Here is a 102,369-nt window from a genome sequence, read left to right as displayed (position 1 = left end):
TCTTGCCTTTCTTCTTCCCTCCCTGCACTAGTCTTTGCTTCTTTGTCCCTGTGTCCCTCTAGTTATACTAAAAATCCCATTGTGTTATCGACATAAAAAATTTGGAAACAATTTTGACAACATTTTCGTTTGGAGTCACTATCCATCTCAAGTCCTATTTGCAATAATCATTTGTTTTTGACACCAGGTATTGATCAGGCCTTTAAAAGATGGCGAGATAAGGGCATTGTTTGTTTTTCAGATATTCTTAATGATAATTCTTTTGCTACATTTATCTTATTTCCAAATTTAACTTACAGGTATTTTCAACTCTGTAATTTTGCCAAAACCAAATTCCCCAGTGTCCCTCTATTACCAGGGGTAATAGAATCTCTGCTTGAGATATTATTGTCAGCTTCTACAGGTGGTCGTCGTATATCCTCTATCCATGCCATGTTACTTTCATCTAGTACATCTTCTCTTAACTGCTTGAAGATAACTTGGGAGAATGAGTTGCAAATCAAGTTATCGCAAGAGCTATGGTCTGAAGCCCTTGCTAGACTTAACTCTAGTCATATGAACCTGTCATATTTAAACAGCAATATTAATTACCACATTTGCCTTTTCACTCTCTCTGCACTGTGCATGTAAACTGCCAAAACTCAGATGGAATAGCAATTCCTTTTGCATTTGAATTTCCAACGTCTACACCGAAACCTTTCGATCAAGTGACAGGGGTGGGGCCATTTTATTGGGCGTGTTTGCAGTGGGAAGTGACGTCACTCACAGTCGACGGTAATAAAAGAGGTAATTGATATAATATTTAGTTTCATTTGTAATGACTGTATATATACACAGTTCCCTGAACTAAGTACATTTCTGCTGCTATTATTATGTTTAAATGAAAAATGAAAGGAGGCAGTGGTATTTCATATCCTTTTTTGTTTTATTGTAAATATACAGTGAGGAAAATTGCAGTAGTCAAGGCGAGCTGACTGAAGTTATCAAGTATGCTGCTGTTTGCAGAATTACCGGATCTGCATCCTCGCAGACATCACTCTTCCGAGTTGAATGCACAAAGTCTGAACTACTGAGGATTCAAGCGAAATCAGCGTCTATTTGCCTAATCTTCCCGGTGTTACGGTTTAACTGGTTACCGTGTTATCTGGTGACCAACTTCCTGGTTCAGGTCTCTGCTGCAGATATGCTGGAACGACGGCAGCAGACTCGGCGATTCTGAAAGCACAAACTGACGCGATATTAAGTGTTTAATAAACGCAGACTTGCTCATTGCATGATTCAGATATTCTTGTAAAGATTACAAGTTATTAGTATGATCGCCCTTTTCGCAGCTGAAGTAAGTAGGATAAACAAAAAAATAAAGTACGTCTGTGTTGGCGCGGGTTCGAACACACGCTAAAAGACAGAGCGCTGCGCCGCAAGACGAGAGTCACTAACCACCGAGCTACCAATCTACACCAAATCAGCTCCAGATCTCTCGATTGAAGACATGACTCTCGGCGTCACATCGTGCAGCTGCTGAACCAAGGAAATGTGACTGTGTTAACTTGTGACCTGTGTTTACCTACTATGAAAATAAACCATAGCAGACCACTGACTACATTTTATGGTTCATGATGTTAAAGAACATTTCATAACGTCTCAGACAACTGTACATTTGTGGCTACTGTGGTTTAATTATAAACATTATCGATAATTCATATTTACCATAGTAAAACATGGTACATTTTTGTATGATCGAAGATACAAAAATTCTTCCAGAACAGACTTGTATATGTGCATTCCCAGAAAAGATGAGAAATGGATTCGTGTTCAGCACCAAAAAAAGAACATAAAGTGTCAATATCAGGAAACATCTTTTTTTAAGTAAAGCTTCACAGGATAGAATAGATGAAGTAATTTTTAAGACACATCCTTAACCTTATTGGTTATTAAGTATTTAGATGAAAAAGTCCACACTAATTAATTAATAATTATGTATTACCGTCGACTGTGAGTGACGTCACTTCCCAATGCACACACGCCCAATAAAATGGCCCCACCCCTGTCACTTGATTGACAGGTTTCCGTGTAGACGTTGGAAATTCAAATGCAAAAGGAATTGCAGAAAGCAGAGGTTATTGCCTTTGCTTCTCTTATAGCTAGAAGGTGCATCTTGTTACATTGGAAGTGTCCAACCCCTCCCTCAACTACCTCTCGGTTAAAAGATCTGATGTCATTCCTTTCACTTGAAAAATTTAAATATGTTACTCGGGGCTCAACTGATAAGCTTTATAAAACTTGGAACCCTATTCTAAATCTTTATGACTCTATGTCCTATCTGTCACGGGCCGGCAAAGAAAGAACAGGGTCTGGGTCCCAATGCAGGGAAGTTATACTTTAATAAAACAAACAAAATTTCGCATTTGGCTCCCAAACTCTGGAATAGCCTTCCTGATAATGTTTGGGGTTCAGACACACTCTCTCTGTTTAAATCTAGATTAAAAACACACACATTAAAATAATGCATCTCATAATTTTGGACTGCATTTATATCTGATCAATGCATTATTATTCTTTAGCTTGGGTTAAACTAATTAATGTTACACTAATTATGTCTCTGTTTGTTTCTCTGTTTTGCCACGGGATCTACATCCCATTGGATTTATACAAGCTACAGTCTGGATCCAGATCACCTGAGAAGAGATTAAGTCACCCCCTCAGGAGCTCAGATGACGCTAACCCTGAAACAACATACAGAACTAACAAATTTTGCTATAAGTGTGATTGCATCATATAATTATTGCTGTTAATAGTGTTCATCATCTGTTTGATTATGTCTTTAATTGATTTTTCCGTACATTTCTGCCATATGCACATAAACTAACAGTCACCACTGATAAGGTTCTACTAAATATTGTGGAAACTTAATTTTCTATAAAGTTGCTTTGCAATTATTTTTTATCGTAAAAAGTGCCATACAAATAAACTTGAACTGAATTGAACTTCTCATTGTTTTATGAAAATAAGTGTAGTAAATGCAGTGCTTAATTTGTAAATTGCGAGGTCCTGGAACAAAGCGGGGTAACGGATCCGGCATGTGATTACAGGAGGGAGAGGTAACGGAAAATTCATGCAATCACATTGCTGGACCAGTTTAAGTGATTTTAAGAGCGTGCATCAGTTGCATTTAGGTCCTGTAAGGTCATGAAAATGCCATGCGATTTTAAAACAACAATTTCCAGGCCTAAAAACGTTTTGAAAAAGTTGTGGAATTTTATTTTTCAAATCTCTGTGTAATAATTATATTTACTCAGGTCCTAAATTTATAATTTTATAATGAGGTAAATCCCTGAATTTATTCAACATAGCTTGTAGGTTTGAATAATAAAATAAATCCACACAAACAAGATTCAATCAGTCTTTCGAAAACATATAAACTCTCTCTGAGCGCGCTTTACATCAGCGCATCTTGTCCGTGCACCTGCTGCAAGCTGCGATACAAGACTAACTCGCATTTCGATCGGGACAGCTGACAGAACTGTCACTTGACTTGACTAATCGGGTAGTTGTTGCATTGTCACAAAAATGTATAATTTGCACACCTTTTAAGTATTTTAAGCCATTTGGTACTCGCGCGCTCCACATGCTATATTAGGCTATGTGCCCTCTCACATCCAAAGCTCGCGTATAAAGCCGCCTCGCGAGTAGGCTATTAGCCTATATGAGTTATTTTTCGTAGTTTGTTGAGTTTAAGCAACCAAATACACACAATATGATGTCCGATGGTTGTTGACAAATAAAACAGTTTCATGGCACACTACTAAAATACAGAGGGAGGGGGAAGGAAAGAAAAGGGGGGAAACAACATTGCGTTGTCAGTGTTTGTGTTGTATCAGACATGTACAATTAACATTAGGCTATATGAAAAACAAGCTCAAATGGAGTTAACAAGATCTTTGGCCGGCGAATGAGGAGATCTGTGTTTTGTCCGCATCTGAGGCAAATGCAGCACAATATATGCTATCATCACCTTTTACAGGCTATATAACGTTTATTGTTGCTATATGGGCGCTTGTTTTTTCTTGTTGTTTAGTAAACTTGGCCAGTGTCTCATGATATAAAAGATAAAGCGCTTATGCACAGGATATTCAAAACGTACAAAAGTATATTGGCTAGATGGCAAAAAACGTACTTCTCCAGTCTTCAAACACACAAAGACATTAGCCTTTACAGACATGGTGTTTGAGTAAAGAAAATGCTGTACTATTCAAACAGTTATGTGTTTACCCTTGCTTTGCGAATAAGCGGAGATCTGTCTCCTCCAGGCTGTGCGCGCGCATCAATCTGAGTGGAGGCGGGGGAAGTTACAAGGTTTCGCTTAGAGCTAGAGGATCCAATGGCGTAATGAAGTTTTACTGACAAGCTCTTTTAAATACTTATCATTGGTTACATATTTGTAAAACCCTCTGATTTAAAATAATAATAACGACTTATAATAGAGATATTAATTTTGGTAAATTTTTCACGGCACATATCTGTCTGCCAATACGGAAACGTCACCCCTGGCGCTGTGTTACAAACACGCCAGGTTCCCCCTCCACTCATTCACAACGCATGCCCTCACTTGAGTACTGAGCACTTCCACCTGACCCTCATCATTACCCAATCACCTCGGCACCATAAATACCACACACACACGCACTCAATCAGCGTCCGGTCTCATTCGCGACAAGGTCTTACCTCTATGCTAACTCAAAGGACTAACTCTTCCTCTACTTACCTCTCTCCAGCGATTCTCCAAAGATCTAGATCCCCAGTGTGCGTGTGTGATTCAACTCCCTCCTCTAACGTCTTCACCCAGCTCTCACGGATCCATTCATCACTCTACCCAACACTACCTGCTCCTCTGCTTGTGTCTATTAATAAACCCTTCTGTCTGTTACTCCTCAGCCTCCTGAGTGATCTGTAACACCCTGAGTAAATGGAATAGTTTGTTCGATCTGAATGAGAAAGGAAGAGAGAGAAAGAGAGAGATGCAGAGCAGGGTGACAACAGGACTGAGAACCACTGCTTTAGAACACTGGTTTTGAAACGTGAATCCATTAGAATCGTTAGAAGTCAGAATCGCGATTCATATATGCACAGATTTTTACATGCACCCGTAGTTTTCTCTTCCTCTTCTATAAAGCAGGACAACTTGGCATCGCCCCCTTTGTTATGTGTTCCCCAGGGGCAGAGTTTAAAGACCTGGGAAGAAGCTCATTGTTGTAGTTAGTAAGGTATTTGTTAAGTTTAAGTCATGGGAAGGATTAAGTGATCTAAAATATGGCCATGCAGAATAAGGTATTAATATGTGCTTTATGAATGCTGATAAGCTGCCAAAATGCTAGTAATATGCACGCTGTAATAGGCAACTAGTTAATAGTGAGAACTGGTCCATAACCTAATAAGTGTTGCCCAAATTTCTGCAGCTTACATTTCAAACATATCCATCATTCTCTCTGAATGTAAAGTCTAAACCTTTTGTTTACCTGCAAAGACAGCTGATAGCATACAGATTTTTTAATCAAAACTGCCAAATGAATCTGCCAAGCCAACAATCAAATTTGTCTGGACAAACTCTGTTTTTCTACTTACAGATTATAATGAAAAGTTAATATTATTTATTTTAATTAATTTTAATTTTACTTACATTCAAATTACATTTGCAATTGACCCTTCGCAGGGAGTTTGATTGGCAGATGACCTGTCCAATTATAATGCAGAATATGCCATTTTTGTCCAACAAGATTAACATCAGTGGATTTTAACTTGAAAAATCTTTCCACAGTTAAAACAAAATATCTTCTGATGTCTATTTCATGTTAAACCGGTAAAGTGGTAGAGTGCCGCTTGAACTGAGGCTCTACAGCAATCTGTCACGACACATTAAATAGCCACAAAATTGTATTTACTGTTTGAAAATGACATTTTCAACTTTGTTTGACTTTGTTACATACTTAAAGTAACCTGCTCTGTCTTGTCTTGTCTTTCAGTAAGTTGGCAGCTTCCTCTTTGCTCTGCAATGTATTTTTCACTACATGAGAACATGATGTGTGGCGTAAGAGCGGCATGGCTTGTTGGATATAACAACTGTAACAAAGGGGGGCAGGTCTTTGCGTAGGGTCAATTCTGCATGCTGCAAATCTGATAATCAACAATCATTATGGTTTTAAAACTAAATTCATGACATTTCTCCATGATTTTTGTAAACATGATGTAATTTTGGTGATAGTAGATTTAATAAAACCAGCAATGCTGAGGTTAAGACTGTTTAACAGTCGAATAGTTGATGTTAAATCAGTTGATTAACTGTTTTATTTATAATAATATATAATGTATAATGCAGTTATAAAAAAAAATAACTGCAAATTTTTCTTACCTGCCAATAACAACTTTGGTCAGAAGAATATTTTGGGGCATAAAATAAATATGAGCAAATTTGATTGTTGAATGTTTATGTAGTTTATCTGATTTATTTTTAATTGTTATTCCCCCAATATATTTATATGTATCTAAGTAAAAGTAAAGAAACAAATCAAAATTGTCCAACATTCCTATAAAATCAGATTATGATTGATGCAAACTTTAGAAGACACAATCTGGTCCGTAATCAGTATAATAATCCCTCCACGCTGGCTAGACTAAATTGACTCATACACACAACATAAACACAACAAAGGGGCAAATGGAGGACACAGATCTCCTAGAGAGCAGAACTTGTCCTATCGTCATAGAGACCAAGGGCTATCACTTTACAGCTAGAGACTTTAACAACTTTACAACAAGACTTTAAATGACTACTTCTTCCCAGCAGGATCTTAAAGATGGGAAACCCGGGTAGCTAACCTGTATTTAATGGGGGCCTCTGAACCTCTGACCTTTAGAAGCCTTAGGGGAATTTTTCCATGAGGACATGAGGAGAAGCTGTTACCCAGTAAACTTCTGACAAGAAAGATCCAAAGAATTCACTATATGTGCCTTAACATTGCTACATATATAATGTGTTTCTTGAACACTTATGAATTCAGGTTCAAAATTGTCAATGTCTCACGGTAAGCTTCTCTAGGAGGATGAGGGGTCGGAGATTGTCTTGTGATGAGAAAGGGAATGTTTGTGTATCCCATTTAGTGGCTTAAAACTAGACCCTACAGAGTGATGAATGATGCACCAGGCCCACTATGTTTCACTCAACAGCTCTCTTTCACTCATTCTGCCTCCCATTTTCTCCATCATTCAAAAATTTTCTCACTCTCACTTTACATATATGCAGACACACACACACACACACACATATACACATGAAAAATGTTAGGCATATTGTATAAATTTACGAACTACTTCACATATTTTACCTTGACGATGATTGTGAAAAGGGTAAATACCCCAGCATCACTCACCAAAGAATGAATTATGCAGCTGCCAAATGAAAGCCTTATTACGCTTCATAAATATGGAATAAGTAAGTAAAATGAATATCTTACTGTATATTCATATAAAAATTCTTATTATCTTATTATCGTCAACATGTAAGGAATTTAAATATGTATATGTAAATCTTTACAAACTCAATTCATTGCACTTGAGAGTAATCTTAAAAATAAATAATTTTATTGTTTTTTATGGTTTCATGAAGAACCTTTAACATCCATTGATTCTTTCCATTGCACAAAATTGTCACAGTGTCTGGTCTGTGTTTCCCTGGGTGTCCACTAGTGGTCTCACTTCCCCATAGCCACCCCACTGCAGGCACTACATTTCCCACAAGCCTTTGTCCCATTCATCACTGTTAATTGCACTAAGCTGACCTCCTGCCTGTTTTGGATTTCCCATTAAATACTGCAACTGGATTTTTTTTTGTGTGTGCGTTCGTAACAGAACGACTCCATCATGCCCAGATCCAGCAGTGTGGGATTTCATATTCGTTCCCCAGCCAGCATGGAGGAGCGGAGGGGGAGGTTCCTAAACCTTATCACCCTCCGTCAAGAGGGGAGTGAGGTGGGTGGTTTGGCGCAATTATTCTGGACCATGGCAGTAGGAATGGGGTACAATGATGAGGCACTTAAAGACCTTTTTAACGCCTGCCTGGATGACCCCTTTGCCTGAGTGGGAGATGAAGGGGCTGGAGATCCTGGACTTTTGAGGGTTCGCCAGGTACCTACACCATCGGGCTCAGTGGGATATCCCAGCCACACCGGTCTCTCCAGACATGTTGGCCGACTCTAGGCCTGTGTCTCCAGACAGGAGGGCCGCCAGCCCAGCGCCACTGCAGAAGGTGGTAGCCAACCCAGCACCACTTCACAAGATGGCCGCCAGCCTAGCGCCACAGCACAAGGTGGCCACCAGCCCAGCGCCACATCACAAGGTGCCGTCAGCCCAGCGCCACAGCACAAGGTGCCCGCCAGCCCAGCGCCACTGCACCAGGTGACCGCCAGGCCAGAGCCACTGCCCAAGATGGCCACCGGCCCAGCGCCACTGCCCAAGATGGCCGCCGGCCCAGCACCACTGCACAAGGTGGCCGCTAGCCCAGTGCCACAGCACAAGGTAGCCACCTGCCCAGCACAACCTGCCCAGCGCCACTGCACAAGATGGTCACCGGCACAGTGCCACGGCACCAGATGGCAGCCACAGGTGACCGTCCAGAGTCGAGTCAGGTCCCCACTGACCAGGTCCCCGCTTATTTCCCAGAGTCGAGTCAGGTCCACGTGGTCCCTCCAGAGTCGAGTCAGGTCCCCGTTGACCATCCTGAGTCAGGTCAAGTCACCATTAACACTCATGAGTCAAGCACAACCACAGTTAGACCTCATGAGTCAAGTCAAGTCACCAATTATCTTCATGAGCAAGGGCAAGTCACAAATGATCTTCATGAGCAAGGGCAAGTCACCAATGATCTTCATGAGCAAAGTCAAGTCACCAATGATCTTCATGAGCAAGGGCAAGTCACCGTTGATCTTCCTGAGTCAAGTCAAGCCACCGTTGATCTTCCTGAGTCAAGTCAAGTCACCGTTGATCTTTCTGAGTCAAGTCACCGTTGATCTTCCTGAACCCAGTCAAATCACTACCGGATCTACCTTCACGTCTCTGCTGAACTACCAGAGCCTCTTAACGTCTCTGCTGAACTTCCAGAGCCTAGTCACGTCTCTTCTGAACTTCCATCTACCATCTCCATCGACCATCTACCATCTCATCAGGGCCACGGAGGCCACCCTTAACCTGTTCATGTTCTCTATTTCAGGCTTACCTAACCAGACTTGCTCTCCTGTGCCATCAATCCCACTGTGGTGGTCTTCTGCGCCGCCCTGGTGGGCTTCTGTTTCAACCACACGGCTGTGGTGGTCCTCTGCGCCACCCTGGTGGGCTTCTGTCTGGACCGCATGGCAGTGGTGGTCTTCTGCGCCGCCCTGGTGGGCTTCTGTCTCGACCGCACGGCTGTGGTGGTCTTCTGCGCCGCCCTGGTGGCCTTCTGTCTCGACCGCACGGCTGTGGTGATCTTCTGAGCGACCCTGGTGGGCTTCTGTCTCGACCGCATGGCTGTGGTGGTCCTCTGCGCCGCCCTGTTGGGCTTCTGTCTCGACCGCATGGCTGTGGTGGTCTTCTGCACCTCCCTGGTGGGCTTCTGTCTCGACCGCACAGCTTTGGTGGTCCTCTGCGCCGCCCTGGTGCGCATCTGTCTCGACCACACGGCTGTGGTGGTCTTCTGCGATGCACTGGTGGGCATTCGGTCTCAACCGCACGACTGTGGTGGGCGTCAGTCCCATCTGCTCAGCTGTGGTGGGCTCCAGTTCTGTCTGCGCCATTCTGGTGGGCTACAGTTCCACCTTGCTCCACCCTGGATTCCTGCCCTGTCGGCTCTGCCCTGGGCCCCTGAACTTTCTGTTTTCTCCTGGCCTCTTTGTGTTGTTGTTGTTGTTGTTGTGGTTTTGTTTTTTTTGTTTGTTGTTTTTTTTTCACTTCTGGTCTCTGTTTCCCTCTATGGACCTGGCCCTCCCCCTGGTCCTCCGCCGGTCCACCTCCCTCCTGGGGGGTATTCCAGAAAGCAGGGTTAACTTACCGTGAACTATAACCTGAACTCACGGTTGATTAACCCCAAACCTTGCTTACTCGAGGTATGTGGTTCCAAAAACTCGTCCGGGAGTAAGTTAATTCAACTCAGAGTATGTTCCTGGTTAAGACTCAAGACATTCTCAACAGAGCGACGATTTGACGAGTCACTATAGAAACGGACGCTAAGAAAAAGCGCGCCATGCTGTTTCTTTCTTCTTCTTTTGTTAATTAGTTGTTTACATGCTTAGAGCATATCGCCACCTAATTGATGGCTGTGCAATCATTTTTATTTTTTTCCATTTAATCTTTAATACTTGAGAATGTGAATTATATTGCTTGTTTTATGCTAATTATACATTAAGTCATATCAGATATGTATTTTGATTTAGAATTTATACATTATAGAAAAATGCCACTCCATGCAGTGAGATATAACATATAATAAATAAAATATATAAATATATATAAGTTAAACATTACCTTGTCATAGTGTTTTATAATTTATACATACCTCTTAATACATAATTTACAGATAACTCTTATATATGCCAATAAAATAAATAATCATATTAGAATAATATATTACCTTATTTATTACTTATATTAGCGCTTCCTAATTAACACATATATATATATATATATATATATATATATATATATATATATATATATAATAGGCTATATTACATATTCTAATATTATATAATGTTGTGCGGTATCTGTCACGCCCACTGAAGGCTCGCTGAAGTGAACTAATCCTGGAACATAACCTGCTCTGGAGCAGGTTATGTTCAGAGAGTGAGTTGCTATGACAACTAACATAACCTGAAAGTTACCTCCGTTTTTGGATCCGAAAGTTCAGGTTATCCATTTACTTACTCTGAAACATACCCGGGTATGTCACATAACCTGCTTTCTGGAATACCCCCCTGGTCTCGTTGTTATTGTTGTTGTGGTTTTGTTTTTTGTTTTAGTTGTTGTTGTTTTGTCACTTCCTGTATCTGTTCCCCTCTATAGACCTGGCCCTCTGTCTATCCCCCTGGTCCTCCGCCAGTCCACCTCCCTCCTGGTCTCCTTGTTGTGTTGTTATTATTGTTGTTATTGTTATTGTTTTCCACTTCCGGTCCTTGTTCCCTTCTAAGATCCTGGCCCTCCGTCCCTCCCCCTTATCCTCAACCAGTCCACCTCCCTCCTGTAGTGTTTAGGATGTGCAGTACGAAGTTAACGACAGTGATGTTTTACGACATTGACGCACAGTGGTATTAGGATCGTCTTATGTTAGCACTAAGCCCGCAAGGGATGGCTGTCTGTGTAAGAACGGTCTAATATGTTGTCACAGTAAAGCATACTGAGTACACATGTCTGATTCTTGCCTAATACCTGAATGAGAACATCACATTGGCGAGGAGGATAAACAACGACAAAAGGCAAAAAGGAAAAAAAAAGATGTCGCTTGGAAACACTGTCGCTCTGCCAGCCTTCGATACCGAAACGGATCTGAGTTCAGTAGGACCACGCTGGACAAAATGGATACAAAGGTTTGAGAACTATATTACAGCAGTGTCCAGTATCAAGTATATATATTCCGAAAAGCAGTGCAACAGCCGGGTAAGAACCTAGACACATACTGTACCAGACTGCACTGCATCAGAATGGGCGAACAGCTACCAGCCGACTCGCCGGGAGAGCCAAGCCCAACGTCCAGTGCAGGAATTGTGGTGGAAATTATCCACATAACGGAAACTGCCCACTGAAAGGAAAAGACTGTAAAGCATGTGGGAAACTAAACCACTTCACCAAGCAGTGCAGGGCAAAACAAAGAACACCTGGAAAAGACTTTGAAATAAAACACAGAGACGACAGTAAGCAACACAAAATGCACAAGAAAGTGTATAACATCACCAGCACAACACATAGTACCACACATGACTCGTCTAGTAGTGATGAAGCTTATGTATTTGCTGCCAGCAGCAATAAAAATACCACTCAATCACGCACACATGTTTGGCTAAATGGTGTAAAGATTGCAGCAATGATTGATTCCGGGGCTGGAGTGAACATTATTAGTGAATCGGTCCTCCGTAAACTGAGACTATGCCCACAGCTCAGCCCAGCTGATATAAAGATATTTCCATATGGCAACACTGAACCACTGCCTATAACCGGTTCATTCACATGTAGCACAGAGACAGATAATAGGAAAACCACAGCTGAGTTATATGTAATAAAGGGTGATTGCTGCTCTCTGCTAGGCTACAACACAGCTAAAGAACTAGGCCTCATCAATATTATTAACACTGTGTCTGCTACAACCAGCCAAACAGTAGCAGATGAGTTAGTACAGAAACACCCGGAGCTGTTCGAGGGCATTGGCAAGCTGAAAGACTTTCAGGTAAAACTTCACATCAACACTGACATTCACCCAACCTGTCAGCCACATAGCCGAGTGCATTTTCACATCCGACAGAAGGTCGAAGAGGAGCTGAAACGGCTTGAGGATGATGACGTCATTGAAAGAGTCACAGGCTCTACGCCATGGGTCTCCCCCATCGTGACGCCACCCAAGCCAAAGGATCCGGACAAGGTTAGAATTTGTGTCGACATGAGATAGGCCAACACCGCCAACACCGTCAACGTGAACGCCACATCACTCCAACCATGGATGATATAATCCACGAGTTGAATGGAGCTACAGTCTTCTCCAAACTCGACCTGACTGCCGGTTACCATCAGCTAGAACTCCAGCCATACAGCAGGTACATCACGACTTTTACCACCCACCTTGGTTTGAGACGCTTTGAGACGTTTGAGACGTTTGTGAACACTTTCACCTATACCTGTATGGCAACCCATTCATCCTTGTCACGGACCACAAAGCTCTAGAGGTCATATGGAACAACCCTCGTTCAAAACCACCTGCAAGGATTGAGAGATTGGGACTAAGGCTACAGCCCTATAACGTCAGGGTAGAATACAGAAAAGGTGCAGACAACCCCCGATGCAAATGAATGAAAGCTCAAGAGCAATGAAAGTGGCAGAGGATTATGTCAACTTTGTGGCTGAGCATGCCACACCCAAAGCCATGACTCTCCATTAGATAAAAGACGAAACGCTAAAAGACCCAATCCTGCAAAAGCTTAGTACCCATCAGAGACAACACCTGGCACAAAATCACAGGCGACACACATCATGCTGAAACACTGAAAAAGTACAGAGATATTAGTGGGGAGCTCACTGTGTCCCACACTGACGACATCATCCTGCGAGGTACACAAATTGTCATCCCTGCATCCCTCGAGCACAGAGTACTACAGCTAGCTCATGAAGGACACCAGGGCATTGTAAAGACTAAGACATTGCTCAGGTCAAAGGTCTGGTTTCCTAAAATAGACCAGAAAGCAGAACTGACGTTTAAGAACTGTTTAGCATGTCATGCCAACATGCCTATGACACAGTCCGAGCCGCTGAGAATGTCCGAGTTACCAGAAGCCCCCTGGCTTAACATCAGTGCAGATTTCTATGGTCCATTTACAACTGGGGAATGTCTACTAGTTATTATTGATGAATACTCTCGCTACCCAGTTGTTGAAATTTTAAGATCGGTCTCAGCCAACACAGTTATTCCAATCATTGACAAAGTGTTCTCGATGTTTGGAATTCCCAGAGTTCTAAAAACGGACAACGGGCCCCCTTTTAACAGTGAACAGTTTTCCAAGTTTGCAGGCCATCTAGGTTTTCACCATCAGAAAATAAAACCTCTCTGGCCTCAAGCAAATGCAACAGCAGAACGTTTCATGTGCATGCTTGGAAAAGCAATCCGCGTGGCAGAGACGCAGAACACCCCATGGAAACAGAGACTCAACACGTTTCTTCGTGAGTATCGTGCCACACCACACAGCACCACAGAAGCGTCACCTGCTGAACTGTTGTTTCAGCGCAAAATCCACACAAAGATCCCTGTAATCACCACAACCTGCAGAGGTAACACTGATCGCATCATCAGAGAGTGGGACACGAATGCAAAAGCAAAGATGAAATACAACTCAGACGCACACCGTCGTGCTAAGCCAATCAAAGTAAAAGTCAAAGTCACCTTTATTTATATAGCGCTTTAAACAAAATACATTGCGTCAAAGCAACTGAACTACATTCATTAGGAAAACAGTGTCAATAATGCAAAATGATAGTTAAAGGCAGTTCATCATTGGATTCAGTTATGTCATCTCTGTTCAGTTAAATTGTGTCTGTGCATTTATTTGCAATCAAGTCAACGATATCGCTGTAGATGAAGTGTCCCCAACTAAGCAAGCCAGAGGCGACAGCGGCAAGGAACCGAAACTCCATCGTTGACAGAATGGAGAAAAAAACCTTGGGAGAAACCAGGCTCAGTTGGGGGGCCAGTTCTCCTCTGACCAGACGAAACCAGTAGTTCAATTCCAGACTGCAGCACAGTCAGATTGTGCAGAAGAATCATCTGTTTCCTTTGGTCTTGTCCTGGTGCTCCTCTGAGACAAGGTCTTTACAGGGGTTCTGTATCTGGGGCTCTAGTTGTCCTGGTCTCCGCTGTCTTTCAGGGATGTAGAGGTCCTTTCTAGGTGCTGATCCACCATCTGGTCTGGATACGTACTGGATCCGGGTGACTGCAGTGTCCCTCTGATCTGGACACAGACTGGATCTGGTGGCCACGGTGACCTCGGAACAAGAGAGGAACAGAAAAATATTAGCGTAGATGCCATTCTTCTAATGATGTAGCAAGTACATAGGGTGTTATGGGAAGTGTTTCCGGTTCCGGTTTACCTAATTAATGCAGCCTAAAAATCCTTTAACGGATTTGGATATTAAGTCAAAGTCAAAGTCACCTTTATTTATATAGCGCTTTAAACAAAATACATTCCGTCAAAGCAACTGAACAACATTCATTAGGAAAACAGTGTCAATAATGCAAGAATGATAGTTAAAGGCAGTTCATCATTGGATTCAGTTATGTCATCTCTGTTCAGTTAAATAGTAACTGTGCATTTATTTGCAATCAAGTCAACGATATCGCTGTAGATGAAGTGTCCCCAACTAAGCAAGCCAGAGGCGACAGCGGCAAGGAACCGAAACTCCATCGGTGACAGAATGGAGAAAAAAACCTTGGGAGAAACCAGGCTCAGTTGGGGGGCCAGTTCTCCTCTGACCAGACGAAACCAGTAGTTCAATTCAAGGCTGCAGCAAAGTCAGATTGTGCAGAAGAATCATCTGTTTCCTGTGGTCTTGTCCTGGTGCTCCTCTGAGACAAGGTCTTTTCAAAGGGATCTGTATCTGGGGCTCTAGTTGTCCTGGTCTCCGCTGTCTTTCAGGGATGTAGAGGTCCTTTCTAGGTGCTGATCCAGCATCTGGTCTGGATACGTACTGGATCCGGGTGACTGCAGTGACCCTCTGATCTGGACACAGACTGGATCTGGTGGCTACGGTGACCGAGAGAAACAGACAAATATTAGCGTAGATGCCATTCTTCTAATGATGTAGCAAGTACATAGGGTGTTATGGGAAGTGTTTACGGTTCCGGTTTACCTAATTAATGCAGCCTAAAAATCCTTTAACGGATTTGGATAATAAAAGCATATTAGTATATTATGTGTATGCCAGGTTAAAGAGATGGGTCTTTAACCTAGCTTTAAACTGCTAGAAGAGTGTGTCTGCCTCCCGAACAATGTTAGGTAGGTTATTCCAGAGTTTAGGCGCCAAATAGGAAAAGGATCTGCCGCCCGCAGTTGATTTTGATATTCTAGGTATTATCAAATTGCCTGAGTTTTGAGAACGTAGCGGACGTAGAGGATTATAATGTAAAAGGAGCTATTTCAAATACTGAGGTGCTAAACCATTCAGGGCTTTATAAGTAATAAGCATTATTTTAAAATCTATACGATGCTTGATAGGGAGCCAGTGCAGTGTTGACAGGACCGGGCTAATATGATCATACTTCCTGGTTCTAGTAAGAACTCTTGCTGCTGCATTTTGGACTAGCTGTAGTTTGTTTACTAAGCGTGCAGAACAACCACCCAATAAAGCATTACAATAATCTAACCTTGAGGTCATAAATGCATGGATTAACATTTCTGCATTTGACATTGAGAGCATAGGCCGTAATTTAGATATATTTTTGAGATGGAAAAATGCAGTGTTACAAATGCTAGAAACGTGGCTTTCTAAGGACAGATTGCGATCAAATAGCACACCTAGGTTCCTAACTGATGACAAAGAATTGACAGAGCAACCATCAAGTCTTAGACAGTGTTCTAGGTTATTACAAGTGGAGTTTTTAGGTCCTATAATTAACACCTCTGTTTTTTCAGAATTTAGCAGTAAGAAATTACTCGTCATCCAGTTTTTTTATATCGACTATGCAATCCATTAGTTTTTCAAATTGGTGTGTTTCACTGGGCTGCGAAGAAATATAGAGCTGAGTATCATCAGCATAACAGTGAAAGCTAACACCATGTTTCCTGATGATATCTCCCAAGGGTAACATATAAAGCGTGAAGAGTAGCGGCCCTAGTACTGAGCCTTGAGGTACTCCATACTGCACTTGTGATCGATAGGATACATCTTCATTCACTGCTACGAACTGATGGCGGTCATATAAGTATGATTTAAACCATGCTAATGCACTTCCACTGATGCCAACAAAGTGTTCAAATCTATGCAAAAGAATGTTGTGGTCAATTGTGTCAAACGCAGCACTAAGATCCAATAAAACTAATAGAGAGATACACCCACGATCAGATGATAAGAGCAGATCATTTGTAATTCTAAGGAGAGCAGTCTCAGTACTATGATACGGTCTAAATCCTGACTGGAAATCCTCACATATACCATTTTTCTCTAAGAAGGAATATAATTGTGAGGATACCACCTTTTCTAGTATCTTGGACAGAAAAGGGAGGTTCGAGATTGGTCTATAATTAACTAGTTCTTTGGGGTCAAGTTGTGGTTTTTTGATGAGAGGCTTAATAACAGCCAGTTTGAAGGTTTTGGGGACATATCCTAATGACAATGAGGAATTAATAATAGTCAGAAGAGGATCTATGACTTCTGGAAGCACCTCTTTAAGGAGCTTAGATGGTATAGGGTCTAACATACATGTTGTTGGTTTAGATGATTTAACAAGTTTATACAATTCTTCCTCTCCTATGGTAGAGAATGAGTGGAACTGTTCCTCAGGGGTCTATAGTGATACTGATGTGATACTGTAGCTGACGGCTGAATGGTTGCAATTTTATCTCTAATAGTATCGATTTTAGAAGTAAAGTAGTTCATAAAGTCATTACTGCTGTGGTGTTGGGAAATGTCAACACTTGTTGAGGCTTTATTTTTCGTTAATTTAGCCACTGTATTGAATAAATACCTGGGGTTATGTTTGTTTTCTTCTAAAAGAGAAGAAAAGTAATCAGATATAGCAGTTTTTAATGCTTTTCTGTAGGATATGTTACTTTCCCGCCAAGCAATACGAAATACCTCTAGTTTTGTTTTCCTCCAGCTGCGCTCAATTTTTCGGGCTGCTCTCTTTAGGGTGCGAGTATGCTCATTATACCATGGTGTCAAACTGTTTTCCTTAACCTTCCTTAAGCGTAAAGGAGCAACATTATTTAAAGTGCTAGAAAAGAGAGAGTCCATAGTTTCTGTTACATCATCAAGTTGTTCTGAGGTTTTGGATATGCTCAGGAATTTTGTTACATCAGGAAGATAACTAAAAAAGCAATCTTTTGTGGTAGAAGTGATGGTTCTTCCATACATGTAACAAGAAGTAGAATTTACAATTTTGGCTATATGAAGTTTGCACAAAACTAAATAATGATCTGAGATATCATCACTTGGCTGAATAATTTCAACACCATCAACATCAATTCCATGTGACAGTATTAAATCTACAGTATAATTTCGACAATGAGTAGGTCCTGAAACGTGTTGTCTAACACCAATAGAGTTCAGAATGTCTATAAATGCTGATCCCAATGCATCTTTTTCATTATCAACATGGATATTAAAATCACCAACTATTAAAACTTTATCTGCAGCCAGAACTAACTCGGATGTAAAATCACCAAACTCTTTAATAAAGTCTGTATGGTGCTCTGGTGGCCTGGATACAGTAGCCAGTACAAACATAACAGGGGATTTATCATTAACATTTGTTTCTCTGGATAATGTTATATGAAGCACCATTACTTCAAACGAGTTATACTTGAAGCCTGCCCTCTGAGAAATCCTGAAAACGTTGTTATAAATTGAAGCAACACCTCCACCTTTGCCTTTTAGACGCGGCTCATGTTTATAACAGTGATCTTGGGGAGTGGACATTTAAAATAATGTAATCATCAGGTTTTAGCCAGGTTTCTGTCAAACAGAGTACATCTATATTATGAGCAGTGATCATATTATTTACAAAAAGTGTTTTCGTAGAAAGGGATCTGAAATTCAATAAGCCAAGCTTTATCATTTGTTTATCCATATTGCTTCTGTTTTTTATTTGTTGAACCTCAATTAAATTGTTAATCTTAACTTGGTTTGGACGTTTTTTGTATTTTCTAGTTCGGGGAACAGACACAGTCTCTATAGTGTGATATCTAGGTGAAAAAGTCTCTATGTGCTGAGAATTCACTCACCCCTGGTGACAAGGTACTCTACCAACAACTAAAGCACAACAAACTCACTACCCCATACAACATCAAGCCATACACTGTGGAAAAGTTCAACGGCTCCATGATCACGGCAACCAGAGATGGACATTCCATAACAAGGAATTCATCCTTCTTTAAAAAGATAATCTCCAAGACAACAGATGCGCCCACAGTTCTGGATGAGGAGGATGAGAGAACTGTTGTTAATGAGGACAGTGTTGCTGTAAAACCAAAATATCCTTTTCGAGTTAACCGCCAGCGTCCATCATACCTCAATGACTATGAGCTTGTGTGAGGAATGTTTACACTGAATCCAGCAATAGATTAGTCTAAAGGTTTCTGAAGGACTGTTCTGTCTAACAGATTAATCTAAAGGTTTCTGAATGACTGTTCTTCTTTTCTTCTTTTTTTTCCAAAACCATTTGCACAATGCATAAGAATGTATTTCAGTGATTATGAAGTAATTTGATGCTGTTCATTCCAAGCACACTTGATAGGTTACCTGAATGTGCTTGTTCTAGCACAAGTTTGAATTATATGTTTACACTTTCTACTGCCAGGTTACGTATGACAAGTATTGCTGTTGTTACAGATGATAAGTGAGTCAGTCACATATGTTCAATGTAGTGGATCTAATTGATAAAAAAAAAGAAAAAAAAGAATGATGTAGTGTTTAGGATATGCAGTATGAAGTTAACGACAGTGATGTTTTACGACATTGACGCACAGTGGTACTCGGGTCGTCTAATGTTAGCACTAAAGCCGCGTTCAGACTGCACGATTTTAGCCCAGTTTTTGGCTCGCCGACAAGTTTTGAGAAATCGCCGACAAATGCCCGAAATCACAGGCAAATCTGAGCTCGTTCACGCGAGTGACAATCACGCAGTGTGAATGAGCAAAGACGCGATCTGAGAGAATCGCCGATGAGTCGCCGATACCCGTGAGATATTTGGCATACTAAATATCTGGTCCTGTCGGTGAATCAAAATCATGCTGTCTGAAAAGTGTTCTGAAAACTACATCGGCAATGACCGACAGCCAATGAGAGAGCAATATACAGAGCAGCAGGGAGGAGTTATAGACCAGCAAGTATGAGTTCATTTCAGAAAAAAGGCTTTCTTCTTTGGACCCATGAAATGGAAGATAAATTAGTATAAATTTAGCAGGAGCACCCGTGTCTGTTTGACGTTTCATCTGAGCTATCCCAGTCTCACGTGAAAACTCTGGTCTTGCACGTGTGATATCGCGTTGTTTACTTGTCACATCTCGCGTGTGTTTGGTTGTGAAACATAGTTTGCGTGCCAGACAGAGCTGTCAGCGATTTTTCCTATTGTAAAGTCATGCAGTGTGAAACCTTCTGTCGCCGATCCATCGTGCAGTGTGAACACAGCAGTGACTGAATGCTGGCCAAGATAAGAACAGTGAAAAGAACAGTGACCCGACTACTTTGAAAATCGTGCAGTCTGAACTCGGCTTAAGCCCGCGAGGGATGGGTGTCTGTGTAAGAACTGTCTAATATGTTGTCACAGTAAAGCATACTGAGTACACACGTCTGATTCTTGCCTAATACCTGAATGAGAACATCACACCTCCTGGTTTCTTTTGTTTTTTGGTTTGTTCTTGTGTTCAGTGGAGCATCTGGTAGCTGCTCCTTAGAGGGGAGGGGGTAATGTCACAGTGTCTGGTCTGTGTTTCCCTGGGTGTCCACTAGTGGTCTCACTTCCCCATAGTCACCCCACTGCAGGCAATACATTTCCCAAAAGCCTTTGTCCCATTCATCACTGTTAGTTGCACACCTGTTAATTGCACTCAGCTGTCTCCACTTTTATCGTTTTCACCTGTCCATATAAACCAGCCTGTCTCTATCTGTTTCATGGAGTCCTTATTTCATGCCACCAGGCATGAACTGGCCATCGGGACTACCGGACGATTCCCAGTGGGCCGCGGTCTGGTTGGGCCGGTGCATAATGTATTTTGGTTTTAAATCATTATTAATCGCAAATATATTCGTAAGAATATTGTTGTATAGTCCAATTCCGGCCTTATGTGTCTCTCTCATGGAACCGCTTGATGCTGATGTGAGACGTGACGTGTTCACTGCTCATTGGCCAATCAGAATCAAGTTCTAGCCTTGAAAAGCGGCCGTTTTACAACTGCAACAAAATTCAATATGTTAAATAATAAAATATCTAAGCGTAAAGGAGGGGCCGAAAGTTGAGAGAGAGAAAACGACAAGCACTTGAGGCAGATGCCACCAAATGTGTCAAGATAAATAAATTATTTGCTGGAAGGCAAAAGACTTAAGTGAAGATGTCAGCAGGGCGGGACTTGACTGTTGAGGTGAGACAGAAATGTAATGATACACGACGTAGTCTACTGCATTGTTTTGTTTCAAAAAGCTAGGATATTCCAGCTGTAATATGCCACCACTCACTGATCTATATAAATGACATTTAAAATCCTCAGCTCTCAGGTTCTGTCCATTTTATTACAAAATTCAGACAATACCGTTTTGGCGTTAGAAAATGTGACGTGACAGATCACTTTAGCACCTCAGTTCAAGTAAATCGATCATCTGTTACTTTCTGTTTAAAGATACAGTACAACTTACCGAAATGTATATATGCCTCATAAATAATATCGATCAATCAGTCATCAGTCAAAACAGCAGGAGAACAATTATGTCACAGAACGTTACATTTACCTCAAGAAAGCCATTTAAAGACCATAGCAGGTTAGTTGAGAAAAATAGCCATAAGAAAGGAGTATTTTGCTAAATATGTGCACTATAGTAAACATTTATTATATTTTCATCTGTCATTAAATAATTGTTATTATAATGAAAACTGCATTATATATATTATATTTTAATTGGTTATTTTTAACCTTTAATAATAACAGCTGATGCTCTATGTCTCTGTATGTTTACAGCATTTATGTGAGATATATTTTTTCAATTTGTAATCAATTGAAAAAAAAATCCCTTAAAGTGCCAGGCAGAAGCCTTATCGGTCTGTGTCATTATTTTTTTTATTATTTTATTGCTGACTGTTCACTTGTCTTCATTAATGTTTGAACTTAATAGTTAGTGTTTATTGTGGTATTGAAATTGGAATTGTGAAATGAGATTGCAGCTTATTTACAAAGAAAACAATAGCAATTTTATTTTTATTTAAGTATTTAGTTATGGCAGGGCAAGTACAGTTTTGAACCCTAGCATTGAGCTCTGCATTTGAATATATAAGCCAGTCTACTTCAAGGATTTTTAAAGGCCTTTGATTATGTTAAGAAAAATTAATTATAAATCACTACACAACGTTCTTTGTCTTAATTACTCTTTTATTTTATTGTAGATTAGTGATCTTTCTAAATCACGTTTACTGTAGATCAGTGGTCTTAATACTAGCCTACTATAAGCAGGTAATTTGTGTAAATTAATATAGAAAAAACAAGTGTTATGTTGCAGCACATGAAATATAGTTACAGCAGAAATTGTGTACTCTAAGCATTAATATTTCTATTAGAATAATAAGAAGCACATAAATTAAGACCTTTAGATATTTAAAATAAAGCCTGATAAAATCATTTGCATTTTCTTTGTTTATTATTTTTTCTTGGTTTTGATAGTAATACATTCTAATCAGTAATTTTACATGCAGATTAATGTATGTATAGACATGTGGTGTGTGTGTGTGTGTGTGTGTGTGTGTGTGTGTGTGTGTGTGTGTGTGTGTGTGTGTGTGTGTGTGTGTGTGTGTGTGAGAGTGTGTGCTCGCGCATGTTTAACTGCATAGTGGGCCGGTCTGGATGAAGTCCAGGGCTGATTTTTTGTCCCAGTCCAGCCCTGCATGTCACCCTGCTTCTCGTGTTCCCTAGTTGCTTCTCGTGTTTCCTAGTGTTTTTCATGTTTCTTGTTTTTTGGACTGCTTTCATTGTTTATGACCTGCTGCCTGTTTTGGATTTGATTTTGGATTTCCCATTAAAGACTGCAACTGGATGTTTCGTTTTGTGTGTGCGTTTGTAACAAAAATATTCTTTATTGTGAACATAGTTTATTAAATTATTAACATGTTCCTCAATCCAAAAAAAAACAAAAAAAACAAAATGGTTCTTTTAAGAAATGTTCACTGAAACATTCTTTGGGAAATCCCAAAATGGTTCTTCTATGGCATTGCTGCAAACCCCCTTTTTGAGACTTTTATTTATGTATTTATTTTAGTTATTTAATATGAACTAGAAGTACCCTAACAAAATGAAGTATATTTCAAGTTAATTTTGTTAAGTAAACTTAAGTAAAGAAAAGTTCAAGTATATTTTCCAAGTACAATTTCTGTAGTAAGCATGGCATCACTATAGACCATTTTAGGGGGGCTATAGTTATATAACTGCTCAGCCCCGTTATAATTTAGCAATTAGCTCCATAAACTGTACACCAATTCGTGATCTCCTCAGTCCCCTTTAAATTTCATATGACAACGGCGGCAGACTTCGGCTCCTCCCCATCTTTTTCAAGCCGCAGACTGCAGCAGCGCAGAGCAAGAAGAGCACAATGTGTGTGTTTATCGATAGATTGCATCTGTGCAGTTTTTGGTCATAAATCAAGTTTACAAAAAATCATGGGGCAGCAATAATTGGTTCCCCATCTACTGTAGCCTAAGTTTTCACTGCGTTCACCCAGGGACGGACTGGGAATAAAAAACAGCCCTGGAGTTTGACTAAACCCGGCCCAAAGCAATCGGCGCGCGGAAACTCGAAAACAGTCTGTCTGCGCCATCTTTGTGTACTGTTTATTTAAACACTCAACTTAAACACTCTCTGTACTGTCAGGTATTTTGTCTTCTTCTGAGGGTGGTTTGACAAAAAAAAAAAAAAATCTGACTAGGGGCCCTTAAATTTAAAGTTGAGCTGAGTTAATCTTACTGCACAAATAATAATACCACATCTAAATGAAAATACACCATTACAAATGTAACTTCTGTATTCAAAATATTCAAAGTTTGTAAGCATTAACTGTAACGTTACCAACATTTTTAAAAGTAAAAGCACAAAATATTTCTTAATATTAGCTACTGCATGTGGCATTTTACAGCTAAAATGTTGAAGTTTAGTTGTTTTAACTACTGTAATCATTAAAAATGTAGCAACCTGAATATCACTTCCTAACATCATCCCTAGCAAGTAACTTTCTCCTCTCATGTTCCATACTTACTGTATTTTCTGGATTATAAGTCGCACTTTTTTTCATAGTTTGGCTGGTCCTGCGACTTATAGTCAGGTGCGACTTATTTATCATAATTTGACATGAACCGAGAGAAATGAACCAAGAGAAAACATTACCGTCTACAGCCGCGAGAGGGCGCTCTATGCTGCTCAGTGCTCCTGTAGTCTACCACTGAAAAAATAGAGCGCTGTAGACGGTAATGTTTTCTCTTGGTTCTTGGTTCTAAATAAATGCGACTTACAATCCAGTGCGATTTATATGTTTTTTTCCTCGTCATGACGTATTTTGGACTGATGCGACTTATACTAAGGTGCGACTTATAGTCTGAATGAGGTGTATTGCGTGCGTGGTGGGTGGTGGGCTGGCCCGCCGGTCATCCTGGAGTACCGGCCGTTCTGTGATTCTCCAGATCACACAGATGGCCAGTCCGCCCCTGCGTTCACCCTTCATCACACCACAGCTGTTTCCTCCATGCGAAAATTAAGAAAATATGAATACATACTTTATAAAACGACCATGTTGCCATTTTCATTTGAAAATTTAACTTTCAATATAATACATATTCCAGTGCATTTGGCAAAGAGGTTTACAAACATTAAAATGTTGTGTTTGTGAGTAAACAGGTTGTGTGTCAGAGATCATATACATTTAGTATATATGACCCCTATTAATCTAACATTTTTTATTTTATTTATATATATATTGTGACGGGGTGAAGAAGTACACGACACGAGGAGCAAGGGGAGATCTATTTCGACCTCACTCAGACCGTCACCACAGTCTTACCTTGAATGACGCCATTCCTCCGCCTATCCTCGAGACCTAATATCAACAATGTCAGGTGACTGACCTTAGGGGTTGGCTATATAACATCCAGGTGAACCAACCACTTCCTCTTGCCTTTCTCGCCTCATCTGAGACCGAATCGGTAGAGCGCATTATTTTGATTACAGGAGAAATTAGTTTCAATCCGTCACGTTCAGGTGCTTAAAGTCCCTGAGGATTGCAGTAGTTTTTCTTCTCATTTAAATATCTTGACGCGCCGTTGGAAATCGCGTGTCGGTGAGTATTTGCTTATTTTTCTCTGTTTGTTTACAGGTATTTATTTTGGTTCTCAGGTCAGCTGTTCGCAGCAGACAAAAGTTTTCTTGTCCATTTACTGCGTGTGCGCACGTAGAATGATGGATATATAATTTTCTAATATGGTTTTCAAGGAGTTCTGTTCGCAGACTTATTCTGAATGAGTATGAAGAGTGATTTGTCACAATATTTATATTAAATTGTACCTGGTTAATTGTGTTTAACTAATACCAGGCATATATTTTTTGTGGATTAATGAAGTGTTCAATTTGATTAATGATCTAGTGATTCGTCACAATCTATTTGTTAATGGCATTCTTTGCTTGTTTTTTCAACTAAATGCTGAGTTATTTTGGAATCTTGCAGTTCAACTTCCAGAATTAGTTAAAATACTGCGATTTATTTTCTCTTTCATAGACTATAATTATATGAGTGACCTGACCTCTGGCTTATTATCATGAGTCACTCAAAATGTCGTTTTTGCCTAACTGGCATACACCCAAGAGATGGGCATCGCGAATGTCCCTCCTGTTTGGGTATGCAACATTTACTAGATGATATTGAAAATCCCTGTGCAGCTGCATTGGAGCTATCTTTACAGGAAAGAGTGCAAAGATCTAAACATTTAACTGGTGGTAATAAAGAAATTATTCCCAGTAGTTCCTCTCATAAACGCAAGAGGCATGATGATTTCTTCAGGTCTTCAGGTTCTGACATGCCTCCAGATAAATGGAAGAAAGCCACAGTAGTCCAAGAGCCCAAGGAAAACACTCAGTTGCAAATCTTGGCAGACTTGCGTGACTTAGCTAGTAAGCTTGAAACACATAATTCTTCAGTAAGCACACAGCCATCTGCATGCCGGGCTGCACCCTCTCTTGGAGATGAGTTAACATATCATCAGGAAGATAGGGATGATTATACGGATGCCGTGTCACTGCATGCAAATAACTCCCTTTATGGTAGAGAGGAGAATGCAGACGAGAACGAGGGAGATGAATCCAGGTCTGAGGTTTCAGAAGGAAGCCTACATTCAGATGTTCTTTCACGCATTTTAAGTGCGGCAAGGATTCTGGGCCTTAATGCTCCGGAAGAAGCTACAGCTCCAGCCCCCACACAAGGTGTATGGGCGAGTATTTCCCCTGCAAAGCCTACAGTTTCAATTACCGTAGCTGAGGATTATTCCCAGATGTTGAGGAAAGCCTGGAATAATCCAAAAGCGGCACCCCAGTTTAATGCAGGATGTAGACGGTTTGTTAAATTAGATTACCCCGCTGAGAGTGGTATGGGGAACATGCCATCGTGGAGCGAGAGATCGCAGCTTTAACCGCTTTGGGACCTGATAAGGTTACTGACAATCCTCGTTGTCCCGGTAAGGAGTGCCAAAAAACAGACCGGTTAATGAGCCAAGCATATAACGCAGCTACTCGGGCAGCCCGTTCAGGAAATGCTCTAGCAATAGTTTTGGCTGTGTTAAGAAAAGTTGTTAATAAAGAAGAGCATGATGTGATGAGCTTGATTGACACACCACTCATCACACACTCACAGCTTACCCGGGACATAGGGGCATCTATGTCTTCTGCAATTTTAGCCAGAAGACAAATCTGGTTGGCTCAAACATCTTTACCTGACGCAATCAGGAAGGATCTGACTAATATGCCAGTGGTTCCAGGTCGGATATTTCACACTGATGCACAGGCTTTACTGGATACTTCTGATCAGGCAAGACGCAGAAGGGAGTCAGTTCAACAAACATTTGCTGGCCCTACCAAATATGGCCATAGGGCTGCTCATTCTTTTCAGCCCCCACTCTTTCCTCGTTCAGAAACTTGGGGGTATGATAGAAGACGATCTAGGGGTTACCAGTTCCATGATCGAGGAACCAGACCTTTTTACTAGGCTCTCCAGACCGACCAGGCTCATAAACCAGTCAGGGGAGGAACACTTAAGAAGCGTCCTACCAGGGGTTTCAAATCCCGAGGAGGCCAGGCATAGCAGTCTCGGAGTCGCCGGAGAATGCTCCAAACTGTGCCTGGAAAGTTGGGAGAAGGTAACATCAGATCCTTGGATTCTAGATACCATCAAGACAGGATACAGGATACAGTTCCGGCGGCGCCCTCCTACTTTTTCAGGGGTTCATATGACCATAGTCAGAGACCCAGTCCAGGCACAAATTTTGGCCAAAGAGATCACCGTCTTACTTCAGAAAAGGGTGATTGTACAGATAAACACCAGCAGACAGCTCACTGGGTTCTATTCAAAGTATTTCCTAGTGCCAAAGAAAGACGGGGGACTTCGACCCATTCTAGACTTACGAAGGCTGAACAAATTCATAAAGGTATTGCCCTTCAAAATGCTGACTACAGCACAAATTCTAGAATCCATAGAACTGGGAGAATGGTTCACTTCCATAGACTTGAAGGATGCCTATTTCCACATACCAGGGCTGGGATAAACGATTATTTTTTAAACGATTAATCTAGCGATTATTTTTTCGATGCATCGATTAATCTAACGATTAGTTTTCCCAGACCGATTCGATTTCGATTATCTCCCCATTAATTGACTACTAACAATATATACATGTTGATTTACATATCTGAATGAAAAAAACATGAATTCCTTAACATTGCAATATATGTTTATTGCTCTTAAAATTACAAAATAAAAGACTGACTAAGAATGCATTACTTTGCACTTATATAGAGATAGCATTCAATAAAACCTTGAAGCCTTGAAAACACATAGCTTACTGAAACAAGCTTACTGAACACATAGGGCCTAGCTTACTGAAAAAAAAGTTCTTCTTTCAAATGAAAATAACTGCAACTTGATGTCTAGCATTCAATAAAAAAGGTCACCCAAAATACTTGTTTAGAGCAATTGAAAGAATACAGTAACCAATGTAAACTTGAGGGCTTTAAGCTAATACAGAGAGTGCTTTTCCAAAAAATAAAAAATACAAATTAACAGTGGGAGCCAGCAGCCTGTCATGGAGAAAAATAAAATCTCAGAATGCTCCACGTGAAACTTTGGCGTTCCGCCCTTTTTCTATCGTGTCTAATGATTTTGGTGAATATGCACGAGGGAGAGGGAGAGGGAGAGAGAGAGAGAGAGAGAGAGAGAGAGAGAGAGAGAGAGAGAGAGAGAGAGCGCTTGTGTAGTTTGAAGACTGTGAGTGCGCGAGCACGTTTGAAACTTTGGTGTTTCAACCTTTTTCTATCGTGTTTAATGATTTTGATTAATATGCACGAGGGAGAGAGAGAGCAAGAAGTGCTCGTGTTGTTTGAAGACTGTGAGTGCGCGTGCACAGCCGGGGCTCTCTCTCGTACGCGCCCTGTCAGGCGCAGCAGTCATTCTATTCTACATCACTCACCGATCAAATAAGGCTTTGACAGCCGCCAAAAAAAAAGATCAATGCAGAAAAACCCCTGGATTGGTTATATAACGTTGGACAGAATGTTGATCCGGCCATCGCGTATATTCAGTGCACATAAGGTAAACGTTTTGCAAATGTTTTTTAGAGAAATAAAAACAGGTCGACGATTTGATGCGCATATTTTGCGTCGACGTATTTTTTGCGTCGACATCATCGATGACCTCGACGCGTTGTCCCAGACCTACCACATACCCATCTGTCAGGATCACTGCCCGTTTCTTCGCTTTGCCTTTCAAAATCAGGTTTATCAGTTCAGGGTCCTTCCATTTGGCCTGTCTCTGTCTCCAAGGGCCTTCACCAGGGTGGTTTCAGCAGCCCTTCATCCTCTTCAATGTGCAGGTTTGAAAATTCTGTCATACCTGGACGACTGGCTAATTTGTGCTCCTTCTCGCAGCCAAGTCATGAAGTACACAGAAATGGTGCTCCAACATGTTCAGTCTCTCGGGTTCAAAGTGAACTGGGAAAAGAGCAATCTAAGTCCCAGACAACAGACCGTGTTTGTGGGAATTTCACTAGATTCCCAACTGATGACTGCAACTTTATCACCCAGAGAGTGGTACAGTTGGTCAGTCTAACGCAATCATTCCATCTGAACAAGAGAGTGAAGTTAATTCAGTTTCAGCGATTGTTGGGCATGATTGCAGCAGCAGCAGCTGTGGTCCCACTCGGCCTTCTCAAAGCCCGTCCACTACAACATTGGTTGAACAACTTTCACTTGCATCCCAAATTACACAGACATGTAAGGATAAAGGTTACACGAAGGTGTGTCCAAATGTTACACCCTTGGAAGTCGTTACCATCACAAGGGGTTCCTCTAGGCAACATCCCAGCGAGATGGTCTGTGATAACGACAGATGCCTCTCTAACAGGGTGGGGAGCAGTCTGGGAAGGCAGGTCCATCAGGTGACACTGGAAATTTCCCTGGACCACAGAGCACATCAAGTGCTGGAACTCAGGGCAGTCCATCTCTCCCTGAGGGTTTTTCTCCCGTTGTTGCAGAACAAACATGTTTTGGTGAGTACAGACAACATCTCTGCAGTGTACCACATCAATCACCAGGGCGGCACCAGATCAGCGCGGTGTCTCCAGGTGACAAAGGAACTACTCTCTTGGGCATTTCCAAAACTCTCATCACTCAGAGCAGTATACATAACGGGAGTAGCAAACAGAGCAGGAGACCTGCTGTCTCGAACTGGACCTCTCCCGGGAGAGTGGCGTCTCCATCCCGAAGTGGTGAGCTTAATATGGAGGCATTTCGGTATGGCAAAGGTCGATTTGTTTGCGACCACAGAGACAACTCATTGCAATCTATGGTATTCCCTGAACCGCCAGGGAGGCCCTTTGGGGATCGATGCACTCTCAAGAATGGCCAGAAGAATTGTATGCTTTTCCTCCCCTACCATTGATCCACCTTGTGCTCAACAGGGTAGCTTTTGGCCGTCACAAGGTTTTACTTGTGGCCCCAAGTTGGCCAAAGAGACATTGGTTTCCGACTCTTGTACTTTTGGTCGAAGGTTACCCTTGGCAGTTACCAAGGAGAGCAGATCTCCTCTCTCAAGCGGGGGGCCAAATTTGGCACCCGAGTCCAGAGACACTTCAACTATGGGTATGGCCCTTGCTCAGTCCCTCTCTGAAAACTTAGATAAAGCTGTATTAAGGACAATAAATAGTTCTAAGGCACCGTCTACGTGGAGTAACTATTTTAGCAAGTGGCGAATATTCTCAACATGGTGTCAAGACCAACAACTAGATCCGGCCAATTGTGACACCAGATTGGTTCTTCGTTTTCTTCAAACATTGATTGATTCTGGGAAATCAGTCAATACCATAAAAGTCTACATTGCAGCCATCTCACACTTTCATGTGTCAGTAGATGGTGCAAATATTGGCAAACACCCTTTGGTGTCTCAATTTCTCAAGGATGCAAAACGCCTGCAACCAGGGAAAATTTTGAGATCACCTGCTTGGGATCTTTCTATTGTCTTACACTCACTGGCCAAAGCACCTTTTGAACCTTTGGAGCAAGCAGATCTCAAGTTTTTGACATGGAAAACAGTGTTCCTACTTCCTACTATGTTCAGCCAAGAGAGTTGGTGAATTGCATGCTTTATCAGTCAGTGAAGACTGCTTGAGATGGAAGGCAGAAAAAACAGGGTTTTTTCTCTGGCCAAACCCATCATTCCTACCCAAGATCCTTAAGCCTAGCACAATAAATCAGGTAATTGAGCTTTATGCTTTCCGTCCAGATCCCCTTTGTTCAGGTGAAGAGCTGGATCATTGTTGTCTATGTCCTATTAGAGCATTGCACACATATATTGAGCAAACTCAACAATTACGACAGTCACACACACAACTATTTGTATGTTTTGACAAGAAGTGTGCAGGCAAACCTGTGTCTAAGCAACGGTTATCTCATTGGATGGTGGATACCATTTCACAAGCTTATGTGAACCAAAATCTACCTATCCCTGGTGATCTGGTTGCTCACTCTACCAGGAGCATGGCCACTTCCTGGGCGACACTGAAGGGGGTAGCACTCTCAGATATCTGTGCCGCAGCCTCTTGGAGCAGCTCATGCACGTTTACGAGATTTTATAGGATTAATGTGTAAGACAAGGTAAGACCGTGGTGACGGTCTGAGTGAGGTCGAAATAGATCGTAAGTTATGACTATAACTATGGATCTTTGAGACCGTACAATGACCGTCACCATCCTTTGTCACTCGGGACGAACTGGGGCGTTCCAGGCTAGAGGAAGTGGTTAGTTCACCTTGGATGTTATATAGCCAACCCCTAAGGTCAGTCACCTGACATTGTTGATATTAGCTCTCGAGGATAGGCGGAGGAATGGCGTCATTCAAGGTAAGACCGTGGTGACAGTCATCGTTCGGTCTCATAGATCCATAGTTATAGTCATAACTTACGTTCCCCGAAGGGTGGATTTTTATTGACAGCCGTGAAGGGGAAATAGCCAATGTGAGGGGTTTCCGGTGCTCAGTCTTCTTCTCTCCTACTCTATCTCTCTCTCGGTGCGCAGTCCTGTGTGGGTCCGTGAAGTCCGTGTCTGGTGAGGGCTGGCGGTCACACGCTGCTGTCTGGAGGGAAACACAGAGAATGATTAGCCGAGTCTTTTGGAGACATCTCTCACCTCTGTGTTCATCGGCGCAGCTTATAAAGCCCGTCTTCGATGGGCTGCAGGTGTGACCGCTCAGCCCGTAATGAGCGGATGCAGGTGTGCCTGCTCTGTTTCCAGGGCGACGCTGATGAGAGCTCGGGACGCGCGTCACAATATATATATATATATATATATATATATATATATATATATATATATATATATATATATATATATATATATATATATATATATATATATATATATATATATATATATATTATTATTATTAGGCTATTATTCATATTATACCCTCACTGGGGGCTGAGCCCCCTAAAATGAAAATCCTAGAATCGAGCCTGGTGGTAAGTATACTACAATCAGTGCTATGTGCAATGTATAAGTTTAAGCATTTCAGTACTAATTTGGACTAAATTGGTACTTTTTTAATTCATAAAAGTATACTCTTAAGTGTACATTCAGTACACAACTGGTTAACTTCTGTTTTTCTTTTGTATTACAATTTAACCACTTCAACTGTTATTTTGATTTTTTGAGAATTAGGCATATGCAATATTGGACCCACCGGTGGGTCCCCAGAGTTGATGTGTTTAAAACTATGTTCAGAACTTTAAGGCATACTCACTCTCCATGTAACTGCTTCTCTTTTGGAACAATCATTAAATAATGTAGTCCATGGGTAAAACCAGACAAATTGTCTGACTCAGCAGTCAACCAATTGAATGCAAAGGCTGAAATAATAGCCTGTAGTTTAATGGGGAAGCAAACTTTTCATTTTTTAAATGCTTTGGTATTTGTTTGACCTGTTTTTATATAGACCTCAACCTCAACAGTAAATGTGTCTTGATGTAATATAAACAGTAAGTGTGGATCAAGAAACACAATTTATTTCACCGTTTGAACGTTCTATGACCAAGAAAGCTGCAACTATGTTTTAAGACACATAACCTAAGGGCCAGTGTTGTGAAAATTCTACAGCCCTGCCAGATTATGCAATTCGGAATGACACCTAGCTCCAGGCATGGCCCCCTTAAACGACTGTTTAGCTACTCAATCAGAAATAGATATGCGTTATATACAACCCGAATTCCGGAAAAGTTGGGACGTTTTTTAAATTTTAATAAAATGAAAACTAAAAGACTTTCAAATCACATGAGCCAATATTTTATTCACAATAGAACATAGATAACGTAGCAAATGTTTAAACTGAGAAAGTTTACAATTTTATGCACAAAATGAGCTCATTTCAATTTTGATTTCTGCTACAGGTCTCAAAATAGTTGGGACGGGGCATGTTTACCATGGTGTAGCATCTCCTTTTCTTTTCAAAACAGTTTGAAGACGTCTGGGCATTGAGGCTATGAGTTGCTGGAGTTTTGCTGTTGGAATTTGGTCCCATTCTTGCCTTATATAGATTTCCAGCTGCTGAAGAGTTCGTGGTCGTCTTTGACGTATTTTTCGTTTAATGATGCGCCAATTGTTCTCTATAGGTGAAAGATCTGGACTGCAGGCAGGCCAGGTTAGCACCCGGACTCTTCTATGACGAAGCCATGCTGTTGTTATAGCTGCAGTATGTGGTTTTGCATTGTCCTGCTGAAATGAACAAGGCCTTCCCTGAAATAGACGTTGTTTGGAGGGAAGCATATGTTGCTCTAAAACCTTTATATACCTTTCAGCATTCACAGAGCCTTCCAAAACATGCAAGCTGCCCATACCGTATGCACTTATGCACCCCCATACCATCAGAGATGCTGGCTTTTGAACTGAACGCTGATAACATGCTGGAAGGTCTCCCTCCTCTTTAGCCCGGAGGACACAGCGTCCGTGATTTCCAACAAGAATGTCAAATTTGGACTCGTCTGACCAAAAAACACTATTCCACTTTGAGATAGTCCATTTTAAATGAGCCTTGGCCCACAGGACACGACGGCGCTTCTGGACCATGTTCACATATGGCTTCCTTTTTGCATGATAGAGCTTTAGTTGGCATCTGCTGATGGCACGGCGGATTGTGTTTACCGACAGTGGTTTCTGAAAGTATTCCTGGGCCCATTTAGTAATGTCATTGACACAATCATGGCGATGAGTGATGCAGTGTCGTCTGAGAGCCCGAAGACCACGGGCATCCAATAAAGGTCTCCGGCCTTGTCCCTTACGCACAGAGATTTCTCAAGTTTCTCTGAATCTTTTGATGATGTTATGCACTGTAGATGATGAGATTTGCAAAGCCTTTGCAATTTGACGTTGAGGAACATTGTTTTTAAAGTTTTCCACAATTTTTTTACGCAGTCTTTCACAGATTGGAGAGCCTCTGCCCATCTTTACTTCTGAGAGACTCTGCTTCTCTAAGACAAAGCTTTTATAGCTAATCATGTTACAGACCTGATATCAATTAACTTAATTAATCACTAGATGTTCTCCCAGCTGAATCTTTTCAAAACTGCTTGCTTTTTTAGCCATTTGTTGCCCCCGTGCCAACTTTTTTGAGACCTGTAGCAGGCATTAAATTTTAAATGAGCTAATTAAGTGGATAAAAGTGTAAAATTTCTCAGTTTAAACATTTGCTACGTTATCTATGTTCTATTGTGAATAAAATATTGGCTCATGTGATTTGAAATTCCTTTAGTTTTCATTTTATTAAAATTTAAAAAATGTCCCAACTTTTCCGGAATTCGGGTTGTATATATATTATATATATATATATATATATATATATATATATATATATATATATATATATATATATATTATTTGTGTGTGTGTGTGTGTGTGCGTGCGTGCGTGCGTGCGTGCGTGTGTGTGTGTGTGTGTGTGTGTGTGTGTGTGTGTGTGTGTGTGTGTGTGTGTGTGTGAAGTAATGAAAAGAAGTGGACTGTATTGAAAAGTTGAAAAGTTTAAGGTATAGCTGGAGCCTGCCCCAACAAAATTATAAAGTAACAACAGAAAATTTAAGCTTTTTTTTTTATTAGCTGAAAGCAAGGCGCACTAATTTATTGCGGAGCTTCTGTCTGTTGCGGAAAAGCAGCTCTAGGCTGACAAGGAGCGAAAATAGGCAGAAATATCTGAATATGTATCATAGCCTACCACTGAATGAAATTATCTGAGCAGTTGCGTTCTAAAAAATAAACCCGCTAAAATGTATGTAGGCAACACAGTTCAGTAGAAAGCTTAGCCATTTTGACTCGCTGTTAATGCTTAGAATCCAAACAGATAGTAAACAACACTGAAATAAGAGCTGTGCAATGAAAGTTGCGTTCGTATATAGGTCGGCTAGTCTGTGAGGCAAACCTTTCGACTTTTTTTTGCCAAAGTTTTGAATAGAAAGAGTGGCTGTCAATTACGTGATTCATGTAATTCATAATTATTATGACAACAAAAGCATTTCCCTATTTTTGGGTTTTCATCATATTAAGAATACAACTAAAATTGAATGGTTGCATATTTTAAAATAAAAACATTTATTTATTTTTTATGTTATTATATTATTTGCAGTTCAGATTGATTATTTAACAATATTTTATTTTACTGTTCTTTTTTTCTTCTTTTAATTTATTCAATTAAATCCATTTAAATCCTTTTTTTTTAGTTCCTTTACCATAAGTGGTCTGGTCTTTATATTTTCCCCAAAACAAAGGTCCCCTTAATGTTCTAGACATGATTAAAGTTCAAAAGAATCGCCAGTGTAGAAACAATGATCCAGAGAAAGAGAACAAAGAGGGATTTTATTTATTTATTTATTTTTTTACTATTCAATAAAGAAAAAAAATGTTGTGAAAGTGCTATTCTAGGCTGCCCATGCATGAAATTGTTTTTCAGTGTATAGTTAATATAGCAATATATTTTTAATATAGCAATAATCCTTCCCCAAAAAATGCCCACCCAGGATATCTGCCATCCCACCCTTCTATCAAGAACAAGGGCTGACCCATATGCAAAAAACAGCAGAAACTTCAGCAGTGGATATCTAAGCGCCTTCTCTCGCTCCGCCCAGTCTTTACTATGAGAACAGGTTGGTACAGAAGAGAATTCAGTTATCCATAACTCCGCGTCAGACGTGTGTTCTGTCTCCTCTCATTGAAACAATGATGCTCGCGTATCTGGCGCTGCTGGTTGCGCTTTCCTTACCTGGATATCTAGATGCGCTTCATGGATTATACGCCTTCGACCAGCCAGAGCGCTTTCAGAAAAAGAGCAACTGCAAACCCATACCTGCAAACCTGCTCTTGTGCCATGACATCGAGTACACGGAGATGCGTCTGCCTAACATCCTCGGACACGAGACCATGAATGAGGTTCTGCAACAGGCTTCCTCCTGGACCCCTCTGGTGCAGAAACAGTGTGATCCTGACACCAAGAAATTTCTCTGCTCTCTTTTCGCCCCGGTGTGTCTGGCTGATCTGGACGAGCCGATTCAGCCGTGCAGGTCGCTGTGTGAGAGCGTAAAGAGCGGCTGCGCTCCTGTGATGGCCGCGTTTGGGTTCCCTTGGCCGGACATGTTGGACTGCAATCGCTTCCCTCTGGATAATGACCTGTGCATACCACCTGCTGGCGCAGATGTTTTAGTGCCAGTCACCAAGGAAGGTAGACATTTATTATTATTATTATTATTATTATTATTATTATTATTATTATTATTATTAACCTTTTTTAAGTGCATATACACACCCTTTACCTTTACTGCTATGTTGATCTTTTTTGCCCAGTTCCAAGAGTGTGTGAAGCCTGCAAAGAAAAGCCCGAGGATGACAATGGAATTGTGGACAGCCTGTGCAAAAATGACTTTGGTAAGGCTGTATTTTGTTTTATTTAAACAGCTGAGTTAATGTAGTGGCATCTCTGCTTTACACTCTTAAAAATAAGGATAAATTTTAAACAAAAAGGGCTTATGCAGCCAAATGTCATATAAAATAACCTTTAAATGGGTTGCCCCAAAAAATCATGTACTCACCGTCATATTGTTCTGAATGAAGTTATTTTGCAGAACACAAATGAAGATATCTTTGTGAATGTTTTTGTCCATGCAGCAAAAGTGGGTGGGGTCCAGAACAGCACTGGAATGCATTAACTTTCTTTGTGTAGGCAAAAAAGAAGAAAAAAATAATTAAGAGGAATATCATATATGAATTTGAATATGCATTTAATAAATACACACCAGTTTATAACAACATGAGCAAAAGTAAATAATGACAGAAATTTTATTTTGGTGGGAACAATCACTTTAAATTCCACAAAATACTTTTATTTTCCTCTTCTTTTGAAAACAGTTTGGTGCATTAAAAAATAGTTATAATGTAACATCAAGAAATGTTTTAATCTTCAAAGAATCATAAATCTAAAAAAAAAAAAACTGCCTAGGCTAGGAATCAAGAAGTTATTCATAAATTTGGTCTACCTTGAATTCAAGTAGTTGTTTATATCCATTGTCCTCAACGTTCAATTGTATTTCCACACTAGCTTTAAAGATCAAAGTCAAGGAGATCTCCTACATGAATGGCGAAACCAAAATCATTCCAGAAGTCAAGAGCAAGACTATCTACAAGCTGAATGGTGGCGTTACTGATCGTGACTTCAGGAAGATGGTACTTTGGCTGAAAGATGGTCTCCAGTGTGTGTGTGATGAAATTAATGACACCAATGCTGCTTATCTGGTGATGGGCCAAAAGATGGATGGAAATTTGGTCATCACGTCATTAAAGCGCTGGCAGACAGGTCCGCAGGAATTTAAGAGAATTTCTCGTAGTATTCGCAAGCTTCAGTGCTAGGATTGTCCACTGATCAGAGCACTCAAATGGTCTTGAAAATGAAGATCTGTAACAGTCACACCATACAGTACCTAAATGCAATACTATAGAGCCTCAAAACTGCCACAGAACAAGTTTCAGACATAAAATCTTCTAGCGTTAATTAATGTAGAGTATGTGGACAATGCTTCTAGTCACTTAACGAGTTCTGTCATTATTTCCAGTGAAAACAAGTTTAAAAAGGATCTCACCCAAAAATGAGAATTCTATTGTCATTTGCTCACCCTCATGCCATTCCAAATACACAAAAATTCTTTCAAACACAAATGAAGACATTTGTTTATGAAACATGAGACATTTCTGTCCCTCTATTGAAAGTCCATGCCACCAAAACTTTGATGCTTAAAAAAGTTCATAAAGACATTGTAAAAGTAATTCATATGAATTGAACAGTTTAATCCAAAGCTTCTAAGAGACCCAGTTACTTTATACGATGAATAGATTTAATTTAAGCATTTATTCACATAAACATTCATCAATCCATATGCATAGAGCACATAAACTATGGTAAACAAAAGTTTAAATAGTCCTGTTCACAGCAACCAATAATGTGTGTTTTTGTGTCACACAAGCATGTTTGAGCTTCTGCAAGACCCAGTGACATTTGTTTTGTACATCAAGCAAGTACAGTTGAGCTTCTGTGTTTACAATGTCTTATTAACATTTTAAAGCAGCAAATATCTATTTGAATTGACTTTAAATGGAATAGCTCACTCAGGTTTCATTAAACATATCTTCATTTGTGTTTCAAAGGTGAAAAGAAGTCAGATTTGGAATGACATGAATTTAACATTTAGGCTGAACCATCCCTTTAATGCTGTATTATACAATGTCATTGTAGAGTATTCTGTGCTTTGTTTCAGGAGTTTGGAAAAAGGTCCTTTTCTGTTTTTGAATGACAATACCCCTGTACACAAAGCAAAGTTCAAACATAATTGATTTAATGAATGTGTGGAAGAATTTGACTGGCCCGCCCAAAACCCAGACATGAACTCCACTGAATATCATTATATGACTTCTGTTAAAGTTAAAATCACACAATTTCCTAGAATGCCATTGTATGCCTGTGCATTAATTGTCTTAATTGTCACAGAAATTACTGGAAAAGTCAGACCCATTAATAAGAAAGGGGGACCATATATTTAGGAAAAGTTTGCATGTGAGAAGTTGAAATGCTAGGTATGAAAATTTCAAGGAAGTAAGATGAAATGCATGCCATTTCATATACAGTTCCTCTATCAAATATGGTTAGGAAACATGTTTTCTAGCAATGCATGGTCTATGTGGATTTGAATCTGCCACAGTACATAAGTGAGAGTGCTTGTGTGAGTAGTTTTGCTTTAAGTACTTTTATCAGCACTATGAGATAGCTGGCTCTATTCTCAATGTTTAAAAATATTCCATGTGACAGTAGTCTCTGAAGTATGATCATGTATGTTTATGTGAATATTTTCATTTATCACCAGACAATGATGAGTAGGCCAACAAATGTGTGGTTTCTTTAGCCCAGTGTTTTTTGTCTTCTTTCTACTTGAGCCTAAATACTGCACTGTTCCTGTATAATATTCTTTAAATTACAATCAGCAGTTTTATATAGTATTGGTTTGTTTTCTTTCTTTGTCAGTTCTATTAAATAATGCTGTACTGTATGGGTTTGTGTTTTATTTTTCTCGCAAAGTGGTTTGCTGTTTTCTTTTGTTTTGGCATATGAACACCCAGTATTAGAGTAAAGTCACATGCTGGTAAAACCACAGAGACATGCTTCTCTATGTGCTGCAGTTAGAGCAATGTTGACTCAGTTTTATTGTGCAGTTGGTTAGTGAAAAACATCTCATTATTAAGATAATAATCCAAACTTTTGATATACTCTGTAAATATTCCTATTTTTAAGCTTGTACAGTTTCAAAACTTGTTCCATTTCATTTGTTCATCACAGTAGCAAAATTATGTCATTTCATTAGTGTTAAATGCATTTATTTTTACACCCACCACCACGTAATGTAATTTGATCATTGATGATTTGTATAATTTTTCTTCAGCCCGCACACAATACATAATAAGTGCAAATAAATGTAAAAAGAAAATCATAGATGGTGTGTTTTTTATTTTTTTTAAATATCTGTTTTTTAACAATATGTATACAAAAATTATTTGACGTTGGATTACATTATAGTTTTCTATTGCTAATTAACAGTAAACAGACTGTCAGAAGGTTGCAGGTATTTGTATACGTTAAAAGAAACAAGAAATAACAAAGGGAAAAAACAGTAAATTACTTTAAAGCCTTAAATATATTCCTTGAATAATTTGTAATTATTATTATTATTATTATTATTATTTTATATATATATATATATATATATATATATATATATATATATATATATATATATATATATATATATATATATATATATATATATATATATATATATATATATATGTATATGTGTGTGTGTGTTTTATAAAAAAAAAAAAAAAAAGAAGAAGAAGAAAAAGAAAATGTTGCAGGTATTTGTGGTATTTAGTTCCCCCTAGTGGATGGCTTTGATTTCAGAAATAAAATGCATTTTATCCAACAATATTATATTACATTTTACATTTTAACAATGATGAAATAACAATGAAATTTAGCAGGGGTAAAAAATGTCAATTCAATTTACGTCACTGGTCAATTGGTTTGGTAAAGAACTTGTTTGGTGATCTTTACCCCCGAGAGAGTAGGCTGCTGTTAACATACTATTCCATCTAGTGGCTAGTATCAGTTTACCAAGGTGCAGCACATTTTTACAAGACATACATCACAGTGATTTTTATTCTGTGTTTTAGAAGGATCATTCAGAAAACCAAAAAGCTTTTTGTTATATATATATATATATATATATATATATATATATATATATATATATATATATATATATATGTATATGTATATATATGTTTATATATATATATATATATATATATATATATATATATATATATATATATATATATATATATATATATATATATATATGACAACAACATTGAAGTTATTTTGGAGTAAATGAAGATAATGTACCCATTGCCTCTTCTGAAGACAGGTTAATAAGAGTTTGTGCACTGAGGAAAACAAATATTTTTTATTATTTGAATTTTTTTTTCATCAATGGTTTAAAATTTGAATTATATTTACCTTTAATTTAATTATTGCATTTAAACCTAAACGAAAATGAAAAATGCTGCCTTCAACTAACTGAAACAAAATAAGTTAATAAAGAGACAGATGCACATTAAAAAACTTAAACGTATAAAAAAACATTAAAAAAATATATTATAAAAACAAGCAAATTCAAATATTAACAAATAGGCTGATATAATAATAATAATAACTCAAAACAACACTGGTTTTATATTGTTGGTTCTGTAGTTACTGTAGAATACTGTTTTTTGGGGCATTGTTGGTTTGACCGCTAGGAGACAGAAACACACGTCCTCTTCCGGGTGTGTTTGAAAAGACTTTCACTGAGCTGTGGAAGGGATTGATCGAATGATACACACGGCAACACAAACTCAAGCCAAGACCATTTTTATGAAAAGAGCAGTGCAACCAGAAAGAGAGCAGTTGTAATCTGTGTGCAGGTGAGTGCTGCTGAACAATCAACTGTTGCTTCGGTGTTCTTGAATGTGTGTGTGATGGCAGGCATGATGGCTTCAGTATGCAGGATTGATCATCTCTGCCTCCCCTGCCACTGGGAAAAGTGACTAAAGGAAACTCAGTCAGGCTGTCAAACAGAATAACCGACTGCCAACGTACTGTCTATTCTGTTCAGATCGTTTCACGCCTTAGATGAAGAGAAGAGTACTGGCAAAAAATCTGAATGTCACCCACTCATAATTTTGCTATCAATTGTGTTCATGCTTAATGAAGGTCGCATCATTAATATAAAAGCGGTATAGAGTGTGAAATTGCAGATTTATTGCGTTTTGTAACGCATAACTGGACTGAAGTGCCTCAGGCAGAGGACGTAACTCAATCGCAACTTTGTGACGTGCGGGAGCAACAATGAGGCAACGCCGAGAGATTGAATTCCAGGAAGGAAAAAGACAATATAACTAAACAAACACAACTTGTTGATAAAGGCGAATATTTTAATATACATTTTGTATTGCTTTGGGTTTGTACGTGTTGTTCCGTCGCTTAACACTGAAAAGTAAAAAAAAAAGAAAAAACGTTTACGTGTCCATGACGCGAGTTAACGAATCCTACTATGGGAAAGGGTTTGTTTATGAATATTAATTAGGTCATGTGACTGGGCGCTCCAATGAAGAGTTCGAAGCGTGACCTAAGTAAAATATTCGTATGCTCAGCCTTGGTCGTAATATGTTTCATGATTTTTTTTTTTTTTTTTTTTTGTCCATGGTTTCTTTTTTTTTTTTTCTTTTTTTTTCATCCTGCGATTGTCTATAGCCTACATTTCCCCTCTACTAAATGGGCTAAATTTTATTCCAGTTATTGACTGAATGATTGATACTTACGAGTGAAAGTATCACAATTTACACACATGTACAATTTCCTCGTAAAAGATAGTTTAACAGTCTTCAAAAATAGGGCACATTTTCATTACATGCAATACATTTACTTAATTTGACATAGTGTAGCCATAATGTTACTGATGAGGCATCATCATAAAAATATGGAGTAGCTTTTGACATTGAAATTATAATTTTTGGTATTGTTATTTGCTCTATATGAAAATGTGTAGAACTCAATAATTAAATGACATCTGAGTCTTGGTATGTAGAAAACATATCACAGTGTGTAACTGGAGCTTATTATAATCGCAGTTTCTAGGTTAACTCCACTCTTACTGATACATGAGCATCATGGGAGAGTCTCTGTGTGCAAAGACATAGATTTCATTATTCATTAGCTGCATTTTAGCTCATCATAAAAGAGTTTGGCTAATTCTTTTCCTGTGAGTATAGTTTTCTTTATAAGGAGCTATTTCCTTATTTAACCATAAACATTTTGAATTTGAGTAGTGTAGGTGGTGTAGAGAGTGAAGATGGTTGTACAAAGTGCTGCAAATTTAGTGAGCTGAAGCATTTATTTCCTGTATAGGCCTGAATTCGAATTCCTGTGTGTAAAGGAATGCAGGATGCTGCCTAAAGTTTATATGAAGGATTCTATATTAGTTTCTTTCAAACAATATTAACTAAAAGGCAATTAAAACTAACATTCGGTCAAAAAGAATGTGTCTGTTCTGATTAACTAACCTATTTTTTGTTTTGCAAGCTCTTTCATTGAATATTTCAGGTGTCATTGGTTCCTGGGTATTGACTTGTAACAATTACAGGTTGTTTGTACCATCATTAGTAGATGTTTGTTTCATGATGTATCCTACATCATAATGCCAGAATCTCATCCTGAAACTTTAGCCTCGATGAAATTTGAGTAAAATGCATAAACACTTACTTGTATTCAGCACAAGAAGAAAAAAATCTTGGTCAGTTGCTCACATGTACAGTATGTTTACTTTCAGGAATGTCAGAAGCTAGTTTTGACTCGTATAATCAATCGGACCCTAATGAACAGGGCCCTCAAAATACTGCTGACTCTGTGAGCCAATCAGAGGCCAGAAAAAACAGCCTGGATGAAGCACACATGACTGAAATTGACATCAGTGAGGACAAGGATGTTGGAAACCACAATTATATTCACAGTGAGGATGATGGTGATGAAGATGGGGATTCTCAGGCCCAGAGTAAAACTAGTGGAATAATTCGGGATGATGGTGATTCTGAAACAACAAGCAGTGTGGCAACAGAAGCTGATGTGAAGGTGACCGTAATGATATAGTGAGACCTGTAGCTTGGCTTATGCTTGATCTCGCTCATACACGTTGCAATGATTTCAGCTTTCAGAATTTTATTTTACTTAAACATAATCAGCTACGTTATCTGTGAATTTAAAAAAGCTAGACCTCTGCCTGAATGCTACAGAATTATGAGGCACATTTCTTTCATTCTATGTCTTTGTGAAGTGTCCTTTTATTTATGTTTTTTAAGGTGATGGTGCATTTCTTTAGCATATTCTGGTAAATTTAGCTTGGCTGTTGCTGTTATTACTGCATTTATATAATTTACTTTTTAGAACAAAGTACCAGTATTTTAGTATATAATGTATTTTTATTTGCTGCAGCATGTCACTGTTTTTTTTGGTTTGTAGGTTTTCACCAAATTAATTTTTTCAGTTGCAAACACGCCATGTTATTACTCTTCAGATACGGCAAAAGAACTATATGTATACCAATAATAAAAAAAAAATAATGCAACCTTTTCTTTTTTACAATACAGGACACTTCTAACAATGCATTACATTTCTTTTCAACTGTATGCACTTTTTGTCTTAGTTTGTCTTAACTCAGTACTGCACATTTATCTACATTGTTAGCATGATTCAAATTGCTCTGCAGCCTGTCCTGATAAGGAAGCGTTTACTTGATGCTTTATCTTGTTAAAAGTCTTTCCTTTTCTTCTGATAAATAAGAGGTTTGTTTAATATATATATATATATATATATATATCATTTCTTTTTCTTTGAGCATTTATTAGATTCATGATTACAGCTCTTCAGAATGTCTGATTAGATTGCAGTTGTTTCTGTTGGTCTCTTTGTTAATGTCTCTAAGTAACTGAACTATAGGGAACTCTTCTGCAGGGCTTGACCGTGGCACTGTTCATCAATTCCGCTTTAATCATCGAATCTGGTCGTCACAGAGTGTGGAGCATTTGGATGTAAGGGCCTTTAGAGTTGTGCCGGCAAAAGATAAACCTGACCATCATAGGAGGACAAACTAACTCAGAATGCGATGCCAGATCTATCCAGATTTGAATCACTCATAAGAGTAACCAGTGAGAACCACAATGAGTTTAGAGTCACTGACCTTTTGGCATGATGGCATCAGGTGGCTTTGAAAGATTCATGCACTGTTATTGGACACTGTGTGCTGTTTTCACTGGCCAGACAAACAAGTGGCCTGTCTTGAAGATTGAAATCACTGAGCCACTCAGCAGAACACAAACCTAAATAGCCTTTTTTTGTAGTTACATATTAAGCCTCATGCAAGGGCACTATTAACTAAAACCACCTTGAAATAAGGAATTGTTGCTTAAATTGCAACCTGAAACCAAATAGTGACAAAAAAAATGCTTGTGTCTTCTTGCTTTCATTTGCATATGTAAATGAAGTAGGCACTTTTGGATTTATCAATGTTTGTAGTAGCGATGTAAATCTGTAATACAGTCAGTATATATTTGAATATCGATTTGTGAATGCTCATTTCCACCCTTTGTTTTCACTCTTTCTCTTAATAATTTATTAACACTGGTGTTATTTTATTTTTTTTGCAGATCTTAAAATTGTAATAGCACTATCCTAAATATTACATTAATTTGTTTTATTTTTTTTATTTTTATACAATATAGTTTAGAAGCAATATAGAAACAATTAGCAGTCATCAGCAATAAATAAAAAAGAACTGTCAACTTATAGGTTACAGAAATGTGTCTCACTGGACAGATACAATTCTCTGAATATAACAGTATTACATTTACAGTAGAAACCTACCAGACAAGTGGACTGTACCATACCACGCGCCATCTTTTCAAAATAGGCATAGGCCAGAAATTACTTTTTGATATTTTGACCTGCTATATATATATATATATATATATATATATTACCAATGTTCACTGTTTTATTTGTTATTCAAGATCTTCCTGCTTTTCCACAGTATAACATGATGTGGATCACTGTGTCCACTCTCACTCCCTCATCTGGCTCTGTGTTTATCATTTGTCGGCTGTTGCCGCTTTACTGTAGCTCCTGGTTTGAGTGATCGGTTTGTTGTCTCAAATCTCAAATGTCTTTTCTTGCCTTTTTAAGAAAGATTCCGTGTTAATTAAAATCTCACTTTGGTTGTGTCACTAAAACCACATTTGGACTTACAGTAATGCAGTGCACATTTTATTGGCGTATTTAAAGACTCATCAGCAATCTTCTTAACCATTTGGCCCACGACCTTCTGATGCAAAGTCACATATGCTTTATCTTGTTAATGACTTTTCATGTGCTATTGCTCTCACGTTCTACACTTGTCATAAGGTTTAGAAGTGAGGTTTGATTTTGTTTTTTGTATTTTTTTTCCTTGCAATGAGCCCAAAGCCTGTTATTTTTTATTTCTTTTTTCCAGCTTGTCATTGAAAGAGTGGTAGGAGCTGAATTGGCGAGGTTAAGGATGGGAAGCAATAGAGGTTGTGATTTGGGACATCCCAGAATGTGTGTGTGTTCGTGTGTGTGTTCGTGTGTGTGTGTGTGTGTGTGTGTGTGTGTGTGTGTGTGTGTGTGTGTGTGTGTGTGTGTGTGTGTGTGTGTGTGTGTAGAACACATGCGCTACTGTTCCACTGTGACTCTGACCTGGACACATACTGAAGTGTTGTGTTTTAATAAAAGTGTTTATTTCTCTCTTTCTTAAAAAAAGAAAAAAAAACTACTCATATCAAACTTTTAAACAGTACTATATATGAAAATGTGTTTATCAGTCCCTGATAAAAATGATCACCAGATGGCAGTGTAGTTAGTCTTGGCTGTTCTCTCAGTACTTTGAGTTTTTTTCCCTGTTGCTGTTAAATAAGTATTCTAAAACAGCAGCAGACCTGATCCATTTCGTTTTCTATAGATGCAGTTTCGTTGCTTGTGCTGCTGCAGTTAAAACATAACATGTTTTAACAAGCTAAGGTTGTGCAAAGCTTTCTGGTGGTGGTTGCACTCTGCATCTCAACTCTCAGCTTGACAGCTTTAACATAGATTTTTCCTAGTTCTCCTAATTATTGATATTGTGTGTGTTTATTGAAGGTGGCTATGGCAGAGGAGGCCCACAGAAGCCAGGCTGCTCATATCTCAGTCACCAGAAACGGAGAAGCAGACAAGAGTAATGAGGAAGTGTTTCACAGAGTAAGTCAAGTTCCTACACCGAACAAACCACCCATCATGCTCCAATTCCACTGTTTCCAAACTGTTCTTGACCTCAGTAAAAGTCAACTAACAATGGTGCCATTTGAGCACAGAATGTTTGGATATGAATGTTTCCAAAGTGTTGTGTACTGATGACACACAATGTCAATGAAATAAGTGTTGTGTCTCATGACTGCAGTTATGTTCCTAATTATTTAAAATATTTGACAGATTATTTTATTTGTTACAGTCTAATAGGACTATATAGATAGACAGACAGACAGACAGAGAGAAAGATAAGAAGGAGTTGCTATTATGGAATATATTGTTTTATGGATTATGTTGGTTTGCCCAGCCCTACCTCCATATATCCGGGTTGACATTTATTCTTAACTTGATTTCTCCTTGTTTACTCACTAAAATGTGCCATCATCACAACCAGCCAATGAGCTCATGGTTTATTATTAAATTAAAAGGCTATCATGTCTATAGCAACCATATATACAGTGGCATGCGGACGTTTGGGAACCCCTTGCAGAATCTGTGAAAATGTGGAAAATTTTAACAGATAACAGAGATCATACTAAATGCATGTTATTTTTTTATTTAGTACTGTCCTGAGTAAGATATTTTACATAAAAGATGTTTACATATAGTCAACAAGACTTGTGAATTGCTGAAATTATTAAAATAACCCCATTCAAAAGTTTGAGAACCCTTGGTTTTTGGTTCTTTGTGTGGTTACCTGGGTGATCCATGACTGTATTTCTGTTTTGAGGTGGCTGTTCATGAGTCTCTTGTTTGTTCTGAACCATTCTGAACAATTAAACTAAACACTGTTCTTCAGAAAATACTCCAGTTCCTGCAGATTCTTCAGTTTCCCAGCATCTTTTGCATATTTGAACCCTTTCCAGCAGTGACTGTATGATTTTGAGCAAAAGCAGTAATATTGTTAAATGTTTGTACTATTTAAAATAACTGTTTTAAAATGTAATCTATTCCTGTGATTTCCAAGATGAATTTTTAGCATCATTACTCCAGTCACATGATCCTTCAGAAAGTATTCAAATATTCTGATTTGCTGCTCAAAAAACATTGATTATTATTATTGTTGAAAACAGCGGAGTAGACTTTTTTTCAGGTTTCAGTTCAGAAGAACAGGTTTTCAGGTTTCAAAAGTTCAGAAGAACAGCATTTATCTGAAATAAAAAAAATTTAGTAGCATTTATAAATGTCTTTATACATTAATACGATAATTTAAAGCATCATTGCTAAATAAAAGTATTAATTTCTATCACCCCCCCCCCCCCCCCCCCCCCCCGAAAAAAAAAGCTTTTGAATGGTATATGTATAATGTTACAAAAGCTTTTAATTTCAGATAAATGCTGATCTTTGAATCTTTCTATTGGATCTTTCTTACTGTTCAGAAAATGTTGACTGGTAGTGTATGTTTCACACTCATATCACATCGTGTTTTGGATAAGAATAAAATGTCAAGTCCGACAATATCGTGTCATTTTTTTAATTTAAATCTAGCTTTATTCGCATTGGCTCAAACACAACAATTAAAAAAGGTTCAAACACCGATGCTCCAGCAGGAAACTCAATGCATTATGAGTCTTAACCTATAATTATGAAAACTTTTGGAATTTGAAGGTCAAGTTAAATTGTACTTAATTTATGTTCAGAGAACTTCTGTTATGAAGTCTGTCAACTTCTGTTGCTTCCAAAAGGCAGTACTAAATTTAAAAAAAATTATATTTCAACAAAATAAGAAAAGTTCTGACATCTTCATTCTGTTCAAAAGTTTTCACCCCCGGCTCTTAATGCATCGTGTCAATGTTTGAACCTTTTTTAATAGTTGTGTTTGAGTCCCTCAATTGTACTAACAAAATCATACAGTCACTGCTGTAAAAAGGGTTCAAATATGCAAAAGATGTTAAAAATATAAAGAATCTGCAGGAACTGGAGAATTTTTCTGAAGAACAGTGCTCAGTTTAACTTTTTAGAACAAAACAAGAGACTCATGAACAGCCATCACAAAACAGAAAGACAGTCATGGATCACCCAGGTAACCACACAGTATTAAGAACAAAGGGTTTCCAATCTTTTGAATGGGGTTATTTTAATAATTTCAGCAATTTTTTGTCTTGTGGACTATACGTAAAAAAAAAAAAAAAAAAAAAATGTATGTCTCTCTTATTTTGTTACAATTATTCAAATTTTCACAGATTATGCAAGGGGTTCCCAAACTTTCGCATGCGATTGTATACTGTACTTTTTCTGACTAACAACTGTTTTGCAGCAACAGCAAAACTAGCTTGATTAGCTTTCTACTACTTGTTGTAGTCTTTTTAACCTTTTTTTTCACATTAAACCGAAGATCTAGACAACGTGAATCCCCAGGGCATCTCTAAAATGTACCTAGCTAAAGAAATGTTTTACACAAATAATTGTAAATGATGCCTAGTACCCCTCTTAATCCTTATTTTTATACATGCATACATTTGGTGTTGCCAAATGTAAAACAATGGCGCTGTATGATACAGCAAGTTGTTTAGCAACAGACGACCAATCATAATTTAATTAGTGCTTACTGCATTAAATATTCATGAGCTTTGTACAGTCACAGAAACTTTCACACATATGACACACTGTATTTAGTTTCAGTGTCTGCATGAGGGTGGGGGGGGGTAGAGTTTTGAAGTGAAGAAGAGACTTAAAACAAATAGAGCAGAGTTACTTGGCCACATTTTCTTAGATAATATGCTTGGTGCCTAATACGCTTTAACCCTGCGATTACAGAATTTAGACCGTTTTAAAAAGTGAAAACTTGTTGTCTTGCCACAGAATTTAACACACATTATGCTGTTCGGAATGAACGATTAACAGCTAAAACTAAGAGAAAAACAGTAGAAAATATTGCATTTTTATGCAGATTGCTTCATGATATCTTTCTTGAATGCCGTTCATTTTTATTCTTGTTCTCCCTGTTTTTTCTTTCAAGGATGTGCCACACAATGCATCCTCTGGACCGATCACATCACACTCCCACAATTCACCTGAAAACTATGCAATGAATGAGGGAGTGGTCCAAGTTGGGCCATATACAGGTACAATACTAAGCATGCATTGAACCTGAATATAATTTGCCTTTGTCCTTTCACACAATTACATACAATGACTCGGCATGCTACAGTTAACGCACAAACGTATGTGCTTACATAAGATTATATACAGACAATGGCAAAATGTTTATCATTGAAAAACACTTTCTTTCATTGTAATAAATGAGATGAGGCTAGGGTGTTTTTTTTCTGTCATTAGGTTAGTAGACTATAGTTATGTAGTTGAATGGCTTCAATATACTCTCACTTTCTGGTACATCTAATGTGAACCCACGTTTGTTTGTCTGCCTTTTTCTTTGAGTGTGTTGTGGAGAGAGGGAGAATTTGAATTTGAAAAGAAAGGTGTTCCTGTCTCATAGAGTCGTCCCTTTTCATTATTTCATCCTCGTCTACTGCGTGAATTAATTAGGATGGAAACATGGCAACCTGTCATTAGTTGGGTGTAATTGCTGACCACCCTTTTTATTATTCCTCTATATTTCCCGTGTCACTTGTTAGCTTAGTAGACTATGGAGCACATTTCATCAGTTTGCTGCAGTCCTATTTCACGTTTCCATTCTTATGTTGACACTGTACATTTAAGACTTGTGTATTTAAACAAGCCCTGTAATAATAAGAACCTGCACATTTGTTTAATATTTTAAAGTTGAATCTGTTTAATTAAAAATGTAGCAGAAACTGTAATATCATAAAATATTCAAACCGTTTTCTGTTTTAATAGACTTCATAACCATCAGTCATAACCATCAGAATTAAAACAAAAAACTCTTGAAATATTTAAGTGTGTGTGCAATGAATGTAGAATATAAGAAACTTTGCTTTTTTTAATTAAATTACTAAAAGTAAAGAACTTTTCCACGATATTCACATTTTTTAGATTCTCTTGTATGCTTTACATAAACAACATGGGTCAAACAATCAAATTTGACCCATATTTTATATTACATTTTATATTATGACCCATATTTTAAATATCTTGTGTGTATTATTTATTTATTTTGATTGGTGGATGGACACTTCCTCTGTGGCTGTAGTTTACAAAAAAAAAAAAACAGTCAGACTTGGTGTAAAAATCATAAAAATTCATCACTGACCATTTCTAGGGTCGCCATTCCAGGCCACCACACCTAAAGTTGTCCCCAGTCCTGCAGCAGCCAGCCGGCTAGCTCGCAGCATCAGTGATAGTCAGGTGGAGACACAGAAAGGTACCACATACCGTAACAGAAGACGTCATGCATGGATCTGCATTCCTTCATCTCTTCCTTACTAACGCTGCACTGTCAGTTTCAGGCTGGACCATCATAAAGACATGGTTTTTCTAGCAGATTCCAGTGATGTCTGTTAAAATCTTTAACAAACATAAACATTGACATCACTTCCACTTTTGTTTAGGTGTAGTGCATTAGATTGGTAGGTTGTAACTTTATGATGGTATTTTATTAAATTCTGCCAACTCTGTGATCTCCGAGCCTGTTTTCTTCCTCCTTGTTGCTTCCCCCTTTAATGGCTTTGGAGTTGGGACTCATTTATTCATCTTGGCTGACCACCCTGTAACCTTTTGCCTCCCTGACTGATCGAAAAATATAAAGTTAATTTAATTAATTAATAATAATGTTTTTTCTCGCAGAACTTCTATAATCCAAAGTAATACATTGCTTCAGTTGTTTCCCACTGTTTCTGTCGCTGAGAAAAAAATTAATTACAAAAAGCATTTCACTTAATCTTATCTTTAGTCTAGTATAACTCCTGTCTGTGTTTCAGTGTTGTTTTAATATTATCAATTATTTTTATATTTTCAGTTTTACATTTAATTTTAGCTTAATTAATTAATTAATTAAATCTTAAATTTCTTTTTTCTTTCATATTTCTTTTAAGTTTATTTTAGTTAGTGATTATAGGCCTGGTTACATAGACAGGGTTTAGCCTAAACCAGGATTAAGCCATAGTTCAGTTAGGACATTGAAGTCATTTTTATAAACATGCCTTAGAAAGAAGCATTACAGGTATTCATCTTAAGACAAAACAAAGCCCCTGGCATGTTTTAAGATCATTCAATGCAAGTTTATTACAGCTCAGATTTGCATTTTAGTCTAGGACTAGGCTTACGCCTCGTCTGTGAAACCGGGGGATAGTATGTCAATTTAAAGTTACTTCAGTTAAAGTTACTCCAAGGCAATATTTTACATTTTAATTTAGTTTAGGTTTTTCATCTTATATTTTATTTCAGTTAACAGAAATGTTTTCCGGTAGCTTTAGTTTTTGGGTTTTTTTCATTAACGAGAAAACAAAAAGCAAAAGATGTGATTTGTCAAACCTAATTATATTGTTTGTTAATTTTGGGAGTTCCTGTATTTTGACTGACTTGATTTAGCAAATAATCATAATTTGATCATATCAGATGACATTTTAGTGTTAACAGTTTATGCAAGTGTGTCTCAATAAGATTAGAGGAGTGATATCACAGTCATTTCTCATGTGAGTTAACTGATGTCATTCTGTCATCAAGGTGCTTCGAGAGAGCAGCAGATGGGAGGAGCAGTGGTTCTTGCTGATGACATAAAGAGTCCTGCCATAGAGAAACTGGAGCTGGTGAGGAAGTGGAGCATCAACACTTACAAAGTGAGTGATTCCTGCCATAGTGGTTATGATGCCATCTGTGTTCATTAAAAAGGGTATCCGGCATCTCTCATGCATCTTGCATGTCTCACAAAAGTCTGTTTGGGTTCTTGGTACTTGAAACAGAACAGAGCACAGTGCATAAGAGTCGTGTACAAGTTAGCACATAAGCAAGTTTAGTCTGGTTTGAGACATTTCCCTGTGGTGATCCCTTTGAAATATTCTCCCCATATGTTGCCAATCTCAGTCTTTTGTAGCCCTGTAAATATTTATTTTCCTCTTAATATTGCCCATTTTGTAAAAAAATTTTGTATCTTATACTCCTCCCCACAGTGCACTAAGCAAATTCTTTCGGAGAAGTTAGGTCGTGGCTCCCGTACAGTTGATTTGGAGCTGGAGGCCCAGATTGAGATTCTTCGTGAAAACAAACGAAAGTATGAGCATGTTATCAAGCTGGCGCAGACACTTTGCACTCAGCTGGCGCAGATGATGCAGACGCAGAGACAGCTGGGTGACGCGTTTGCCGACCTCAGTCTCAAGACACCCGAACTACATGTAAGTACTCTTGATTTTATACAAAATCAGAATCGGTGTTTATTTAAAATGGATATTAAGTGTCTTGTATGCATTTTTCCCCACAGTGGAAAGCTATTTTGCTCTTTAAATTTGATTATAAAAGATGCACACACATTTCAATGTTTTTCACTTCATTCTTCACACTCTCAGAACCAGCAATCTCAGACCATTTTATGATGGATGGATGCACTTACTTTTAATCAGTAAAAAGATGTCATTAAACACATTTAAAATATAAAAAAAGTGTAGTTTCTACATTCATTTGGAGATTCAGTGTGAAATTATGACAGTAAAAAATATATTAATGTGCAATTGATCACAATTAATTACAGAAAAAAGTGTGATTTCATTTTGTAATTTATTTTTATCAATTGACAGCATTTATATGTTATGGCAGCAATTTTCTTGGATATACATAGTCTGTCAACATTAAAAAAGTTGAATATAAAATAAATACAGTAATATTTACAGTAATTTATATACAGTAATATTTTACTTTAATCAAACACAAATGTTTTTGTGAAGACTCTGTGGCATACAGTATATGGATTTTCAGCTGTTTTAGTTCTGACAAAATAACTGGATGCCTTCCATACAGTATAATTTATTCATGGACCGTTTTGGATACACTTTGGTATTGATGTTTCCAGAACCACCACGAATACTAAATACTTTATGACTGGGCTATAACCAGACAGTGAATTGGACTCTTGGGGAGTAACATTTCATTTTAATTAATTTATATGCAGAGAGGGCAAAGTCTCAATGCAGTATTTGCAGTGTTTTGTTGCCTAGCTGTTTATCTATTTCTGTGTGTTCTTTTAGTAGAAGCAAATATAAATGTAAACTCTATTTATGTGTTTTAGGAGGAATTTGGCTACAATGCTGAAACCCAAAAACTCCTGGCGAAAAATGGAGAAACTCTGTTGGGAGCTATCAACTTCTTTATCTCCAGTGTTAAAACTCTAGTGGATAAAACTATAGAGGACACCTTGATCAACATTAAGCAATATGAAGCAGCAAGGTCTGAATATAGCATTACAAACCACTGTACACTACTTTTTTATTATATTTTTTAGCAAAACCATTCTTATTCAGCAAGGTCTGTGCTCTTTTGGTAGGATTGAGTATGACGCATATCGCACAGATTTGGAGGAGCTCAATCTGGGTCCACGGGACGCCAACACACTCCCTAAGATCGAGCTGTCTCAGCAACAGTTCCAGATCCAGCGTGAAAAATACGAAAGGATGCGCAATGACGTCTCAGTCAAACTCAAGTTTCTGGAGGAAAACAAGGTAGGTGAATGTATCTTATGAATAATAATAAATAGTATGTGTTTTATACTATGATAATTTACAAAGTAGTCAACTTAATATGTTAATATTTCATACTTTTTTGCACTATATCGACCAAATTAAATGAGCTTGCCAAACACTACTACTGTTAACTGCAACAGGTTCTATAGGTTATTCTGTACCTATAGTGCTAATTGTAGCTTGTAAAATGTGGTGCAAATGTTTCTGTAATATTTCAAAAATATTAACTTGCTTCACCTCTGAAACAACTTAAATTTTTTGGCTGATCCTAACCAAACTCAATATCCTGCTTTTTAGAAACAGCGCATAACATTACAAAATTAAAGATGTTGATATCCTGTTGAAAAAAAAAAAGATCTTTATCGTTCAGATGATGTATAAACATAAAAATTGCTGGTTATCACTGCAGTTGCCTAGACATTGCATAACATGTGACAATATAATCAGCAAACACCATATATTTATTTGGGATCAGTAGAATTTTTAGTGTGTTTTTTTGTTTTGTTTTAATCTTGGTGTCTGTCGAGACTCAAACGAGTCTCTTATTCTCATTTAAGCTTTATTTATTTGATTAAAAATACAGGGAAAAAAGCAAATATTGTGAAATAAGATTGCAATTGCCAATATTGGTTTACTATTTCAATATACTTTAAAATATGATTGATTTTTGTGAAGCAGCACTGATTTTTCCACCAGCCATTAATCCAGTCTTCTTATAAATCATTCTAATACACTAATTGAGTTAAAATGCTTCATATTTTCTTCTGGAACCTCTGACGCTTTTTTCTTTCTTTCTTTCTGTAATGAATAAAATGTTAAAAGGAACAGCATTTATTCAAAATAGAAATATTTTCTTACACTAAGAAATATAAGAAATATTTCTTACAATATTTCTTTACTATCTCTTTTCATCTATTTTAAAACATCCTTGCTGAATAAAAATATTAATTTCAATCAGTAATCATGAAAAAAAATTACTGACCCTCAAACCTTTGAATAGTAGTGTATATTTTAACACAAAATATCTATTTTAAATAAAAGCTGTTCTTTTTAACTTTTTATTTATCAAAGAATCCTGAAAACACTGGTTCAAATATTTATATATATGAAAAAAGATGAATATGAGACAAAACTATTGTCACGTTTTATTGTTGGGTGTTTTCAAGTTTTACCAGTTAAGACGATCAACACTTTTAGAGTTGCATCTCCCTATCTGATGTGAGCATAAGTATTGAAACAGTTGCCTCACAGGTCTCTCTAAGTGATCAGCTGCATCCTGTTGCATTAATTGTTAAGGTATTAAAAGCAGGAAATGTGTCGTATCCGTTATATCCATTGCTTCTGCATTCTGAGTCTTGCATTCAATGAAAACACACACAAACCAAGATGAAGACCAGGGAGCTGACTTTGAGAGAAAAGCAAGCAATTTGGCTGCTGGAAGAAAAGCCGGTGGTGGACACCGGAAGTAAGGGATGCCGTCAAGCTGAAGAAGGAGTCCTATTGGGCCTGGTTGGCTTGTGGGACTCCTGAGGCAGCTGATAGGTACCGGCAGGCCAAGCGGACTGCAGCCCGGGTGGTTGTGGAGGCAAAAACTCGGGCCTGGGAGGAGTTCGGTGAGGCCATGGAGAAGGACTATCGGTCGGCCTCGAAGAGATTCTGGCAAACCGTCCGGCGCCTCAGGAGAGGGAAGCAGTGCCCTACCAATGCTGTTTACAGTAGAGGTGGGGAGCTGTTGACCTCAACTGGGGATGTCGTTGGACGGTGGAAGGAATACTTCGAGGATCTCCTCAATCCCGCTGTCACGTCTTCCATTGAGGAAGCAGAGGCTGAGGGCTCAGATGTGGACTCGTCCATCACCCAAGCTGAAGTCACCGAGGTAGTCAAGAAACTCCTCGGTGGCAAGGCACCGGGGGTGGATGAGATCCGCCCTGAGTACCTCAAGTCTCTGGATGTTGTGGGGCTGTCTTGGTTGACACGCCTCTGCAGCATCGCGTGGCAGTCGGGGACGGTGCCTCTGGGATGGCAGACCGGGGTGGTGGTCCCTCTTTTTAAGAAGGGGGACCGGAGGGTGTGTTCCAACTACAGGGGGATCACACTTCTCAGCCTCCCTGGGAAAGTCTATGCCAGGGTACTGGAGAGGAGAATCCGGCCGATAGTAGAACCTCGGATTCAGGAGGAACAGTGTGGTTTTCGTCCAGGCCGTGGAACACTGGACCAGCTCTATACCCTCTACGGGGTGCTGGAGGGTTCATGGGAGTTTGCCCAACCAGTCCACATGTGCTTTGTGGATTTGGAGAAGGCATTCGACTGTGTCCCTCGCGGCGGCCTGTGGAGGGTGCTCCGGGAGTATGGGGTCCGGGGCCCTTTGCTAAGGGCTATCCGGTCCCTGTAAGACCGGAGCAGGAGCTTGGTTTGTATTGCCAGCAGTAAGTCAGACTTGTTCCCGGTGCGTGTTGGACTCCGGCAGGGCTGCCCTTTGTCGCCGGTTCTGTTCATGATTTTTATGGACAGAATTTCTAGGCGCAGCCAGGGGCCGGAGGGGGTCAGGTTTGGTGACAACACGATTTCGTCTCTGCTCTTTGCGGATGATGTTGTCGTGTTGGCTTCATCAAGCCAGGACCTTCAGCATGCACTGGGACGGTTTGCAGCCGAGTGTGAAGCGGCTGTGATGAGAATCAGCACCTCCAAATCCGAGGCCATGGTCCTCAGTCGGAAAAGGGTGGCTTGCCCACTTCAGATTGGTGGAGAGTTCCTGCCTCAAGTGGAGGAGTTTAAGTATCTTGGGGTCTTGTTCACGAGTGAGGGAAGGATGGAACGGGAGATTGACAGACGGATCGGTGCAGCTTCTGCAGTAATGCGGTCGATGTACCGGTCTGTCGTGGTGAAGAAAGAGCTGAGCCGCAAGGCGAAGCTCTCGATTTACCGGTCAATCTACGTTCCTACTCTCACCTATGGTCATGAGCTTTGGGTCATGACCGAAAGGACAAGATCCCGGATACAGGCGGCCGAAATGAGCTTTCTCCGCAGGGTGGCTGGGCGATCCCTTAGAGATAGGGTGAGAAGCTCAGTCACCCGGGAGGAGCTCAGAGTAGAGCCGCTGCTCCTCCACATCGAGAGGGGTCAGCTGAGGTGGCTCGGGCATCTGTTCCGGATGCCTCCTGGACGCCTTCCCGGGAAGGTGTTCCGGGCGCGTCCCACTGGGAGGAGACCCCGGGGAAGACCTAGGACACGCTGGAGAGACTATGTCTCCCGGCTGGCCTGGGAACGCCTCGGTGTCCCCCCAGAAGAGCTGGAGGAAGTGTCTAGGGAGAGGGAAGTCTGGGGTTCTCTGCTTAGACTGCTGCCCCCGCGACCCGGCCCCGGATAAGCGGAAGAAGATGGATGGATGGATGGATGGATGGAAGAAAAGAGGAACTCAATTAGAACTATAGGAAAAACAAAGGGCATGGAGAAATCAAGAGTTTGGAAACTACCGGTGACATCAGCAACCAACGACGACCTGATTGGCTGAGAAAACAACAGTAGTTGATGACAGCCAAATCATAAAAGTTATGAAAATAAACCCTAAATATGTGTCTGTAAAATGAACAACAACCTCCAGAAAGCAGGGGTGATGCTCTGACAATCTACTGTCTGCAGGAGAATTTGACACAGAACTACAAAGTCTACACAGCGAGTTGGCAAACCTCTGATCAGCAAGCTTGCAAAAAAGCTCAAATGTGAGCCATTAGAGATTTGGAACATAATTTTATGGATGGATGAGACAAAGATTAACCTTTTATCTAAGTGATCGGAAAGCAAAAGGTAACTGCAAAAGATCCTAAGCATACAGCCTCATCTGTAAAGCATGGAGGAGGTGGTGTCATGGCATGGGCATGCATGGCTGTCTCTGGAACTGGCCCTCTCAATTTGAATGATTACTTGATGTATGATGGCAGTAGCAGAATGATTGCAGAAGTGTACAGAAATATCTTGGCTACCAATGTTCATGACAATGCCACCAGATTCACTGGGAAGCACTTCATATTGCATCAGGACAATGACCCCAAAACCCTGCCAGTTCAGTCAACAACTTTATCAGGGCAAATAAATGTAAAGTCTTAGGTTTCCCAAATCAATCTCCAGATTTAAATCCGACTGAACAGGAATTTCACCATCTGAAGTGAAGGCTAAAGGAAGAAACTCCCCAAAACAAGCAACAGTTGGAATTGGCTGCATTACAGGCTTGAAAGAGCATTCCAAAGGATGTGACTAAGAGTCTGGTGATGTCTGTGGGTCACAGACTCTGCTCTGATTGCACACAAGAGATCTACAACTAAATAATAGCTCCTAATCTTTTAAATCTGCCTTAAATTCAACTGTCCCAATACTTTTGCTCACATCATATAGTGGGATGAACTCTAAAAGAGCTGTCCTTTTTTATTTGGTGAAACATGTTTGTGTTGAAACGGCTAATCATAAAATGTGACATTCTGTTCTTTTTAATCATATTTGGATCATACTGGGCCTTATTGATTAAATGTATTCATTATACTTTAAACGGCTATGATTTAATTAATCAAGCATCAGCACGGCATGTTTCAAAATAAAAATTTAGTTAGCAATCACCAAATAGCTCACATTTATGGCAACTTTTGTTTTAATCTACTGATGATGAATAAAGAATATTTTGTGTAATTTATAGTGTTTAAGTAATACCTGTAAACTGTAAGCAAAAAAATAAAAATCTGGGGGGGGGGGGGGATACTGTAATGTTGTCAAGCCAAGGGGCCTCTGGATATCTTAAGGAGCCATTGTGTACAGTCGTGGAAAAAAAGTTTTGAGAATTACATAAATATTGGAAATTGGAAAAGTTGCTGCTTAAGTTTTTATAATAGCAATTTGCATATACTCCAGAATGTTATGAAGAGTGATCAGATGAATTGCATAGTCCTTCTTTGCCATGAAAATTTACTTAATCCCAAAAAAACCTTTCCACTGCATTTCATTGCTGTCATTAAATGACCTGCTGAAATCATTTCAGTAATCGTCTTGTTAACTCGGGTGAGAATGTTGACCAGCACAAGGCTGGAGATCATTATGTCAGGCTGATTGGGTTAAAATGGCAGACTTGACATGTTAAAAGGAGGGTGATGCTTGAAATCATTGTTCTTCCATTGTTAACCATGGTGACCTGCAAAGAAACGCGTGCAGCCATCATTGCATTGCATAAAAATGGCTTCACAGGCAAGGATATTGTGGCTGCTAAGATTGCACCTAAATCAACAATTTATAGGATCATAAAGAACTTCAAGGAAAGAGGTTCAATTCTTGTAAAGAAGGCTTCAGGGCATGGCAGCAGGCAGGTGTGAGCGCATCTGCACGCACAGTGAAGCCAAGACTTTTGGAAGATGGCCTGGTGTCAAGAAGGGCAGCAAAGAAGCCACTTCTCTCCAAAAAAAACATCAGGGACAGATTGATCTTCTGCAGAAAGTATAGTGAATGGACTGCTGAGGACTGGGGCAAAGTCATATTCTCCGATAAAGCCCCTTTCCGATTGTTTGGGGCATCTGGAAAAAGGCTTGTCCAGAGAAGAAAAGGTGAGCGCTACCATCAGTCCTGTGTCATGCCAACAGTAAAGCATCCTGACACCATTCATGTGTGGGGTTGCTTCTCATCCAAGGGAGTGGGCTCACTCACAATTCTGCCCAAAAACACAGCCATGAATAATGAATGGTACCAAAACACCCTCCAACAGCTACTTCTTTCAACAATCCAACAACAGTTTGGTGAAGAACAATGCATTTTCCAGCACGATGGAGCACCGTGCCATAAGGCAAAAGTGATAACTAAGTGGCTTGGGGACCAGAATGTTGAAATTTTGGGTCCATGGCCTGGAAACTCCCCAGATCTTAATCCCATTGAGAACTTGTGGTCAATCCTCAAGAGGCGGGTGGACAAACAAAAACCCACTAATTCTGACAAACTCCAAGAAATGATTATGAAAGAATGGGTTGCTATCAGTCAGGATTTGGCCCAGAAGTTGACTGAGAGCATGCCCAGTCGAATTGCAGAGGTCCTGAAAAAGAAGGGCCAACACTGCAAATACTGACTCTTTGCATAAATGTCATGTAATTGTCGATAAAAGCCTTTGAAACGTATGAAGTGCTTGTAATTATATTTCAGTACATCACAGAAACAACTGAAACAAAGATCTAAAAGCAGTTTAGCAGCAAACTTTTTGAAAACTAATATTTATGTAATTCTCAAAACTTTTGGCCACGACTGTATATATAACGAGAAAAAGAAAAAAAAAAAAAAATATATATATATATATATATAATCAAATTAATTAAAATCGAAAGCGTAATATGACTTATCAAGTCTGATTGTGCTTCTTGATTCAAAGTGAAGCACGCAGTGCGCAGATGATCAGCTCGTGATTTGGTGTTTCTTGCGTCACAGAGCGACTCTGTTCACAGTGAATGACTGAGAATAACTCCATTATTAAATGTGCTGTGAGTTTAGCACACGTTTGGGAATGCAACGGCCACCAGTAATGCATCATTTGCACATTTGCATAATTTTCAACATTTTAATTGCCAAATGTTTACAGTATTTCATTAAATTAGTAATGTTTGTAAACGTGTTTTCACAGAAGCTGGAGTTTTCCACCAAAATAAAAGCTCAACTGAAGTTTCCGCCAAAATAAAAGTTCAAGGCTTTATCTTTTGCAAGCATGGCTTAAAATTAACAGACGCGCACAGAGAAAATACTGTACAGCAAGCTCACTTGTTGGAAAATAAAAATGTAAATAATAGGGTGGGGGTTTATATGAATGTATTCCTGAAGGGAACTGACTTTTCCCCCTTATCACTGCTGATCCATAAGCACAACCTGCTGTCAGAGGGAGAATGTGCATTCTCATTCAGCCTGTCCATTTTTTTGTTTAATCCAGGGTACTTGCAGTATCTTTGTTTGTATGGTGATTTAAAATGCAGTGGTTGGTTCTAATTTCAAATTGCTTTTTTCTTCTTCTTCTTTTTCTTTCTTTCTTTCTTTCTTTCTTTCTTTCTTTCTTTCTTTCTTTCTTTCTTTCTTTCTTTTTTTCTTTTTGATAAATTACGTTTTGTTGTTGTTGTTGTAGAAGCAACTGCCCTTTTTTGCAGAACACTTTCATGGCAAGGAAAAATATTTATGGCCGGTAAATTTTCTCAAGTCACCAGCCACTGACAGATGTGAAAATTTGTTTTAAGCCCTGCTTGCAAGTGTAGAAATTAAGACAAAAGTATTGCGTTTCCCTATTGTAGAGTAAGGTAAAATAATATAACTGAAAAAAAAAATAATTTCCATTTGCAATTTTTTTAAAATATTACTGTCATAGGAATAATAATGTAAAATTATTATTATTATTTGTTTGGCTTCCAAATTCACCAGTGAGACTTGGTGACCACAATTAAAAAGAGGGTTGAGTTCCCTTTAAATTTCAAGAACAAGTACATTGACCAGCTTTTTTCTGGCATGCTTGACATGCCCAGTTGGATGCTCAAACAAAATGTCTCTTTAATACTGCTGTTTTTTGTTTCCCCTTTTTTTGATATTGTGAGTTATGATTTATGTCTTCAGTGTGTTAATTAAAGTCTTATTCTCTTTTCCTTAGGTGAAGGTATTACACAACCAACTGATTCTCTTCCACAACGCCATCGCTGCATACTTCGCAGGCAACCAACAGCAGCTCGAACAGACCCTTAAACAGTTCCACATCAAACTAAAGTTACCAGGAGGAGAAACCCCCTCTTGGCTGGAGGAGCACTGATTTAATCATATGGTATAATCCAGAGTGGAGGGCAGAGCTCAGCACTCCATAAGGAAACCAAATTCATAAAGCAAAAATTTCTCGCTATCACTCCTTTCCCTTTTTACAACGTTCAGGACACTAAAACCTGTCAATAAATGTATGCCAGGAAACCATTTTGATAAAAGAGAAACATTTAGCTCCTCTCTTTGTCCTTGCTATGTCTGACTTTACACTTGAAGTTTAGTTTTTGAATAAATGCTTTTTCTTTTGTCTGAGAGTTTGCACTCTCTTGCGCAACAAATACAATCTTGTTGTTTTTGAATCAAGTTACCAGCACTTTAATGGTAGACAAAATACAGACATCTAAACAGGAAGCAGGAAGAAATGAGGGGCCTTATGAATGTTGTACAGACTTTTTTTATATATATATAATATTCAAATTAAATTGGTTATGGACTTAATTATACGTAATTCTACCTTTTCATCTTTTTCTAGACCTCACTGGTGTCAACCTCTCCTAATCTTTTTTTTATGTAACTGCACTGTTATATTGTAATCAAATACATTGACATAAATTTCCATACTGCCGCCTTACAGGGCATATTGATCTGAAAGGTTGGCCATTTAAGTTCAAACTTGAAGTTTTGCTCTGCTGCATTTATTTTCACAAAAAGGACAGGATAATCAGGGGTTATAAATACTCAATGTCTGGCTTTTTTGCTATAAATTCTTAAAGTGAACCTTTTGTAGGATGGGGCTTCGTTTCTGACTCGATGTGCCTTGCTCTTTGTCAAACATCAGTTTTAATCATCTTCAGTGTTGTCAGGAGTTGTGAATAACAAATACTCTCATTACCATACAGACCACAGAATGGACCAATAAACACAGCCATATTTGCAGTCCAGGATAATCACACATGCACATAGACCAGCAACCTCTATTTAACTTGAAATAACAATCTTTTTTTTTCCTTTTTTTTTTTAAAGCAACCTTTCTTTGCATTCCATTTCTTCAATAACTAAGCAAGGAAACTATTTTGTACAAAATGTAAACAAAATTAATTTGATGTGAAATATCATGTCAGCTGCCTCGGCTGTTTATATCCGTTTGAGTTTTGTTGTTCTGTTTTTTTTTTTTTTTTTTTTTCTATTTTCTTAATTCATTTTTAAATATAATGTCAGAGGAAGAAGAGCTCTTCTAAATCATTCCGCTCTTATGAGTGTAAAATGATTTAACTCTTTAAATACAGAAGTGTAACATCAAATTTGGTAACCCCAGTAACAACTCAGATGATGAAATAATATCATACTAACCTGGAAAAGCTTTCAATTTGGGCATTTAAAAAAGCCTCTACCATGGCAATATATACAAGGGGGAAAACTATGTCAAAGAAATTGAATGTAGAACAAATTCTAAAAATCTGGATGCCAAATGGAATGTTAAGATTTATATCTTGAATAAAAAATAATGCAGTTGTTTATTCTTGGAGACTCTTGAAGCATCAGTACACCAGGTTCTCCTTGTCTTGCCTCTTTTCATTTGATGTAAATTACTACCTTTAGATTCTGTGTGACTTCAGTTCTGTCTTAGCAGCAGACAGACACCAATGTACAGTAAATGTGTGAGAACTGACTGACATGCGTAGTCACATCTTGAATACATACATATATATATATATATATATATATATATATATATATATATATATATATATATATATATATAAATATTTGTTAAATCTTGTATTTCACTTTGGGTATATAAAAACTTTGCTGTGTGCTGCTTTTTTGAGGATTTGGTGATAAATGATGGATCAGATGTTTAAGGGCAGAAAAGATCTGAATGTTGAATCATGGGAGAAAATAAAACTTTTCATTCTTAAATCTTTCGTATGACTCTCTTTTTATTAAATCCTTTCAGTCTTTTATAAAATCCATTTCATCTGACACCCTTTCTGGTTTCTGGAGTAATTAAATCAGTAATTAAATCAGTAATTAAATCTTGTAACATTTTTTCAGTTGACAGGATCTATTACCACATACGCTTTCTTATAAAGTCAAGACCGAATTCTGCCTACAGAGGGCACAGTTGCCTTTCTAACTAGTTCACTTAGCATTTTTCACAGACTTTATGCTAGGATTGCATAATCACTGAGTGGTTCTAAACTTTTTGGAATTCAAAGCCACAATGTGTCTAAGAAAATATTTAAAGACCTTCCTATTTGAACCTATTTGTATCTGTAGTACTTCTGTTGTAATACAAATGAACTCAAAAATATAATGCCAGTATAGTGTTGTAAATCTTTATTTTCTGTCCGTTTTTATGTTACTATAGCTAGATTTAAATAATTAATTTTAAGACGTATCTGGGCTCTCCTGGAAGTTTGTCGAGGTCTTAAACATGCTTCTATAAGATCATTAGGTCATCATTTAATGATGACGTTGTGAATGTGTAGATGGATTTTAAGTTATGGAAATAGTGCCTCTGTCATTTTCCTGCAAGGCCTCATATAACCTGTCAGAATTTATGTAACTGGTCTGAGTACAGTGTGTCCAATAGTAGCCTAGACATGAGAGTAAATTAATCCTCGTAGGTCTGCCTATCTCCGAATTACACATCATTTTACATATTAAATTATTTAAAATATTTAATAAACTCGTTGTTTAGCTATACAACATTTGACAGGCTATATCTATGCAGGCTATATAAAGATGTATTCCCACAGTCGCCTCAGGGACATTAAGGGATTATTTGAAAAGAGTTATGCAAATACATATTTGTATCTAAAAAAAATAAAAATAAATGAAATACAGATACAGGGATAGGTAAAAAAAAAAAAATCACATAAAGAAATATGAGAACGCTGGACTCTAGAGCCTAAAAGTGCTCTCTTTCATTTTGTTTCCCTGAAAAGCAAAATGCATGCAAATTACTACAGCCCAGCCACTGGATTTGGAAAAAAGGTTAATGAGATGCGTTCTCAATACAGTAGGCTATTTGAGAATTATTTGAGACCCTAACATTACTATTTGTATCTGGACAATACTCCATCATCTCCATGGTTGCCAAATATACCTGCTTATGTTGAATAAACAGCCAGCGACCCTGTATGACAATATTAATATTTGTGCCTGAGTAGTATCATGTTACAGTCGTCACCAGCTGGTGACACAGCCTCACACTCTCCAGCGGTCCCAAAGATTCACCTGAGCGAGTCACAGTGCTTACTGCGCATGCGCTGTAGCTCTGCACACCGCACACGCGCATGCGTAGTGTGTCCTCTGGCTGTAATGCACTGCATCTTTGAGCGTCGCTGCAGCGCTGGGCGCGCAGAATGTCGGTTGTGCCGACACACACCTACCCTCGGATACACGCACCTGCCGCAACAGGAAAAAAAACTACTACATCTTTCCCTTAGATTCTACACGGTATGTTCTTTAAACCCAGTTTAAATGACACGTTTAGTTCTCTAAAATACGTTTAGGTTTTTATAATTATTTCTGCTGCTGAATGATTTTGTTTCTTCTAGCAGTGTCCTGTACTAGATCATGCATTCATTGACTGAATAAAATAATAATTTTAAAATTCTCCCTCTCGCATGGTGGCTCATGATAATAATATTCCCGCTTATATATGTGTGTGTGTGTGTGTGTGTGTGTGTGTGTGGGTGTGTGTGTGTGTTTGTGTTTGTGGATTGACAGTTGTAGTTGTAGTCTTTCTCTCTTGTCTTACATTTGGATATACTAATCGATCCATTCTGCGTTTCCGTTTTATTAACAATCAAGTTTTATTTCTATAGTCTTTAGTGTGTTCACTGTCACGCCATAGGACGCATCCCTAAAGATTAGGTTCTTACTCGTGTAACATCACGGGTCCCATGAGTCAGCTCCTATAGCTATAATCTGAACATGTTGTTTAGACTTTAATTAGAAAACTATAGCACGGTTCCTGCTCAAAAGCCTTCCGTGCCTCCTTTATTTAACTTTATTGTGTTGGACCATGGTCTGTAAACATTACATCATGTGAAATCTGTCATAGTCACAGTAGGCTATCCTATAAATGTGGATTCATAGGACAACTGTAAAGTACTAATGTATGCATTTGAAGGTTTCTGCTGCTGACCAGCTCTTTCTAATGACCGTTAGAGACCCTTAGGGCTGTTAGTAGTGCTTTTTGTGCTGCTTTGTCACAGACTGTGGTGTGCTTTATTGTAATCCTCTGAAGCCGGCTTCTTTAGTAGCCCATCCCATTTCTCATGGTGAGATGAATTGGAGACAATCCATTCAGGAGTTCTGGAACAAAGCTTAGGAAAAAGTTTTCCCTCAGGGTGAGGTCAACGGGGGAGGGTGGTTGTCCGTTGTCACATTGCCACGGTAACACACCCTAAAGTGAGGGAACTCAATTGGTGCAAGCGCCCCCAAAGTACTGACCGGATAGATTACCGTGGTAACACTATCTGAGCATGATTGTGCTTTTGTGGATTTTTTTTTTTTTTGGTGTTGTTTATTGGTTATTCCTAAATGTACAAAGAATATTGCAGTGTACATTTGTAATCAATCACAAAAACAGATACATTTAAGCTCCCATTTCTATTCACAAAAAATAACAAAAATACATCACTATGTGTTATTTATATATAGAATGTTTAATATTTAAAACAAAAACAAATATATATATATATATATATATATATATATATATATATATATATATATATATATATATTCAGTTTTAATTTAAGTTTTAGTCAGTTGTTAGTTTCTTAAAATACTTTTTTTTTGTTTTAGTTTCAACTTATTTTATTACTGTTAGATCCCAGTGCAACATTTCTAGTTTTCCCATTTGTTAAGTAAAACCTTTTATATTTCATCAGTATTTCAATCGTTTATTTAATGTCGTCTTTATTTCAGTTACCAAAAAAATTTTTTTATAGTTTAAGCTTTAGTTAAAAACAACAACACTGTCATCATCATAGTTCCAGTTGTTGTTTTACTTACCTGTCACAATGCTTCTAATGGGCTCTAAAGGGACTAAATTCAGCAGTAAGCGTCTAGCTCTCTCATTTGCACACACGTAAACATCAGGTGTTTGGACTTCAGCTTCCCCTCCCACCTGCTGTCATCATGACAACCAAAGTGCGTCCTTCCGTATGTGCCACTGGATGATTCACTTCCCTATAGAAAATTGTTCGAAGAACATAAAAAATCTTGTATTTCCTATTTTGTTCTATTGCACAGCCTCTCTACATTAACTGAATGTTGTCTCACTACATATCAAGATGTATTAGGATGGTTTTGGTATTCTGAGAGGTTTGATTTATACCAGTGTGCTCTCTTTGTTTGCACATGAGGCCATTTATATTTTATTGCGGTCATTTCACTGTCTACAATTACTAGTTGTTCCTATGGGGACTGAACCACTTAGTGGAATTTGTGACTGTGGGAAACAGAAAATCTTGTTCGTGGTGGAGAACAAGTAGATGTATTAGCTGTTAGCAGTGACTGTAATATGAGCATGTGTGAGTGTGTGTTTGGGTATTTTGCTAGTCCTCTCTAGTTATCACATTGGGACCATTTTAGCATGTGTATTTGACTTAACACTCATGTGTATAGAATAAATGCCCACAAGCCAATATGCATCTTCAGTGATTGACAGCAAAGACCATTTACATTAGTGCTGTATCCCAGTCAGTGCACTTTTCAAGCTACATTGAGTCCTGGTCCCATCTGGACAGGATGATCTTCATGGCTCCAAAATCTTTAAAAATTAACCTTTATGCCTCTCCCAGAATCATAAAGGACACATTCATTTTGTTTTCTTCTTCTCATATAGCACTTGTTCTGCCTGATACTTTAGATCATGCTTCTGTGTGTGGTGTACAGAAATTGTTGTACTTTGTGAATTAGATCATCCAGCTGGAACTTTTTTTTTTTAGGTTTAGAATTAGTTTGTCTTCTAAAGAATTCTTGAAGATTTCTCTAAATTCTGTTTGATTACTGTATAGTTGTGTTGGGCGGTCTTTGTTGCTGCTTTATTTACCTTCTCTAATGGCCTTTCGAGATCAATAGAGATCACTAGGCTTTGAGAAGCAAGCTTTCTCATGCTGGCCACTCACCACCTGCCAGCAACACTGATTCAGTTAAAACATCTGTCTTTACAAGTATACATTTATACATACATTTATAAAGTGTAACATTATTACACAGACAACTGGATTCCCTGTTTTAGTGATTTAGCTTAATTTATATTCTCGTGGAGTTCTCTCAAATCGTGTCCAGATGTGTTTTATATCTGATATCTTTATATCATTGTATCTTATCTCTTCACTATAATAGCATCCTCACACTCTGTATTTGGGTCAAGCCTCACCCTGCCCCCAGCTATGGTTAAATTTGATAAGCAGAAGATTCATTACAGCCGTCAGTGGAGAAATCATTGTGCTATAAAAAATAAAAATGTGAATGAAAGCAGGAGGATGAGTAAATATCTCCATACCTTTTGTTCATACAGAACACTTTGATGCAGCAAACCAACACGTTCACAAACAGATCAACACCTCGCATATAAAATAAGAAGTTCTGCAGTTTCCTTAAAAGAGTCATATCAGGGCACCAAAAAATATATATATATTTGACTAGCTGTTTTTATGTGACAGAAATACAGATAAAAATATACAATATAAATATATAATGCAAATATAAATTATTTATATTTTTCATTAAACGTTAAAGAAATAGTTAACTCAAATATGAAAATTTCTTTGTGGCTGCCAGGATTCAGCTATAGAAGCACACAATGTCTGGTAGGTGACACTTGCTCGATCTCATTGGCTGTATTGGCTATATTGGGTATCACGTCAGAAACAGCCCGATCAAGAGTTTTGAGTTCGTTTTGAGTTCGATTTGAGTTCGGCGATGCTCCGTCTCGATCGGGAGAAGTTACATAATTGTAATGACCCCACACAATAGAGGAGTCGTCTGCGACAAGCCTTACTGATGCTTCTAAAATGTATTCCTATTTCATCAAAACCTTGACTATGTCTGTTGGTTTTACAGCATCACATATAAAGCTTATTTTTATCAGCAGAATTTACAACAATATTCCATTTTAAATATTTTCAGTTTTTAGAGTAGTAGATAATTGTGGCCTCAGTATGGTGCGTTCAAGTCCTCCTGGGAAGTTTGTACACACGAGGTGGGAAGTCGTGCTTACGACGGCATGTGCGTTTAAGTCACTTTCGTCGGAGCAAGATGGCGGAGTACTTTCTCTTAATTTATAACACAAAAATACAGCAATGTTCTTAAACTCTTGTTCTAGAAAATGAAGAACAAAGAAATGTGCATTAGGTATACTTCGTTTTTTAATGTTTTAAATTAATTTATGAAGCCACTGCCAACTTTATTGTTACAAGTTGCATTGTTATTTTAAAATGCCATCATATGATGCATCGTCGATTAACTTACTGCACTGTAAATAGAAAAGCCTGACAATATCACAGCTAAATACCTTTAAGTATTGTATATTCCACCATGTTAATCACTGACACGCCCCCAACTCGTCCAGATCGGGGCTTAAAGAAAATCCCGAGCTCCCCACTGGTATTTACGATATTGTGGTGGCGTTCATGTGCATTCAACTCGTAAATACGATCTATACGAGATGACTTGAACGCACCAGTAGAGTACTTTGATGGCGTCAGTTGCCTCACCAATGTTTTACACTTTGTTTTACGCACAATATATAGACTACAGTGCAATTATAATGACTCCAAATTTGAGAATGCAGGAAATTAAAGTTAACTTGTAGCAGACTGTGTTTCACTTTTGCAAGGTTTAAAATGTGACAGCTGGCACTGTGGATGATAAAATGCCACACATTAAGTATAATATTTGCTAAACAAAATTTAGATCAGCCATTCATGGATGTTTCCTTCCACTAACATAGCAAATTGCAGTATGCATTTGACAGTTACAACTAGTGGTCAAATATCAGCCTGGGTGATATATCAGCCGATATTTGGCATTTTTCAAATATCGGCATTGGCCGATAAGTTTTTCTTTTTCTTTTATTTTGATGACGCTGAGAAAGGCAGCACCTGAGCACACAGTGATCACACTCTTTCTATTCTTTACTGTGATAGTTAATAGATCTGTCTAATATGAATAGAAGTCTGTCTAATAATCAGATAGAACGGTTAAACAAAGGAATTAATGTATACAAGTATTATTATTATAACCTTTATTTTACCAGGAAAGAAGCACATTGAGATTAAGAATCTCTTTTACAAGAGCGTCCTGGCCAAGACTGACAGACACAGCACGTTTGAGTGTAACAAATAACATCCAACAATAAATACACATATACACACACACAAGCAAATCCATCTAATTTCAATATCAATACATAACTAGCTAAAACATCTACAACCCGATGTTTCATCTATCATTATAATGATTGCTTTTATATTATTAGTAATAGAAAGGCAAATATTATAATACTTTCTCGTTTCCAGTCAGCATTAAGCAAATACACATTTGTTTCATTAAAACATATCTTTGAATGACTAATGAATATATAATTTCACAAACCTTGTAAACTTGTTCCAATCCAGCTGTGAGATCTTGTGAAGTGTGTATGTGTATCCAGCATGATCGCGTGTTCTCTGTGTGATTTCAGTCCGTGTGAATTGAATGCTTTAAACTTTAAACTTGTGATTTCAAATTATGGTGCACTTTATGCATTTGCCCACTGTCATATTCATGTCATATTCTCTGTGTGCTGTATGTAAAATGAGTGTTACCCTGGCTTTATTTGAAAAATATGATTCCCAATGCACACAAACTTCCCAGAATACGTAGTGCCCTGATGGTTAAAGTGTTTACTTCCTTTTTATTTATATTTTTATTAAATATTTATTTATTTGTGAAAAATACATTTTCATCTAAAGTATGTGTATTTTACACATTTATTTTTTAATCCATTGTCAAATGATTTAAAATTTCTTAAATATGAATTATTATAATTATATATATATATATATATAGGGGAGCGCGGGGCACAAAGTAACACGGGGTTAGTTGTAACACACGTGGTTTGAATATTCCCACACATGCTAGCTTAACAAAATGTACAGTATTTATTAGTTACCATATCAACATTATCCAGAAAAAAATGTGCGCCAAAATTAAAAAATCTATCGCTGAACATTTATTTTACCATAGTAAAATTAAAATTCTGGCTTAAGTACATTTTTCATCTCAGTTTTTATTATTCATTAATGATAAAATTAGACAAATCTACTATTATTTTAATCTCCAATCTGTTATTTAGCAGTTTTAAATTCCAATTGCGCAGATGAGATACCGTTGTAACACTGCGTTACAATATGCTATTCTATGACATTAGCGATGTAATTTACACTATTTACTTTAATGAATTTTAATGAGAAACAACAATTTTAATGAATAAAGACTGACAGTCAATGTTTAATGTTTAGAAATTATTATTTCAAGATATGTAAAACATTTTTGCTCGTTTATGTGGGCCGTCCCAAGCATGGCTGCAATGTGTTTATTGTTAAACTCTAAAATCAGATTATTTTTAATTCTTAAAAAACGCCATTTTTTTATTTGAAAAAAAAAAAAAAAAAAAAAAATATATATATATATATATATATATATATATATATATATATATATATATATATATATATATATGTACGGTATATATTATTTTATATTATTAACAAAATATTTTAGTTTGTCTTGTATATTTTTTATTCATTCGATCAGATAACATTTTAAGCTGTTATATGGTCATGTTACAATGTGCCCCTGAGATGTTACAATGAATCCCACCTACGGGGCATGTTGTCACATTTCACTTCCATTTTTTGAGGGTAAATAAAGAAAAAATATACACCGTAATTATGAAACAAAGTGACATATTTGTACTAGACAAGTGTAAAATTACTGCGGATAAAAAAAAAAAAATATTCTGAACCCCATGTGGATGTATACAAACTGAGAAAGTCAAATCGGCTTGATATCAGCTATCGTCCTCCTGCTTTCCAAGATATCGGCTGTCAAAAAAAACAATATCGGTCGACCACTAGTTAAAGGACAAGACTCTCACACTTGAATTAGCCTTTTAAAATCATTAACAGCTTTAAACCATCATCATCAACCAACATCACACTTGGCAATAAATTAATGCTGGAGACAGAAATGACCACATGATTTGCATATAGCAGGTGACCGTGGGCAAAGTATAAGTCAGTATGTCTGAGTCTTAAACAAAACCAGTGGCTTCTATCACAGTTCTTTTAGATCATTTAGCTTTCCAGTCTTTCTTTTGATTATGAAAGCAGCTTAATCTTCTAAAGACCCTGTGGGTGTATGAACTTTGGTATATGGCTTAGAGATACTTGCACCAATTGCTGAATCCTTAGCACAAGCACCATTAAGACATTAATGCTTGAATCTGATTAAGTATTTCTCAATTTCTGTGTGTTTCCTCAAAGGTTCTTTGTCTTGGTGCTGTTCATTCCACCCAAATATTCCACTGAAGGTATTAGATATCCAGTGTGTGGGTTAGTGCCTCTGGCCTCATTTACCAGACATACTGGAAATCAATCTATGGGCAGAGCGTTTCAAAGTGCAATATCAATTGATTCAGTTAACAGGGCAAGACTTTGTCTGAAGAGTTGTGGTAGGGAAGATGGTGTACGATTGTCTGTGTTTGTAGGGAAAAAGTTTCTTTCTGTGTGTGCTTGTACGTAGACAGACCCAAGGGCAAGCACGTCTACTGTTGTGTTAGTTGAAATGAATACACTTTTGTACCTTCTGCTGCCTCTTGAGGGTCTTCTGAAGAATCACTGCCAGATCATCTTTCAGTTTTACACTGTTGTTTACTTCACTGAAACGGAATATTTCATTTAAAAATGTTGCACGAAATAACATATAAATTCACGTTAAGTCAGCAAAGTCTAAATGTAAGGGCTTATTGAAGTTATTACAGTGTTGAAGAAATAGATCAAATGAGTATTCTTCTGGGGAAATTTGTTTTTTAAGACCAAATTCAAGTATTTGACCTACACACCATCTACTTTATTAGATGATTTTGTTCTGACATCTTTTCTAAACAAAAGGACCAATCACTAACAAACAAACTGAGAAATTTTAGGAGATTTTCTCCTAAGGAGGATTAATTTTCCAGGCACCCAAGCATATGAACAGATGTCTAATGGTCTGGGTACAGCCTATGTGTTTATAAGTACAGTACTGCCCCATTATTTCCAAATATGCTAAAAAATACTTTAGCTATACTTAAAAATGTCTGTATCAATCAGATTTGTGACGAGGTAGATTTGAGTCCAGCTCTCAGTTCTGAATTAGAATGAGGCTTAGCTGGAAACACGGCCTCTTTTTTAATTAATTTTTTTATAGTAAACACAAGTATTCTACTATCTACATCATGTAATGCATCATAAACAACTGCATTATTTATGTATTTAAAAATAATTCTACATGAGAACATGGACATGCTTCATTGTTTTAACAATCTAAAAAAAAGTATTTTGGGAATTCGTACCACTCTACAATCCATAGTCACACATCCAGCCATCATATTTGATGAGCTATATGTATGTACGATGATAAATGTTTATATATTAATAAAAGCCTAAATTAAATATGTATGTATAATGCGATCGTATCTCTTCAGAAGACCATTTAATTTTTTTCAACCATTTTCAATTGATGGACAAAAATGATGAGAGAATATAAAAAATATCTATTTCTGTTCAGGAGTTTGGAATGATATGAGGATGCATGAATGATGACAGAATTTTTATTCTAGGGTGAACTATGCCTTTGTTTATTCATTTTATGAACAATATTGTTTCCTTCATCCACATTTGTCTTTCTCACAAGTGGCCAGTTGGATGTCTAGTGCTCTTTAGATTTGCTGGACTTGACGTGTTTGTGTTTAATCACATTATCAAAGTGTGTGATTTACCCTAAACTTATGTTGCTTTAAAATGGGTTTCCAGCATTCTGTATCGTTTGCAAATGTGATGTTGGTTATAATCATGAACAGATTTGGTGCTGTGTATCTGAATGTGTTGCTGTACACTGTCGCTGACATTGCAGCAAAGACACCACTGAGGTGAGATAGAATGTGTTACAGAGTGTTAACCCTTTACTCTCTTTTCTAGCCAACACAGTGCATGTACATTTTGGATCTGAACACTCACACATATACTATATACTTATATTATTATTCTTAAAAAATTGTTAAACCATCATACAGCATAACCCTTCTGAAGAAGAAGACTTTAGAAGGAAAAATACACCTACTTTTACATATGAATAAATTATACATAGTAGCTTGCTCCTAACTCAGCTGAACCAGCACGGAAACAGAGTCTTCCTGTGACGTCAATTGTCTTTTAATAAGTAAAAACCTAGAGGATCGAATGAGACACTGTTGCAGTATGATGAGCTCTGGTTAACAGCACTTGCTGTCTTGTATTATCTCTTTCTAGAACATCCTTTCACCCCAATCAGCTTTGTCAGTAAAAAGTAACATGTTGTTATAACAACTTTTTTACTTTTTTCTACACTGAACAATCCCTGCATTAAAGATACCTCACAAGTAGCAATGCCACCACGTTTTTGCTTTTTCCCTGAAATGAGACTTTTATGACCCTCAGTCTCTCTGTGAAATACATGTTACATAACCGAATCTTTTTAGTCAGATCCAAACGTGCTGTGGCATTTTTCTGTGGCCTCTCCCAGCAGACTGCAGTATGTCATTCTTGACAGTAGTACATAAGATATAAATCCAGTGCCATTACCCGCAGTCTCTGCTCTCTCGGTATCTGAGATACAAAGACACCTGCATGACAAGCCCTGAGCCATACTGATAATGTGCTGACCAATGCAAGCTGCTCACAAGGCTCTTGTTCATTATATATATCAAAATAGTAGAAATTAAGCAATTTCTTTTTTTTACAACTTTGGTTGTATATCTATGCCAACGTTTATGTGAAATAGCTGCTTTTTTGCGGATTGGTTGTTGGCTGGTCTCGTTGACAACCTCACTGTACTTTGAAGGCTGTTTGATGTCGGCTGTTTTGTATATTCAAATAACAGATGTGGCATGAGTGAATCACCAGTATGAAAACTATTCTAATTATGTAATTCTGGATTCAGTTGCTAACAGTGATGAAAAATGAGGGTTGATCCAAAATGAGCGGGTGCCTGCGGTCGCCCGCGGGTTACGAGTCATCCAAAAATATTTTTAATGATATTCGGGTCGCGGTGGGTCGGGTCCTTTAAAATAAAAAAGCCAATTAAACCTTTGTCATTTATATAGTACTAGACACATTTTTTAAATACATAGGCCTACACTCTTTTGGCTGAATAACTGGCATGAAGATGACGGACGAGCTCAGTCTGCAGGTAGAGATGGAGGCGGCAAAGAAGACTGCATGGGGAGCAACGGCGCTGTTTTTGGTAAAACATGTTTTTGACGACTTCATTAAGTTTTGTTTTATAGAAAATTCTTTTTAAAAGATTTTCGTTTTGTATAAATTGTATCTTAATTTTGATCAATGTTTTATCAATCAGTTGCCCGTATTTAATAAATAAGAAGCAAATATATAGCCTAGCAGACAATGTAATGAGGCGCCGGCACGATCACTTGCATTGCATGTGAACTAAACTCAGCGTGTGCCTCACAGATTTCAGAAATATAGGCTATATATTACAGAAAGCTTGAAATGTCTTCTTTTAAAAGAAAATATTCAATCCAAAATAAATGGGCTACTCTCTGATGATGTAATCTATATGAAATGTGCATTTCTCTCTGGCGTTCATGGCGAGTCTGCATTGTCAACGTCATCTTTGCAGCAACACAGAAAAAAACTGTTTATTACTAAACAATAAAATTAGTCCTTGCATATTTTTTAATCCAGCAGGCCATTCTTGGTTGAGCGAGCGACCCCACGGAATGAGCGAGCGGAGCAGGATATTCAGAAATGCGCTCTCCACTCACGAGCTCTGATCGGAACAAACCCGAGCCTCAATGTCTGCTGACCTTGCAGAAACATACAAATAGACATAGCCAGACTAGACTATTTTATTACTGACGATTTTTTATAATTCTTGACAAAATTATAATATAATAAGTTTTCGTTTTTTTTTTTTTTTGCCTATAGTTAGTTTTGCCTACGTTCCTATGGCCCAATGACGCTACGATGAGCATTTACCGCTTTTTAAAAATGCGGGTCAGGAAGCGGGTCGGGTACAATATTTTATTTGTATTTTTTTTCGGTCAGAGTTGCGGGCGGGTTAATTGAAAACGTCGGTCGGGTGCGGGTTATTAATACATTGACCCGCGCATCACTGGTTTGCTAAACATTTACCAAAATGTATTTGATTAAATATTATATCAATTAATAGTAATGTACAATGAGTTACCAGAACTGAATCCGCAGAAAAACAAAAGCAGTGTTTAAATAATTTACACCTTGAGCAACTGTCTTGTTTAGTGTTCATTATGACACATTCTACCTTAAATATTTAAAGGTCCATGAAGTTGTATTTTAGCTAGTATTTGCAAATCTGTTCTTCACAGAAATGCAATACCATAATGGTGTTGGCTGCACTGCCATCTATTGATGTGGATCAACATGATCATCTCCCTGGTTTATTTTAGTAGGTTACACTGATAGTGAGTTTTAGGTCTACACAATAATTAATTCCCTTAATTTATCTTTAAAGGTGACATATCATGAAAATCACAATTTTATGTGTTTAAGTGCTATAGTCGGGGTCCCCAGAGCATTTACTAACACAGAAAACGTGAAAAAGAACAAGGTAACACTTTAGAATAGGTAACACCTATTAGTTGCTTATTAGCATGCATATTACTAGAATATTAGCCATGTATTAATACTAATTAAGAACATATTAATGCTTTATTCTACTTGACCTTATTCTACATCCCTAATCTTACCCAATACCTAAACCTAACAGCTACCTTACTAACTATTAATAAGCAGCAAATTAAGAATTTATTGAGAGAAATGTCGTAGTTAATAGTTAACAAGTGTTACCTATTCTAAAGTGTTACCAAGAAGGAACCAATAAAAGGCTTTTGGTAAGCATTTCTCTGCAAGCTTGTGACAAAACGACCCACTCAGATTTTGCTCCCTCTGTGATGTAGAAAGTCGATCTTACAGTGGAGCAGTAGATTTATTGTTTTATTTACTGTATATAACGCTACTGCTACACAGATCTAATATAAACATGCAATTTCTTTCCCAGCTGTTTACCTTCACAGACATAACTGTTTTTGTAACTCATGAGTGTTTTTAACATGAACTTGCAACTAAAACGTACCTGTGGAAACCTTTTTCAAGACGAGAAATACATACCACCAGTTAACGCCGGCTGTGCCAAGTGTGTGACCGCACAGAGCCTCGCGCCTCTATAGGGCCTTGCTCCTGGCCTGCATTTTTTGTCATTTATGTCTAATTTGTATTATTTTTCCACACATTTTGTCCTTTAAAAGACATAACTGATAGAAAGTATAAGACACTGTTTATAAGTATGAGTAAAGCTGTTTGTTGTTAGGATGACAAAAAGTTTTCAAGTTCTGCCTCAGTGGTCCAACAGCACTTGTCAAAGTCAAAATGATAGAGATGGCCAATCAAATCAAAGAAGACAGGTCTTAAGGCTGATTTATACTTCTGTGTCGAAACTACACTGTAGACATGCACCTCTCCAAAAATGTCACAGCGCATCAAATCTACACGGACCCCAAGGGCTGTGATTAGTCTGCTAGTGTCACGGTCCATGAATGCACTGTTTCCTGCTCATCTCTTGTTACGTCATGTTGATTGTTTCATGTGGGTGTTCAGCGGCAGCTGCAGCTCATTCCACCAGCCTACTTAATGCCCTGTCTTTCGTCTCTTGTTTGTCAGATCATTGTTTGAGGTCCTCTGTGATTCTTGTCTGTGTCTCATCTGCTCAGCTACTCCTTGTGTCTTGTTCCTGTTCGGTCGTTGTTGGATTACCAGTCATCTCACGGATTCCTCATATATATATATATATATATATATATATATATATATATATATATATATCATATATATATTGTGTCGACTGAGGGAATACGCATGGATCCCGAGAAAGTTAAGGCTGTGGTAGAGTGGCCAAGTCCAGATTCCCGTAAGGCCCTACAGAGGTTTCTGGGTTTCGCCAACTTCTACCGGCGTTTTATTCGCAACTTCAGTCAACTAGCCGCACCTCTGTCCATCTTGACCTCCCCCAAAACTACGTTCAGGTGGTCAGACACAGCCGAGGCTGTGTTTGCCAAACTGAAGGGCTGCTTCATTTCAGCCCCTATCTTAATCACCCCTGATCCATCACGTCAGTTTGTGGTGGAGGTCGACGCGTCGGAGGTGGGGGTAGGTGCGGTGTTATCCCAACGTTCTCCCTCAGATGACAAGATGCCCCCGTGCGCGTTTTTTTCATATCAATTATCCCCTGCCAAACTCAATTATGATATTGGTAACCGGGAATTGATTGCAGTCAAGATGGCATTGGAGGAATGGCGCCACTGGTTAGAAGGCTCGGGGGTTCCTTTTACAGTATGGACCGACCACAAGAATTTAGAATACATTAGTACTGCCAAAAAGGTTGAACTCCAGGCAGGCTCGGTGGGCACTTTTTTTCGGACGTTTTGATTTTACTCTCTCGTACCGCCCGGGTTCCAAGAACATCAAACCCGATTCTTTGTCGCACATTTTTGACCGTTCCGAACGCCCGTCTACTCCCGAGTGTATTTTACCTGAGACATTAGTGGTCTCCACACTCAAATGGGAGGTCGAATCGAAGGTCAAGACGGCCTTAGAAGGGGTAACGCCTCCGCCCGGGTGCCCACCGAAATCGATTATTTGTGCCGGAGGGATTACGGTCCAAAGACATTCAGTGGGGGCATTGTTCTAATGTGGCTTGTCATCCAGGAGTTAACCTTAGTAAATTTTTGGTCAAGCAACGATTCTGGTGGCCACTTATGGCTCGCGACATTCACAGTTTTGTTTTGGCTTGCTCGGTTTGTGCCACTGGTAAGACTTCCAATCGACCCCCTGATGGGTTACTTCAACTGCTGCCGGTGCCTTCGAGACCCTGGTCCCATATCGCACTAGATTTTATTACCGCCCTCCCGCTCTCCCAGGGCAACACCGTAGTTTTGACTGTGGTGGACCGGTTCTCGAAGGCGGCCCACTTTATTCCCTTGCCCAAATTACCCTCAGCCAAGGAGACAGCGTTGACCGTCGTAGATCACGTCTTTCGTTTACATGGCCTCCCGACAGGCGTGGTCTCCGACAGGGGACCCCAATTTGTATCCAAATTTTGGCGTGAATTCTGTAGATTACTGGGAGCGACTGTAAGTCTGTCCTCAGGGTTTCATCCCCAGAGCAATGGTCAAACCGAGAGAGCCAACCAAGGGTGTTGCGATGTTTGGCCTCCAAGAATCCTTCCTCCTGGAACCAACAACTGTCGATGGTGGAGTACGCCCACTCAATCTCCGTTTGAGTGTAGTGTAGGATACCTGCCACCAATTTTTCCCAGTCTGGAATCCGAAGTCGCGGTCCCCTCCGTTCACGCCTTTGTCCAGAGGTGACACCGCACTTGGACTTGACCCCGCGAGACTCTACTCCAAGTGGGGGCGCGCACCAAGGCTAAAGCTGAACGCCGCCGGTCTAGGCCTCCCGTATACGCCGTGGGTCAAAAAGTGTGCCTTCTACCAAGAACATTCCTCTCCGTTCCGTCTCTAATAAGCTTGCTCCCAAATTTATTGGCCCGTTCACTGTCACCAAGATCATTAGTCCGGTGGCAGTCCGCCTTAAACTTCCTCCAGCGTACAGGAGAATTCATCCCGCCTTTCATGTATCTAAAATAAAGCCTGTATTTCATTCTTTGATTAATCCGCCTGCCCCGGTCCAAACCCCCCCGCCCCCCGCCGTGACTCTTAGATGGGGAACCTACTTATTCGGTCAATCGTATTCTGGACTCAAGACGGAGGGGACGCGGATTTCAGTACTTGGTGAACTGGGAGGGTTACGGTCCGGAGGAGAGAAGTTGGGTACCTGCTAGAGACATCCTGGAACAGGAGGTGTCTTTAGGAGGAGGGGTACTGTCATGGTTCATGAATGCACTGTTTCCTGCTCGTCTCTTGTTACATCATGTTGATTGTTTCATGTGGGTGTTACCGCTGATGATCTGATCATCTGATTCCTCATCATCACCCACCTGGGCACTCAATCACCTTCTCACCAGTCTGTGCTGCCATCGAGGTCCCTGCGTCACCCACCATCAACCCAGCCTGGCCATACTTCTCTAATAAAGGATCATTTACTTGCAACTTGCTTCCTGTCCTTTATGCGATTGTGACAGCTAGTACCCCTCCCACCGTATGTATTTGAGTTTTGTGTGTGTTTATGCACTTTAATATATTTTAATGTTACACGTTTTTATTTTAAATAAAACAAAGCAAAGAACAAATGTCTTATCATTTATTATAAAAACGTATCATTACATCACTTTGTTGTCCATGACAAACAGTTCTGCCATGTTACAAGCCCTTCTGGAGACTGAAAGAATCCCATCTTCTCCTGTTGTCGTCTCTTTTTTTTTGTAGTTTTAAATAAATTAATATACATAATATATGTTTGTGAATATTTTGAATAAAACAGGAAATACAAAATAAAAGTGATCCATGTGTCATACAGATCTATGGCTGCGTTGTGTTAAACTCATGCGAAAGGGTTATAAAGTATTGTTATATAAAATAACTGAATATAAACATAGAAGCCTGAGAAAATAACCATTTTAGAAGAAATTTTTAGATGGCACTCATATATAACTATAAACCTAGAATTTATTTTAGCATTCTTATTTACTTATTCAATTGCTTTATTATTATAATTTTTATGCAGTAGATCATACAGTTCTTATGAGCATGTGCGTGACTGTGATTCGTGCACAAGCATGTCAGTGAGCATAGGATCACAATCAATCACAATTGTCAAAGTTGCATTCGTTACTGTAGCAATCACCCCCCCCACACACACACAAACACACACAATTGCAGAGGGGCTATAACTCTAATGCTCTGTGACATAAAATAATGTATTCTTTGAACTACACCTAAACCTACCCGATAGCATAAACAAAAGGGAATGTGATGTAAAAACACAAATGCAAGTATGCTGTTTTAGCTTGTTTTACAATCTCTCATCTTTCATAGATGATTGAGACTGAGAATTGTATTGAGATTGATATCCTATAAAAACATGACTCTTTTATCGCGAGTCATGTTTTTGATAGGATTCATACCCATGGATTCCATATCCTCAGTCCAATTCCATGCCAGCTGAGCTACATGTAAGCTTGTTACATCTGGAAAGTGAAACATTTGGAGCGTGCTCATTGTTTTAATGCCTTTAGAGTTCATTTCTGTTGTAAACTGCAGTGATATGGACTTATTGGAATGTATTTCGCATCTTGCAAAAAGGTTCCCACAGGTATATTTTCGTTATGAGATCAGGTGGTCAATTTGTGTGTATATGTCAGATTAAGACATGAAAAAGAACTTCAGTATTCACATGCCATGTGACAGCCGCTTTCTGTGTGCATGCTTCCATATGTGCGCACTCAAAAAAAAAGTATATTAGAAGTTTAAACTAATATGGTTAAAAAATTTCAGCACGGCAGCTTATTTGCATTTGAAGAGCATACAGGAAAAAGCGTTTCTGCTTACACTCAAAATAGACGTTTTTAAAATGATATAATAAATGATCCGTGGGGGTATTTTGAGCTGAAACTTCACAGACATACTCTGGGGACACCTGGGACTTACAGTATATAACATATTGTAAAAAAGGGCATAATAGGTCTTCTTCAACTAACAAAACACATTGGTGACCTGGACCATAATAAAAACACTTTTTATAATACACTAGTATTATAGTATACAATATGTGTTTACACCATTTAGACTCTTCACAAAAAATGCAATTTCTTAATAATGTTACTTCTTTAAATTATCACCAAACTGAATGAATAACTATGTGTTGTGTAAAGGTAATTGGTGGTAAGTTGCCAAATTTGTTTTTTTCTTTGCCATGACCCTGTGTGAGTTTTCATTAGTGAAGATTTGATTCATCTGTCAAGACCATTTTTACAATAGCAGGCTGGCCCCAATGAACAAAAGCATTTGGCGTTTTCCTACTGGGGCCTTTCTCTTTTGATGTCTGTTACTTTTTCATTTCCTCTGTTTTTTGGTTCCAAGTTCCTTCGCCTGACTGAACCTCAGTAATTTAGATTTTGTATGTGTGTGTGTCTTTTGTCTTTCTTGCAGTTCCAAGGGTTTGACCTCTGACCAGACCGCGGTGGGCAAAATCTTGAAAACAACAGCTCTGCATTATGAGACTAGGTAGAAGAAGTGAAGACAAAATATGTGAGACTGGCCTAAAGGGATTGCGAAACACCTGTGTCCATCATTTGTCATTATTGCTAGAGCAATGAGACAGTTGACAGTTTGGTGAAAACATTCAATTCTAAATTCTTTGCACTAAATTCTGTCTTAGAATCATCTCCGCACATATTCTGCTGGAGGAAAGACTCATTATTTACCCGGCTGTCAGTTGTATAAGCGACTATGCGTAAGAAAGACCTTGGGACTGTCCCGGTTTGTTAGGTGTTGTGGGAAACAGGGCAAAATTTCCCCTCACAACCTGGCCCTCCAGGACTGCTGTAATTGCTAATGTAATGTTTATCATGGCAAGTGTGACTGCTGCGGAGGAGTCGGCAAGCGACTGTACCACACCAGTAGTAAATCCACTGCCATTTGAACCCTCTACAACCTCCTCAAATGACCCTAGTCATGGACATGATAGCACTTCCTGCCCTCCAGCAGTACCTCCACCACCGCCTCTACCTCCTCCACCACCACCTCAGGCTCCAGGCCATCCTCATGCTTCACGCAAGAAACGACGAGTACGGAGCTTCTTCTGGAAAACCATTCCTGAAGAGAAGGTTCGGGGGAAACCGAATATTTGGACTCTAGCAGTGAGACAGCAGCAGTATCAAATTGATGTGAGGACAGTGGAGGAGCTCTTCGGCCAGCAAGAGGAGGTTCGGACCCAGACAAGCAGTGGACATCCTCGTGCTGGAAGATCCAGAGGTTCATTTAAAGAGAGCAAGGATGAGGTAAGTCAAACTGAGTAGAACTAAATCATCGCTTGGGATATCTGCAGTCAATGCTGGCAAGACAGTGTAACTTATTTTGTCTCTACAACGTAGGTGAATGTTTTGCACTCCTAGCAGGCTTGAGACTGCCTATTTCAGTTAAAATTGATTTTTAAAAATTAGGGATATTAGGGATGCACCAGTGTGAAAAGATAAGTCAGTACAGATAACTGATAATTAATTAAAATCATATTAATCAATAAAATAATCAGTTATTGTTTATATTTCGATATTGGCCAATAGTGGATATAAATATAAATTTAGGCAATCAAATTACAGATCATATACAGTCGAGTACAATGGCAGAAAGAATACAATTATATTGATGAACTAAAATTGCTTTCCTTTCTGATACCTATCTAGCCTACAAGTCACTTTACCAGAGACTGTGGAACATCTTTAAATTCAACATGATTTTTTTTGTAATTGTTAGTGTTTGGACTTAAAGCATGGTTCTAAAACACATACATTTATTTTTTATATATTTAGAACATATTTAACAACATATAAAGAGTAAGAATTTTCTTTACAGTATGGGAAACATCAGAAATCAACTGAAATCAAAATAATCTTTTTAAGTTCATACAGTAATTCATGGAATGCACAGGATGATTTTATTGTGTTTAATCTATAATTAAATGTGTTCAATTGCATAAAATTCCATTGCATTCACCTGATTTGGTATTATAACCATTTAGAATATTACAATAATCAGTGGTGGAGGAAGTACTTAAGTTTAGTACTTAAGTAAAAGTACAACTACCCTGCAAAATATATACTTAAGTAAAAGTATAATTACTACATCAACATCTTACTTAAGTAAAAGTCATAAGTACATACTTTTAAATTTACTTTAAAATATTTTTTTTAAGTAAAAGTACAATCAGTTGTCTCAATGTCTGGGCTGTTCAATTGTAACAATCACAAACAATATCTATTGTGTACTGGAAAGAGTTGTTGTGCAATACTGACACTGTAAAAATCGGGTTATTTACTTATTACTCATTAAATAATAATTAAGCTAAGCCAAATATGACATACAATTTATTTTATTTTTACTATACTATTAAGAGCAGTAAAAAAAAACTCAAAAGTACACAGGTGAGTGTTATTCTGAACACTTTAATCAAATTTGTATGACCAGTTTATTCTGCTCAACAACAGTTGTTTTAGTCCTTTACCTTGGCCTGCATGGGGAAAACGTAGCTAAAACTGCATTTGAGGCTTATACTCCATTGATTACAGAAAATCCAAAAGCATTAGGCTAATAATGTATAACACATTAGAATGAGAAAAAATAAGCACCAAACAAAATTTGACAAGGGTGAGTGCTTCTCTTAAAACATGCAAGCAAAATTGCTATTTAGAACTCTGATCAACCTATTATTAACAGGACAAAAAAAACAGAACCTATGTGAAAAACAATGAAGTCAATATAAAGGCAGATGTTACGATTGATGAGCAGAAGAAACTTCTGTCAAAAACATTAAAAATAGTAATGTGTCCAAACTTTTGGCCTGTACTGTATATATATATATATATATATATATATATATATATATATGTTTGCAAATTCTAAAAAATGCCACGATATTGACGAAAAACAACTGTCATAGTGCAAAATTGTTCACAATCGAATCAAACCAAGATATAGTTTTGCCTGCATGCTTACTTGTGAATGTCAACTAAATACCCAATGTTGAATGGTAAAGAAGCTAGGGGCCGACGGCGTATAAAAAGTTTGAAAAATTTTTCATCGAGTCAAAACAAACAGCTATTTTAGCCAACTACGAATGTACAGATATAGCAGTAGTTTGCTCATCTCCAAAAATGTAACGTACTAGCAAGCTATCGTCCCTGCTGTGCTAATAACCAGCTAAAGAAGTTGCCCTGTTAGGGTACCACTAACTTACGTCAAACAAATATTATACTGGTGTGATATTTTTGTTATGTTGACACCACGAGTTCTTTGACCAATCAGATATCCGATCTGTTTCAACGTGCATTGGCCAGCAACGCCAAAACGTCAGTCGACCAAAAAAATTTTTATGCAAGATTCGGAAGGATGTAACGACATGCATTTTAATAATGTAGTGGAGTACAAAGTACAGATAATTGCTGAAAAATCTACTTGAGTAAAAGTATAAGTATGCATTATTTTTTTTACTTAAGTAAAGTATAGATACGTAAAAATTTACTTAAGTACAGTAACGAAGTACAAATACTTCGTTACATTCCACCACTGACAATAATACAATATTATACTTTTGCAAAGAAACCTTTAGGGTCAACATAGGTGTGAGATAGTGCTTAAAAAATATATAACAGTAAAAAACTTTTTTTTTTTTTTTTTTTTTTTACATTTTAAAAGCTGTGCATACATACTTTAAAAGATTTTATATTTTAGTTGCTGTAAATATGTCCAAATAGTCTGTTTCTGTTTCCCGATTGAACATTATGCATAAATCAAAAAAGAAAGAGGGAAAATTGATAAAATTGTTATTTGCTTATGTTGCATGTTAACATGTAAAATGGTAAATGGACTGCATTTATATAGCGCTTTCAACAGACCACATGCCCATCCAAAGCGCTTTACAATTTGCCTCACATTCACCCATTCACACACTCATTCATACACCGACTGCGGTGTCAGCCATTCAAGGCGCCATCCAGCTCGTCGGGAGCAACTGGGGTTAGGTGTCTTGCTCAAGGACACCTCGACACTTGGTCAGGTGGAGCCGGGGATTGAACCACCAACCTTCCAGTTTGTAGACAACCTACATGAACCACTGAGCCACTGCCGCAAGAATGTATGCTAACAATTGCCTATAATGCAAAGTGCCTCTACCTATCATGTATGCAGCATTTTCTATCATGTACAAAGCATTTTTTCACTAGCTTATAAAAAGGGCTTATTAGGTGTGTGCAAGTTGGTTTACCACCTCTACAGAAAGCATATATGTCCCTATTATCCAAAACATTTGGTCCCGTGAGCCATCATTTTGTGTCTAAGCGACCAGCTGTGTTTTTGTGTTGTTTTGTGTGGTTGCTGCTGGCCTGAGTAGCTTTGTAATTATCCACAAAGGCACCAAGTGTACCTGTGCAGATCTAATGAAGCTGTGTATTGTTTGTCCGAGGTGGCATGGACCATGCATGTGGTCTCGTTTGTAATTTCAGACACTGCATTGCCACTCCTTTGAGTTTGTGAAGCGTCACAAATTACACGTATCACAAACATGGGTCATGTAAATGTGTATGCTAGAGAGAGAGTGACCGATTGTGCCACTAAAATTGCTATGTCAAGTTCGTTAGTTAATCTCATGGGCCCGAAGTCACTACCGAGGGTTTCCTGGTGCTGATGTTAATGAGAAAATCAAGTATAGCATTGTATTCTTTAAATGGATAGTTCACCCAAAAATTACAATTCTGTCATCAATTACTCACCTTCATGTTGTTTCAAATCTATCAAATTTATAAAACCATAAGTAATCCATATAAATGTAGAAGTTTAATCCAAGTCTTCTGAAGAAAAGTCTTCTGTTGTTTTATATTATGAACCAAAATAATCTAGGCTTCAATTCATTTAATAATTAAAACATAACATTTCACAAGATCGGTTTTTGAAGGGAACAAAGAATGTCTCTTTGTTAGATACTGAACTGCAGAAAGCACACTAATTTTCCATTTAACATCAAATTATGCACAACACATCGGACAACACATTGGATTGTTTAACTACTTAAACAATTATTTTATGTATATATTGTTATATTACTTACAGTACACAGCATGACACACACACACACAATTTCCAGTTATACAAAAACATGATTAATCAACCATTTGAAGTGTGAACTTTTCAGCGGAGGGAAAAAATTATCAGGATTTATTACAAACATCTTCATTGTGTTTTGAATGTAAAATGTTGAATGAAAGTTTTATGGATTTGGAACAATATGAGGGTGAGCAGACGATGACAAAATTTTCACTTTTGGGTGAGCTATCCCTTTAAGGTTAATTTTAAATAAAAATTCCAAACATTTCTTGGAACTAAAAATATATGCATTCCTATATAATTTAGTTGGATTGATGTGCACCAAATTTTTAAAGCACTTTATATTAATCTAAGAAACTCTGCATTTCTTTCTTATACTATCATAAAAACCTATTTGATTAGTGGGAAACAGTGGCAGTTCTGGTATAACACACTTTGTTCTATTATTAAATGTATGGCATAAAAGTCAAGTGATAAATTTTTCATTTAATGAGCCCTTAAAGGGTTAGTTCACCCAAAAATGAAAATCATCCTATGTTATACTCACCCTCGAGCCATCCTAGGTGTATATGACTTACTTCTTTCAGACGAATCCAATCGAAATTATATTAAAGGGGTCATATGACGTTGCTAAAAAAAGAACATTATTTCTTGTATTTGGTGTAATGAAATGTGTTTATGTGGTTTAAGGTAAAAAAAAAAAAAAAAAAAAAAAACACATGACACGTAGATTTTTACAAAGCTCGTCACTATCCAGTGCGTTATGATTGGCTGTATGCCTCAAGCATGTGACGGAAATGTTACGCCCCTTACTATTTTGTGATGTCGTGTCCCGGCGTGACGTGACAAACCAATAAAACCCATTACAAACGAGGCATTTGTTGCATCCAGTGGGGACATAATTACGGATTATAATGACTTATACTGTCTTTTTACACGTTGCATTGCATCGCGCCACGTAAACATAAAATCATGTCTGCATTTGTGATTGGAGAAAGGACAAACAACAAGAGTTACTCTACACTTCTCAAAACTCACATTTGAATCGTCAGAGGCAAATTCTTTAAATATAAAAACATACTTACAGACTCAGAACAGCCGGCATTGTGCGCTACTCTCCCAGGTTCAGGAAACAGTCCTGTGCATTGCACACACACAAATATTTGATTTGAACTTTTCCTGGAACAGTGTTTCAAATACAACTTAACCACTGATTTCTAGTCGTGTCCTCTTTTGGAAGTTCAAACAAAGTCTTCGTGACATGGCAGCGGCAGCAGCAACAATACTAAAGCAAGAATCAAAGTTACACCTTCTTTCTTTGTGTTAACATTTGGGCGGTGTTATGCAAGTTGCACAGTGTAATGCACACAGTGTAGTAGACATTTGGGGCGTGTTTAAACTAGGTATTTTAGGAGGGCGTGGAGAGACTTTATTCACCCCTCAGAGCTGTGTGAGGCACTTTTGTATTACAGATGTGTACACTTTATTTAATGTGTTTTAGACTGTTGAACAGAAACACCCATCCACTGCAATGTTAGAGCTTAGAAGTGCCAGGAAAGTTTTTAATATAACTCCGATTGTATTCGTCTGAAAGAAGAAAGTAATATACACCTAGGATGGCTAAAACATGGAGTAAAACATGGGCTAATTTTCCGTTTTGGGTGAACTAACCCTTAAATATTAGAACTAAAATATTTAGGTTTAGAATTATTTTACTATATATAATAATCATAAAAGGTTACGTTTTATTATGATATTATTTTCTTTTTTAAGTTCACTTTCATGTTGCATTCCAGTCTTGTCCAGTTACTATCAAGGTTATTATATTTACAATAAAAGTTTAGATTTAAATATGTTCCTTCTCATCTAAATATGGTGAAACGTTGTCATCCTCTTTTCATTTTTGGTTCCACAGTGCCACTCTGCTCAATTTGTATGGTAACTTGCAGAAGCCAAAAAGTTTTTGGAAAAGCAAATGTGACATCAAAGTGAACCATGGAGCACTTTGTGTTCATAATGCGCACCACAAACTGAAATTTGAGACAATGAAAACACTATATTTTGGAGAGTAACTTTTCTAAAAATCTGACCTTTTTGGTTACACTTCTTTAGGTGTCACTTTTATTTTGCCTAAAATAATATTGCAACATCAGAGATACAGTTTTATTTATTTAGAAACTGCATTCAAATCAACACACCACAAAAAACTGAAGGCCAAAAATTTGAATGGAATTACGTCTCTGGCAGAACACACACAGTCTGTCCTTTGTATCTTTCCATCCATTTTAATTACCATCTTTATTCCTCTGTTTTCCCAGATCAGCATCTTAGACTCCAAGAGAGGAATGAACATTGGAATTTTCCTCAAACAGTTCAAGAAGTAAGTTTCTCCGTGATGTGTAAAAACCATGGATGGAAAGGTTCGTGGAAGAAAATCGAAATGTATGGTTCTCCACACATGGTTCGGGGCCACAGTTCAACTTGTTCTGACAACATCTGCAATATGGTTTGCTATAAATAACAAGGAAAAAAACAGGGCCCCAGGGGGTACACCGCTGTAAAAACTTTGAGAACCACTGCTATAGCAGACATAGCCAACTGAACGTACTGTTTCAGTGACAACACTTTCTTAATATTAATCGAACAGCAACAACAATGAAATCACTCACTGCTCTTAAATGAATAGCTTTTGTAACTTTAATAAAGATTAATATTTAATTTATATAGTGAATATGCAATGCTGTTTTACATTTCATTACTTTATTAAATGTCTGTACTTAAAGTCTAATGTTAAAAAAACTGAAAATCACTGTTTATTTTATTTGTATCTTTACTTTGTTCTATTTATTTGTGCTGTTGCTCGTAGTTAGATAGATTATTCTTATTTTCTTTATTTTTATTTGACAGTATAGTTTTAGCCTAAACATCATGAAACTGTGACTCTAAAACCGTAAGTTGAACCGTTCCACTATTAAAAAATGTGTGCATGTGCTCCAGCACAGAAATAGGATCTGGTGGTCAAGGGAAATCCGATGCTCTTGTGTAAAGATCAATAGCTTTCAGGTTCTGATTGATACTTGGAAGTTCACATGAGGATGGCGTATACATTCACTGTGACAAGTACTAGGTACAGATAAATAAAGGTATTTTGTCGGTGCTCAGTAGACAATTTGAGCTGAAAAAAGCATAAAACAATAAAAGTTTAGTTTATATCAGACCTGTTGCAATGTAACATGGGCAAGTGAAGGTGGATGTGTGTAAAAAGGATTTTTGTTTGTTGATTTCAACATCCACCAAGGCAGCATGGCTATAAATGATACTTCTTTATACTTCTGTTTTTCTCTCTCAGGTCCAATCATGCAATACTAGAAGACATTCGTCTGGGCAACAGTAAGCAATATGGAGCTGAAACGCTGAAAGAACTTCTCAAACTTCTGCCTGAAGCAGAGGAGGTGAGAATACTGAACCCACATCATATTTGTGTATAGTCCTATTTTTGTTGTGTATGGCACCTGCTATTAACATCTGCCTCATCACAAATGGACATCAATGTATACGGGAGTAAATGAAATACAGTGTTGTGTATTATGAACAAAATAATTAAATCCCTCAAACCACATTCGCTGGCAGTCAGAGATGCATATAGCTACATTGCATTTGTTGTGCATTTGTGTCTCAGAAAACATCAAAAGACACTCATGTAACAAATAATCACTACATTAAAATAATGTTTCGATATGCAGTGGCATACTGATGTGCTAAGTAATGTATGTGGTAATAAAACCAGACCCTATCCTCAATTAAATGCAATCGGCAAGTGTTTGCTGGAGATGAGTTGCTAATGCCAGGTGTACCAGGGCTGTGTTATTTTAGTATTATTTATATAATTTTGTAGTATTTATTACCATTTTGAATTAGCTTTCCATTTTCATTTTAAAAGTATTTTAAGTAATTTTGTTAGGTCACTTTTATGAGTTTTTTTTTTTTTTTTTGCTAATTTTACTTTTTAGCTTAAATTATTTTTTTCTCTCTCTTAATATTTTAGTAGTTTTAGTATTTATTTTATTAGTAACTCATTTTATTTCAATTAAATTTTTACTGAAGTATATGTTTGTAATGTAATATTTATAATATATTTCAGCATTTTCAATTAACTTTCTTTTTTTCTTTTTTTACTTTTAGTTAACATTAACAACACTGCCAAGACATAATTTATAAGGAATGTGGAACATTTTATTAATACTTTTTGTAGGGAATTAGGGAGGCACCAACTTTAAAAATCTGGTGGTTGCACTTTATTTTAAGGTGTCCTTGTTACAGTGTAACTATACATACAAGTAATTAATAATATTAATTAACTACATGTGCTTACTTTAGGGTTAGGATAAGTGTTTGGTTTAGGGTTAGTTGCATGTAATTATGCATCATTTATTGTTATTATAATAGTAAGTACATGTATTGTGTAACAAGGACACTGTAAAATAAAATGTTAACAATATGGCCAATACCGATGCTAATAATTATGTGTGTTATATGCAGTAATTGATAAATTGCAGAAATTAAAATGTATACCATGTATACTAGTTTCATCACAACATAATTTGTAGTATGAATAATGCACATTAAGTTTGATGCTTGCTGAGGATAATTTTACTAAAGTTGTTTCATTATTAGTGCTTTAATATTTAACATTAAGTGTTAGATGACAGTAAGGGTCTATATATATATATATATATATATATAGACAGACCAAATGTTTGGACATACCTTCTCATTCAAAGAGTTTTCTTTATTTTCATGACTATTAAAATTGTAGATTCACACTGAAGGCATCAAAACTATGAATTAACACATGTGGAATTACATATTGAATTATATACATAACAAAAAAGTGTGAAACAACTGAAAATATGTCATTCTAGGTTCTTCAAAGTAGCCACCTTTTGCTTTGATTACTGCTTTGCACACTCTTGGCATTCTCTTGATGAGCTTCAAGAGGTAGTCACCTGAAATGGTCTTCCAACAGTCTTGAAGGAGTTCCCCGAGAGATGCTTAGCACTTGTTGGCCCTTTTGCCTTCTGTCTGTGGTCCAGCTCACCCCAAACCATCTCGATTGGGTTCAGGTCCGGTGACTGTGGAGGCCAGGTCATCTGGCGCAGCACCCCATCACTCTCCTTCTTGGTCAAATAGCCCTTGATGCCTTCAGTGTGACTCTACAATTTTCATAGTCATGAAAATAAAGAAAATTCTTTGAATGAGAAGGTGTGTCCAAACGTTTGGTCTGTACTGTATATATATATATACTGTATATATAAAATGGTACAAATCAATTGGGCATCCTTAGTACATTGTTTTCTCTTTGGATTTAAATCACATATATTCACCAGGTGAAGAGACTAAAGGAATTCAAAGGAGACCCAAATAAGCTGACGCTGGTTGATTCCTTCATGTTCCTGCTGATTCAAGTGCCACGGTAAGAGGCGCACCAGATCTCTCTTACCAGTGAAATACAAATCTAAGATACAATACCTAACATCATATAGAAAAAGGCAGGTCAATTAGTGTTTGTTCAATTTTAAAGCTTTGATGTGCGTATTGAGGCCATGGTACTTCAGGAAGAGTTCCTTCCATCCTGTACAGTCATGAGTCGTGAGATTAACATTGTGCGTCAGGCTACTGAAGGTAAGAACATACTCATAAAAGTTCTGATATTTATATCATATTTTTGAGGATTTTTTTATTTAAGAGTAATAATTGTATTTTTGTTAAGCAGGCAATACATTTTGTCATTCATGCCTTTTATTTTGACTTCTGTGGAACTGTAGTGGGGGGAGAAAATCTCATTCTTGCTCTCTCCTACACATACTCATCATCCCCTCTAATTTGATGCTCTATTCCACTGTTTTTAAAAGATCTCCTGTCAAGTATGGTCCGATAAACAGTAAAGTAAACTTTTAGCCGGATTCAATTCTTGTTGAGTGCATTTTGCTGAGTCATTTTCTGTCACTCAGCTGTTCCTGTATTAGCCTCAGAAACCAATGGCTCATGACCTTTTAATGCCTCAACACTACTGAAACGTAAAGATTTGGCACTCCATTAATCATTACATTGATGCTGGGAGCCTTTAGCAAAACTCGAATTGAGTTTTATTAATCTTGCATTAACTAATCCTAGCAGTCTATTTTGAACTACACGTTAGATCATGCTGTCAGCACTTTTTTTCCTAAGTTAAATGTGGTATCAAGTGTTCAGATTTCCTTTAAATGTCTTAGTCTGTAGACTGTAGGAAGGATAGAAATAGCATTTAGAGTGTTGTGTAATTTAACAAATTGCCTGTGATTATTCAGTTTCTATTGATTATTCCACAGAACTAATGACTTGTGAAGAGCTCCATGCCATTCTACATTTGGTTCTCCAAGCAGGAAATATCATGAATGCAGTAAGTATTATTTTTTTATTTGTCTTTCCAGTGTTCCTTAGCCTTTACCCCTCATCTTACTCATTTTTGTGGACATTACCCTCAATCCTCTTTTCACTTTTGTTCTTTCCTTTCAACTCCTCCTCCAAAACATTCCCTGATTTTATTTAATCCGTAAGTGTTGATGGCTTTTACAGCATTAACCAGACACTGACTGATGTTCTCTGTGTGTTCATAGGGTGGCTATGCAGGCAATGCTGTGGGCTTCAAACTGTCTTCACTTCTCTCTCTGGCTGACACGAAGGCCAACAAGCCTGGCATGAACCTACTCCATTTTGTGGCCCTAGTAAGTGCACTGTAGTTTTTTCCAGATGTAATGATACAGTTTTGTAAAAAAAAAAAATTAAGAAAACCAGTTTGTTTTAACTGGTTTGACTTGGATTTTTCTTTAACTTTTATCACAAAGGAAGCACAGAAAAAGGATGAGGCCCTCTTGAAGTTCCCAGAGAAGCTAGCGCATGTTCAGAGTGCAGTCAGGTAACAACAGTATTAGTTTCTGATGCATATTGCAAACAAAAGTGGAAGGTAACTTCTATCAATAATAATCATTCCATTATTTTTATTAAACTGTAGAACACCTTAAAGGGTTAGTTCACCCAAAAATGAAAATTCTGTCATTAATTACTCACCCTCATGTCGTTCCAAACCTGTAAGACCTTTGTTGATCTTCGCTTGTACAGTAGTTGGACGCTTGAACAAATTAATATATTTTTGATGTATTCCGAGAGCTCTCTGACTCTCCCATAGACAGCAACGATCCTTACATGATAAAGGCTCAGAAACATAGCAAGGAGATAAAATAATCCATGTGACATCAGTGGATTAACCGTAATTTTACAAAAGCTATAAGAATACTTTTTGTGTGCAAAGAAAACAAAAATAACGAATTTATTCAACAATTTGTCTCCTCAGTGTCACCCTTTAGCGGCATTTTGTAGAGTATCAAAAACATAAACAACGTTTGTACGTGGATACGTTGTTTCAGAGAGCTCTCGGAATGCATCAAAAATATCTTAATTTGTGTTCCGAAGATGAACTAAGGTCTTACAGGTTTGGAATGACATGAGAGTAATTAATGACATTAATGACATCATTTTTGGGTGAACTATCCCTTTTAATGGAATTTTATTAATACTGACTGTATTAACTGTTATTATGACTACAGCAGTGTCAAACCAAACTACCAAACAACTATTTTGATTGAAGTTTTGACTTTTCTTAAAAATATAGTCATTATGCACTGAAACTTTCTATTAAACTTTTTCCTTCCTCAGTCTTTCTCTGACTTACATTTTTATTGTTTAAGAATTTCAGTAGAAAATATAGAAGGAGAGTTTTCCTCTCTGTATGTCAAAACGCGTTCCTTGGAACAAAAAATTCAGGATGACGTTGAGCTGCAAAAGCAGCTAGATCCATTTTTGCAGGTAAATGAATCATTCCCAGAATAATTATTATGTAGTACATTTTGGTTTTGTCTCTTTTTGTATTTCTACTGTCTTTATATTTTCGTTTTATTAGCTATAATGGATTAACTAACTTTTTATGTCAATAAGAATAACTCACCTGCTTTCTTCTTATTTGTTAGAGCTCTACACAAGCCTTGCAGGACCTTAAACATCGCAGGCTGGACTTGCGCAAAGAGGGTAATGCCCTCATTGACTTCTTCTGTGAAGACAAAGACACCTTCAAACTGGATGAGTGCTTTAGAATTTTCCAAGATTTCTGCCTAAAGTTCAAAAAAGCTGTAAAGGTAAATTTCACATGACTTACATGCAAAAGTTACATTTAACATAATTTAAAATAAGATAATTAATAGCTTATTTGTCACGACATAAAGATTGAGATTTACTATCAGCTTGCGCCAGTCCAAACCCTAAAAAAGGATTTACTAAAGACACGCAGTGTGAAATTAGAACTGAAAAGGTGTGGACAATGTTATTTTTGTGACTCACTTTAGTGAATATGCACTTGTAGATCTTTCCCTTTCAATCTGTAAATTTATGGGAGGAGAGTATTTAAATGAATCACACAACACAATTTATGAAGATTTGTGCTCGTCAATTTACTGGTATTTGTATCATTATTTAACTCCCCCCCTCAAAAAAGTCTTAAATCAGGCAGTATTTTGCACTGTTTCTGGTAGATTGTCATTATGGAAATGAGATGTTGCGTCTGTGTAATGTGCACCTTCTCAGTAAATCGCAGAATTTTCCCCTCCCATCTGCATTTTTCTAACACTAATTTGCCCTGTTTAGTAAATCTGGCCTTAAGGCATTTATGAATCATGCTACAGATCATATATGTGTAGACACAAACTCCTAAAGTGATCTCTTATTCACTTTTCTGCAGGACAACTGGGACAGGGAACTGAAGGAGGAAGCTAGACAGCGTCGCTTACGGGAACTGGAGGAGAGACGGTGTGCCTGGGGTGCAGCCAATACTGAGGCAGGTGGTTTTGGTCGCAGCAGCAGTGAAAATGATGTTGACATCCTAACCAAAGAAGGCCTCCTGGACTTCCTGCTTCAATCGAGACCTCAAAGCCCCCACAGTCCTTTGGGGCGCTCAGCTAGTGCCCGACGTTACCATCACACAGAACTGATATCTGGGTCTTCAGCAAGTGACTATACAAAATTCAGCAGCCTGCCACGTCCAAGCAGGAACCATCAACGAAAGACCATGCCATGGCTTGTCTTACAGGATGATAATAGGGAGTTGGGTCCAGAGAGTCAGGTTTACCAAGAGAAGATGGCAACTTCACCAAGGGCTGAGACTGAACCCATCAGTCCTTTAGCTAGATACTCAAGTTTTGGCTACAACATGAACAATGATCCCTACAATAATAATAATTACACTTCTCTATCTGAAGGTGGACTTACACCTCAATTAAGTAATGCAAAGCATGTCTTTCAGGGCACATCTGGTCAAAGTGTTGGACACATGAGGGTTTCTGTGGAGAAACACAAACTAGTTACTGGTCTTCAGCCCTTTGAGATAACCATCCAGATCAATAATAACAGTCATGTTTTTGTGCACAACCAGCATGAAGTGTTTGTAACAGATCTGGAAAGGGAAGAAAACTCTCCTAAAGCATTTGTCCTTGATACACCCCCATCTAGCAGGAGTTCAGAGGAACCAGAAAAAATATCACAGAGGGAGGAAGCAGACACAAGTACCTTTTCCTCAACAACTTGTGACACCCCATTGCCCCTGGATCCCTCTGTGTCCAGTAAGAAACCTGTGTTGTATGTAATGGACTGCACTGAAACCGATTGTTCCATTGTGCTGGACTGTTCTGAGATAGAGAGTTCTCCTATCATACAAGAAAGATCTGAACTTAACCCAAAGTCACAGGATGCCAACTTTCCAAGAGTTATTCAGGACACCAATTCCCTTTCCTCCAATTTTGAGTCCACCAATTGTCACATTGTGTCCACGTCAAGTGATGAACCACTTGCCGGAAGGATCACTCAAGCATGTCCAGAATCAGTCAGTCCATCTGTAACTACTGAAGAAGCAGAGACAGATAGCTGTGACACAGCTGAAGGGCGAAGAGTTGGCAAGAAAGCAGTCAAGACCGGTAGCACCAAAACAACACTTGTCAAAACCAAGACAACATCCAAAGGATTTGCTAATGCCAGTCATCCGACAAGAACCCTCACAGCAACTGAGACTCAGAACATGCGCAAGGTGGTGCCCATTACAAGGCAGAATCGCTCTAGTAGCAGCATGAAGAAAGTCGAAAAGCCTTCTGGACATGAAAACATTGAACCCAGGCGTCCACATCGTGACCAAAGCATGCCAGCCAGGAGAGGTGAGAGGCAAGGTAGACCTGCGCGACATTCAAGCCTCCCTCCAGAGGATCCCAGGGCACAACGAGGAGCGACACCAAGCAGCTCTCGGTTGGCAAGGGATTCGACTCAAAACAGACCCTCCATCAAGAAAACAAATCCTAAACCTGTTCGTAACATTTCAAAACCAGCGCCAGAAGAAAAGATATGTCGTTCTACAATGCGTGCCTTGGCCAAAGCTCAGGCCCAAGGAACTTCAGAAGTTGGAACACCTGACAGTCCCAACAACACCCTGAAAAGTTCTTCGCCTTTGCCTAGCTTTGCTCGCAACACTGTGGCATCTTCTTCCAGATCTAAAAAGGACATGCCTTCACCAGCTGTAACAGGAACACCATCAAAGAGCTTAGCCAGAGCTAGCTCTCAGAAACTGCCTGGTGGTAGAACAGACTCTGTCAGTAGCGGACCTTTGCCAAGGAGCGAGGATAAACTAGGGGGGTCTATTAGGAGGGTTCAGAGTGTAAGGGCTTCTAGTCGAAGCAGTGACACACCTCCCTCGCAGTCTGGACGAGAGCACTCCCTTAAAAGTAGCAGTTTCTCAGAGAGATCCACACAGATTAGAGACTCCATCTCGAGCAGGACCAACAAACCCACATGGAAGTAGAGTGGACATATTACACTGTGGCTCTAAAAGCAACGTTAAACATGGATGGTCAAAATGTTTTGCATATACTGGAATTACTAGAGACACAAAAGCCTCTTAAATTGTTCTGAATGTATCTACAGCCTTTAAAATGTAGCTGAAGTTGTGTCGCTGGGTGCTCAGTAACAGCTTCAAGAATAATATGAGCTACTTTTGACAGCACATTTAGTAGCACTTCCACATCCACACAAGGATGATTTTGATGGCCTTTTTTCCATATAGCTGACACATTATCAATTGTCACAGAAAACACATCAATCACAAATTGTAATAGTGTTAGATTAACCCTATATTTTATTATCTATATATAATAAGTCTACAAAGATCTTGTGAGCTGTTATTACAAATTGTGAGAACAAATAAAATAGAAGACAATTTGTCATATATACATATGCTTGCTTTGTTATTTTATATGTGTACTAAACGTAAATGTAGTACTGTTTACTAGGGTAATATTTCCATTAAAACAGCTTCATGAACACTCAAAGATTCATCCACATTTCACATGTGCATGATGACAAATCAAGCTGAAGACTGTTTGATGAATGTCTAATAATGTTATCCAAATACATCTTAGTGTAGCTGATGCAATGATTACTACAGCTAGTAGTTTCGAAGATGCCTCTCCAGTGATGTTTTTGGATATGTTCAAAATCTTTGCTGCCGAGTTGCTTGTTTTCAATTTGCCTTTTATGCAGGGTACATGCTGCTGTACACTGTCTTGCTGCTGATGACACTGTATTTGTGACTTTTCTGTGAATAGACTGCTAGTTCTTTCTTTTTAAAGCCATACTGTTAACCAGGAGTGGCAAAACCTGGTGCTAGAGGAAAGACTCAGACTTTTGAGAAAGCACAAACACTGTATGCATCCAATATTCTCACAGTATCTGCTTGAAATAAAGTTGACAGATAGTCAACGTTGCTCAAAACTAACAAATCAGTGTTAGAATAAGTGGCAACACTTTACAATAAGGTTCTAAACATTTATTCAGTAGTTCACATACAATAACAATTAACAATATCTTAATTAACATCCATTAATGTATTATAAATAAACATGAATGAACGATGAATAATATTAATAAATTAATATGAACCTAGGAAGGCTTTTTACATGCTTTTACCCTTATATATGTGTGTCTACTCCTTCTCAAGCACCCACCATGTTGGTGAGGAAGTGTATAAATGATATACTCAAAACAGAATGGATGAGTTTGAAAAAATAAATATATTTAACATAAATGCAAAAAAAAAAAAAAGTGTGAATAGGTAAACAATAATAGACTTTTGTCAGCTGATGAAATCAATACTTTTGTCAGACTATGACGACACAAAAAATCCTTATTTCTAACTCTAGAATCATATTTGCCACCTCTGGTTCTTACATTCTGATGGCTCACTCGTCAAGTGAATCATTGGCTTTTCACAAAGTTCTGCAGGTGTACCTCAGTTACAATGTACAATGCTTTTTTATTTTTCTTAGAAGGGTAAATGCATTGGCATACTGTATCTGTATATTTAGTGCTGATTGGTTAACATGCTTTAGAATGCATCCATGGCAACATGGTCAAGTCTGACACAATGGAATCCTTGTTCCAGCTGTAGATAGGGGTTTAACCAAAAAAAAAAAAAAAAAGCTAGCAAAATTTGGAGCAAAATCATTTTAAGCTATAGCTTGAAATGAAACCTTATGTGCATTTGTCCAGTCAGACAGTTGGGCATATATGCCAATGTGTTGTACCTTTTATTGATATTGCTTGAATTTTCTATTTTGAATGTTATTTCTGAGCCCTGTTCTCTGTGATTGTAGAATTACAATCAATATAAGCTAATCAATAAAATATATGTGAAAATATATTAAGAATATTTAAATTCGCTGATTGTGAATTACAGTGATGTGATTATTTTGTGAAAAATGAAAAATGAAAAATGGTCACTTTCTTCTTTTTTCCTTTTTTTTTTTAGTTGAACCACACCCAGTGTTTAGTTGTGCGGGTGTGTGAGAAAGAGAAAGAGATGCAAATGAAGCATACTAAGCCTATACAAATATATATATATATATATATATATATATATATATATATATATATATATATATATATATATATATATATTGAACACAAATATCATTTTGTTCATATGCCCTCTTCTTTACACTTTACCAGCACTAAAGCTCAGCACCTTACTGTGGCAGGGAAACACTCTTTTGTCAAAACTTCGTTTTGAAACGTTTCCTCTACTAGAATGACACCTGCTGGTCATTCTTTGAAGAAGCATAAATAGTTCTGGTTAATGCCGTCTTTTCCCAGCGCCTGACTTTTATGGTGGTCTCTCTTGGCTCTTAAGTTGCCATGGTAATGGTGTTCCTGTAGAGAACTATTTACTCTTAAAGGCACTTTCATTTGTATCACTCTACATATCAAACTACAGCTTAACTAAGCGAAAACACCTATTTTCATTGCACTTAAAGGGATAGTTCAAAAAGCATTAAGAAATATTTTTTTATGTGAACTATTTATTCCTTTAATGTTTTTTATTTACATGTAATATTGGTTTAAACTATTTAGCACTGAACACATTATACAGATTTTCCTGTAACCTACTGAAGGGTTTTATAGTGGAATTACACTTTTCTTTTGCAGGTCATCAGGGATCTTATCAAATAAATAAATAAATAAATAAATAATTACAGGAATAATATCTAGATTAATCTGTGTGAATAATCAAATGTTGAATATCATGTTTAAAACACCATATATATCAGTACTGATGGAATCCCACCTCGTGGACCTTTCCCGATCCAAACAACCCATTCACCCGCCTCTCTCTCTCCTACTTGCTTCCTGTCAGATCTCCACTGTCCCTGCTGAAAAATCCAGCATAAACTGGATTCTATGCTGGTATATTGCTCCAGGCTGGATTATGCTGGTATAGTGCTGGTCTAGCTGGTGAACCAGGATATTCATGCTGTTCTTAAGCAATATGGAGCTGATGATGCTAGTTTACTGGAATGGGCTTTGATGGGTTGAGTGTCAATAGGCCAGCTGCCTGTATACAAGCAGTGTTCTGGGGACAAACATAGTTTTGCTTGCATATTTCTCTATTTAACACATTAAAGATGTAAAGGAAAACCAATAAGGGTAAAACATATGATTTATTGAATTTTTAATTATTTATTTATTTATTGCGCTCCCTCTGTTGAAAGTAGAAATGAAAAATCTAATCTCTTAAATTATAATTATCAAAACTGAAAGTTGGTGTTTTTAAAGACTTTCATACTTATCTGGGAAATCACATATGTCCAAATCCATCACTGATTTCAAAGTGTGCACATAGTAAAAGATATGTCAATGCAGTCAGAACTATAATATTATTGAAAATAATGATAGCATGCACTTTTATCAATTGCTGAAACAGAGTTAATTCAAACAAAATCAGTGGCTAAGTGCCCAACTAAAGGTAACACTAATCACCATAATGGTAACAGGCTTTAGCAGCCTTTGTGTATGTGCCATGAAAGAAACAAAGCCAAACTGATTTGCAATAAGTGAATATGGTAATTCTGTTTTTACAGTTGTTTAATAACTCTCTGGTGAGATATTGATTTTATCTAAGGCTTTGTGGCTGTAAGTTGTTGTTTCTGCTCACCTCTTCTCTTTTTTCTGTTCCTGCTGTTCCTCTTATCCTCAGTGGTTCTGCTTGTTAACTGCAGATGTCATCACTAATGCTCAGTCATCACTTGTAGAGTGAATCTACATTATTTCACTAACTTCAACACTGCTTCATTGTTACTTTTACTCTCTGTAAATTAGGATCATATGAAAACTGAACAGTGTTTGTTTAACAAAAGGGATTTTACAATGTAAACATGTAACCAGCAACATTCTTTTTATATATATATATAAAAAATATATATTTTTATATATATATATTTTTATAAGATATATATTTATATTTATATATATATACTTTATTAAAATTGTCTTGGTCTTTCATTTCTATCAAAAGAAATGATATCTAACACATACACATGTTTTGTTTTGGTCTTGCTTGGATCATACCAGAACCCAAAAGACAACAAATGCTGGTCCACCAGCACGCCAGCATCCCAAGCTGGTCCCAGCATGCAAAACATACCTTATGCTGCGGTTTTCAGCAGGGGTCCTATCAAGAAATATGCAAAAATGCCAAAACCACCACTATATTATCAACATAATCAGTTTGTGCATGACCCAGAACAAACTAAGGTTAATATTAGATTTTCTACATTGAACTTGTGTGTAAATACAGCAATATTCCTTGTGCTTGTAGGACAGCAACTAGCTTGTTGGACAGTTAGTGCAGTTAGCTAACAATCCTGAGGAATTGTTTTCAGAAATCACAATTATTCAATTTTTTTAAGGGAATCTGTGAGCATGTTTCTAGCAATGCCAAGATCGTGGCATCGCATTATTGAGTCGTGACAAAGGAAAGAATACAGAGA

General features: G+C 37.9%; 3 protein-coding genes across 6 annotated transcripts; all 3 read left to right on the top strand.

Moving 5' to 3' along the window:
• The first annotated feature begins 35,642 nt into the window (after window positions 1–35,642).
• Window positions 35,643–37,422, top strand: LOC132143063 (secreted frizzled-related protein 2-like). Its single transcript, XM_059553224.1, has 3 exons — window positions 35,643–36,181; window positions 36,304–36,384; window positions 37,055–37,422. Exons 1-3 carry the CDS (start codon window positions 35,683–35,685, stop codon window positions 37,360–37,362), a joined length of 888 nt encoding a protein of 295 aa, XP_059409207.1. The 5' UTR covers window positions 35,643–35,682; the 3' UTR covers window positions 37,363–37,422.
• A 3,450-nt stretch (window positions 37,423–40,872) lies between these two features.
• arfip1 (ADP-ribosylation factor interacting protein 1 (arfaptin 1)) lies at window positions 40,873–62,232 on the top strand. 4 transcript variants are annotated; one of them, XM_059554034.1, is made up of 10 exons: window positions 40,873–41,025; window positions 45,183–45,290; window positions 46,304–46,402; window positions 49,410–49,515; window positions 50,634–50,735; window positions 52,037–52,149; window positions 52,480–52,701; window positions 53,589–53,746; window positions 53,844–54,018; window positions 61,679–62,232. In XM_059554034.1, the coding sequence occupies exons 3-10, from the start codon at window positions 46,310–46,312 to the stop codon at window positions 61,832–61,834; spliced, it is 1,125 nt and encodes a 374-aa protein (XP_059410017.1). In that variant the 5' UTR covers window positions 40,873–41,025; window positions 45,183–45,290; window positions 46,304–46,309; the 3' UTR covers window positions 61,835–62,232. The 4 variants fall into 4 exon arrangements, with proteins under 4 accessions (XP_059410017.1, XP_059410014.1, XP_059410016.1 ...); XM_059554031.1 differs by lacking the exon at window positions 45,183–45,290 and adding an exon at window positions 42,930–43,228; XM_059554033.1 differs by lacking the exon at window positions 45,183–45,290.
• A 2,887-nt stretch (window positions 62,233–65,119) lies between these two features.
• On the top strand, window positions 65,120–98,815 carry fhdc1 (FH2 domain containing 1). The gene is made up of 12 exons (XM_059554030.1): window positions 65,120–65,244; window positions 82,256–83,106; window positions 89,239–89,300; window positions 90,270–90,372; window positions 92,308–92,393; window positions 92,502–92,602; window positions 93,289–93,359; window positions 93,577–93,684; window positions 93,805–93,875; window positions 94,705–94,822; window positions 94,984–95,148; window positions 95,748–98,815. The coding sequence occupies exons 2-12, from the start codon at window positions 82,666–82,668 to the stop codon at window positions 97,845–97,847; spliced, it is 3,426 nt and encodes a 1,141-aa protein (XP_059410013.1). The 5' UTR covers window positions 65,120–65,244; window positions 82,256–82,665; the 3' UTR covers window positions 97,848–98,815.
• Window positions 98,816–102,369: the final 3,554 nt, after the last annotated feature.

Source organism: Carassius carassius, chromosome 7 (genome assembly GCF_963082965.1).
Source record: "Carassius carassius chromosome 7, fCarCar2.1, whole genome shotgun sequence".
In the NCBI taxonomy this organism is placed as follows: Eukaryota; Metazoa; Chordata; class Actinopteri; order Cypriniformes; family Cyprinidae; genus Carassius; species Carassius carassius.
The sequence above is the reverse complement of the archived record's forward strand: the minus strand, read 5'-3'. Positions and strand labels throughout refer to the sequence as shown.

Excerpts from the sequence above, each read along its gene's own strand:
- arfip1 (XM_059554031.1), top strand. The coding sequence starts at position 42,932 with ATGTCAGAAGCTAGTTTTGACTCGTATAATCAATCGGACCCTAATGAA. Across the intron at positions 50,736-52,036 it reads TCAGGTGGAGACACAGAAAG|GTGCTTCGAGAGAGCAGCAG; the intron begins GTACCACATACC and ends TCTGTCATCAAG. Across the intron at positions 53,747-53,843 it reads AAGCAATATGAAGCAGCAAG|GATTGAGTATGACGCATATC; the intron begins GTCTGAATATAG and ends CTCTTTTGGTAG.
- fhdc1 (XM_059554030.1), top strand. The coding sequence starts at position 82,666 with ATGTTTATCATGGCAAGTGTGACTGCTGCGGAGGAGTCGGCAAGCGAC. Across the intron at positions 93,876-94,704 it reads CATGTTCAGAGTGCAGTCAG|AATTTCAGTAGAAAATATAG; the intron begins GTAACAACAGTA and ends TTATTGTTTAAG. Across the intron at positions 95,149-95,747 it reads AGTTCAAAAAAGCTGTAAAG|GACAACTGGGACAGGGAACT; the intron begins GTAAATTTCACA and ends ACTTTTCTGCAG.
- LOC132143063 (XM_059553224.1), top strand. The coding sequence starts at position 35,683 with ATGATGCTCGCGTATCTGGCGCTGCTGGTTGCGCTTTCCTTACCTGGA. Across the intron at positions 36,182-36,303 it reads AGTGCCAGTCACCAAGGAAG|TTCCAAGAGTGTGTGAAGCC; the intron begins GTAGACATTTAT and ends TTTTTTGCCCAG. Across the intron at positions 36,385-37,054 it reads CCTGTGCAAAAATGACTTTG|CTTTAAAGATCAAAGTCAAG; the intron begins GTAAGGCTGTAT and ends TTTCCACACTAG.